Source organism: Anastrepha obliqua, chromosome 1, assembly GCF_027943255.1.
Source record: "Anastrepha obliqua isolate idAnaObli1 chromosome 1, idAnaObli1_1.0, whole genome shotgun sequence".
NCBI lineage: Eukaryota > Metazoa > Arthropoda > Insecta > Diptera > Tephritidae > Anastrepha > Anastrepha obliqua.
The window spans coordinates 62505305-62649483 of NC_072892.1; the positions used below are offsets into that span (position 1 = coordinate 62505305).

At 34.6% G+C, this 144179-nt stretch overlaps 2 protein-coding genes across 4 annotated transcripts; one reads left to right on the plus strand and one right to left on the minus strand.

The window, feature by feature from the left end:
* Positions 1-9009: 9009 nt before the first annotated feature.
* LOC129239984 (G protein-activated inward rectifier potassium channel 3) lies at positions 9010-113870 on the plus strand. 3 transcript variants are annotated; one of them, XM_054875519.1, is made up of 7 exons: positions 58158-58418; positions 63725-65035; positions 97834-97948; positions 106115-106645; positions 106710-106899; positions 106972-107208; positions 110346-113870. In XM_054875519.1, the coding sequence occupies exons 2-7, from the start codon at positions 64908-64910 to the stop codon at positions 110867-110869; spliced, it is 1725 nt and encodes a 574-aa protein (XP_054731494.1). In that variant the 5' UTR covers positions 58158-58418; positions 63725-64907; the 3' UTR covers positions 110870-113870. The 3 variants fall into 3 exon arrangements, with proteins under 3 accessions (XP_054731496.1, XP_054731494.1, XP_054731495.1); XM_054875521.1 differs by lacking the exons at positions 58158-58418; positions 63725-65035 and adding an exon at positions 9010-9391; XM_054875520.1 differs by lacking the exons at positions 58158-58418; positions 63725-65035 and adding an exon at positions 93974-94613.
* On the minus strand, positions 35962-36981 carry LOC129240020 (uncharacterized). Its single transcript, XM_054875522.1, has 2 exons — positions 36396-36981; positions 35962-36336 (listed from the first exon to the last, which is right to left on the minus strand). The coding sequence occupies exons 1-2, from the start codon at positions 36979-36981 to the stop codon at positions 35966-35968; spliced, it is 957 nt and encodes a 318-aa protein (XP_054731497.1). The 3' UTR covers positions 35962-35965.
* Positions 113871-144179: the final 30309 nt, after the last annotated feature.

Below are 144179 nucleotides of genomic sequence, written 5' to 3' on the forward strand. Positions count from 1 at the left end.
CGCACTGCATCAGCATTTTTGTGTAGACATTCATATCAACTCGTCATTTGATTGCTGAAACTGCAGCGGGTATACAATTATTTTGGTATATTTCTTGGTTTTTTTTTGCTCTGAAGAAATCAACCGAAAAAAGGGAAACAATTAGGGCATTCAGAGTTAGAAAGTTTCTAGAATATTGAATTGTAATGTTACTGAAATCGATTTGAGTGCTTCTAAAATCTCATTTGACTAAAAAAGTAGAACAAATGAACAATTTTTACTTTTTACAAAATGTGGAAAATTTTAAATATTTTAAATATCAGTAGATAAAGCAGCCAGAAAAACCTAAATCACGCTTTTTTCACATTTATGTGGAACCTAGTAAACTAGTAAAAAATTATTATTTTTAAATAATTGCTTAAGCCATTGCAAATCAACAATACCAACTAAAATCACGAGCTAAACAGTAACATTTGCTCGTAATATTCTAAGTATTAGCACAAGCGAGTTAGATTTGCTTTGTTTAATAAATAGTTTAAAAGCAGCAATGAAAAAAAAAAACACTAAAACTAAAATAAACTTTAATGGCAACAACATAACAAATAACTACATCAACTGCCGCAAAAACTATTGTAACTCGTATTGTTCGTCGCAAACAAAGCGTAACACCTGCCAGAGAAGCAACACCGCACAGCAAAGGCGCCGCCATTGACACTGACCGCGACACAAGCGGCTTTAGAAGCAACAATAGAAATTAAAACAATCAGCAACGGCATCATTATAACTGGCCAAAACTATTTTTAAAAAAGCAAAAACAAAAACAAAAAAGCAACGGCACCAGCGCACGAGTGATTAAGAACTTCCGTTTTATGCAAAAATTCTAATAATATTCGCCATTACACCGCTAAGGGAACGCTCTGATTACTTTTTTTTTGTTGCAAAACTCAGTGACAACAGTAGCCAAAAAACAAAAAAAAAATGTACTAATTGGAATAAAATACACTTAAAAGTAAATAGAAAAAGTATGACGTCAAGTGAAATTTATTTGGAAAGCTTGCAAAGTGAGCAAATAATTTTTTTTCTTGTTTGGCTTGTAATGCTTAAATATTTAATTGTTCTTTTACTGCTGGGTTAATTAATATAAATTATAAAAATAAAAAAGCACAACAACCATCAGCGAATAAGAACGGAAGAAGCAACCTCAAAAAATTATAAAATTAATCTGCTCCTATTAAAAAAAAAAAAAACAACAATTCTACAGCGAAGCAACGCATTACTAAAACAATTACAACACTAGTCTGCAACAGTCTGTGTTTTGACGCGAGAGCGCAAGAGAAGATTTGCTAGCATTTTGTTGTTCAAAGTTTTTTACTAGTGCTTTTATGTGTTGTGTTGAGTTGAGCTGCTCAGTTGTGCTTAGCAACATACGCATCATCGTTAGCAACATTCTTTGTATGCTTATGCGTATTAACATGCCTGTGCAAGTAAGCATTTGCATGTGAGTAGGCCTACAGCAGTGTAACAGTCACATCAATAAAAACAAATACAAGGCGAGACGTTGAGTTTCAAACAAAAAAGGTTGCGTCGGGGTCTTTGCAACACTCAAGGTTAGTGTCAGTGTTGCTTGCAATGGGAGATGCTCAGAGTAAATGAGAAGTGAGAATTAAGAACGGAAATAAAAATGATTGCAATTGAAGGTTGAGCGGGAAAAGTATCAAATTAATTAGGATTTAACACTTTATTTACACAGTAATGAAATTGCCTTCAGATGTGCTGTTAAGCCACAAATGGTGTGAGTTTATTGAGTCATTTGCTTTACCCGCATTTTTTTATTTTTAGTTTTTGATATTTATTTTTTGGAACAAATATTAAAACTTCCTTGACTGGACTTATTTTTAAGTACCTTCAAAAATCGATTTTTTTTTTTAAATCGGAAGGCTAATTTTTATTTTATGTTGCTATGTTTTATCCTGCAAAATAATTTCAAAATTTTCTTACGAAATAATTACTAAAATATCCAACCAGCGGAAGTACACAAACATGTGAGTGGGCGCTAATGGATTAAAAGGGCTTGATTTCATCCCATTTCTGCAGTTTTTCTAAGCTGAACTCTTACTGTTAGTTTATATGGCAGTCACACGGCGAACATTTTCGACCAGTGTATTTGATAATCATTAACTTCGAAATTTTCAGATCGAAAATCAACAAACCAAATCGAAGAAATTTGTTTAAGCGTGGAAAAATCAAATCGAAATTTTCTAAAATTTTCAGATATATTTAGATGTCCATACGATTGTTTAGTTCCCTAAACTATGAGTATGTTTTTACAATAAATAATGATTTCTGAATTCCGCTTTACTTCAAAAGTACAAAGTCACCTTTTGGCCTTAGCATAAACATTATTTTAACTTGAGAAGAACAGTTGAAAAATTTAGTTACTTTCAGGTTTTCTAAGCCTGTTAACTTTAATGTGGCGTTCTAGTTGTTTATCTTTGTTTTTGCAGTACGACTAATTTAAATAACATTTTCCGATAACACAAATGTTCAGTTCAACTAGATCGAGCTAATAGCAATAGTAGATGTACAACAAAAGAAAATTAAAAAAAAAAATATTTTAAGCAATAAAATATAGTAGCACGTTGATAAAAAATTAAAAGAAAACAAAAACTCAAAGACACAACACAGTATCTGCATCACTACTGCAGTCCAACAAAAACAATAACAACAACCAAAACAACACCATCACGAGCGGCGTACATACATACATATTTATACATATGCATGGGGATATGTTAAGCTGCAAATTGTTACTCCAACAACAGCGAAGAGTGTACGATCATCAGCAGCAAGAGCGCGCTGAGAACGCTGAGTGAACTCGTAAAAAACGAAAAAAAACACGCAATACACAGTCATTCAATAACAAGCACATCAGCGAACTCCCCAACTAACCAACCACAACGCTACAAAAGCAGCTAACAACAAAAACATTCTATAGCAGAGTGAGTACAGAGTATTTCGTGGTTTCCTGCACCGGCTGCGGCGAACGGGCTGGGGGTTCGCTAACCGGCAAATCGAATTTTGCCGCATTGCTATCACTACGATGGGCAGCGAAGCTTTGTTGTGTTGTGTTCGTTTACTTCAGGGACGGTGAGTGCTTTGGTGTTGTCGCGAGCGATGCAGTACGAGCGAGAGTACAATAAAGACTTAAATAAAAAATTGTCCACACAATAACAATAATTATCTATAAACAATCAACTACATACAACTCGGCATACAGTTGCTCAGTTAGTTGAAGCTAAATAATATCAAGCATAATATACAATATATGAACATGTACATAAATTAACAAATGTATAAATATGCGAACGCGGTGATTTTAAAGTAAAGTGTGTATAAATACTTGCGAATACCATCACCGGCGACTAACATATTTTTGTTTTTTAAATTCAACGCGCTCGCACATTTGTTGTGCCATTTGACGGCTACTATCTGCGAGAGCGTAGTGCACTTATTCGCATATTCGCTTTAAGATCGTTTTTTCTTTGATACGAAACAGATTTATTTTTGTTTTCTAAATAGCGAATTAACGTGCGGTTAGTGATAGTGAACGTCGAAGAAGAGTATTCCCAAATTTAAGTAGTGAAAGGAAAAGTGTGATGCTTGCAAGAGTGCAGAGGTATAGGCAATGTCTAGAAAAATTTTGTTAATACGATTTAATTAAAGTGAATGAAAGACAGTTGATTAGAAAAAGTTGAAAGAGAATGAAGTGTTAAGAAAATATTAACAAAAAATCGTGAAAACCAATACATAAATTTAAAGAAAAAGAATGTGTATGTACTGCAACCTGAAACAAAATCTCAATTTGATAAAGCAGTAATAATAACGGATAAGTTAATAAAAGATAAGTTAATCAAGCCCAGTAACAAGGAAATATTAAGCAGCAGCAACAACACAAAAAACAACAGCGATCTGTGCTATTGTAAGTATGAAGATTGCATAAAGCACATAAAGACCAAAAGTTTAGAAAGAAAACTGCAATAACAACAACAACAGCGATCATAACTATGCCAATCCGCGACAACAATTAGATTGAAAGAGTAAAAAGGAAATACAAGTATACAAAAACAACCACAAATAGCGCTAGAAGAGCTGCTTCGATACTCTAATAAAAAGTTGTGATGGTTTAAGCACTAAATGTGTTCTAAAATCGAAAACAAGGACAGCATTGTTTTCTTATCTTTAAAAAAACCGCAGTACAGCAACATAAAATTTTTAAAAATAATTACGAAAGCAGCAAAATCAAATTAACAACAAAACAAACCAACAGCAAAATTGGAGTAACAAATATGCATTTAAATAATACAGTGCAGTCTGGTTGTAGTGAACTTGAAATATTAAACTCCTTTAATAATACCCAGGTGTTGAATTTTTAACTTGTTTAATTTTTTTTAAGGTTAATATTTTGAAATGATTTTAACTTTTAACTTAACTTTTTGATTGACACTTGGAAAACACAATTTATTGAAAAAAGATGAACAGGTTATAAAGACCGCTTTTTTACTTTGGCCTACTTCTGTACTGCCAAATTGATAAATTAACAAATAAAATTTTAAATTAAATTTAAGACAACATTTTGCTAAACAGCGGTTCAGATATGGAAAAATCTGATAAAAACCAGAGGCTTTTATTGAATTTAATTTGTTTGTAGAATAATAAGTATGGGGAACTATTAGGAGTGTAGTCAGTTCTTACCTTTCAAATTGAGCGCGGAAGTCACAAAATGGGCTTGGATACAAGCTTGATATCTGTGCTGGGCCTTAGCTCCAGGTCTACCACCTGTGAGGCTGTTTAAATAAAATAGAGTCAGAGAATACTACGTCAGGTTTCCGAGGAAAATAGAGTTAAAACCACCAAAAAGACGTTTTTATAGATTTTGCCTCAAATTCCAAAATCAAAACAATGATACGGTAGGCATTTTTGGCCACAGAATTGTGTTCAGTACACAAACATATGTACTCGTACATCGGAAACCAGTTTCGTATTAAAAAATAGGTAGACCTGTGTTATCGACAAAGTGTACAAAATTTTGTATAACTGACGGAGTCAAGATGAAAAATGGGTGTATTGGTGCCGAAAGTCGACCAACGATCACTTCCTTAATCATATTCTTTTCGCAGTCGAAGGTTATGCACTCCAATGGGTATGCACTCAAATGATTTTGTATAAAAATAAATTTGGCCTTATAAACGAACCTCACCGGTAAGTCAGACTGCTTTAAATACTTGGTGCCACATAGAGTGACATCGGGGCTTTTGGGCTACTGCAAAACTCCTCTGAACCAACTAATAATAAAATAAAAGAAAAAATGCTTTTTGAAAAAATGTTTGTGCTTGAAGGCATTGAAAAAATGATTGTGTCTTAAAAGCGACTGACATGACGATGTTTGCATAGTACAGAGTCTTTGACAGAACATGTAAGAGTTCTAATGCATAATCATTAAGAATATGGAAGGTATCTCAGTTTGCCGTCCACTAGCATCGCTCTAACTTTGCAAATGCTTTTGATTAGCTTTTTCAATTTTTGGGTTACTGTGTTCCAAGTTAAAATCAATAGGATAGGATAGGGATAGTATAAATGACTGCCCACGTGAGCGGCCCACTGGGATAAATAATCAAAATTGGTCCATCAAAATACAGACAAAACCCAGGAAAGAGAACCAAACAGTTGGAAAAAAGGGAGAAAGGGTTTAGGACAAAATTTGCAAAATACTTAACTGGAGGGACTTGTTGCCTTCTTCGAAAGATCTAAGTAGTTTAAGTAGTTAACGGATGGAAATCAAGTACATGCAATGGGCTCTAGGGCCACCGAGTGTCTAGTCTTAGACAAGAAACCTGGCTAACTGCTTAAAGCTACTGACGAAATTCACCTGATGTGTGATATTCCAACCTGCTGTATCCACAGGTGTAGCGAAAAAGTGAGAAACCACATGTCCGAGTCTTAGTCTGACGAGAGCAGGGTAGCTGAACAGATGGTGCTGAGATAATTCCAACTCATCCTCCAGACAATCCCTGGTAAGGATACCCTCCAAATTCGAGAGCTTCAGCTTTGTTAGCCTTAGAAGTTCACTCGAGCGCCTACGATCTACCCTTGGCCAGAAGGATCTCGCGACTTTGCACGTTTGCGCACTAACCCAGCGCTCGGTGAATTGACGCGATACCCATTTTGCCAGGGTACAAGAGCAGGGCAGCTGAGAAGAAGTTGCTAAGATAATTATATTTCATTCTCCAGACAATACCTGGTAGGATACCCAGCAAATTCGAGACCTGCGGCTTTCTTAGCCTTGGAAGTCCCCCTGAGTGCCTCCGACTTATCCTTGGATAGGAGGATCTCGCAACTTTGCACGTTTGCGCACCAGCCCAGCGCTCGATGAGTTGACGCTAGGCCTATCTTTCCAGGAGTAGACCACATATTCTCAAGGGAACTCCAATACTCTCTCTATTAAACAATCTCCAAGGTCCCCTGCCTTTCCAAGAAGAATAACCAATAGGTGTGTGCAAATTTGAATATTACTCACCGAGGGGTTTTTTTTTAATTACAACCTTTTTTATTGAAGTGAAACTTCTTAGGCGTCGATGGGCGAGAGAGAATGGAGAGTAAAAGTTCAACGTGAAACGTTTTGGGCATTTTCGTTCCGCGAGAGAGAAAAAAGATATAACGTAGAGGAAACGGAGAGATAGAGCTTTACTTTATATATATCTCAGATACACTTTAGGCTATTCACGTCTCCCTTTTGTGCGGTCCTTCGCCTTTTCTCCCACTCCTACGCTATGGCTGTAAGTCGTACGATGTTACTCGTATTGTAGGAGCAAGAGAGAACCACGTATATATTATATACAAGGCGTTAGAATATAACAGAGAGAAAGAGAGTGACACGTAAACGTACAACACTAACGCCATATTACTATAGTAGAGTGAAAGAGAGCAACATATTGTTAGATAGAATTTTTTTGGAAATTTCGCCTATTTGGCCTCTCTCTCATTCTCTCTCGAGTCTCTCCCTCTTTCTTTGTCTGCCTTAAAAGTTTCACATCTGTCATGTGCACACTTTTTGTTTATTTATTTTTAACATCTTAATTTTCTTTGTTTTTTAAATTATACGTATCTATACACGCAATTGCTAACTTCACATAGTACCTATTTTATGCAGGTATGTAAGTGTAAGTGTGTTTGTGTTAAAAATATTTTTTTTTTCGTTGATATTTTTTTTCGAACATCAAAAATTGTGATAAAAATTATTTTCCTTCGCCGACCTATGTCAGGGGTTCATTCCTACTACACCGCGCTGCATGTCGCATAAAAATTCGCTTCTTTTAAGGGTTCCACCCGCAGAAACCTGAAATAAAAAAACTGGTTGCTAACCAAAACAAAAGCCCTTAAAAACCCTTAATAATTCAAAATATATACTTAAAAGCGAAACATAATGTTTTGCACTTTTCTCTTTGAATAAGCGATGCACTTCAAAGCCCAGCAACCCTAAAAGAAACCTTAGCAATTGCTGCCAAAAAAAAACAAGAAAAGCAAAAACAAAAAAAAAAAAGCGCAAGGAGTGAGTCAACGAACGCGTCAGAGCCAAGGCAGCAAAGTTTTCATACACTTATGCACATTTTTATGTACATACTACTGTGTCCAAAAAATAAGGTGACATTGTATTTATTTTGAAAATTATTTATTTATTCTTCCAAATCAATTTCATCCCCTTCAAAGTAATCCCCTCCCGACACAATGCACTTATGCCAACGTTTTTCCAATTTTCGAAACACTGGTTGTAGTCACTTTCCGGGATGGCCTTCAGTTCCGTCTTCGTTGCGGCTTGAATCTCCTCTATCGTGTCAAAACGGTGTCTCCGGAGCGGTCTTTTGAGCCTGCTGAACAGCCAGAAGTCGCACGGTGCCAGATCAGGTGAATACGGTGGTTGCGGAACGATATGGGTTGAGTTTTTGATGAAATGATCACGAATTACGAGTCCAAAAAATTCAATGTTTTCGGTACCAGTCGAGATTTGACGCGCTTGAGGCCCAAAACATCCTTCAAAATGGTATTGACTGAGCCTTTCGATATGCCAACATCATCAGCAAGGTCTCTAATCGTTAATCGACGGTTTTTCAACACCAAATCTTTGATTTGTTGGACGTGAGCTTCGTCAGTTGAGGTTGATGGTCGCCCAGGACGCTCTTCGTCTTCGACACGTTCACGACCGGCTTGGAACTCACTATACCACTTGTAAACATTTTTTTTAGACATAGCCTCATCACCAAAGGCTTTCTGCACCATCCTCAACGTATCCGAAAATTGATTCCGCAAACAAAATTTAATGCAAATTCTTTGCTCAACAAATTTCGACATTGCAAAAAACGAGAAACTCACTTTTAGCAGCTCACAAAACGACGCGTATCTCAAACAGTAAATGAATATTTCACATGAAATTTGACATAGATGTCACTCACAGTACTACCAACCTAAAAAAAAAAAGAATTCTCCTAATCCTTCAAAGCGCGCAGTTTAAAATCAAATGTCACCTTATTTTTTGGACACAGTAGTACATACACAAAAAAATAAACAAACGAAAAAAAAAACGCAAAAAAAAGGAATTTAGAACGAGTAACAAATTTAGCACAAAGCCAAGGAACACATGTTGTGTGGCAACAAAAATAGCATTGCAATAACAAAGCCAAAGCGTGGCATTGAAATTTCGTTATAAAAAAACGCAATTGATCTAACCCAAAAGTAGTAAATGACAACTTCAAAGCAACACAAGCACACACACACATACAAACACGCATACAAGCAACATAGAAACAAAGGCTCTACAACTACTGCCACATAAAAGTTTTGAAAATAATTCTCATTGAAATAGCAGTAAAACTGCACAATTAACCAGTCGAGCAGTCAAGGAAAATTGTCACATAAAGAAAAATCAACTGAGCTCTATTTTGCAATAATTTTTTTTTGCAGCTAATCATACAAAACAATAGAAAATTCATACCTAAGTAACTTCACAAAAAGTGTATTTTAAAAATAAAGTTGAAAATATCAAACGCAAATACTCGTAATCTCATTGTGGTGGCAGCTGTGCAAATAGGCAACATATTAACGCTACAAAACAACCAAAAACAGCAGCGGCAACAACAACAGCAAAAGTAAGCTCAGCTCTAAGCAACGATAAAAAAGTACACCAGCGTGTACTTTTTGATCAACGCCAAGTAACTTTTATCGCAATCACGGTACAGTTTACTCTGTCCAATACCGGCAACAAATTTGCCACCACGGCGACGTTAACGCGCTCGGAAACAGTAGTTGCCAAAATGAAGCGACTAATGACATGGGAACGCGATCTGGTCGATGCGATGTATGGGTAAGCGATTTCGGAAGTTTCTTTTTCTATTTAAACGAGCAAAAATAATTGCTTTAGAACTTTTCATTATTACATACATACATATGCTTCATTTATTAAAAAGTTTTTATAAATATTTACGCAGTTACGTGATAATCATAAAAAGGATGACAATATTAATATTTATAATTTCCTAATTTCGAATAAGAACGCAACATTTTTACTTCAAATGTAACTAAAGCTATCCGCAAGTTCACTTTCGCTTTTAGTAAACTGCACCTTCCTCTCCCTATGTTGTGTTCAAGCAGGCTAACAGGCAGAGAGAGCGCAGAGCTGAGTTCAAATGGTTTGTACGCGCACACCACGGAAACTTTATATATATTTCATAAGCCTGATCAGAATTACAGTATGCCAAGAATGAGTTTTAACATTGAAAATAAATTAAATTTTTCGATTTCAATAAAAAAATAGCACTCTTTATTTATTTTTGAATACAAATCAGTACAAAAAAGTCAAAGATAAATAAAGAGTGCCGTTTTTTGCTATTGAAGTCGAAAAATTGAATTTATTTCCTATGTCAAAATTCATTCTTGACATACTGTATATGCGCTGGGGCAGTCCACTGACACTAAAGCGCACGCTGTGGATACTAAGTATTGGTATTGATTCAACAAAAAAATTTAATTCAATGACACAATGGCTCAAGCTCTCATTTAAATTAATTAATTATATATTTCATAAGCCTATTAAGAATTGCATACACGTGTGCTAAACGAAGCTAATTATAAGATTTTGTAATCGCATACGCCCAGATTTTTGCATAATTGGGTTGAGCAGCGCGTGAAATTCATTAAATTGGTTCGTTTTGAATGCATTTACGTTTATGTTATTTTCGATACTTGAATCGGTGGTTTGTCTGATTGGCACAGGATTATGTGATATATTACAAGGATGGCTATGATTGAAAATTTAAGTAATCTCAATTGAAGTTTAGTGATTAATGATTTTTAATTAGTTTTAATAATTTTTATTTAATTTCAAATTTTTTGAATAGTGTTAACAAGAATCAATACTTTGAATGGCGTTTCGATCTTGACATAGAGAGAAAAAATATGTGACTCGTTCGTATTATACACATACATAGGCCACATGGGCTGAAAAGTCCTGGACCTAACAAAGAAAACCCCTTTTTTCTGTTAAAGTTTTTTTCATCAACGTAATTGCCATCAAGAAAAACGCAATCATTCTAGCGTCGCTCTAACATTGTAATACCACTTTTTAGAACGATTTATCTTTTGCCTCGAAATAGGCCCCAGTTTTAGCGACAACCTCTTCATTCCAGCGAAATTTCTTACCGGTGAACATTTTTTTAGGTCTGCGAACAGCCAGTAGTCGGTGGGGGTCAAATCTGGTGAATGTGGGAGCAATTCGAAGTTCAGTTCATGTAGTTTTGCCTTTTCTTCGATTGACTTGTAACACGGGGCAGGCACTGTGCAGTGAGCAAATGCGGCACCTACTTTGAAAAGAGCTTTCTCATAGTCAAATGTTCATGCAATAGAAAGCCAACGCCTTTTTTTGATATCTTTACGATGTCAGCTAACTCATGCAACTTCACTTTTCGATCATTCAAAACGATTTTGTGGTTTTTTGTGAAGTTTTCTGTTGTTACCGCCTCTTTTGGACTCTACTGAATCCCTGCGTTGTGCTTCATGGAATGCCTACGACCACGGTTGAAGTCAGCAAACCATCGTTTTACTGTTGTTTCGGATGGAGCAGAGTCCCCATAACACTTTTCAAGTCATTGCTTCTCTTGAACGGCATTTTTATCCATCAATAAGCAGTGTAAAATTAAAACACGAAATTCTTTTTGATTCAGGTTTTAAAAGGTTTTGAAAATAACAAAAGTAGCGCCACTCTAACACAGTAACTCACGAACAAATGAATAGAATATCAAGAATTTTTTACAGGTTAATACTAATTGAAAAAGAGGTGAATGCAGTAAAACTAGTGCCATCTATGTGTTAGGCCCGGTACTTTTCAGTGCATGTATTTATTAAAGACTGGTGAAAATTTCTAAAAACATACAATGTTTATGAAAAAGAAATATTTTTATAATAAAAACCTTACATAGTAAGAATTAAATTCCCGTTAAATGAGTTTTGTTCCTCTGTGTATATATATGTACACATCTAGTGCTTTTATTTCTAATATCTAGTCACAATGAATATGTACAGTCTAATTTTTATTGAATCAAATGAAGGTCTAGTCTAATTTACACACTGTTTCTTCCACAAACCAAAGGTCGCTGACCACTTTGTTTTTTTCCTACTGACCTCATTTGCACTGTATATTCGCTCTTTTCTCGCAAACACATTTGTGCAGTGTGTGTTGAATGCGCTCTCACTACAAAAACGTGCGCGCAAATACATGTTAAAATAACAGAATTTTAAGCATAGCAGAATTTCATCCATAACAGCATTTTAAAAGATACTGAACTCCAAGCATAACAGCATTTTAGCATAACTAAAAATGCTACTACCGAAAATAGGTGTACATTGGCATAGTAATTTTAAAACCAAGGAAATAGTTGGGCAAAATATTAAGCATTCCAAAGAATGGTTATTTGTTGGGTTGTGGTTTTGTGACTATCATTTTAATATTGCGCAAGAAATACTATACAAAATACTTGACTTTCAATAGAAAAATGTCATGATTTATTTGATTCGAATTTGAATAAATTCATATTCTATGCGAAAATTCAGCAAGAATATTGACTAAAAATAACTGCAAACATATCTAAATATTCAAATACATGTACGTACGTATGTATGTACAGTATGCATACACCTATGCCTACATATTTTTAGTGAGTTATCAGACTGTTTTTGTTTTTCTCTTAGTTAAATATTTGAGTAGTATCAGTCGTCGCAGTTGAATGACTCAATGTTTTTTTCATGCACCTTGGACCGCCAAGCGGACGTTGTTGAGCCGTTTGGCACAACGGTGACGAGTCACGCCGCGCTGCATGACGGCGGTCCAATGTGTGGAAGAAGACACACGTTTCGCATATTTAATTAAAAACGTTTCATGCGAAATCTATAGAAATTTGCATAAAGGGGAATTCAAGTGTTGGACAGAGGAAAAATAAACAACTAAACATGAGTTGCTATACAATTTTGTTTAGTGACTTTTATTGCTGCTGCAATTTATTTTAAATTTTGCTTTTGAAGATCATCTAAACAGGTTGTAAGCTCAATTGGCAAATCAATAAAAATTAAATAATTACACGAAAATGCTTGTAAAACAACAAATATAATTGGCAACGGAGAAAGGTCAGTTCGATGGCTTTGATGGCAGGCAAATCTCAATACCAAAGTAGTTGTAATGAAAATGGGTTAATATGTAAATTACCACGCCAAAAGAAAAATTGGAAGCACTGAATACTTTTCATGGTATATCTTTAAGTTACGCAAAATGCAAAAATGTCAAATTTATTTGTTCGAGTGCTTTGTTTAATTCCGTAAGAAATGTAATGGAAAATGAAATTTTCAAAAAAAATATTTTTTTGATCGTAGGGTGTCCAAAAATGTGCTGATAATGCACGAGCGCAGGGAGTGTACTTTTGCACGGTAAGAGTCACCTATAAATTATCTCTTCGTTTAAATGGTATATCAAAATCAGCTGATAGTACGAAAATATTGCAACAATTTTTGATGGCAGGTATCAGGAAGTATTTAATTTAGATGATCTCTCGTCGCGTATAAATGACAATAAAAAAAATTTTGAACTAAAAATAAAAATTTTTTCCAAACAAAAATTTTTTTTAAAGCATATGTTATCCTAAAAAATAAGAAAAAATTGTTAAATATTAAAAATAACTCAAAACATTTCACTTAAAACAACTATAAACCTAAAATTTAGACCCTAATAAAATGTTTAACAAAAATTTTTTTTTTACAAAATATTTACCCAAAAAATATACAAAAAATTTTTTTTATATATATTTTATCCTGAAAACTAAAAAGTTTTTAAATGTTAAAAATAAAATAAAAATATTATACTCAACACTAACATATTTTGAACAAAAAAATATGTTATATTTCCAAAAAAAATGTCTTTAAAGTACTTTTGAGAGCAGGTATCAGGAAGTATTTAATTTAGATGATCTCTCATCGGGTAAAAATGACAATACAAAACTTTGAACTAAAAATAAAAATTTTTTGTATATACTTTTTAAAAGTATATTTTATCCTAAACAATAGGAACAAGTTTTTAAATATTAAAAATAATTCAAAATATTTCACTTAAAACAACTATAAACCCAAATTTAAGCAATAAAAAAATGCTTAACAAAAAAATTGCTTTCCAAAATATTTATATAAAAAAAAATTTAGTATATATATTTTATCTTGTAAAATAAAAAAAAACTTTCAAACATTAAAAATAACTGAAATTACAATATTTCACTGAAAAGAACTATAAACCAAAATTTTCAACAATAAGCAAATCTAAAAATGAATTATTTTCTTTTTTAATTTTTTTTTAGTTTCCTAACCTTCTTCGTATTATAACCAAACTTACCTTGATATGGAATCATTTATTGGTAAATTTTTGCTTCTAAGCAACACCATTCACAAAAGCCAAATTCCTGCTTTCAATCCCTAACTTTTTTTCATTGGTGATAGGAAAAAATTTTCGTGGCAAGGAAAATTTTTAACTGATAGCTGAAAATAGCTTCTTGACGAACAGTAGTCAAAAACAAAACAAAATCAGGCAGCGTTTTCTTCATAGCACAAAATAAAGTCTTATCAAGCGCTACCTGTTTCCAATTTTATGCCAAGATACTGGCTACATTCGAGGTGCATATAAGTAGGTACCCCAATTGACATGTAGACAAAGGCAGGAAGAAAGTAATTTGTTTGAATGCAATTAAAAACGCTGTGAAAAATGGAATGCGGTTTTAGCGAATAAAACAAACAAATAGTACTCAAAGTAGATGGGTGTGAAAGCGGGTGAAACAGAAGTAGAAAGGAGTGTGTGCAGCGCTTAAAGCGTAGAGGGCAAACGCGCAAATTTCAAAAAATAAAAATATGTTTTTCTAATTACGAACAGCACCAGATACAATACAGCAAACTGTGATAAATCAAGAAAGCACGATAAAAGCAAAGCAACGAAAATAGGTTGGGAGAGAAACTAAACCAGGGAGAATTGATAGCCGTACCGTAAAAATCTTCAACGTTAAAAACTTTTAGATTGAAAATTTAGAAACTGTCTACATACTGCGTTAAGTAACTATAGCACAGAACATATTGGCAATTTTTGACAATTTATTTGTCTCTTATTTAATTATAACTTTTATTTTTTTCGAAAATATATAATTAATTCTTCTTAAAACCCATATAAGTTTCAAACGGCGTGCAAAATCGAAAAATAAAAATTAAGAAAAACGTTCACACTTCTTAATTTGAATTTATGAAAATTTCGAGCTTTTTATTTATTTATGTAATATATATTATTATAAATTTCAATTTTGTAGTCAAAAAATACAAATTTCTTATTGACTATTGACTTAGTGCTAATATAAAACATTTACTAATAAAATAACAAACTTTGGTAAAATAAAAACTCGAGCTTCAAGTGGCTCAACATCGCGCTGATTTTTGACAATTTTTTTTCCTAATGGTGTTCCGTATTTTCTTCCACATACAACAATGGTCGAGCTTTCTTTATATGGAGAAAATGCATAAAAGTACCAGGTAAAAAAATATTTTATGAAGTAAAATCAGTATATATAGAGTAAACAGCATTAGTGCTTACACCCTTTGGTTGGGTGTTTGGCCGTGCTTCTGCTCCTGTTCTTGGTGTTTCTACAAACAGAGCGACCTACAGTTTTATGCCGCCTCCAAACGGCAGGTAGTTGTTTTTATTATATGATTTTTCATGTCAGAAATACTCTCAGAGACCAGACGACTGAGGGACGGCCGCTATTAGAAAAAACTTTCAATCGTTTGGTGATACCATCCATTAGCACCGTAAAAACTTGTACAATGAATTTATCTTGGTCGCCGTTCACTTCGAATTCCGGGAAGGTCGTCCAAATTCAGTTTTGGTGCTCACAAATATCGATGCTGTGTGGAAAATAATTGAGCAAGGTCACATAGCAGGTCATGCCACATACAATGAACCTGAGGCTCCCATGGAGATTAGTATGATGAGCATCAATAAGATTTTGTATAATCATCCCGTGATACAAAATTTATGTTCCCCTTGGACCCGCATAATATAAAAAGCGCGCTATAAACGCGACTTACCAAAGTGCTTCGAAAGAGTACTGATCATCTTTGGTAATATTTTAGAAAACAATAAAATCGTTTTCAGCCACCAATATTAATTTTCCATTTTTACGGCGGTTACCACTCTCCAGGGGCCACTCCCGAGGGGATCCATTTAGGTCTGGGGCCCCATTGTGATTCATTTTTCCATTGTTAGGCCAGAAATAATAGTAGCAACCCTCGTATAGTAAATTAAGTTCTTATTTTTCTTCTGGAAGCGGAATAGATTTGAATCAGCGGTTACAGGAAATTTTCCGAAAATCACTTTGGAAACAATAGATAGGTAGGTAGGTAGGTAGGTAGGGTGGCTGGCGCAATGACATACTTAGACCTTTCATAGTTCCATTGTGATACCACTGGAACTTATCCTTACCCTATAGCTTTAATAAACGAGCAAAGCTTCGTTAGTTTTAGATGCGCTATGTCCGCTACATCAGTTAAAAATGTCATCTCTTAAAATGTGTCTGACTGTATCCTCTTCTCCTGTATTACGACAGCTTCTACAGAAATTGAAGTACGTGAGTTCTAATCTTCTAGCATGGCTGCCTATTAGACAATGACCAGTTAATACCCCTATCATTTTCCTTATAGCTTCTCTGTTAAATCTTATCAAGATTTTTGTTCGACCGCTATTCCAATTCGGCGATGTTTGTCTGCTTAGTTCGCATGTTGAGAGGTTTTGCCAACTTGTATTTACCTTATTGATGATTTTCCTATCTGTGAGTAGTTTACAATTGGCTATAGACATAGGAATTAGCGTCTTATCCACTTGGAGGTCACGCGTTGCACCGATTCGAGCAAGTTCATCTGCCTTGCAGTTTTCTGCTATATTCCTGTGGTCTGACACCCAAATAAGGTGTATTTTGATACGCCATTTAGAAGTTTAAAACATCCTTTGACTGTTTTATGCGAGTGTGTGTTTAGCTTCTAGCACTTTTGCGGCTTGACTGTTCGAGTATATGAAGACTTCATTTGTGAATAATATTCTCGTTTTTATTACCGTAAGTCCTCTTTTATGGCAGTGACTTCCGCCTGAAATACACGGAAATGATCAGGTAGGCGAAATGATTGTCTAACTTCGAATTTATCGGAGTAAACCCTCCACCTACTCTGTTGTCTGCTTTAAGCCTGCGAGCCTTCTATATAGACGTTTAGATCATTTTCTCTAACAATAAGCTCGTTATTCCATTCCTCTTTGGAATAAAATTCTGTGACGAGGGATTTATCTAAGTTGATACCCTTGGCTTTACAGAAATCCGTTGTAACAGGAATGCAGGGGAATTTTTCTGTGGTTTATTCTGTGTAGACCGATTTCTCTTAATCTGAGAGCAGCTGCTTGCTTGCCAAATTGCTCTATTGGTAATCGGTTAAGCGTAATATTTAGTGCCTCTATGGGTGTGGTCCCGCGAATGGACCCCGCAAATGCAAAGACTGGCAATTCTTTGTACATCTACCATGGTTTTTTTTCATATATCACTTATCTAAAGCCGGCCACCATATTAGTATACCGTATGTTGTTGGCAGCAATAACTTAGCGATATTTCTGTATACTATAGAATAATTCGCTTAATGAAAATATACCAGTTAATATTAAAAGTAATTTTGAAAATTATTGTTTTTAATAACATTTTATAAATTTAATGACAATTATACAAAATAATGGTTTAAAAAATGATTTAAAACCAAATAAATTGCACGCGACTCAATTAAGGTATAATCAAAATCGATTCTGACAGAAAAATTACGTATTGGGTACCCACACACGAGTATTGAGTAAAAAAATAAATAAATAAAATTCGCTTGAAAAACGTGACTCTGTGACAATCTGTGGCCCGTAGCGAATGTGCTTACTTATCTCTTCCTCTTTCTTTTGCGGCAAAAATATTATTGAAATTTGCACGAATATATCACAATCATTTGCGACGCCTTAATAAATACGCCTATAATTGCCACAGCGAAAGAGGAAAGAAATAGCAAAAAAAAAAAAAATAAAATAAAAATAAAAAACAAAAATTAATAAAAATACTCACACACATGCATACTTACATGAAATTGATTATGAATTATGTGTCTCTTTTATGGGCAGTTATGATGTTATTCGCACCTGGCTCAAATTGCACAGCCGCGCGTTTCCTGTCGGGTAAATAAAACTATGGCTTATGTTTTCTTTTTTGTTTTTTTTTTTTTGTTTTTGTAACTCCATTTATTACTTACAATCTGTCATTTTAAAATAACATTCAATGTTACTTTTAGTTGCAATTTAAAAAAAAGGACATTGAGTAAGAATTGCGTGTGGCGGTATCTGTGTTTGTCCATTAGGGAAGATCTGCTGTAAACAGGGTGTATATGTAATATAGGTCCAAGGATGCTTCTCTGTGCTTTTATTGGGTGGGGGTCGGTGGTTTCATCGTATACTTCGGCAAGGAAATCTCGATTCTGAAGATATGATTTTAAGAGGATGCAGTAACTATGCAGCGGCTTCGTTTTAAGCTTATATAATAGACCTTCATGCCAGACCATATCAAAATCATATCAGTAACCAATAGTGGATTGATGTCTGCGAAATCCAAATTGATGTGTGTGGCTATAAGGGTCCTCTGTGCAATCAATGGATTAAGCCTTTTCAGCAACAGGTTTTCGAAAAGTTTTGAAATTACAGGCACGCGATTTATCGCCCCATAAGAAGAGACCAAATTCAGCGGTTCCATAGCTTGGGTATGAGAGTAATCTGCGCAACTTTCCAGTGGCTTAATATTGTATTATTTATCAGCAGACTTAAACTAAGTATTCACATTTCGATTCTTACAAAAATGGTTGCGAAGTTTTTCTGTCATTTAATTGTTATTAATAACACAGGCCTGCTAATTATCACTTTTTTACAGTTTCTAAAACCGCTATAGGTGTTTCCTGAAGGTTTTTTTATGCTGAAATCGAATATGACCTTGATAATGCTCCAGCACGTCAGGGTTTTTGCCAATTTGAGGTTAAATAGTCAAAAAATGCAGATTTTGGCCATTTTTTAAAATTTGTTTGAGCAAGGTAAAGTTTTTTTTTAATTTTCCACAACGGCATCGCAAAGTACTTCTATTTTTACGATTAATATAAAAAAAGTTATTCTCTTTTGAATTGGAGACTTTTAGATATGCAAATTCAACCTTTCAAACTCTCTAACGCCCCTGTAAAGGGCGAATTCAAAATAGTTCAACTTTTTTTATATTAATCGCAAAAATATTTTTAAAAATGGATTTTAAAGCTGAAGAGTAGTACTTTGCGATGCCGTTGTGGAAAATTAAAAAAAAAACTTTACCTTGCTCAAAAAAATTTTTTAAAATGGCCAAAATCTGCATTTTTTGACTATTTAACCTCAAATTGGCAAAAATCCTGACGTGCTGGAGCATTTTCAAGGTCATATTCGTTTTCAACACAAAAAAACCTTCAAGAAACACCCATAGCCGTTTTAGAAACTGTACCTCGCAGGACTGTGTAATTAGAGTAAGCAATTCTCATCCGAGGCTTTGCGTAATTTTTCTAGGAACGTAGAATCTCTCTTGCTAACAAGAGCTACTTTGGACTAAGTAGGCAATTGAGTAATAAAGTCCTCTCTCGATGAGCAAAACTAACACTTTATAAGTCTCTCATAATGCCCATTCTAACTTATGGCGCAGAAGCCTCTACCACGACAACATCCGATGAGGTGTCCTTGGAATGTTTGAGAGAAAGATTCTGCGGAAGATTTTTGAACCTTTGCACGTTAGCAGCGGTAAGTGCCACATGCGATCAAAGATCCAGCAGCTTCGTTGGCTGGGTCATGTCGTCCGAATGGATACAAACGCCCCAACTCCGAAAGTATTCGATGCGGTATCAGCAGGAACAGAACTACCTACTCTGCGTTGGAAAGATCAGGTAAGGAAGGAATTATCTTTACTTAGTGTTTCCAACTGACGACGGTTAGTACTAGAAATAAACGTCTGGCTCGATTTGTTAAACTTGGCCAAAATCGCGTAAGCCGTTGTCGCGTCATCAAAAATAAGAAAGTTATTAATAATCTCGAGCTGATCGCTAGAAAGATAAATAGATAGACACATAGATTCATATATAGCTAGAGGCTACCGTTTCGATCGAAAGATTTATTGTGCCCTCTACTCCTCACAATAATTCTTCCACACAGAGATCTTTCAATTAACCTAGGATGTTACTGGGCTGGGATAAGAGATTGTACCTCTCTCTGGCCATATCAATCCGAGATGCATACTTTTTTTCTCAATGTAGCATCTTATTCAAAAAAGTGTGATGCTGTTTCTGAAGGCAGATTGCAGAGTACAAAGGAGTTATTAGATCATATTCCGATTCTATTCAGATGATTATGCAGTCTGGAATGAATGACCAGTAAGAATGTCTATGAGCGTTTTCAGTTGGTTTGCACGGAGGCTTATGAGATATTTAATCCCTTTCGTTTCCAATCTAATTTTAAGATATTTGAATCTTTTACGATTGTATCCTCCCAGTAGGGATTTTGCTTGGTGCGGATTTAAGGTGTGATATCGGTTATCGGTACCACAACTTAATTTTCTTCTTAAAAATCATCCGATAAAGCAGTCTGTTTCTGTTAAAGTCGGCCTTAAGTCATACATTCTGTGCTAAGATTGGGTCAGTTCGTTGTAGTTGGCTCTTTAGTCGTAGCTGGCTTCCCGTTGATTGCGGCACTTCTTAAAATAATTTAGTCACCAAAAGTTAGTACCAATAAAAAGTTATGGTCTCGCAAGCTATGACATGTAGTCCTGACATTCTGTAACTATTTATCACTTACACAAATAATATTGCCTTGGTAAGCTATAGAGTTGCTAGTCATTTAGCTGTGCTGCTCACCATTGACGGCAATACTCGCACCACCTTCAGTTTTGAAAAAGTATGCCTCTGAAACTCCACATTATTTTCGCCATTTTTAGAACGTAAAGGGGTTTTGAGAGTTACACGAAGGTTACTCTGAGTATTGTAATTTTACTCATATAAGCCTTGAGATAGAAGTGACTCTCATTTTTATGCGCGCGTAATGATTTTTAAGTTGTTGAATTTTGTTAATAAATTTTCTCCGATTGCAAATGTAAATATACCTATCTTGGTTAAAACACTTTGCATGCCAATTTAGCAGCGCATATTGAATATAACTGTCAAAATAAGTGCTTACTTGGACCACTGATTTGCTAGATAGTGACGAAAGGCATAACCAAAAACAAAAATGAAAAAAATAAATATATACTCATTTTATGCCATCAAATATTTCTTTTCATCAAATTATTATCTGATCAGTCATAAATAAAAAATTAAAAAATTAGCGATATTCCACATTCAAATGAATTAGCGTTATTTTGTATCAATATTTAATTAAATAATATGTCACTCATTTTGACAGTATTCGCTCACTCTATCACTTAATTGCATTTGCTTGCCAGCTGCGCTGGTGATTGAGTTGCGCTCAGTTTGATTTTGAATTTTTCCATAATGGAACAAAATTTTTTTTAAAGCGAAAAAAAATAGTATATTTAAAGATAATTGTGTTCAAATATAATAAAGGAAAAATAAAGGCAAAATAAAGGAAAAATAAAGGAAAAGTATCCAATATATAAAAAAGAATGCTTGTTTATTAGTTTCTTCGTAACTTTTACGTTGTTCATCCGATTTCCATGAAATTTGCTCAACGAATTATTTGCTCTTATACGAAGGTTAAAGGTATGGTGAATTTCCGACAAATGTCTCCCTAGTCGAATTATTGACAACTTCTATATTTATAAACCAAACCGATTCATATTCTGAATATAGAAATTTCTGGTGTCTAAAACGAAAACAAAATACTGCGACCTGGTTCGCACTTCATTTCGCTTTCAGTACAAAGTTCATTATCAAATTTAATTTCAAACGATATTTCCACGATTTCTTTCTCAGCCTAGTAAAAATAAAAATAAATAAAACATAAACACAGAGCGAGCTACTGCAGGCCGCAAAAAATATTCGTATGGGGGGATATAGATTAGATTATTATTAGAGCTCCATCACTTGAAGAAAATCGATAATTTTAAGATTCGTAAGCGCTGCTCTTGAGTAAAATGAATAAAAATGTCAAAAGCATGTGTTTACCTGACAGCAGCTTTGACAGATACGCTTATCGAAAATTTCATACGAGCGATTACACGTCAAGTGATCCAAGCATTTCGGAAATTGTCATAATTGATGCATATACCTTCTACTCAAATATGAACGAGACGTTATCAATAAAACGGTCCGCGGATGACATATGGCAAAAATAATTTTTTTGTTTTTTGGTAGGACTGTTATAAGCTTACGTGGCAAATTTCAGCGTGATATGTCACATAGTTTGTTTTCTGTGCCACTGTAAACAAGTCAAGCTCGAGTGTGTTCCTCGAATTTAACGATGGAAATTCAAAGAATTTGTTTGAAATTTTGTTATTCCAACAAAATTTCGGCTTCAGACGCCTTAAAAAATATTGCAGACAACCTATAGGGACTCTGCTCTATCGCGTTCACGTGTTTTCCAGTGGTACAAATAGTTCAAAGAGGGCCGTACATCAACCCAAAAAACCACGCCAAAGTCGCTCAAAAATTAAGGTTATGCTGCCTGTTTTTTTCGATTACGAAGGTGTGGTGCACTCGGAGTTCCCTCCGCAAGGCCGATCGGTTAACACTGAATATTATTTAGACGTTTTAAAGCGTTTGCGCGAGAACATTCGTCTTAAAAGGAAGGAATTGTGGGACAACAAGTCATGGTTCTTGCTTCACGAAAATGCACCAGCTCACACATCACGTCTTGTTCGCGATTATTTGAACAAAAATAATGTTAATATCGTTCCGCAAGCACCGTATTCGCCTGATATGGCTCCATGTGACTTTTTCCTGTTTCCCAAGCTCAAGTTGCCGCTCCGTGGAAGACATTGTGAGACAATTGAAGTCATAAAAGAGAATTCGAAGAACACACTCGAGCTTGACTTGTTTACAGTAGCACAGAAAGCAAATTATGTGACATATCACGCTGAAATTTGCCATGTAAGCTTATAACAGTCCTACCAAAACACAAAAAATTTATTTGTCATATATTTCATCCGCGGACCGTTTTATTGATAACGTCTCGTTCATATTTGAGCAGAAATTTGGTTTATTTGTAGACTTGAGTATGATAAGATGTAAACTGAAAACTTTTTGAAAAAAAAAATTTTTGAGATTTATTTAATTCTCATAATTAAGATACGGAGTTTTTTTAAATAAATATTTTCGGCTACTTTTCACACAGTAAAAATTTTAATTTTTTGTACGATATATTTTTTTGGACGATATATATTTAAAAAATATTTTGTTTTGGAAAATTTTGAAAAATTTTATTGTTTGGTAAAAATTGTTTGTGACAAAGTGTTTTGGTATTTTTTTTTAAATTATTATTTTTTTTTTTAATTTTTAGAATAAAATATACTTTTCAAAAGAAACTGTATCTGAAAAATATTGAATTTTTCACACAAACAATTGGGGAACATGTTTTTGTAATATTTAATATTTGGGGACTTTTTGTTTGTCATTTCTAAAGGACACCCCCCTCATATTTATTTCAATTTTTTAAAATAGTGTTTTTAGGACGAAATATATTATATTTAATGTGCTTGGAAAGTTCTGATAAATAAATTTTTCGGTAAACATTTTTTTGCAATTTTTCAAAGACATCCTCTCACATTATTTTAGTATTTTTTTGAATTATGTTTTTAGATAGAAATGATAGAATAAAATATACTTAAAAAAAACTGTTTTTTGTGTTAAAATTTTTGTTTTAAGTATTTTTGGCGAAAAGTTTTTGTAATTTTAATTTTTTGGGGACTATTTTTGTTGTCATTTCTGAAGGACACCCCGCTCATACTTTTTTGAACTTAAAAAAAAAAAATTCTTTAAGACGGAATATATTTAAAAAAAATTTTGTTTGGAAAATTTTAAAAATTAATTTTTTCGGTAAAAATTGTATGTGACAAATGTTTTTTGTAGCCGAACATTTCTTTTGTAATTTTTTCATCCCTCACATTTGGTTTTTGATATTTTTTTGAATTATGTTTTTAAATTGTTAGAATAAAATATATATTACTTAAAAAAAAACTGGTTTTTGTGTTAAGCATTTTTGACGAACATTTTTTTGTATATTTTAATTTTTGGGGAATTTTGTTGTTGTCATTTCTGAAAGATTTTTGGACTTTTTAAAATCATTATTTTAATACATAAATGCATCTACCAAAATTAGTTTTATTTAATCTCCTATGAAACCTATGTAACTTATGTTGATGGAATTTCATTAAGCGCTGGAGCTTTTAAATGGCCAATAGGACTGTGCATATCAACTCATCTTCTCTAGGAGTAGTTCTTTCCGCTCTCGATCGTTGTCTCATTTTTGCGTTACACTATTTCTGATAATTTTTATGTTGGTTTACCTTTTCAGAACATCGGAAATGATTTGATATTTCTAGAGTTGTGCCTCCAGTTAAATCTGCGTAAGCTGCCACAGTCCTGTGTAGACACAAATCAGCCTCCACTTTTAATTAAAATTAATCAACTTAACATGAACATTCATTGATAAATACATACATATTAATTTTTTTTGCTACAATAATCAGGGTAAAATACAGTCTAGTTATTTTAAAAATAGCAACACTAGTCAGTTTGTCTGATCACTCATACTTTATTTGTATAACTGTCTACTTAAACTGCAGTGCCAGTAAAAATAAATAAATTATTCATCATACCCGCTAATTTCTGGGCAAATAAAAATTCGTCACAATAGGACTTAATAAATTCTGTTATTGTTAATAATACAGCGACAATATTTTGATACATATTCCCTTTACGGGTTATGGCCCAAATTTTGCATCATGTTTTGTTATGGACCTAGTTTTTTGTTATCTGTAAGAGTTTAATATGGAGCATAATTTATAATGCCTTCTTTTGACAAGATTTTTCTAGGCAAAAATTCTAGGTCACAATTTGGCTATTAGTAGATATCTTTCTAATGTTTCATATTCGGAATAGGTTTTGAATCCAACACCTTTGTTCCTTTGTTATCTTCTTGTATTGATGACGACAATGCGGTAGGAAGTGAAATACTTTAAACTGGACTAAATATATTGTAAGTTCAGTCATAATATTTATTACTCATGTTTGCTATACTTACACTTAGTAGATGATGACGAACAATTACTAATTGGAGATATGTTTATCAATATGAGTTTGTTTTTAATTATCAAATGACTTCATTAATTTATATGTGCCTTTATCAGGTTTTTATTGGTATATTTCCACTGAAGTGAATCTTATCACTGGGCCCTATACTTAGGCCTTCTTTATAGTTAGCCGCTTAGTGTATTTGGTTTCGTACAGTTCTCGCTAAATTTATAGCACGTGACAAGGCGCCCTTTCTATGTCCCTATGTGTGTGTGTGTGCGAGTATCGATTACATAACTTCGTACAACTTAAACAAAGAATAATAAGATCAACAGATATTAAACCTACTGTTGAGATAAAAACCAACTTCAGCAGGCCACTTATTATCAGCTCGCATGGTTCGTAATTGTGAAGTGATAGGATTTTGATTAGAAATAAATTGACATGTGATGGGGTCTATGATGTTAGTAGGGACTGACTTTGAACAATAACAAACAAACGGCGAACTATTTGTATTTACATATAAGCGGATATAAGATCTCTATGCAGATTTGCTCTGACTACTTTTGCCAAAATTGTGTAATGAGCTTTCGCTTTCACAACAGAGTCACTAAAAATCTAAAGTTAATATGGATTTTTTTGATGAAAGCACCGAAAACAGGTGCTCACAAAAGAGTGTTTTGAAACTCTTTTGGAAAAGCTGATTTTCTGACCTGTTTATTTTTTTTTTTAATTACCCGCGCAGCAAAACATAATTTCGTAGGTTGCAGTACAAACCTGAAAACAACTCTAAACTAAGCTAATAACATAATTTATGAAGAAATGAATATTAACTTTTATTTTTGTGGTTTTTTGAAATCCTTTAAAACTATACAATAGAGTACTTCAAACTTGCATATGAAAAAAAAACAAAATTATAGATGGGAACTTCTTCATTTTTATTAGTTTGTAAATACATATCTAATACTTTTAATAATGAAAAAAAAAAAAAAATTACTATTGAAAAGCAAAATTATAATGAAAAAAAAAAAATTGATTTTCCAAAAAATCGCAAATGTGTTAATATTATACTATTTATTCAGACTATAGGAATCAATAACTGTAAAAAAAATTATATAAAAAAGCTGCGCCAATACTTTCAATAATAATGGAAAAAAATAATACAGTTTTTTTTTTCTTAAAAATCGTAAATATATTAGTACCATTTAAGGCATAAATAACTGTAAAAAAGAATTTATGTACAAGGTGGCGTAAAATTAATCAGCCAATTTTGTTTGATATTAAAAATATAATAATGAAAAAAAATGATATAAATAAAAAAAAAATAATTTTCAAAACACCATAAATAATACTATTTGTTGAAAATTAAAGCTTTAACAAAAAAGTATGTGTACAAGGTGGCGCAAAATTACTCATCCAATTCGGAAATATATTAGTACTATATATTGAGACTAAAGGCATAAATAACCGTTAAAAAACAAAAAAATATGTACAAGGTGGCGCAAAATTAATCATCCAACTTTGTTTGATACGAAAAAAAATAATAAAAAAAATGTTTTTTTTTTCAAAACTTCATTCATAATACTATTTGTTGAAAATAAAAGCATTTATAACTGTACAGAAAAAAAATGTATGTTACAAAGTGGCGCAAAATTAATCAACCAATTCTGTTTGCTTCATTTTCTGTCACCTTGTATATATAGGTACATTTATTTTGTACAGTTATTGATGCTGTTATTCTATTTTTTCTTATTTTTTTCATTATCAAATAAAATTGGATGATTAATTTTGCGCCACCATGTATATAATCAATTCAGATGTTTAGTAGCCGTTATGAAACATGTTTGTACTTATTTAAAAATTAGGCCAGTAAATTGGCACTAAATATCTTTAGACTCGAATATCTTTCATAACTAAGTCACTTTATCTTTTTACAATATTCGCAATATTTTTTAGACTAAATTTTTTTCGTTAATTTTTCATAAAAATCTAGTGCCTTTTGTAATAAAAACCTTATGAATCAAAATTCCAAACTTTGTACAAAACTCGCTAAAATTGATTGAAAAAAAACGTGCTTGAAATGCTTGGGAGCCCCAGAGCTTAAGGGTCTGGAGGGTATCTCAAAAATAGATCCTTAGGTTTACTAAAAACGTTGCATCCTACTTGATGCTATTTTCAATCTTCATTCAAACCCCCATCTGGTATCGCTAGGGATAAAAAAAAAGGTCTATGCGTGGGTTAACCTAACCTTACGAATTTGCAAAAAATCGTCATCAAAAATTTCAACTTTTTACTCACAATTTTTAGGAAATTTTTGGCTATGCAGTTCTATAGCCTATTAAATTTCAGTGCAAGAAGTTGCAAGTTTGAAGTCGTCAAAAGATCAGGTTTTAACAATCAATATTTGATAATTGTTGTTTTGCACACGATGTAGAGAATTTTCTTACCATACAAAGCACATTTATTTGATATGAAAGTCTTTTATATGCGAGAAAAATGCTCAACATCGTATGCAAGAAAAAATCAAGTGATTTTGTGCGAAGAAAATAGTTATATTAGTTTGGGAAAAAAGAAATCCATTAACTTTATGGTCGATCTTTAGCTCCGGGGTGATACTAGTATTAGTACCATGCCATTCAACTTCGATTATTTCAGTGTTTTAATATTATATAAATATTTATAATATAGAGATATTAGAAAAAAATCTTACTCTTCTTCTTGATTGGCGCTTAAGCGATTTTACTCGCATTAATAAAAAAACTCGACAACTCTTTTCTCTCGTACTAGCTTTTCCAAATGAAGATAAGAACTTGTATAATTGATATTTTGAAACCATTCCCCTTCTACCTCTGTCTGAACAGGTACGGCATTGGACACTTTTAAGTGTGCATTATTTTTATTAAGCTGTAAATCGCACCTAGCTCATCGTGACATCGTTTACCATACTCTCCCTTATCAATACTCAAAGTTTCATAAATCAGTCACAAAAGATTTTGTTCATCGCCTAAGCTCCTGCACTATAGAAGGCACTTATGACTTCGTGGCCAGAGCGATTTACTCTTTAATTGCCTACTTAAACCAAAGTTGCATTTGCGGGGAAAAATATTCGCCGATGAATTTCAAGGTTGATACTATTAAGGGTTTGATTGGTGATTTCTAAATAAGCGAAGCCTCTACTACTGCAGAATTAAAATTATCTTAAGTCAAGTGGGCGCCAAGACACGATTGCATTGCCTGTTTATTTCAAGGCAAATACTTGAGATACTTCGTTTAGTCCTCGTGCACATTCAAATATATGTAAGCCTCGTTTCTTCTTCTACCTATCTTATCACACACAGTTTGTAGGGTCACATGATATTAATATCGTCGACACACGCCAGCAACTGTGCGCTCTTGATAATGATAACTATTATCGAAAAAATATGGAATATTAAAATAAGCTGGAAATTAAAAGAGATATCTGATGAAGGTTATCAGTCACCCCACCTTAACATCTGAATTCAAGTAACGATTTGATGTTGGCCCCACCTTTGCTTTCTGTACACTGTGGCGTGAAGCGGCCCTATTACAGTGAGTCGGAGTTTCCGTGGTTTCCGAGTAGCTCTCTTTAAAGTAGGGCCCAAGAAGTGAATATTGAAGAAGAGAGGGAAGAAAGCCTAAAGGAACTCACTTTGCGTCACGGCTAGAAGCAACGACTTGGTTGTATTATATTCCATAGAAAAGCCATACAAACAATAAAATTATTATTGCAAAATTTCTTTTTTCATTTAAAAGTTATTACAAAGAATCTACTTGGAAGATAAAAAGCAGATTGTTCCTTAATACCTCACAATTTGTATGATAAAAAAAAGTTCATCTAAAGGAAAAGGCAATACTTATTTGTATGTTCATTTGAAAGTTCAACTAATTATTTTTTTATGCCTTTAAAAATGCAAAATCATTGCAATTTCACAAAATTAGCCCTCGGCATAGCGATTCACACCCCTTTGTGAAACAATCAACTGCTGATCGATGTTTGTTGTTGTTATTGAGTGTTTGGATTTGAATTAGCTTGTGTTGCTATATTTTTTTTTACTATTTATTTTATGAATTTCGTCTGCCAATTTTGGCTTTTTTTGATCTGTACAGCTGGGTTGATGTATTTGCAAATAACACTAGGCAACAAAATGCAAGAAAAATAAATAAATAAATACATAAAATGCAGTCCGAACAGCCACGAAAATCAATAAAAATATATTTACGTTTTTCTCTAATTTTTAAGATATTTCTTAATGGCTATTTGAATACCGCCAAAGCTGAGCGGGTTCATGCGTAACTACTATGCATTACTTCCGAGTTCAGGACCCATTGACGACATGAAATATTATGTTATGAAAAACAATGTTTCAGCAGCGGCTTCCGTTCGGCAGACAAATGCAATTTTACAAGCTTATTTCAGCTAAGAAAAAGCTTATCATAAAAACCATAGAAAATCTTTAATCCATCATTCGAAATCGGCATAAGACTATAGCTCCCTCCAAATGTAGGACCACATTAAGATGATTTAAAGGATAAGCTCGGCCAAATACCTTATAAAAGATTATTAGCCCTCGTCATGAGTCATCATAATTAGTTCAAATATAAAAATATATGGGACTGCTTCGTTAGAAAACCAAAAAAACATATCTAGGAAAAAGAGTTTACTTATAAAATTGTTTTTAAAGATTTTCGTGTGTTACAGATCCAACTACAAAAGCGATTGATTTTTGTTTTTACATTTTGTTTCCTAGTGTCATTTGTTTTATATTTTTATGGTCGCTTTTTAGCTTTCTATTTTCATCAGCTAAAGGGAGACACGACATAGGCTGTGAATTTTGGCAAACATCGCCATCCCAACTGAACTAAAGCAGATTCGTTTAAAATGTTAATTTTTTTTTAAATACGCAAAATGCTACCTTGCTTCACTTTTACCACTATTTTATATATTTCGGTTTTACTCCCTGGAATAGCCAGCGGATGATTTCTGAAATTTGCGGAACTTAGAATGATGCTGACTTAAATTTAATTTTTATTAGTGTGCTGCTTAAAAGTATTTTCCTTAATCAAATGAAATAAAAAAGGAATAGCATAAATTTATAAAAGTACCTAACAATTTTGTACTTGAGCGGTGCGAACTTATGAAACCGGAATTATTTAATAAAAGATACTGGTTTTTTTATTATCAGAAAATAGTAGAAAATAATTTGATTCAAGCAGTGGATAAATATTAGGCGAACTCTGAGGCAATTTGTGATCTCCTCGCGGAAAGAATTGTACGTAGTTTAACCTTTCCTTGGGCACCTTTTTTCGGTTTGGCACCCTTCTTTCGTCTTGTTCAAGGATCGATCAAAGGTTATATACATAAGCCTATAGAAAATTAAATTTTAGGAAGCTATCTGGAAGCTCAAGTCGTTAGCTGTAATAGAAATATGCTAAATTAACGTCCAAAGTCGAAAAATCCGCTTAGTTTTTATCAGCAGCGGAAACAAAAACAGCTTCAATTAAATTTGGGAGCACCTACAAGATTGCAAAATTTTCAAAATAACATTCCTTCAGTTGGAAGCATAAAACAGAATATAATTATGACAGCAAAAAATACGTAGTTGTGGGAATTTCTTTAGTTCGTAACCTATTGACCCAGGTCAAAATTGAAAAATATGCGACTCTTCTCATTTTCGAAGAAAACCCGATATTTCGGGGCTCGGTTCGGAACCCCCCTTCCTTTAAGAGCAGAAATTCAATAATCTTGACCTGGACCTGTTACATGTAAAACCTGCTGGGTAAAAACCTCCTTCGGCCTCAATATTTGTAGGCTGAACTGTAAAATGCTAGATAGTCATTTGAAGACAATGACCAGTGTCGCAACCATTGTGAAATATTTCAACTTCTTTTATCAGCGCGTCGGATAAATTATAAGTTTTTCACTTTAAGGAAGTTTGCATTCTTTCTTACATTCAATTGGAACTTATTTATAAGGAAGTGCGGGGCATAAAAACCCTGGAGGACTTCGGTTCGTATCTTGTGAATTATTTTTAATAATATTGGCTGCCAATGCCCCAATCGAAGCTGGTTTATCCAGAAATCATTTGAGCTTTACATACTCCATAAATTAAAGCCCAAAGGTGTAATATCACACAATCTTGGTGGCCAATCCACTGACCTGAGACAAGAGAGAAATTGCTCACCAAAACGACGACGCAGTAAAACCATAGTTTCATGGTCTGTATGGTGATTGCACGACTTGTAAACGTTGTTGAGGCGTTAGTCTTTCCATGATGAAATGCCAATGAGTACTGAAACAAATTATTAATTAGTTTGGCGGTAGTTGCGCGTGATCTAACAACAAAACCCTGTTGGAAAAAGTACCTCCAATCTGATCACCCTTTACAAGTTCATATCGGGATTTCTGGGACCCAAGGAACAATGGGATTTCGTGTTTGGCATCCCTAGTATATACCTTCTAAATAACACTTACATCCGCATGCATATCCAGATAAGGAAAAAAATCATAATATTTGTGTTTTAGGAATTCATTCTAAAAAATGTAAATTATTACTCGTACCATGGCCTCGACAGTTACGTTACCCCTTTCTCGGCAGTACATTTTGTATGCCCTTCAGAGCATTCACACTTTGTATTACACCAAAAATATTTAAATAGAAGTATCACGTAATTTGAAGGTAGCCGGGTTAGAGACCAAGAGTAAATATTTTTATTATACCATTCCACTTACTATTTATTTACATCAGCTTTGTAAAATAAGTTTTAATTTAAGATATTCTAAAATTAGGTACTACAGAGTTTATGTGCTAGTCAGATGTTTGCTTTTGCAAGTTAAAGTAGTTCAAATACAGCGAGGTCACAATTTTTAAAAACGTATTTGGTGAGATTAGAATACTTAGTTTACTTTGGAAGATACTGTTGCCTCTTCATACGTGAATAATATGTTTTTCTTTACTTTCGTTCTTTCAGTTGTTTCAGTATTTGTTTTTTAATGATATTTTACGGTTCCAAGATATGATTTTACAAGACCTTGAACTTTTTAGTTAAATCAGAGCTAGTCAATTTATAAGTGAATAAAGTAAGGACAGGGCGATCCAAATGCACGTATTTTTTGGAGCCGTATGATTTTTTTACCCTGATAGTTCTTTCACTCTTTTTTACTATTAGTCAGCCCCACACTTTCGCGAAAAAAGCAATGAGTCGTTTGACACCTGAACTAATTTTGAAAATACTGAAAACTTATTTCGCGAAGTAGATATGTGTGCCATTTTGGTTAAACAGACATGATTATGACCTGTTTTTTAGCTGTGAGCTGTAGATTGGGCTTAAAAAAATCACACACATCCCACACATCTTGTTCTTCTTTGGCTCTATATCCATATTTCGGTGTGTCCTGGGACCAAAAAAACTGCGAGTTTCCATCACTTACTCGTACCAAATGTAAACAGATGCATCTGCATGTGGACACTCAAGACATTCGTTGCGGTTCAAGTCAGAACTTCATCATCATAAATTCCTAGAGTTCCAGGGTGGAGTCCGAGCTTGGATCGTTATTATTTTTATGGTTCTATGTCTAAGCCACTATAGAGCTCTTTATTAGTACATATTTTATAGTTATCCGTTGTCCAAGCAAACAGCCTCATAGAACTTTGCATAGAACAGTTCTATCGAGTGCTTCCAAAACATTTTTCTCTTTGTGAGGCATCGCCAAAGTTTTTGCGTCATATAAAATGTCGGCTAAGATGAGGTCTTTGTAGATCATGGTTTTTAGTCCTTTGTGTTCTATGGCTTCTATGTTTTTAAATTATTTTATTATTATTAATTATTTGTTGTCTGTCTCTCTCTGTCCGATCCAAGCACTGTCCTATCCGAACGCAATAAATGCACCAGGTGCAGAGGGACCAGTTTACATTTGGAATGAATAACTGATGGGAATTCGTAAAAGACAGAAGCAATTGGCGAAGAGGTATTTTTCGATTGACTTCTCAGCTGTCATTGTAGATGGTATTAATTCTGGATTCTAGGAAAGCAATATACGAAGATTCTTTGTGATTCTCTCTTTGGCTCTGGTTTTTTTCAGACTTATCATGCCATTATCATCTGCGTATTGATTGAAAATGGATTTGGTGATCCATGGTATGTTCGGAGATTTTTATTGGAGGCTTGCAAGAGATCAACCCCAAGTGAAATATTCTAGAAAATCATAATTTTTAGTTTTAAAAAACATATTTTCAAGTCGTAATTCAAAAGTTTCAGATTTCAAACAGGAATCTGTTTTCCACTTTGGAGAGTCAAAAAAAAAGTGCAAAGTACATGTGGCTCATTAAAAAGTTAATTTTTCTCGATCAGTGTTAGTGGTTGTGTTTATGTCGAAAATATGATTTAATTTACAGTAAAGACAAATTAAGGTAAAAGCCACGGCGTATGATGAACATAAATGTTATTGTATGGCATAAGTACTCGTATATTAATTCCTGCAGTCAGCGGCCACTAGTCACTGTCATCAATTACTATTTCCTCTTCTTCTTGATTGGCGCGATAACCGCTTAAACGATTTGGACCGAGTTGGACTAAGCAAAGATTATTAAGTGATTTTAAGTGAAGCCGACTAAATAAAATATGAGGAGCAAGGATATAAAAAGCTTTTAACACAGGAGAAAATTTAATTATTAGTTTGACGATTTACGTAAAAAATTAAATATTTTTGAAAAATTTTGATGGTTTAAGTAATCACGAGAAAATCCTGGGGCAACTAAGTAATGAGGAGTAGAGTCTACTGGCTTATGCCCGGCCAAATTGCTACTTAGTCGTTGAAAAATGTCTGTATTTCTTTTAATAAGCGCTAAAAGAAGCTGCCTAAATGTAGTATCCTTGTGAATATACAGAATATAAAAAGAATTAATATACATCTAGAAATAGCCTTGCAGAATGGTTCTGAGCATGACCATCGGCTGCGTAAAATTTATGGGGGCCATCTTTGAGGCAACTCATTTTCGTTCTACTTCTGTAATTGGAAACGTAGAGGATTTATATACAAAAAAGGTGCAATTATTCTAACTATAAAGTACCCCTAAAAGTCTACATCAATTTGAATACACATCTCACAATTTACTGGATAACCGTACCAAGAACACTAGCAATGCCAACTTTGAAATCAACCGAATAATCACACATGTCTACAAAAACGAACTCCTTTTTATTTTTAGTTTGAAAGCACTTTTTGCCGATTTTCGCTCCCGACTTTTCTCTATGACGTGATCTCTTCTTTTGGGACCCAGAATCGTATCTATGTTATTCCAATGGTAATATAATATTTTTGTTCTAAAGAGATTTAAGCAATCAGTTAATGTTTATCTTTAAGTAAATGTATGTTAGGGGTGTCCTTATTTTGGGAAAGTTACTAGATCATCGTTCACCGGGTCTAATTTTTTTCCTTTTGGTGTAAAAAAAATAACTGCAAAGTTTGAAGCCGATCGGGCTTCATTTGATGGACCCGGAAATCGCTTATATCTGAAAGATCCACTAATAGTTCTAAAAAAGACGATTTTTTCACTTTTTTACTTTATTCTGTATTTTTTTGCTCATGGTTGTTGCTTTTTTTACATTTTCTAGTAAGTGTGTTAAATAAACTCACTAAAGTTCAGAGTGTCAAGTCAGATTTCTTATAGGAACGGAATTTTTCGCGATATGATTGCACAAACTGCAACACTAATTGGAGTTCTTCTTCGTCGTTCGTCAAAATTCTGTTAAAATCTTTTATAAATTTGATGCCTCTTTCAGCTGTATCATTAACAACAAACAAATTTTGACAAAAAGTCCAACCTTCTTCGTAATCAAATGCCGTTTCCCAAGTCGATGGGTCAAACTCTAAAAACGTTGTTGACAAACCAAAGCGGTTGAAAAATTTCTTCGTATTTTCTGAAACGAAATCTTTCAAAGTGTAATTTTCAAATGTTGATAAATTAGTATATGTTTGACCGTTTTTTAATTTCACAACTGGCTCTTTGGATTGTAATTTTTCAACCATTTGGCGTTTCTCTTCGTGAGACACATCTGAATCGAAGAAGGCTAGGGCTACCAATTCTTCCGACAAATACCATAAATGATGAGTCAATTTTTTTGTAACTGCCTTTGAGATTGCAGAATCAGTTTGATCGTATTGAACAGCAGCCTTAACGAAGTTCAAATCTTGGAGAGGAGCAGCTATAGCATTCGTACATCTGAACCATGGCTTGATATAAAGTTTGATGAGAAAAATGCAAATATCGCGCAAACCATTCGCTTCTCTTTTTGTAAGCTGAAATTGTTGTCGAAATAAGAAAATCTTCAAGCAATAAATAGCTTTTGCCATCCATCGAGCGTTACTCGTTGGTCCTGGTGTACGGAAGTTGAACGGTCCTGCTCCAAGAAATGTAAGAACCAATTCGAGAAACTCTTTATAATCGTCTCGAATTTGATTCTTTGTCAACTGATCAAAACAAAATTTTTTGATGTTCTCTTGTTCAACTTGATCAATTTGCAAAAGAACCATTTTTTCGTTGAGACCACTGCAAAACGAATCCAAATCGTAACTTGTCCAAGACTTGGCAAATCTTTCAAAAATTAGAACTTCTGGTGCCGAGCTAGGTGATAATTTGACCTCAAAAACGCTCGACAGAAGAATCTCGTAAACATGATGTCGACACGATAAATCTAACAACTGACGATTTAGTTTCTTTTCCAAGAGTACACTAGCTCCTTTTTCTGTGCCGGTATTACTTGAAGTTGTGTCAAAACATTTGCCTTGCACGTACTCCGCAATGTTCCATTTAACTAATGTCTCGTGAACCGCAGCAGCAATGTGTTCTCCACTTGACGATTCAATTTTCGGTGCTCCGAGGAACTTGGATGTCCCATTGTAGCTCACAAGAACTGCTATGCGCTCAACTTTGAGTCTACCAATCAAATCTTGTAGTAGTTTGCCATCCCAATGAACAACTAATGATCCAACGGTATTTATCTAAAAAATTTATTTTAAAATGAAAAATTGAAAACCCAATAAAAATTAAATATAAGCTGAAGTTTTAATTACGTTGTCGGGAAACCGAGCCATCACATCTTTTGTATCTTCCAATCGATGTTCCAGGCGAGCGCGATGAATAGTTGAACGGTTGATAGCTAACTCTTCAGCCCGTATTCCAAATGCTTCAGCAGCTGCAATGAGGATATGCACGGCCATACCATCCGAAACTTTAGCATTATCAAGTGCAGCAGCCAATCTTGCTGTGATGAATTCTTTTCGGCCTCTTTTTTTGGCGGATGTTGCGTTACCAGCTACTTTCTCTGGTTCCCAGTCATCGTCAATCGGTTCATTTTCTTCATCAATCGTTTCACAAAATGGCATTTCAGCATCTTCATCATCACAATTCACGACATCTGAAAAAATTCACAATCAAATATGATTTTTGAAATTATGACATATTGCAATAAATTACCTGAAGGTCTAGCCATCTCTTCCTCGTGTTTTCTTTTACGCGCTTCTTCTTTTTCTTGTCGTTCTTGCGTACGTTTTTCTCTCCCATATAACTTCATATCGACACCAACCATGCAGCCTGGACGACCTTTTTGTCTTTGCAATTTTAAAAATTCTCTGTCCTCTTCAATTCGAATTTTTTCCAACGCATCACCGATGGCAATATCAAACAAATCATCAAGATTTTGAGTAAATTGTTCGGCAACTTGCTTTTGTGCATTTGACCTTTTATCTGGGACAGTTCTTTGTATGTTTTTCCATTGGTCGTAAACTTTCATCAGCTTTTTCACACACTTATCATCATTAATAATTGGAATGCGAGCTTGTTGCCAAAATATTACAGCTGCACTTATGGTCAATTTTGCACTGTCTTTTGCAGTAAGTCCAACAAATCGCATATTATGGAACATCACTTGTAACACTTGTTTGATGCACGGAAGTTTGGCGCCCGTGATCTGATGCGCAGTGTTGCCGATCAAATCAATGTTATTCAAATTTTTCACAGATCTTCTACTTGAATGACTTGAGGTCGATGGTTTATCCGACATGGTGATATTTTTTTGCCATATGTTCCAAATAAACTTCGCAGAAAGCACTTCATGTGTGATGCAGCACTTATACGACACAGGGATAAACTTTTTGTCAAAATATCAAAGTCGCTTTGAAGCCGCTGCGCATAATATCATTTATGGGAGAGAAGACTCGCGCGGCCACCTACCGGCGTGGCGCCGAGTCGCACACGACCCTTGCGCAGGGTTGCCTGACATGCAGGACGATTTAGTGGAAAAGGGAAAAATACGTATATATTTGAAAAAATGTAGGATTGAAAAAAAAATATAATTACATATATTTAAAAAAACCCCAACAAAAAACGATACGAAATCGACTATATTTTCATTTGACATGCTGTAAATTTAAATGAAAAATGTTCCTGTTAGGTGGTTTTTTTGTAAAATATATTTGAAATGAAATGTAATAATATTTATTCAATGTAATTTAATAAAAAAAAGCAACAACCATGAGCAAAAAAATACAGAATAAAGTAAAAAAGTGAAAAAATCGTCTTTTTTACACCTATTAGTGGATCTTTCAGATATAAGCGATTTCCGGGTCCATCAAATGAAGCCCGATCGGCTTCAAACTTTGCAGTTATTTTTTTTATACCAAAAGGAAAAAAATTAGACCCGGTGAACGATGATCTAGTAACTTTCCCAAAATAAGGACACCCCTAATGTATGTATACATATAATTGGCGCGTCCACCCTTTTTGCATATTTAGCCGAGCACCTCCTTCTATTTGTAGTGTGCGTCTTGATGTTGTTCCGCAAATGGAGGGACCCAGAGTTTCAAGCTGGCTCCGAATGGCAGATATTTTTTTTTTATGAAGAGATTTTTCATGGCAGAAATGCAGTCGGAGGTTTGCCATTCTCTGACGATGGGTGTCGCTATTAGAAAAAACTTCTTAATTTTGGTGTTTCCCCGGGATACGTAATTGATTCCGAATGACGCACCAACCCATTCTGCTACGGCAGCCGCCCGTAAATAAATAAATAAATAATATTTTTGTATATGGTACTCAGTTAATACAAAACAAAAAAAAAAAAAAATACTAATAAATATATAATTTGCCGCCTCCAAATCAGAAATATATCAATTTAGTAAATATTTTAGCTTTCAGGATAGTCAAAGTGTATTTACTCTTTCCAAACTCAAAGAAAATTATTGATTTCTTGATCCCCTACTGCTATATAGGTACATTGCATCTTATGTAAGTAAGCAGTATTTTTGATTAATTCACAACTTATTTTTACCCCCTACCCGTAAGTGAATATATTTTCAACCTTTAAGTCGGCTGATCTCCTATTGATTTCATGTCATTTGTACTTTATTTTCTATGTGCATAAAAATTTACTCCATTTCGTACCTTTTCTGTCTGTTTAAACATATGTCGCTATATAGTCTATGATTGACGCAGGTTTTTTATTTCAAGATAAATCAATAAAAACCTAGCAAGACGGAACACAAGTGTTTTAACTTTTCAATTCAGATATTTCGCATAATAAATTGTATGAACAATATCTCAGTATATGAATTTGAACAATAGTATATGAATGCATAAGTAAACGTGTAAGCATAGCGCTCAAGACCTCTTGGCAAATAATGAGACGTGTACAAGTCACTGCGCTGAAAGAACTACAGCACAGTGACTTATAGATAAGTTTTGGCAACTTACTTGTTTTATGTATAATTTTAATGATTTTTCTTTATAAAAATATTGGGAGATTGAATTAGTTTTAAAGGTGACACACAGATGGCGCTATTTATCACTTTATCGCGTTGGCAATACTGAATATATATTCATGACAAAGCCTCATCCCTAGGCTTTGTTTATCAGTATCTGTCATTTCGCTGAAGTATAAACAACGCAGTGTTTTCGTGCTCCGAGTATGTCAACTTTCGCGCCGTCGAAACGCAATTTGCGGGAAGCTTTGCTTTTCTGCTTCAATTTGAAAAAAAAAATACAGCCCAAGCCCGTGAATTGCTGCAGGAGGCCTCCCCAGACCATACTCCGTCGATTTCAACATGTGAGTTCTGGTTTCGACGATTCAAAAGTGGTGATTTTCACACCGAAGATAAGGAGCGTCTTGGCCAGCCCAAAAAGTTCGAGGACGCGGAATTGGGGGAATTGGTAAACGAGGACTCGTGCCAAACCCAAGAAGAGCTTGCTGAATCATTGGGCGTTGATAAATCAACCGTTTGCAAGCGTCTAAAAGCGATGGGAATGATCCAAAAGCAAGGACATTGGGTCCCGTACGAGTTGAAGCTTCGCGATGTCGAACGGCGATTTTTTACGTGCGAATTGCTGATCGAGCGACAAAATCGGAAGGGTTTTTTGCATCGGGTGGTGACTGGCGACGAAAAATGGATCCACTACGATAACCCGAAACGCAAAAAATCATGGGGTTTGCCCGGCCACGCATCAACGTCGACGGCCAAGCAGAATATTCACGGCAAGAAAATCATGCTCTGCATTTGGTGGGATCAGGTCGGCGTAGTATATTTTGAGCTGTTCCAACCGGGCGAAACAATCACGGGGGATCGTTACCGACTGCAATTGATGCGTTTAAGCCGGGCATTGAAAGAAAAACGGGCGGAAACGGTAAAAAGGCACGACAAGGTTATTTTGCAACATGACAACGCTCGGCCGCATGTTGCTCAACCTGTCAAAAAATACCTTGGAACGCTTGGCTGGGAAGTGTTACCCCACCCGCCGTATAGTCCAGACATAGCTCCCTCCGATTATCACTTGTTCCGGCATATGAGTCTCGATTTGGCGGACCAGCGGTTCTCCTCGTACGAGGCTACCAAAATATGGGTTGAGTCATGGATAGCCAAGCAGCGGCCAGAATTTTGGAGAAACGGCATCCGGAAATTGCCCGAAAGATGGGCGAAAGTTGTAGCTAGCGATGGCCAATACTTCGAATAAAATATTTTGTACCGTTTTTTCACAATAAAGCCCCAAATCTTCGAGAAAAAACCTTTAAAACTAATTCAACCTCCCCTGTTTATTTTCCTCATAAGTTCAAGTTTCAAACTTTGTGGAAATTTAAGAAAAAAAAATTGGAAAAATTTTCAAAAAACTACAAACTTTTTTATCACCCGTTGAGTTTTGTTCTAATAAAAAAAAATGCACTGCATTTTGACAATTTTTTTGAAAAAAAAAAAATCGAAAATTTTTAAAAAATTTCAAAATTTTTTATCAGAATTTTAAAAAAAATTTCAAGTATGCGGCCGCCGTGGCCGAATGGGTTGGTGCGTGACTACCGTTCGGAATTCACAGAGAGAACGTAGGTTCGAATGTCGGTGAAACACCAAAATTAAGAAGAAGATGTTTTAATAGCGGTCGCCCCTCGACAGGCAATGTCAAACCTCCGATTGTATTTCTGCCATGAAAAAGCTCCTCCGAGCATTGATTCGCCAACAGGTGAAAAAACCACCAGATCGCCAGCAATTTTTCAGCCACTTTGTTTCTTTCATACTTTTACTTTCCCTCTCTTATATAAAATTTCAAGGGGCTATAAAACTGCGAACCTGAAATTTGTCTTGAAACGCTGATTAAAAAGTATGGAATTTTGATGAAAATTTCTTGAATTTTTTTTTTTAATTTACTCAAATTTTTAAACTTGGATTTATATGGTTTTTGTAGGAGAATCAAATATAGTTTCGTAAAAGAATTATTTACATTAATAGTTATGAATGCAGTTTATTAATAATTTGCAGTGACAAAATACGATAAAAAAATATTATTAAAATAAAATATAGAAAAAAAATGTGTACACATATACAATATTATAGATTCCTACTTCGATTTTTTATAAATATTCGACTTATGAACCTCAGTTTCAAAAACACAAGTTTCCTTACAGTAACATTTGTAATGGTAATGGCTGTACGGGTTAGGCTAAGGCCCTTATGCACTGTGATCAGATTGATCTATTGTGTGCCCCTACTTACTTAATTATAATTATTTAGTATACCGAGCTTCTTAAGAGGTCTTCTTCCACTAGTAGGTTCGAACCCAGGATTCTGCGTCTCCTGTGGCCCAATGCCTCACAGTTGGTGATTAAGTGTTCTCTTGTTAGACTCCTCTTCATCACATCAGTACCTGCATAATCTTGTATTAGATGACCCTATTGTGTTAAAGTGTTTATAACAGGCAAAGTGACTTGTAAGTGCTCCACAGAGTAATCTGAGGCTCTTTTTATCTAGGGTTAGAGCAGATTTCGCTGTGTTGGTATTGGAGTTCAAAAACTTTTTGGAGTGATTAAGGTCGCTTGTGCCGTCTCAGCGTTCCCTGATTTTTTTTTTATCCATTTTTTGGTTACAGTAACATTACATTTCGGTTGAAAAAAGTTCATAATTTTTTCAAAAACTTGATAACACCAAATGTGCTGTTATTCTGAAATGATGTGAGAGTTACCGGTAACTATTTTCTTATTTCTTCATATGGTTATGAACGATATTCAAAATATCCACAGCTCATACCGTAAGCATTTCTAAAAATTATGTTTTTTTTCAAATATGCATCTTTCAGAATATGTTTTTGAACTTTTCCAAGTCGTTTCAATCGGCGTCCGCAAAGTCGTTCTCAAGTCGTTTCAATAGGCCATACTAAGCGCTGATCATCTTCAACTGGCATTTTGTGTTGCTTCAATTGGCCTTGGCAACTACAGATTATTCGCTTACTGAGCAGGAAGGAGTGTCTGTAAATAGATGATATATTTTCCATAATGATACTTAGTATTTTTAATCGGAAACACTTCACTTTCCATCGAAAGCATAGGTGGGTGGAAATATTTTTTTGGCAACACCATGAGTATCAGTGGACTTTGTGTACAAACTTGCCGTCTACCTAACTGAATTAACCCTTATGCATTTTCCTGTTATGCTGTCAGAATATAATTAGCTTTTTAACATGGTGCGACTTTTAACTTTTGAAAAAACACAAAAAAAAATAAAATAAAATAATTGAAATGCATTTTTTGACGACAGAAAAGAGTTTTATGTATGGAAATGCCATCCAAAATGATTTGACCACCTTTGCACCCAAATATATGCAGCTGCGGTGAACATCTCCTTTTTTATATCTACAAATAGTTTTCGCTAAATTCGTATCAGAAAATCTTTATTAAATACGCATTTGAAAATATGTCACATCTGCAAGAATCTGTTCACATGCCCTTGGCTCTATAATAATTTCTTAATCCCACGCTGCAACCGTAAGGCACGGCTGAATTATACAAATTTGCTGTTGGACTTTTCAACATTTTGTGGAATATATGAACATTTTGATTAGATCTTTCCTATGTAATTAGTTTTGTATACTCTGACATATTCTCTTGTCTAGCCAGAGGCATTTCGGCAGATGCTAATAGGAAGAATATCTGATAATTGTAATTTACATAAGCAAAAAAGAAGGGAATTTGCCAAATCTGTAAATCAGAAGTGCAGCTGCACTTACAAGCAGACGACATTTACAAGAATAATTTATTTTAAATAGTTTGATGTGAACTTTTGTATATATGAATGTGTGTGTGCATATGCATGTAACAATGTTTTTTTTATTTATTTGAATCATACTTTGTACAAATTGATTGTGCCAAGTGATCACTTGGGTTATAAGTACTTATTTGAAGAGAAATTGACTTTTTTAACAATTTTTTGAAATTTTGTTAGTAATGAAAACATGTTTTTCTGTAATTAAAAACAAAGTTTCTTCAATTGTGTGGTTAAAGTTGTAGGCAAGAAATTAAATGTTTTGTTAAAACAAGTTTTGGTTCGTGTAAGAAGTGTTTTTAGTTGCTTTTCGTAAAAAACTATTCTAATTGGATAATTTGAGTTGTAGGTTCGTTTTTGTAGAGAAATGAAATTTTTTTAGAAACATTTTTTGCGCATAAAATTTTTTTTAATTTTTTTTCGTAAAAAATTGATTGTTTTAACTAGATAATTTGAGTTGCGGGTACATATTGGTAGAGAAATTGATTTTTTATAATACTTTATAATAATGAAACAAATTTTTAATTGAATAATTTGAGTTAAAGGTTCTTTTTTGTAGAGAAATTTAATTGTTTCACACAAATTTTTTTCGCATAAAATTTTTTTCTTAACTTTTTTCAAGTTTTTCAAAAAGTATCCAATTTCAGTTGCAGAGAATACATTTTTTTTTACAAATTTTTAAGTAAAAAAAATTTCTTAAAAAAATGTTTTCAGTAGATCACTTTGAATTATAAGTACATATGTATAGAAAAAATTAGTGCTGTTATAAATATTTTTTTTGTAATAAGAATTAAATTAAATTTTTTTATAAAGTTTTTCGTTAAAAATCGTTTTAGTAGATTTAAGTTCATATTTATAGACAAAATTATTTCCGTTATGATTTTTTTTTTGTAATTAAAACTAAATTAAATTTTTTATAAATACATATTTTTTCGCATTAAGATTTTTAAAAATTTCTTTCCTAAAAAATTATTTTGATTGCAAAATTTGAGTTGTAGAGAAATAAACTTTTTTTATAAAAAATTGTTAAAGTATATTATTTTGGATTCTAAGTACGTATTTGCAGAAAAAAAAAATTTGCTAGAAATACTTCTTCGGAATAAAAAAATTTAAAAAAAATTTATAAACAACTAAAATAAAACAATTTTATCAAAAAAAAATTTATAAAAGTTATAAAAAAATTTTATGAAAAATGGTTTTGTAAAAACAAAAGAAAAAAAGTAATTTGATTCATATTCATATGTAGCTTAATTTTATTTTATTATTATGTTTTTTCGTAACTAAAAATATTCTTAATTTTTGAAATTTGTATTTGCGTTGTAGATTCTTATTTGTAAAGAAATTTAATATTATTGAGTGTTTTAGTTGGCTAGTTTGGATTTTAGGCACTAGGTCTAGAAATTGAAATTTTATAAAAGTATTTAATTAAAAACGAAGAAGTATGTTATAGTGCAATATGTAGCATTTTTTAGACTCTTTTTAATTGCTTTCCATTGTGTTTCGTAATAAAAAATAATTAAAAACGTAAGAACAACAATAATATTAATTTACTTATTTTTTTTAATATTTTTCATAAGAACAGTTTTCTTCAATTCCGTTTTAAGTTTACGTAAATATATTATATTAACTACTATAAGTCAACAGCAGAAAATAAAAATTGAAGATTTATCAGTAATCGCAAGCCGATATTCATTAATTGTAAAACCAGCAATTAGTAGCAATAAACATTTGATCTGCTTTTCTTCCATGCACTTATGTGTATTTGCACCCAATTTGGAACTTATTGGTGTTAATTGTTTAATTTTAACCACAAAAAAATGCATACATTTGTCTTCTTCATTTGAATGTACAAATGTCTGCTAATTTTGTGGCATGCAATAAACTTGTGAGGCACGACATGTGACCTGACATCATATATTTTGGCAACAGACTGCTTTGTGTTTGCCGTTCTTCTGTTGATGGTTTTACGTAGTTTTTTTGTGTTAAGCAAGAAATTTGCACTAATTTGTGAATTTGTGAAATTCAGATGAAAGCAACTAATTTTGAGCGTGGCGCAGATGCTGGCAAACTCAAGATAATGCTGGGAAAATAAAAAAAGCTCCCTCGCTACAACAAAAAAGTTTATGTCCACTTAAGTGAAATAAATGAAAATTAAACTTTACTAAAGGAGGTAAAGAAACAATTTAGTGACTGCTTTTGGCACTTACAAGTAAGTACTACCGGGAGTATTCGGTTATTTGTATGATAAATCAAGATTATCTATATAGGGTTTTCCAAACAGTGGTGTTATTTTGATATTCATAGAAAAATGCAATTTTTTAATATAAATGATGGATGTTTATTTCATTATAAAGAGGAAGGTATTAAATTAATAGTGGAAAATAACATCAGTCAAATAACTAACACGACCACGCTTACAGGACAATATCCTTTTCATGAAATTTTCCATAACCGGATTGCCAAGTGGCTGCCCTCTGTCCTCGATAGCCTCACGAATTCCATCTTTGAGGTCTTGAATCGACCCTGGGCTATTGGCGTAGACCTTCTCTTTCCCGTGGCCCTAAAGAAAAAGTCACAAGGTGATAAATCACAAGATCTCGGTGGCCAATTGTGATCACCTCTTCGAGAGATAACATGGTCCGGAAACTTTTCCCGTAAAAGATCAATGGTTTCGTTGCTTGTGTGGCACGTAGCGCCGTCTTGTTGTAAATAAACGTTGTCCAGATCAATACCATCCAATTCCGGCCATAAAAAATCGTTAGCGATAATTAAATTTAATTTTCAAGGTTCAAAAGGCAAAACAAAAGAAGTTTAATCTTCTCAAAACTATATTAGATGAAAGAGTTGATTGCATTACAGAATTCTGATTTTCAAAAATCAAAATTACGACTGCAAAATTGCGGAGAAATTTCGAGAAAAGTCTGTATTTCCATCGATTTGAATCTAAAATTGACTACGTCAATGAACTTAGATTTTTCAACTTGATATGAAAGAAATTCCAAAACTTGATTAAACCAATTGATTTTTTAAGTATTCAAGTTTTCAGAAAAAAATAATAAAAGCAGCGGAAGTGACCAAATAAATGCCGAACTTCTAAAATACGGCGGTGAAGTACTCAATAACATGATAACAGAACTGATACGCAAAATTTGGGAAACCGAACATCTACCGGAAGAATGGAACAATAGCCTTATAGTACCATTACATAAAAAAGGCGACAAAACAAATTGTAATAATTACACAAAAAAACAAAATCGCACTTTTTGTCTGATGAATGACTTTTGATACTTGATGTTTACTAATTTGACAACGCTGATTCTAAATATATCCTCATTTTTTTTGTAACAGCTCTTGTTTACGAGTTATAGCTATCACAAAAAAATCACTATATTTCAGTGTTAATTGACGAATCTTTAAACAAATATTAAGTTTTCTTAATATTATTTGTTATGGCATCGTCAAGACGAGTTTGTATAATTGACCGGAATAGTTTTTTTTTTATTTGCGGAGAGTATACGTTTCAAGAAAACCGTTTGAATGTGACATCATTCGTAAATGAGGCGTACAAAAATTACTTCGGTCACCCAATGGAAATGAAAAATAAGCCTTAGATTCCACAAAAGGTATGCAAAACGTGCGTTGAGTTTCAACGTTTGGGGACGAATAAGAAAAGGAATAAATTTATATACGAAACTGCTATGATCTGGATTGAACCTGTGAACCACCACGACGACTGTTATTTTTGTATGGTAAAAATAACTAGCATTAACCGAAAAAATCGAGGCAAACCCCACCTTTAGTATCAAGGGATCGTATAATTTTACCTCCGTTACATATAAAACTGGGGCTTATAAAACAATTTGTTAAAGCTCTTGACACAAATGGAAATTGTTTTCTTTTTCTGTCTAAAAAGTTTCCAAAATTGAGTGCAGAAAAGATAAAATCGGGTATTTTTGACGGGCTACAGATAAGGTCGTTAATAAAATACTCAAATTTCATAGACACTATGACAGTGATTGAGAAAATGGTATGGAATGAGTTTGTTTGGCTTGTTCAAAATTTCTTAGGAAATAAGAAAAGTTCTGACTATTCTCAGCATGTCGAACAACTAATGGGTCACTTCCAAAGGGTTGGATGTAATATGAGCATTAAGTTACACTTTCTTCACAACCATCTGGACTATTTTCCAGCCAATCTTGGGGATCTCAGCGAAGAACAGGGAGAGCGATTCCACCAGGACCTTCGTACGATGGAGGAACGCTATCAAGGTTACTGGAACACACACATGATGGCCGACTATTGTTGGAGCATTAACAACAGTTCTATGCCTTCAACTTCAGCAAGGAAATCATATAAAACAAAATTTTTTTAAACTTAAGAAGGCAATAAAATAAAATAATCTTTAAATCTATAGTGTTTTATTACAAAAAGTCAAATATGTCATATAGAGTCATGTAGAGCTGATACAGGAATTTCAGTTACAGATTTGAAATTGTCATTAAAAATTGGACTAAAAACATGTATCATAACCCAATCATCAGAAATGCTGTTGTGCAGTGTTATCGAGGCATATCTCTCCTCAACACTGGTTATAAAGTCTTTACAAATATACTCAATAAAAGGTTGAGCGTATATGCTGAGGAAATTTTGGATGACTACCAGTGCGGTTTTCGCCAGGGTAGATCCACAACAGACCAATGTTTCACACTAATGCAAATTCTTGAGAAACACAGAGAGTTCGAACTAAATCTGCACTGTCTGTTCATTGATTTTAAGCAAGCTTTCGACAGCATCAATAGAAACTGTCTGAACGACATAATGCTTAAACAAGGTATACCGGTAAAAATTATAAAACTAATTCAGATGACACTATCAAACACTAATGCCAAGGTTATGATAAATGGAGATGTTACCAACGAATTCAGCATTTCATCAGGTGTAAAACAAGGCGAGGAGGATGGTTCCATGTGTAGAAGTCCACGCAAGTGGGGAAAGTTACTGATCGCCATTCACTTGGGAATGGCCAGGACGATTCTTCTGGAGGATGGTTCCATGTGTAGAAGTCCACGCAAGTGGGGAAAGTTACTGATCGCCATTCACTTGGGAATGGCCAGGACGATTCTTCTGCATATGGTTCAAGCAGCTCACAACGGCCGGGATTAGCCCACGTATCCTCTGGGTAGCTTCCGAACACCCGTTCGGGAGTGAGCTAAAGTGAGAAGGCGAAACACTCCAGGATAGCTGGTTGTGCGTTGGGTTTGGGACCCGCCACTTAAAAATCCCCCCCAATGAAAACTTTAAAAAAGCCTCGGATGAGACCTCCCTATACTGATGACGACCCCTGCAAACGAACTAAGGAATACGATTTGAGGGCATGCACCTGGAATGTCCGGTCCCTTAATGGGGAAGGTGCCTCTGCCCGGCTGGTTGATGTCCTCGTGAGAGTAAAGGCTGACATCACTGCCATCCAAGAGATGCGATGGACGGGGCAAGGAAAGAAAACCATAGGACCTTGCGACGTCTACTACAGCTGCCATGTAAAGGAGCGCAAATTCGGTGTCGGATTTGTTGTGGGAGAGAGACTTCGTCGCCAAGTACTGGCGTTCACTCCGGTGGACGAGCGTCTCGCAACAATCCGCATCAAAGCCAGATTTTTCAACATATCGCTAATTTGCGCCCACGCCCCGACGGAAGAGAAGGACGATGCGACCAAAGATTCCTTCTATGAGCGCCTGGAACGTTCCTATGAGCGCTGCCCCCGCCACGACATAAAAATCGTGCTTGGCGACTTCAACGCCAGGGTGGGCAAGGAGGGAATTTTTGGTCCAACAGTCGGAAAATTCAGCCTGCACAACGAAACATCCGGTAACGGACAGAGGCTGATCGACTTCGCCGGGGCCCGAAACATGGTAGTCTGCAGCACCAGATTCCAGCATAAGAAGATTCACCAAGCCACCTGGCTGTCTCCTGATCGAAAAACACGAAACCAGATCGATCATGTTGTGATAGATGGAAGACACGCTTCTAGTGTATTAGATGTACGTACGATCCGAGGACCCAACATCGACTCGGATCACTACCTTGTTGCAGCCAAACTGCGCACACGCCTCTGTGCAGCAAAAAACGTGCATCTACCCACGCAAAGAATGTTCGACATCGAAAAGCTGCAATCACAACAGACAGCCAGAAGATTCGCCACTCGACTCTCAATCCTGCTCTCAGAGAGTACTGCCCAACAAACCGGCATGCACGAGCAATGGAGCAACATTTCTCGTTCTCTACGTACCGCCGCCGAAGAAGAAATCGGATCCCGGCGAGCCCGAAAAAACAATTGGTACGACGAGGAATGTCATGCTGCCGCAGAAAGAAAGGATGCCGCCTATAGAGCCACGCTGCGATCGGGCGCAACGCGAGCCATGTGGTAACGCTACAGAGAGCTGAAAAAGGAAGAGAGACGTATTATCCGAAAGAAGAAACGAGAGGCCGAAATACGTGAGTGCGAAGAGCTTGAGATGCTGGCCAACAGGAACAACGCCCGAAAATTCTACCAGAAAGTTCGGCGGCTTACAGAAGGTTTCAAGACCGGGGCGTTTTCCTGTAAGAACAAAGACGGCGAACTGGTGACTGACGTACAGAGCAATCTTAAATTATGGAGGGAACACTTCTCGAACCTATTAAACAGTGACAGCTGCGCATGTCACCGAGAAAGTGAAAATCCCGATACCCCAATCGTTGATGACGGAATTGTCATTCCGCTACCCGATCATGACGAGGTGAGAATAGCAATATCACGGTTAAAGAACAACAAAGCCGCGGGCGCCGACGGACTGTCGGCTGAGCTATTCAAACATGGTGGCGAGGAGCTGGTAAGGTGCATGCATCAGCTCCTATGCAGAATATGGTCGGATGAAAGCATGCCTGCCGATTGGAATTTAAGTGTGCTCTGCCCAATCCATAAGAAGGGCGATCCTGCAATTTGTGCCAATTACCGCGGGATTAGTCTTCTAAATATCGCCTATAAGGTTCTAGCGAGCGTATTGTGTGAAAGGCTGAAGCCCACCGTCAACCAACTGATTGGACCTTATCAGTGTGGCTTCAGACCTGGAAAGTCTACCATCGACCAAATATTCTCAATACGCCAAATCTTGGAAAAGACCCATGAAAGGAGAATCGACACACACCATCTTTTCGTCGACTTCAAAGCTGCATTCGACAGTACGGAAAGGAGTTACCTGTATGCCGCGATGTCTGAATTTGGTATCCCCGCAAAACTAATACGGCTATGTAAGATGACGTTGCTCAACACCAGCAGCGCCGTCAGAATTGGGAAGGACCTCTCCGAGCCGTTTGATACCAAACGAGGTTTCAGACAGGGTGACTCGCTGTCGTGTGACTTCTTTAACCTGATGTTGGAGAGCATCGTACGAGCCGCAGAACTTAATCGCTCGGGCACAATTTTTTTATAAGAGCGTACAATTGCAGGCGTATGCCGATGATATTGACATCATCGGCCTCAACAACCGCGCTGTTAGTTCTGCCTTCTCCAAACTGGATAAAGAGGCAAAGCGAATGGGTCTGGTGGTGAACGAGGACAAAACGAAGTACCTCCTGTCTTCAAACAAACTGTCGGCGCACTCGCGTATCGGCACCCACGTCACTGTAGACAGTTATAATTTCGAGGTTGTAAAAGACTTCGTCTATTTAGGAACCAGCATTAAAACCGATAACAATGTCAGCCTTGAAATCCAACGTAGAATCTCTCTTGCCAACAAGTGCTACTTTGGACTAAGTAGGCAATTGAGTAGTAAAGTCCTCTCTCGACGAACAAAACTAACACTCTACAAGACTCTCATCATGCCCGTCCTAACGTATGGCGCAGAAGCTTGGACGATGACAACATCCGATGAAGCGACGCTTGGAGTGTTCGAGAGAAAGATTCTACGTAAGATTTTTGGACCTTTGCACGTTGGCAACGGCGAATATCGCAGACGATGGAACGATGAGCTGTATGAGCTTTACGACGACATAGACATAGCGCAGCGAATAAAGATCCAGCGGCTACGTTGGCTGGGTCATGTCGTCCGAATGGATACAAACGCTCCGGCTTTGAAAGTATTCGATGCGGTACCAGCTGGTGGTAGCAGAGGAAGAGGGCGGCCTCCACTGCGTTGGAAAGACCAGGTGGATAAGGACTTGGCTTCACTTGGTGTGTCCACCTGGCGCCGGTTAGCACGAGAAAGAAACGACTGGCGCGCTTTGTTAAACTCGGCCAAAATCGCGTAAGCGGTTATAGCGCCAATTAAGAAGAAGAAAACAAGGCGATTCACTATCAGCGACAATTTTTAATTTATTACTACATGAGGTAGTATGCAAACTGAAATGTGGCAATTCGATTTTTAATTGCAGCTCGCAAGTGTTAGCTTATGCCGATGACATTGTCGTGATTGCACAGAATGAACATGAGCTTAAGAAAATTTATATGCGATTGAAAAACACAGCTTTAGAAGTGGGTCTACGGGTAAACATAGATAAAACGAAATATATGCACTTCGCAAAGAAACCGAGTGAAGATGCACACATTGAAATAGATGGTGAATGCATACAGAAGGTCGACAAATTTAAATACTTAGGTTTTTTCATCAGCAGTAATTCTGACACTTCCGTGGCAATAAATGACCGAGTAAGTGCGGCAAATAAAGCATTCTTTGCTCACATAAAATTATTCAAGTCCCGATTGCTATCAAGAGATCAAAAGATGGCAATGTATAAAGCGCTTATAAGACCCATACTAACATACAGCAGTGAGGTATGGGTACTTATCACAAACTGGAAAGGAGTAGTAGAGAATCGATCGGAGTGGAGAACCGTAGTTGTGGAAGCAATGGTCTGCACAAGACTGTAATGCTAATGATGATGAAGTTTTCAGAAAGTTTTTTTTCTATGGAAATTTTGTCTCTAGATACACCTCGAGTAGCCAGGCTGTCATCAAATCAATGGAGGCATTTATACTCAGATCAAAGCTAGCTCAAGAATGCCTGGCTGCTCTAAATTATGTTAGCACTATCTTCAAGATCTAGGTGCCATGATATAGAGATATTGAAGGAAATTGAAAGCCCGATGCAGTATCCAGAGGGCACTAATCTTCCACTGCTTGAAAATAGAGGCAATATTAGAATTCCTTTGGCAACTCGCAAATTAAGGCCAAAAAAATAATATTCCCCAGGAGGCAAATAGATCATGGAGAGAAGAAAATATTTGTGTTGCAACCAGGCTAATTTGGCCACAAATATTATAGATAAGAAAAGATCAGGAAAATTACTCAACCTCTCAAGAGAGAACGTCTCGAAGGACGTGGCTGTGTCAATGGTCATTGGCTGTTAGGCATTATGGTAGGCACTCCTCTAGGCTAGAAGTGTTTTCTCATGAATACTGCAGAAGTTGTAGAGGTGAGGAAGAAACAGTAGAACACTTCCTCTGTAATTGTCCAGCCTTAGCTAGGAGTAGAGCAAAGTTGTTAAGAAAATATTATTTTGACTCTCTTACGGAACTTTTCATTGTTGCACTAAAACTTGAGCATCTAATTATTTCCATGATTAATAAACAGTGATGTTCCCGTGTTACACAGTGGCACTACATTGGACCTGTAAGGTCTAAGTGAGTTGGCTATTCTAAACCGACTGCCACCAAACCTAACTTAACTGATAATTATATTGGGCAGACATTTTTTATTATTGTTTTGGTGATTTCTAGTAACTTAATTTTTAGCGCACAGCAAAGTGAAGAGAAAAAACATGCCTCAATATTTCTTCTAACCAAATTTCATTTCAATTTCACTCAGATGGGTTTTTCATGGAATTTCGATTATTAATTATTTCTACTTTTATAATAGATAAGGGTGAAATCATCGAAAAGGAGAGTAATTAGAAAGCACACAAAAATAATTGCTTTTTTTTCTTTTTTAAATTAAGTATTAGACTTGAAATAAAATTTTGAAAGTTGACAACTATACTTAAATGAATAACACTGTGTAACATACGAAAAAGAAAAAAATTAGAATGTCCTGACAGCGGCATATCGTTAAGCAGGCTAAGGAACAATATTTTTCATACACCATTTTTAAAGTTCACGTCTGCTTAATTTTCTTAAAAATTTTGAGGGTTCATAATATAAAAAGGCATATAAAATCATTAGATTCACGTCTGCTTAATCTTCTCAAAAATTTTGAGGGTTCATAATATAAAAAGGCATATAAAATCAATAGATTCACGTCTGGTTAATCTTTTCAAAAAAATTAGGATATAAAATCATGAGATCCTTACTTCACTGGAATACTGCGATGATAATTTCGTCCGTAGATGAGTATTAACCGTAAATTAATTTTCGGCATATTTATGCAGAGATATATATAAAATATTATTAATAATAATACAAAAAAAAAAAAAAAAATAAAAGTATTTCATTTTTTACTATGATAGTTTTTATAAAAGAAAATTAAATTTTTCATAAAAAAAAAATCGCAGTATTTCACATAACATATTTTAATTCTTTCAATTACAAGAGATTATCTCTCATTTTCATTCATCTCTTATGATTTCGAATTTCTTCTCTTGCTCAGAAGGTTAAACTTTGAGTTCACCCTAAAAATCATCATTTTGTAAACTTGATATGGGGCTGATATTATGCCTGCTACCTTTTCGCATATTACATATTGTACCTTCTGCGGAACTTTATTATTTTGAAAAAAAAAAAAAATCGATTTTATTATACAGTGCAATTGTCGCAGACGCACTTAGCGGCCAAGATTAAAACTTAAGATATCTAATACAAAAAAAAAAAATAATAATAATAATAAGTACCTACCAAATAAATTTGCTATACAAAAAAAAAAAAAAATAAAAATAAAATAAATTAAAAATAAAAATTAAATAAATACTAAAACTTAAAAATGGTCACAATAAATCGTCGCTAGATAAGCAACGCGCTGCCCCTCGACAAAATCTGTCAACCCGATTAAGCCACAATGTGACGCCTTTGATAAGTAGCTGCCATGACAGAAATGTGCGCCTTGCGACAGATAAGACGAGCAACGCTCGATGGCGCTCTGTTATCTGACTGCTCATTTACGTTCATTTACTACTGGCAGAGGGGGAAATTTACCAAAGAGAAAGTGCGAGAGCAGGTGTAAGCTGCCAAATCGCTTGCGGCTATGTAGAATGAAATATGGCTGGTCGAGTGTACAGTGGTGGTGCTTGTGCGAAGCATAGATGTGAGTGAAATGCGTGCATATGTCTAATATAGGGATGGTTAGATAAGTGTGGATAGTTTTAGTTTGAAAACCAAGATTCTAAACTAGGAAAATCAAAGACGTTAGAAATAAATGTAGTTAGAAATAAATATTTGTAAAAACAGAGAAAAGTATAGGGGGTTTCCGATTGTTAAAAGTTATTTACGCTTATGGCAATTAGACACACCTTCCTAGTCTATGGCTGACCAAGTGCCAGTGAAGTTCATGCTTTGCGATCTTTGCAATTCGTTGATCCAATTTCAGCATACAAAGGTCGGTGCTTCCTTATTAGCCTAAAATCGCTAGGCGGTTGAAGAACAATTCTCTCCCTCATTTGAGTTTTCGAGTTGTTAAGTGGGACTCCACATCATTAATCGATAAAATTAATCTCAATATTCATCAATGAAGCTTAGAAAATCGTCATATTTCCTGTTTGGGGATGGTTATAACTAATTATGCTTCCAATGTTCCACTTTATAGAACTTTGAGAAAACAAATTCTTCTTCAAATTCTACTGGCCTTGATCTTTCTTCGACAAAATACTATTTCAAAATGTTACTAAATGAACTACTTAACTACTTCAAAATATTTTCTAACATTATTTCTTTATAATCTGTAAGAAAAGTAAGATTGAATATGAGAAAAAATATAAGAAATGAAATAAATAAATTTTTAGTTTAAATTACTTTTAATAGATTGTTCAAATAAAACATAATTCTTTAGCCATATATTCATTTTTATAGTCTGTAAAAATGCTTCATGCTGAAATTATTATTAAGTAAGTAAATAAATAAATAATTAAAAAATAAAAATATAAAAAAGCAAATACTTGCGCAATTTCGTACTCTGCTACCAACCGCTGTTCAGTTCAGTTAATTTTTTCAAACGTTGCTATCTATAATTTTTCATTATGGCAGCAGTAATGATATTTTGAACTTTACATATTTGGCGGATTAGCATAACTCTTTATTGAGATTCTTTGGTTAGCATCTATGAATGTAGTTACGACGACAGTATAAAAAAGCGACAATTTTTTCAGAAAAGTATGACTTTTCTAGTAATTTTTCCTTTCAAAACAGTTGTCGACGCTGTACTCCATAGATTTCTGCTTTGGTTTGAAGTTGGTTATTGCATCATCAGTATCAGAAGTACCTTAGTTAAGCCCCTTGCGGCGGACCATGAAATCATCAGTAAGTATTCTAAATATGTATGACTGAACTTATTTGAAATATTAATGTTATTTTTTTAGTTGGATATGTTGCGATCATATAAAATAAAGTCCTAAAGTAGGAATGTATGCTAATAACTATGCACGGAGTGACCCGATTTGCAGAGGAATTTTTGTATTTTGAAGCTAATTTCTTCTGTAAGGGCATAAGTTGCATACATTTACAAACCTACTTTGTTTGTGAACTAAAATGTGTTAAAAAGTCATAAAATTAATTTTGATCTTGCAGCGATTTAGAGAAGACTCATCTGATTGAAGTACTTTTTTTTGCAACAAAACTTTTAAACGATTACTTTTGCTCTGCATTATTGAAATTTATCAATTATATCTTATTACTATTAAAATTTTGAAAGAAAAAAAAATTTCAAAAATTGATGATTGCTGTGGGCCAAACTCTGATGATTTAAATAAACGTTTATGACTAAAACCAGAAATACCACGCGTCTTTAAGCTTTTTGATAAAATTGCAAAAAATCTTGGACTACATGTAAATACTGAGAAAACTAAATACATGATTCCATCACCCAACAACACTACATGCGAACTTTAAATAACTACAAAAGAACTTTATTATATCACTGAATTTAAATTCTTAGGTTTTAAACTATCGGCAGACAAAGACTCGGCGGTAGATATTAACGACAGAATAAGGCCTATTATTCTAGCATAAAGCTATTTAAATCAAAAGATTTATCCAGAGCAGAGAAAATAAGAATGTACAAAGCACTGATACGACCCTTCCTTACATATGGATGCTGAAAACAAATGATATTTATCAGATACTGTGCTTCAAAAGGCGTGTCATAGGGAAAATATCATGCATTGCATGGTTAAAAAAATAAACGACACCTACCGCATTCGCTACAACAATGAAATCGAAGAAATTCTTCAGAGACAAACTTTGGTACGTTTTATCAAAGTCCAACGGATTAGATATGGGCACGTACTGCGCATGTCGAAATAGTGAAATGCTAGGAAAGCTTTTATTTTAACACCGATTGGAGGAAGAAAAAGAGGGCGCCCACGAAAGAGATGGTTAGATGACGTCGAATCCGATCTTAAGGAACTGAAAGTACACAAATGGAGAGATCAAGCCATGGATAGAATAAAGTGGAGAAAAATTCTTGATGAAGCTATGGTGCACCACGGACTGTGAAGCTAAGAAAAATAAGTGTCCCAAACTTCATCAAGTGGGTATAAACAGGTAAATCAAAGATGAAAAATGTATGCGCTCGGATTCCTATATCTGCTGATTTTGTATTGTGATGTTTACCATTCTTTCGTGGATATGTATGCACGTAGCCTCAATGGCAGAACAGCACCTGCCTGGTATTTCCTAGTAAGAAATAAAACTGATTTTCTATAGTTCCGGTAATTATATCTACATACAGCCTTGCCCCATTTATTACTGAGTTTTTCGTTTTAATAAATGAAGTATATCATAGTTGAATCTACTAGTGCTTCTTGAAAACACTGCATACTAAATACTTATGTTTTTTGATAAGTTAACCTTTTTCTTGCTCTCAGTTAGACCAACAGGTAATAGGTAGAGTGGCCAAAAACATGACTTTGGAAGTTTGATATCTCAATTGGAGGGAAATTTGAGAAATTTATCAACAAACAAATTTAAAAATTAAAATGTCTATTACTTCTAACTAACTTATTAACTAAGCGCCAATTTACACTTAGACTTTTCACTCTGTGTGGAAAATCATGCGTGTCGGGCTCGGAGGCAAAAAGTGTAGAGAAGTCAACAGGGTAAGCATACACGAACGGTCAGCTAAATTGAGAGTGTTTTTGACATTTCGCTGTTATCGCATTCACATTTTCGTATTTCGTGCACTTTGGGCTTGCGCTCAACCAACAAATTACTATAGAAAATTTTCCGCTTATCGCGAAAAATACGCAAGGGAAGCTGCAAACAAAAAGTCATCGTGTAAATGCATGCAGATTTTTGCAGACTTCTTTAAAAAAGAATGTCTAAAGAACTCAGGATGAAGAGCCATCGTATAAATTGGCCCTAAGCCTTCTGAAACCTTAACCTTAAGTTTAGCTGGGTATCGAATGTTTTTACAAAAAAAAAATTGATTTTACAATAGTTGATTTTTGACTGATTTTTTCGGTACATTTCAATTTTAATTTCTTTAAATTGTTTTTAAATTTGTATTGTGTTAAGTTTTTGTTTTTGTAACTGTTCAGGATATATCAGGCCAGCACTGTACTTGTGGGTTTTTTATATGCCTGCACTCATTGCGCCCTAAATTCGACCGCCAATTTCAGCTTTCAGCGTATCAGCTGGCATTTAATAGACAAAAGCGCTTCCGTCCAGCAACACGCTGTGTCATTGTGATACCATGCCATTGTGATACAACAAAAAAGAAACAACAACAAAATGGCAAAACAGCTGCCACGCTTGTGTGACGTTCGATTTGCAGAAAAGTACATATGCCAGTATGGTTGATGAGTTCACCGATCGGCTGGGTGTAGACGCTTTGAAGGGTTGAGTTGTTAGATTGGCAGTTTGAAGGGTTGTTTGATAGTGGAATGAGTTAATTTTTTTGTAAGTGTGTTCATTTTTGTTCAACTCAAAATTGGTCTTTAGCCATATATTTTAGCACCCTTCATCATACCCCTTTCATCATGCCTCACCAAGTGTTCACTTGCTTTTTGGTTGCTGACAGCTTTTTTGTATTATATGTTTTTGTTTTTTTTTGGTTTTGGTATTCATGTACGTATGTAGCGCATAACAGAAGCAGACACAAAGCATATGATTTATATACAGCAGAGCTAATGTAAATAAGCGCAAATAAATAATGAAGGAAAAACATATGCATGCACGTATATACATATTTACAAACCAACTTCTCTGTATGTTGTATTTTAAATAAAGTAAAAGCAAATAAAAAACGACAAAAATATAAAAATGCAAACATCATTCGGAATGAGGTGTAGGTAAGTTGCATATTTCGTCGCTCTCTCAGCGCCACACACAATCAAAACAGTAGCGGCGGCAGCGACAGGCAACCGCAACAGCTTATAACCAAGCAATAACGCTCACCAGCAACATCTCTGAAAACATCAGTCAACATAAGCGGTACAACGCGTTCAGTATAAATCGTCGCGTATCGGTTGAGCGGCGCTGTAGTAGCATTGAACAGCCGGAGATATAAAGTACGTCGATGTGGCGAAACCTTTTTAGGGGTTTTCGTTGGACGAACTTTGGATGTCGGTGGATTGTTAGAGGTGTTTTAGTTTTACCTTTTGATTTTGGGTCAAATCGGCAGTGAAATTGACTTGGAGTGTTCAGTCGATCGTGCGGTCCAATTGCTGGTGTATGAAAAGTTTGTGTACCGTGGAAAAGAAAAACTTATCACGCACGCAAAAATTTAATACCACGAGTAGCGACCACAAAAAAGGTACAAACAAAAAAAAAAGGATAATAAGCAAAATAAAAAATTTGTGCAAAATAAAAAATTATAAGAAAAAATAATTCATATTTTCGCGAAAAAATTCGCAATAATATACATGGAAATATTCATGCAGAACCGCAAATATCTGAAAATCATAAAAATAGAGAAAAACTCGTAAAATCGAGAAAATTAAATTTCGAGCAGAAAATCAACAAAACGCAAAACAATTTTGTAGTACGCGCTTCTGCGTTTCGTGCTCTCACAAAAAGGCAAGAGAAGCGCCAGAGATCACAATCGAAATGGAAAATCGGTATTTATTTTGTAGCATTGTGGCCAATACTCAATTTTGGCTCATTTGTTTGGCATTTTTCTTAACTTTTGTTTGTTTTGATTTTCCGCTCACATCCAAACGGTTAGTGAGAGTGGAGCATGTGAGCATTGTGGGAAATTACGCAGAAAGTAGTCAAGTGGATTGTGTACATAAAAAAGGGGGAAAAGCACCTGCATTGTATTTGCATATAGAAAATATAGAATATTCCCTACGTCATACCCCCATAAGTGCATTTGTATGTGGGTGTGCGAATATTTCCAACAACATATGTAAGTGCATTTGTGTGTGCTGGTGCCCTTTAAACATACTTTTGGATACTTTGTGTTGGCAACATTTTTAGTAATCGTATTAATTAGCAACTGCAAGTGAATATTCGAAAAATGTTTGTGACAATAATTGAGGCTGCCACTTGGTTTGTGTAAACATGCATACATACGCAAATATGTTTGTGCGCACATGCATGTTGCTAAGCGGCTTTAGCTCAGCTGAGTGGCAGTGATAACTCTTAACTCACATAGGATGTGGTAAAAAACAACAAAAAATAATATAATAATCGGACATAGTGCGCAAAGTGGAAAATTGGAATGAGTGTGAAATATTAAAACAAATATTGAATGAATAATCAATACAATTAAATATTACATGCGATTTTAATTTGCTATAAAAGTATGCTATTGGAAATAAAAAGTAGAAATCAGTAAATACCAATACAACAAATTAAGAGATGCTATGTGAAAATCTGTACGGAGATATCTTTATGAAAATGATATTCTGTTAGTGAAAAAACTTAAACTAAAAAGTATGTTTTATACATGCAACGGTTGTGAAGTTATTGCATAACCTGATTTCAAAATTTCAATGAAAATAAATTATTTCATTTAAAAACAATGTTTTTTCTTTGAGTAAAAACTATAACATTAGCTCAAATTCTTACTTAAAATAAAATTAAAATTAATTAATTTTAAATGTATGAAATTTCAACCAGGTTTAGTAGCAACATTTTGCTTGAATTCGGTGGAGTAGTGTTTAGATAACAAGCATGACTGAGCTAAATAATAAATAATAATCTTCATATTTTTAATTTATTTTATACTTTCTTTATTTATTTCTGATTTAAATGTATATAAAATGAATGTTAAGTTTGCTGATTGGATGAAGTTAGTTTCCACAGAAGAGAAGAAAACGCGGCGGCCGCCGTAGCCGAATGCGTTGGTGCGACACTACCATTCGGAATTCAGAGAGAACTCTCGGTGTGAAAGACCAAAATGAAGAAAAAGTTGTTTCTAATAGCGGTCTCCTCTCGGCAGGCAATGGCAAACCTCCGACTGTATTTCTGCCATGAAAAAGCTCCTCATAAAAAAAAATAACTGCCGTTCGGAGTCGGCTCGAAACTGTAGGCCCCTCCATTTGCGGAACAACATCAAGACGCACGCCACAAATAGTATTCAGCGCAATCATGTATACTAGAAATTAGTACTAAAAATTTTTGTTGCAGAATGGCTTTACCTTTTCTTGTCGTCTATGAAAAAAAGTTAGGGATAAAAAGCAAAAAAATAGCAGGATTTTGTATTTTGTGAATTGTGTTGCTTAGAAACAAAAGCGATTCCATGTCAAGTGGCTCAAGCATTTTGGACATTATGGTCAATTCTTCTAAAAACTGATTATTTGCAGGCTTGAGTGTAATAAGAAGAAAAGAGAAACAAATTGGAAAAAAATTAAAAATTTGGAAATTTATTTTTAGTTATTTTATTTAACATTTCAATTTTTTTAGGTTGAAATATACTACAGACATTTTTTATTTTATGAAAAAAAAAATTTTTTTTTTGAAAATTTCGTTTTTAGGAATAAATTTTTGTCTTTTTAGTTCACAATTTTTTTGTCATTTGTGATCCATTTGGTCCAATTTAATATTAAAAATGTATATTTAGTAATAAATATAAACGTTTTACAATTCCTTTGTAATTTTTGATCCATGTAGTCTTATTTTTTCATTAAATACATTTTAGGTTTATTTAACATTTAAAAATGTACTTTTAGGCACACAATTTTGTTTTTTTGTTCGAAATCTGCACTGGGTCAAATTTTTGCATTAATTAAGTTTTTTTAGTTTTCAGGACAAAATATATTTTTAAAACAATTTTTTCTCGAAATAAAAATTATAAGTTTTGAAAACAAAAAATTTTAGGAATAAAATTTTACATTTTAAAAGATCTTTTTTGAAAGATAAGTTTGTTTTTTTTTTTGTTCACAATTTTTGAAAGAAATTTTATTTTTGGCATTTTTGACAAAAACCCCGCTCCTATATTTTGCATTAAAAGCCAAGTAAATCCTGGAACTTTTATAGTGGAATTAACAACAATTTTTGTTCTAATTTTTCTGAAAATTTGTTTATTTTTAGTAATTAAAAAAATTATAATTTTGAGATTTACTCAATGTTGAAAATTTTGTTTCGAGTTTTTTTAAGTGAAATATTTTTGGTTATTTTTAATATTTAAATGTTTGTTGTTTTAATTTTGTATATAAGAATTTTTTTAGGAATTTTTTTTTTTGTTGTGCTTAAAATTTTTGGGCACAATATTTTTTGTCATTTAGATATATTTGATCCTATTTTTTTATTAATTATTATTTTTTAGTTTTCAGGCTAAAATATACTTTAAAAAAATATTTTTTTAAGGAACAAGATTTTGTGTTTAAAAAAAATTTTTTCCAGAATAAAATTTTAAACCTTTTAAAAAAACTATTTTCGGAAAGAAAAATTTCGGATATTTGTTTGCAATGTCTGGGGGCATATTTTCTTTCCGTCATTTTTGACAAAAACCTCTCTCCTATATATATTTTTCTTTATTACCCAAGACTACGCTTAGTAATCCTTGGAAGTTTCATAGTGGGATTCCCATAACCTTTTGTTCTAATTTTTCTTAAAGAAGTGACTGAAGATAAAATTAATAACTCTGAGATTTATTCAGTGTTGAACATTTGATTTATAGTTCAGTAAATTTGTTGTTATTTTTAATATTTAAAATTTTTATTTTTCCAGACAAAATATATTTTTAAAATTGTTTTTTTTCCATAGATAAATTTTTTTTTTGCACGAAATTTTTGGGATAATTTATGAAGTTTGGATCTGTTTTGTCCTACTTTTTCATAAAGTTTTTTTTTTTGAGGCTTTCAGAATAAAATATACTCCTAAAGTATAAAATTTCATTTCTAAACAGAAGTATAAAATTTTGTCCCTTTTTGTACAACATTTTTAGGAACAATTTTTGTTTTTGAAAATCTTTTTTGGAAACAATTTTTATTTTGCCATTTTTTCCAATTTTTTGCTCATGTTTTAGAATAAAATATAGTTTTTAATTATATTTAATTTTTCTAATTTAATAAAATTTTGTTCCTTTTTGTACAACATTTTGAGGAACAATTTTTTTTTTTTAATTTTTATGGAAACAATTTTTATTTTCCCATTTTTTCCAAGTATTTTGCTCATGTTTTAGAATAAAATATATTTTTTAATTCTTTAAGACGAAATTTATTTAGTAAAAAATTTATTTTCGAAAAAGTTTTTTTTTTGCCATTTTTGGAAAATACCTCGCATTAGATTTTTCTATAAATAGCTGAAACTAAACTCAATAATCCCTGCAAGTTTCGTAACAGGATTTCTATAATTTTTCAAGCTCTATTCGAATACACACGGCGAATTGGCAAACATTTTTTATCAGAGCTGAGAAGAAATTTATTTTTTGTTATGCGAATGCGTGAATTTCGGAACTTAAAAGAATTTGAGCCAAATTTCGTTAAAGCATCACTATTTTTATTTACAGGCATTGGTTATCACACTAATCAAGAAGAAAATTAAAAATATTGTTAATAAAATACAGTAGTAGGACCTGATTTTTCAAATAAAAAAATAACCTTTAAATTTAAACCCTTATTAATAAAAAATATAATCGCACCTATTTTATTATATTTTAAATAGTTCAAATTCAAATATTTTAAGATATTTACTAATTTTTAGTAAAAGAAAAAAATTAAATTTTTCACAAAATATAAAAAATGAAGCACACGAAAGTAACGAACTGAATAAATCAACTAAATTCAGCATGGTCGAATCAAAAAAAAACTGAAACGACTTGCAAATTGCTGAATAAAAAAAATCATATTTCATGCATGAAAAACTTTTAATCAGAGAAAATTAAAATAAAAAACTGAATAAAAAATTACTCGAAGGATATAAATTATTTTATGATTTCAAGATCGCAGTTGCGCAAAGTAGTGGGCAGAGCGTTCTACTTTTGTATACAGAGTAAATATGGGCGCTGATGAGAAAAATCTACTAAGAGGTCAAGCAACTAAAGGGATAGAAGTAGAGAAGATATATTTTATCAAATTAAATTTTATTTCACTAAGCTAAAGCTGATCAGCTGATTTCTATGCACTCAAGGTGATACTGGGGTGCGTTGATTTGAGTTTTACTTAGTTTGCTTTACTTGATTCTCTAATTAAGAGAAATTGATGTGTGAGATGAGGTTGCGACAAATGCTTGCTAGAGCTCTTAGTAAATATTTATAATTTATTTATTGATTTTTTGTTTTCAAATCAAAAATATATACAAATTTATGAAAATATAAACTGAACTGGACTACTTGAAAGTGCTCAAAAATACATCGTATTTTTTAGGATTGAAAAAAACTGTGACTTTTCGATAAAAAAAACTTATACTCCTATCGACGAATTGTTCAAATTTATTGGAGGATTTAATCAGTTATTAATTCTTAGCCTCCCTTTCTATAAAAATTATAATTTTTCCTGTGAGCAATCATGATTTATGCGACTTAACTCAATACATAACAACTGAAGAGTCACCTGAGTTGGGTTTTTCAAAATTGCACAGAACCGACTCTTATGATTTTGAATGATTTTTGTTTTTTTGCTTGTCAGTGGCAACTGTTTCTTTATATCTAATATTTTTCTCAATATCGTATAGTGTAAAGTTCAAAACAGAAATTTCTCTCATACACAAACAAAGGATAATATAAATAGTTGAAGCAATGAAAAAATGTTTAGCCTGAAAATGTGCGCTACTAAAACAACGACAACAACAACAACAACATGCCATAATAGCAATAAGAGAAATGTTTGCATAAAATACAGTGTATTGAAGCGTGCGCCAGTGAAGTTGCATAAGACGAACAACAATAACAACAGCAAAAGCATGCAAATAAGCAAAATCAGTTGCGGAGTTAATAACAGCAACAACAAAAAGTGCAAATGTCAGTGCAACATTGTGATTGTGATAGATACTCGTAGCAACAATTATATGGATTGTTGTGGCATAAGTGGCGACAATAAAGTAAACAACGGCTATAAAGGCAACAACAACGACAACAACAGCAACAGCAACAAGTGCAGTAGCAGCAGCAATTGTTTAGCTCATTACTGGCCTTCATAAACAACGAGTTGTATGCATGCAACGGCGGAACAACAACAACAACAAACGAAAGTGTTAACACAAAAAGAGGCAACAACAATACACATTTGAGATTTGTTTTGCTTAACAAATGTGTGCGAAAAAATAAAATTAAATTGGCGCAAAGAAGTTGAAGCAAAATGAATAAATTAATAAAATGGAATAATATTTGTTGATATACGCACACGAGCAACAACAACAACAAAAATATAACAACAGTGTCTGTGTTAAAAATAATAATAAAAGTAAAAAAAAAATTAATAATTAAAGAACAAAAAACAAAAAAAAAAAAACACCAAAAATCAGACAAACAACGTCATCGGTGATAAATAGAATTCACTTTTAGTACCAAAATGCATACAACAAAGAACCCAATCTAGTATTTATCAAAATAGGCTACGTAAAATTAATTCACTTGCCAATATATACACATACACACAAACATATGTATGCGCGAATATAAAGAATTGTGTGTGCCCGTGCAAGCAAAGCGCGAACTACCAACAACGCAAGGAAGGAAACGAGGCACAGCACTCGCATAAGCCATCTACAGCTACATAAAAATTTTGTCAGTATTCCAAAGCGTCCTAATAACAAGAACATGTGTAGGTATGCGTGAGTGCATTTGTTTGTTTAACGCTCAAACGCATTAGCTCCTACACGTACACACATACATTCATACATATAGACATAAATTTATATGTGCTTCTTCGTATCGCAATTTGCCTACACAATGCCGGAGATCAAACGCAATCTGAGCCGCCTCTCCATGCTGATGTTTCGGCCAACGCATTCCAATGAGCCTGGCTGGCGTGCAGAGCTCTTAAGGTACACACATACACACATGTTTATACGAAGTACTTTTTCTATTAATTATTTTATATAGCTGAAGCGAATAATTATAGTTAGATTTCTATGAAATTTTAATAAAATATAAATAACTAGCTTTAACCCCCGGCCCCGCTCGCGTAGGAGTAGTTTTGAGGGATTTAGGATATGTATATAACAGAATTACAAACAATAATTTCATAGAAAATAATTTTTTATTAATAACCATAATATTAAAATACCCGGCATCCGTTGCTATGCCTCGTTTAGTAAAATGAAAACAACCAATCAGAAAAGTATCAAGCAAAAGTATTTTTATTAATTTTCTATCTCAAACCGTTTTTGAATTTTGCATTTGGGTCATAGTTGAACAGCTTATGCGGATTATGAAGTCTACAGTGTGTTATAAATAGTGGGAAATAGGAAAAACTAAGATTTTTTAGATTAAATTTAAGCGAATATTCGATTATTAGTGACGAATGAGAGTGTTGGCGCGGCTTGGGGGTTGTGAAAAGGGAGTTCCATCATAAAAACATGCCTATAACCTTCATTTTGTGAAAATATGAATGTATAAAAATTTTGTACGTCATTTGGTGTTGTCGTTTCGTAGTGATGCGCGAACAACGTACAGACATTCACCTTTATAGTATAGATAAAATTATTTAACCATAGCAGGTTTTGCTTTTTATATTCATTATTTTTTGATACTCCACATCAAATTTATATATTTTATTATTTTAATTTCATAAAATTATGCATTTTTAAGACTAAAAAAGATGAATGACTTAAATAGTATTGCATTGCAACTCAGCTATTTACTGATTGACAGTCACAATTTAAGTAAGTCGATTTAAGTGATTTTGTGAAAAATCCACGAATTAGCATCCCTGAGCTATTTTTGCGCGCCTGCATTTGTGCATGGCTATTTTGCGGCTTGTTGATAACCATGCGTAAACATTTAGCTGGCCATATGAGCAGCACTTCATAAGAGCTGATGTGCGTTTATGTGCATGTATGCATGTAAGTTTGAATGCCCATACCTACTACATATGCACATATAAAAATATGAGCTTTTCGGTATATGCATGATTTTATCTACTTATAAAAACACAAAATTGGTTTTCTTAAATTCCAGTTGCTCTGGAATTGTGCTTGTGGTTTCGCAGTAGATTGGCGGTGAGTGGTGTCTTTCACCGATAAAGCAGCGCACTTTAATACGTCAGAACATCAAAGCCAATAATGCCACTGAATGGTGCACTTACTTTTATCGAACACATTTCTTAATAGAACTTAAAATTTCTTCACATCTTTTATAACTAATTGATTTGCGGAAATGAAAACTCCATAAAAACTCTATAATTTGATTGCGCCTAAAAGACGCCAATTTCGTTACCCCTCGTTGCTGTTATTTGCATAGAGCGTAAGGTGCTTAGAAATATTGCGTAAATAGCAGTACTCCTCCGAAATTACGGAATGTTAAGAAAATAATGTGAAATAAGCATGGAGGTAATCGCAGTAAAAACAGTGCGAATATTCTACAGGCAAAGATGCTGTGAGAGGAGGGCACTAAAACACGCAAATTTTGTTATCTCTCTTTGTTGTTACAGGTATAGAGCGTAAGGCATCTCGAAATGTTGCGTAAATGGCAGTATTCGTCCAAATATACAGAATGCTAACTAAGCTACAGCAACTAAACTAATCTGCATTGCCCAATTTCAGAATTCTAAGGAATTGGAAGGAAAGTATTGCTAAGAAAAATCCATCAAACGTAAATACGTCATTACGCCTGATTATTATTCATATGTATGCAAGTTCAAATAAAACCAATATTTTCTTAGTATATCCATGAAAAAAATTTACGAGCATCTGAATGCTCAAACACAGCTGAGTAAAGACAAATGCCTTCGCAAGGAGAAGAGAGAAGAAAATTTCAATTATTAAAGGTGCAAAAATAGATTTAAATAACATAAAATAAGTCAGAAAAGAAAAGTGGATTTAATTGTTTAATTGTTGAAAAGACAAAGACAAAAAAATTAAAAGCAAACATCTCAAATGAATTTGAGTGAAGCGAAAGGTAAGGTTAAATACTTGCAAAAGTAACTTTTTAGAGCAAAATTTTTGGGTAAGGATTTTGAGTAGGTATAATTTTTATAATGATGGCAATTCTTCGTCGAATCGATGACACGAATTTTTAAGATTTTCGAAAAAGTCAGAATTTACTTTTCATCGGAAGCATTGCACATCGAATTAAGATTGGCATCGATGTGCCTCAGGGTATTTTTTGTTTTTCGGGATAACGTTCGTGAAAAGGAAACTCTCACGAGTATGAAATGAGTATGCACGACTTGTAGCTTTACAACTACATCTACGTACTAAATAGTGGAGTGGTGCACTATCTATCACTCTCTCCGCGGAAATGCCAAAAAGGTATTACCCCATGGGACGGGTTGGCCCATAGACAGCCAGTTATTTTTGATTCCTTAAATCATTATGAAAATACATATTTTGCATGAGCGCAGATTCCCTTCGACTTATCAGCTGATTTTGGCATAAAATCTACAATATTTTCTCCGATGTTATGGGCTCCGGAAGCATAAGGTGGGTATTGGAACAAGGTGTGATGAACATTTTCTTCCTTCTCTGTGGAGATTGGGCAGTTTGAGGAACTTTCATGGCCAAATCCATGGAAGTATTTTTGAAATATCACGTGCCCTGAAAGGAATTGAGTTGAGTGGTAGCTTGACCCGAACTTGTGGGCCTTGGGGTATGAAAAATAACAAATGCCTTTTAGGGTTGAGCTAAAACGTAGTGAAAAGTAATAGCTGAAGTTAGCTCAAATAACTAATGGCGGTATACATACAACCCGTTGAAGTATAGCTCATTATTTAATAAAAACCGTATAAAGCCAAATTTAAACTTGTGTACAAAAACTACAAAAATTCCACAAATTTTGTATCACAATTCCACGGTTTTTAATTGGAATTTCCAGAAAAATTTTTAGTATGCAGTTTTGTAGGTTATTCTGTGATAGTATAAAGAAGGGCAGGTAAGAATTTCAGCCACCTTTTCAACGGTCTTCATGTGCTGCCTTCATAACTTCAGTTTTTTGGTAGATTAAGCATTAAACTCATGTGCAAAATTTGCATGAAATCGAAAAGCGTGTTGCAGAAAATCACCATTTTTTGTTACGTTTAATTTAAATATTTAATAAAAAATTTAACTTTAAAAAATTCGATCTTAAAGTTCCAAAAATTCTAGAACAAAAACGACAAAGAAATACTTAGTCTAATTCCCACTTCGTGTACACCTTATCTTAATAGACCCGCAAAGAAATGCTATATTATGTTAAAAAATGTATATGGAATAATTGCAATTATTTTTTTAGCTCTTTTTCCAATTAGCTTTAATGTTATTTAGCTATTAATATGAACAATTATCTAATTTCTTGCCCAGCTGTGACACAGATTTTCGCCCACATGCAGAAAAATCTCCACAAGTAGGTATGTGTGAGTATGTGTGCACACTCAGTTTTCTGTCATAAAGAGTTCATTGAAACGAGAGCGAAAAAGTTTAATTAAAGCACATTTTATTATATTTATTAAGCAAAGTGTTATTTTTTTTTTATTTTTTTAGTTTCTATTTACAGAAGTCATTGTTGGGAAATATTTTGTCTAATATTTGAAAGCAATTGATCACAAATGAAAATGAGCAAATTTTGAACAAAATGAGGATTAGACGACCATAAATCTTTAATTATGGTATCAATCTTTTTTTCTACTGTTTTGTCTAATATATAATGAACTGTTTCATTAATTTCTGTAATGCGGATACAAAGCTTGACTGGCTCGTTAAATTATATGAAGCTAATAGCAAAGATTGATAAGTACAGGTCCACGGAGTTCCCTCTTCTTCCTTTGCTATCACCAGCTGGTACCGCATCGAGTACTTTCAGAAGCGGTGCGTTTGTATCCTTTCGGACGACATGACCCAGCCAACGAAGCCGCTGGATCTTTCTTCGCTGTGCTATGTCTATGTCGTCGTAAAGCTCATACAGCTCTTCATGCCATCGCCTGCGATATTCGCCGTTGCCTACGTGCAAAGGTTGAAAAATATTTCGCAGAATCTCTCAAACACTCCAAGGGACGCGCCTCATGGGATGTTCTCATCGTCCAAGCTTCTGCGCCATACGTTAGGACGGTCGTGATGTGAGTCTTGTAGAGTGTTAGTTTTGTTCGTCGAGAGAGGACTTTACTACTCATTTGCCTACTTAGTCCAAAGTAGCATTTGTTGGCAAGAGAGATTCTACGTTGGATTTCCAGGCTTATATTTTTATCGGTGTTAATGCTGGTTCCTACATAAATCAACGAAGTCTCTTACAACCTCGTAATCATAACTTTGACGTGGGTGCCGATACACGAGTGTGCCGTCTGTTTGTTTGATGACAGGAGGTACTTCGTTTTGCCCTCCTCGTTCACCAACAGACCCATTCGCTTTGCTTCTTTATCATCTTTTCACTATTCGCAATAATCAGTCATCAAACTTGCAGCCTGTACTATAGACAAGCTTTAGTTGACCAATTTAGTTGCTTATACAACAAGTACATAAAAGTCTCAATATTTCTCAGCAACTAAAATATGACGTAATTTCTTTCTCCAAAGCAATAAATTATGCACAGCCTTAGATTATTTTAATTTGAAGTCACCTTATTTATGAAGAAAGTGCTAGAAGTATTCTTTTATTTCTAAATGCATAAGCACGCGCATGCACGAGTATTGATATGTTTTCTTTTTGATTTATTTTGAGACCGAAAGAAGAATATCTTTACATTTTGCACAGTTGATTCAATATGAATGCAGAGGAGAATATATTTTTATATACATTTCCGCCTGAGTTGCTAAGCGCAGCATATGCATAAAATATAGTACAAAAACATTTATCATTTGTCATGTCAGTGCATACATGCATATGTATGTATGTGTCATATGCAGAAATAGATTTATATATTTTCATATAGCTATAACTATAACTACGTACTATAACTCACCCATAATGCACTCGTGCTAGAAATTGTTGCTAGCAAATTCTTAGACATGTTGCTGAGGCACTGCCTTTGTTGTCGGTGTTGACAACAATCAACATCAACCAACATGACGGGCAAGTGCATGATTGTTTAGCTGTGTATGGGTACCTATGGTATGTATGTACGTGCATAGGTGTGCAAATAATTCATATATATATATATATTTTAATTCTTGCGTACAAAGCGCTCATATGTATATACATTGGTATGTATGTATGTGTATTAAGCACGCATATTTCTGAACTTGTTTGCTATTGCACCCACTGACGTCAATGGTTTGTAGTTTAGATGCTCATAACATATTTATGCAGATAGAATTCAGTCCACTATATGAATATGTATGTATGTATGTATGGATGCATGATGCTGTTAGTGTAATCAAAAAATGTGGTTTGATCTATTTCATTTATCTGCAACATTTTCAGCTGACTATTTTCTTTCTTTGGAAAATTTACGTCATTCATTTGCGAATTTAATATTCGATCAACGTCATGAAATGATATACATATATACCTGCAAGGGCATTCAAACATACCCGCAAAAGCACTAATACATACATAAGTCATTGGTAGAAACATTTCCAATTCCTGATTGATATCAGCATTAAGTGCTGCAGTGGCTATTAAAAACGGTATCGGTTATCTGATTCATCAAATGCATGCAGACTGTAGAGAAATATAATTTATCTCAAGTGCTTTTTGGGTGATATGGAAATTTTGCGTTCCCTATTTATAAGCAATCGCTGCAAACTCATCAACCCTGTGCTTTAGATTAAATTGGCAGTATCAAGGAAATCAGCACCCGTTGGCTATTAGCTTTTCGAAAAACTTTTCCATGAATAAAACATTTAAAAGAACTTACTAAATTAAAAAAAAAATATTACAAGGCCAACCGCCTCTTAAGTGCATACCATAACCTTCAAAAATACGGAATTTTAACAATACTCTGCATTCTCATCAAATATCCTATAAAATCCTTACTTCGAAAATCAAGCAGAACCCCAATTTAGCACCAATCACATTTTTCCATCAAATTTCCTGGAAAATTCTTACGTTGAGAATCAAATTGGAGCCAAATTCTAACTGGAGCCCAATTTAATAGCATAGACTTTTTCATCAAATTTCCTGGAAAAATCTTTCTTCAAAAATCAGACCAAACTCAAATTTAACAGCATTCTACCATTTTCATCGAATTTCCTAGGAAAATCTCATTTCGAAATCAAATTGCACCCAAATTAACAGCAATCTGCCTTTTTAACCAAATTTCATGGAAAATTCTTACTTCGAAAATCAATCTGAACCCAAATTTAGCACCAATCGCATTTTTCCATCAAATTTCCTGGAAAATTCTTACGTTGAGAATCAAATTGGAGCCAAATTCTAACTGGAGCCCAATTTAATAGCATAGCCTTTTTCATCACATTTCCTTGAAAAATCTTACTTCAAAAATCAGACCAAACTCAAATTTAACAGCATTCTACCTTTTTCATCGAATTTCCTAGGAAAATCTCATTTCGAAATCAAATTGCACCCAAATTAACAGCAATCTGCCTTTTTAACCAAATTTCATGGAAAATTCTTACTTCGAAAATCAATCTGAACCCAAATTTAGCACCAATCGCATTTTTCCATCAAATTTCATGGAAAACTCTTACGTTGAGAATTAAATTGGAGCCAAATTCTAACTGGAGCCAAATTTAATAGCAGTTTGCCTTTCTCATCACATTTCCTTGAAAAATCTTACTTCAAAAATCAGACCAAACTCAAATTTAACAGCATTCTACCTTTTTCATCGAATTTCCTAGGAAAATCTCATTTCGAAATCAAATTGCACCCAAATTAACAGCAATCTGCCTTTTTAACCAAATTTCATGGAAAATTCTTACTTCGAAAATCAATCTGAACCCAAATTTAGCACCAATCGCATTTTTCCATCAAATTTCCTGGAAAATTCTTACGTTGAGAATCAAATTGGAGCCAAATTCTAACTGGAGCCAAATTTAATAGCAGTTTGCCTTTCTCATCACATTTCCTTGAAAAATCTTACTTCAAAAATCAGACCAAACTCAAATTTAACAGCATTCTACTTTTTTCATCGAATTTCCTAGGAAAATCTCATTTCGAAATCAAATTGCACCCAAATTAACAGCAATCTGCCTTTTTAACCAAATTTCATGGAAAATTCTTACTTCGAAAATCAATCTGAACCCAAATTTAGCACCAATCGCATTTTTCCATCAAATTTCATGGAAAATTCTTACGTTGAGAATCAAATTGGAGCCAAATTCTAACTGGAGCCAAATTTAATAGCATAGCCTTTTTCATCACATTTCCTTGAAAAATCTTACTTCAAAAATCAGACCAAACTCAAATTTAACAGCATTCTACCTTTTTCATCGAATTTTCTAGGAAAATCTCATTTCGAAATCAAATTGCACCCAAATTAACAGCAATCTGCCTTTTTAACCAAATTTCCTAGGAAATTCTTACTTCGAAAATCAAGCAGAATCAAAATTTAATAACAAGCTGCCTTTTTTCAAAACTTCTTAGAAAATTCTTACGTCGGAAATCAAACCGGGCATATTTTTGTGATTTGGCATTTTTCTTTTGAAGTTTTCAAACTTGATTTTTACCTAAAAAAAATTATTAAAATCGCTGGCATTTGAATTACTTAATGTATATTAAAAAAGTCACAGAAGGCTCTGTTACCAATTACTTAAGTGTTTTTTAGCAAAATTAATAAACTTAGGCACGAGATATTTTTAAAACTTCGAAATAAATGCACTAATTGAAAAAATCAAATTGAAAATTTTTTATTCCAAAATGTTGATTGGAAACACTTTAATGCACCAAAATATATGAAAAAATTAGAAGGCGATACGAAAGGCAAAATGGCGCGATAACCGCTTATGCGATTTTGGCCGAGTTTAACAAAGTGCGCCAGTCGTTTCTTTTTCGTGCTAACCGGCGCCGGTTGGACACAACAAGTGAAGCCAAGTCTTTCTCCCTTGATCTTTCTTTCAGGCCCCTTGAGGAGGCCTTCCTCTGCCTCTGCTACCTCTAGCTGGTACCGCATTGAGTACTTTCAGAGCCGGAGCGTTTGTATCCACTCGGACAACATGACCCAGCCAACGTAGCCGCTGGCTATGTCGTGGTAAAGCTCATACAGCTCATCGTTCCATCGCCTGCGGTATTCCCCGTCACCAAAGTGCAAAGGTCCAAAAATCTTCCTCAGAATCTTTCTCTCGAACACTCCAAGCGTCGCTTCATCGGATGTTGTCATCGTCCACGCTTCTGCGCCAAACGTTAGAGGGGGTATGATGAGAGGCGATGTGGCTTATTACAATAAATAATACAGAGTAATGAAGTCACATTTGATGAATTCACATTACGAAAGCAATTGGCTTTTAATCACAATTGCGTGTGCAATTTAAACCAGCTGCCATGATTTTGAACTAGCATCAATACTCGTAAAGCAAATAAATATTTTACAGATAATTGATGAAATTTGAAAGCAAACTGAATATTAGAAAAAAATACTTAACTATTTATATACTTATAAAGGAATGTATGGTGTTGGTGTTGATCCCAAAATTTCGGGATGTTTTTAGTGTACGCCCGCTATTTCGGGATTTATCCTGGAACACAACTTCGTTAAAATAAGTAAAAACTTATTCAATTAAAAAAAGTTGCTATGAAAATTTGAAGCATTTTAACTTACCAGGTTAAAATATGAAACAAACTAACGGGCCAATTAAAGATAAGCAGGTTTAAAAAGTTATATTATCTGTTTAGTTCAAATTAACACAAACAGACAATTCGAAAGAATGCAGCTAGTAGAAAGATTAAAAAAAATTTTAAATTCCATTTAATTAAGTTCCGATTTAGGTACATTCGCTAGATGAAAGTACAAAGCAAAAATTGTAGCATACAAGATTTCGCAGATTGAAGTGGGAGAAAGGCGCAACTTTTCTGTGGTGTAGTTGTAGATGACTGTGCGTGTGAACTAAGAAGCGAGTGACAAAAATGCGAAGATTTCTGAACAAAAATTAAAAGTTAGGTTAGATTAGTGAAAACAAGGAAAACGCACCGAACAATTTGTGCATGACCCAAAAGTCATATTTATGTAAATAAAAGAACAACAGCATGATCATTTATGTAAAAAAAAATTGCTTTTCAATATTTTTTAAATTTCTCCTTTGGCTAACACCCCTAAAACGAGCATAAAATAACATAATGTTGCATACTTATATTTATTTTATGAAGGACAAAATAGAAAAAAATTGTAGTTTTAAGTAATGCGAACGTTCTTTCCTTTATTCCTTTACGCAAAGTGTAACGGGATTCATATCAACTTATTCCGGAATTTGAATAAGAGTTTACTCCAATTATTATATTTCTTTGAGAAAAAAAATATATATATATAAGATATATCGGGTTGGCAACTAAGTAATTGGGGATTTATTCTAGAAAATCAAAGACAATTTCTTCATGGAACTAAATAACTTTATTCTATAATATATTGCCCATTTTGATCTTGACTTTGGACCTTTTGCCATCTTTCAGGCAGCATCATAATCCCACGTTCATAAAACTTTTGGTTTTTATTAGCAAAAAACTGAATCAGGTACGATTTGACAGCATTATCATTATTGAAATTTTTACCATTCAAGGAGTTTTGTAAAGATCGAAACAAAAAGTAATCAGATGGTGCAAGGTCAGGACTGTATGGTGCATGTGGCAAAGCATCCCAACCAAGCTCCAATAATTTTTGCCGAGTGACCAAAGATGTGTGCGACCTAGCATTGTCATGATGGAATACAATACTTTTTCGATGTGTCAATTCGAGCCGCTTTTCTTCAACTGCATTGTTTAATTTCGTTAGTTGTTCAATGTAGGCATCATAATTGATCGTTCGGTTGGGTGGTACGAGTTCAAACTAGACAATTCCTTTGTAATCTCACCAAACTGAAACAAAATCTTCTTTTGATGAAAAGCAGCTTTTCATGTTGTTTGAGTTGGTTCACCTGACCTGCTCCACGATCTTTTCCGTTTGATATTGTTGTGAAAAACCCATTTTTCACTGCCAGTTATCAGTCGTTTTAAAAATGAATCATTTTCATTACGTTTCTCTAGCAAATCGCAGCTGTTAATGCGTTGCGTTAAATGCGTGACTTTTAGTTCGTGAGGAACCCATCGAGTGATGAACGCATTAAGTGATTTTCAATGCATGTATGTGATACATGAAGCTTCTCTGCAATCTTACGTGTTGTAGTGTGACGATTCGAGTTGATTATTGCTTTGATTAGGGCTTCATCAACTTCAAATGGACGACCAGAGCGTTTTTCATCTTTGAGTGAAAAATCACCAGAACAAAATTTGGCAAACCAATTTTGACATTGCCGTTATTTTAACCGCAATTACCTAGTTGCCAACCCAATTTATATATAAATTATCCCGTCGTTGACATCAGCTAATCTCGGGATTTTGGGGACTAAAACACAACGACAGCCAGGCATGAAGATTGGCATGCCTAGTATGCTTCAATTGCATACTTTTGCTATTATAAGCAATGAAAAAATGAAATCCGCATTAGCAAAAACCTAATAACGCGCAATTAACAGCTATTCATGACATCTGTATGTAATTAAATATGACAACACTATCAGAACGGCTTACAGGGGCTGTCGTCAAGCTCGGTTTTGCACACACACAAACTTACACAATGCCACTTAAATGCGCGGCTGTCGTCAAGCTGAGCTGCTTACTATATAACTGAAAAGCTTAGCAATAAAACATAACACCCTACAACAACATAAAGGCACTGGCGCACTCGTAAGCAGGTATAAAAATATGAACAAATGTTGAATTTATGTCTTTGCTGTGAAGTGCAGACAAGTATAAGGTGGGGCGAGGAGTTCGCTAAGCGCATCTTCGCTACAATGTTGATATAAATAAACACATTTATGCTTCGCCGAGATAATATTTATATGCAAGCAGGAATAAAAAACTTATTTTTTTGCTGCTACGCGTGCCAAACGAACTCTTCCGCTTACTCACCGTTTTGGATGCCTAGTATTGCTACTGTACCTAAGTGCCTTTAGTTGTAAGGCATATGAATTATTTTATGCATTATTTGCTAATTAGAAACGATGAAGTCAGAAATGAAGAGACTTCGTTTTTCTAGGAACCAGCATTAACACCGATAACAATGTCAGCCTTGAAATCCAATGTAAAATCTCTCTTGCCAACAAGTGGCACTTTGGACTGAATAGGTAATTCAGTAGTAAATCCCCCTCCCGACGAACAAAACTTACACTCTACAAGACTCTCATCATGCCCGTCCTAACGTATGGCGCAGAAGCTTGGTCGATGATAACAGCCGGTGAGGCGTCACTTGGAGTGTTTGAGAGAAAGATTCTGCAAACGATCTTGGGACCTTTGCACGTTGGCGACGGTGAGTATCGCAAGCGATGAAATGAAGAGCTGTATGAGCTTTACGAGGACATATGGTAGACACAGCGCAGCGAATAAAGATCCAGCGGTTTCGTAATTTCGTCTAAATGACCACTCTGAAAGTATTCGATGTTCTGCCAGCTGGCGGTAGCAGATGAGGAGGAAGGCGTCCTCTGTGTTGGAAAGATCAGGTGGAGAAGAACTTGGCTTTATTTGGTGTGCCCAACTGGCGCTAGTTAGCACTAGAAAGAAGTGACTGGCGCGTTTTTTAAGCTCGTCCAAAATCGCGTAAGGGCTTATCGCGCCAATCAAGAAAAAGGAAATAGCGCTAATGTGGTTTAGACACCTTAGAAGTTTTCAGTGATGTAAAATTGATTCAATTTATAGGAGATACTTATTAAAGAGTAAGGTTAGGACAGGTTACGGTCGCTGCCACTCTCCATGCAGACCTATCTCGTTTGAACTTAAGTTTCCGCCTCCGATTCCTAATGTGGTGGAGACACTTTGTCGTGTCCGTGCTAACAATATTCTGCTAGGAAGTTTACATTGCCCAGAAACTGAAAACTTTGTTAAAACAAACAACATAACAACACAACTATGAAAGTAAGATTCTTATAGAGGCTACATGCAGCTTAGCAAACTCCTATAAGGAGGAGATCAAATCTTTTGGGTGTGTAGGTAACATTTCTCTGATCTGGGTTCCAGGACATAGGAACATAGAGGGAAATGAAATTGCTGATGAGCTTGCCAGGAAGGGGACTGAATTGGCCTCAGACACCTTCTACCCGGGCATCGGCTTCCCCCTGATAGTTGCTAAGGAGAGCTGCACAAATTATTTCTCAGGAAAGCGCAGAAAAGATGGAGCTCCATTTCTTCATGTGCTATTTCGATAATCCTTTGGTCCCAATACGACCTACGTAGGACTCAAAATCGTAGCTGTGTTTACCGGTCACTGGACGACATTTAACCCCCATTGCAGAAGTTGTAGGGACCTTTTAGAGAAGGAGACTGTTGAGTACTTTCTCTGTAAATGTCCGCGTTTGGCAGCTAGACGATTACGATCACTGGGTGCTTCTTTCTTCGACAGCCTGGAGCAGTGCGCCAACCGAAATCCCATCAATCTTCTCCTTTATATCAACTGCTTTGGCTGGCTGTAGATATCTGCCTGTTGGAGGTCGCATAATGGTATAAAAATGGCGCTTTAGTGATACTTGAAGAGTGCCAGACTGTGCTACCTACCACATGCAGAACCTCGAACCAATCACTGTAATTATTTATTTTACACTTGTAATTCTCAATTTTTGCTTCTTAACTAGTTTGATCATAAGGGTCAGAGGGTTTTTGTTTTTTGAGGAAAAAATTAAAGTACAGTTCCTATTGCCTTATTTCATATTTAAAAAAATGTTGTGTGTCATTAAAGAAGCGATCTTTTCTATGCCATTGCGATTCACTCCGTACTGAAATTTGCTTGAAAAAACCCTGATATCTACTATATTCTTATGGTTATTTCAGGGGTATTCTATAGGTATTCTATAGGGTAATCCATAGTCAAAATTAATTTCAATAAAAAAAAGTGCCACAAATGAAAGAGACATTTTTTCATTAAAAATAATATTAATAAAAAAAGAAGGAAACAAATTGAAAAAAAAACATTTTCTAAAAATGTATTTTATTTTGAGTAATCAGGCGTCCACAAATAGTCAAAATCACACGCTGTCTGCCCACTGTCAGATTAATTGCATACTCACAAATACATAATCACGCATAACTACATATGTAGTTATGTATGCATGCACGCACAACATTCCAGGCCAATTATGCCATTTGGCCATTCATGTGAATTTATTTTTATTCACTTCGTTGGCAATAAACAGCTACCGGTTCATAGTTATTTTGTTTACTACATAAAGTAAATAGAATATGGTAAGACAACTAAATCATCGTTACCACCTAAAATGGTGCACTTGAAAATAATAAATGCTTGCAGCGAAAAAAGGAAGCGAAAAGCGAGTACCCTGCAGGGAAAACCTGAGCGAGCATAATTCAAGTTTTATTTAGCACACCGCTGTTTGTCTCTAATTACTTTTTCGTTTTCGTTAAATAATACAGCACAGATGATCCCCTTTAATAAGTCACAATTTAATTTTTGAAAATTAAAAAAAAATTAAAAAAAAAAATTTTAAATTAAAAATCAAATATTTTTGGTTTATTTTGGGCTTATTCGGAAGAACAAATATTCCCATTTTTTATGAAATACGATTTCATTCACGAGTTTATCTCGAATGGCTTCCAGTGGCTCATTTTGTTATTACAGTTTTCCAAGGAACTTGTGACGATTTCTGGCTCTATTCCATGAATGGCTTTAAAAGCCTTAATCGTTTATGGATTGTTTATATAACATTCGGTTATTCAAGTCACTCCACCGAAAAAGATCCAGCCGTGTCAAATCGCAGCTCTGAAGCGGCCATTTGACATCGCCGAAACGGCTGATAACCCGATTACCAAACTTGGCGCCCAAAAGATCGTTTGTAGCTTGAGCTGTGTGGCATAACCCATCATCCTACTAAAACGAAATATCGTTCGAGTCCATGTCTTCAATTGTCAGCCACAAAAATTGTTTATCATACCTCTGTAGAGCTCAGCGTTGACCATACTGGCGTTTCTAGCAGCATTTTCAAAGGTAAATGGCCCAATTATGCCAACACTCAAAAATCAGCTCTACACTGTGACTTTCTGAGAATGCAGTGGCTTCTCGAAGATTAAATGCGGGTTTATCGATCCCCAGATGCAGCAGGTTTTGTTTGTTAACACAGCCGCCGAATTGAAATTGCGCTTCACCGTAAAATACGATCTTGACACTTTTTAATAAACTCCCTATTTGTATGAACTCAACAGAGGCTTTGAATATAAGTTGGTAATATTTTCCAGCCTTTCTCAGCTATTCATTTGAAAATGGATGATAAATTGCCAGGTTTGGCCAATCTGCTATGATGAGGAACAAAATTGTCGAGCAACTTCGGCTGCCATGTCACTGGGTACTCGGTCGCCGCATTCTGCTCGCTCATTTCACACGTATTCACACACTTGCCCAATCAGTCCTTGTTCAGATGGCAACAAAGCAATGAGAGCGGAGGTTGGGTTGAATTTTTTCGTTCATTACCAACACAATCTCAAATTTTTCGTAAACAAACCAAACTATGACCACGGTGACGTAGATTCGCTGAGGACCGGTCAACGGTCTGATCTTGGCCAAACCTTCCGAATTTTTTCCATGATGGATGCTTATGGTTACAAAAAAAAAACTTCGGCATATAATCTGTATATCATTTTATAGATCGTTTTATACTCTCTCAAATCTTTGGCAGTGTAAATGCTCTTCAAAGATAAGGTGAAGTGATGTTGTATCTGAACAGTTGTACAACACCCTCGTCCCTGGAATGACAGTAAATGTGTCTTGATGAGTTCGCTACACCAGAAACAGCTGATCTGCCATACAAAAATTGGCTGCATGTGAAACTAAATAGGTGCAATTGGTCGGAAAATATACGCCGGGCATAAAATCTATCAGCGTAAAATCTTACAGATAGATTTTTATCTCTATCGATTTTAGTATAATTTTAGTTCGGAACATCGAAAAATATGAGCAGAATTAGAGAAGTGGCACTTCATTCAGCATCGTCATTAAATTTCACAGTTGCCTTCAGGGAAAATCTATGGTCCCCAATTCACTAGAATCACATTAGTTGAGCACTATGAGTAGATTTCTCTGCGGGGCCTGTACAATAAATATATGTAAGTTATCAACGAACCTTTTTATTGGCTTGCGCCACATGTTTCATTTCACGATATTAAATTATGACTCAAGTGATTGATGATTTATTTTGATTTTGTTAATCGTAAATTACTTTGAGAAAGTGAATTTCTTAATTACGTCAGCGCGATAGATGGTTTCAAGAAAGAGGAAAAAATAATGGCTTATTTAATAATTTTTTATTTGAAAGTTTTATTTTTTTATTCATTTTTTTCTAATTAAAATTGAAAGATTTAATTGTGGTCAGCTTTTATCGTTATACTTTTTGATTAAAAATGTTAATGAAAATGTGATTAAAAATCAATTTCTTAAGCAGGGCCAAGTCATATTTTGATTTTTAATTTACTTGGTCTCTAAATTGGCAAATTTTCTTACATATCTTATATATCTACACCTGTGTTCACAATTATAGCAGCGTGATATTACAGAAAGTATTCAAAATTAATTTTTAGCTTTTGATTTCTTTTTAGTTTTTATTAAAATTGTTAATTTTATTTATTTGATTTTTTTTTATAAAATTTTTTGTTTTTGTATTTTTCATTTAATTTTTTTATAAAATTTTTACTTTTATTTTCTTATTTTTATAAAAATATAGTTAGTACTACAACAAACGTAATATAGCTAAATTTTTCAAGTGTAGCACAACTTTTAAAGAATCCAAAAAATTCTCATAAAAATCTCAAAATTTTTTCAGAATTTTTAGAGTGCAAGTTTCAGGTATTTCATTTTCCCAATTACAGAAGCGCGATATATTACAAAGTTTTGACTATTTATACATTTTCTTTAGTTTTTATTAACTTTTTGAATTTTTTTATTAAATAATTTTAATTTATTCTTTCTTTTTATTTAAACAAAAATTTTTTTGTTTTTTTTATAAAATTTATTATTTTGAGTTTTTTCTTTAATTTTTTAATATTAATATATATAATTTTTATTTTTATTTTCTTATTTTTATAAAAACATAGTTAATACTGCACCAAAGTCCACATAGCTAAAATTTTCACGCTTTGTGTAACGTCTTAAAAATGCAACAAATGTTCATGAAAATCTCAAACTTTTTTCAGAATTTTTAGAGTGCAAGTTTCAGGTATTTCAATTTCCCAATTGAAGCAGTGCGATATGTTACAAAGTTTTAATTTTTTTTGTTTGTTTGGTAATTTTTTTTTGTAGTTTTACTTTTTTTTATTTATTTACATTTACTTTTTATTTGTTCTCATTTAATATTTTATTGTTTGTTCCTTTTCATTTAATTTTTTATTTTTCTGCAAAGTTTTAAAAATCCGAAAATTTTTTATAAAAATCTGAAACTTTTTTCAGAATTTTTAAAGCGCAAGTTTTAGGTATTTCAAAACCCGCTGATCTTTGATAATTTTTTTCTTGCGCTGTTGTGCATATTCTTCCATATAACGAATGCTCGAAATTTGTTTTATGTGAAGAAAATACGGAAGACAGCCAACAACAAAACAAAAATTAAAAAAAAAAAATTGTGAAAAATCAGCGTGACGTTTGAGCCACTTCAAACTTGCGTTCTGCATACCCAGAATTCGGTTTAAAGATTCTGATTGAAAAACTTTAAATTCTGATGAAAGTTTGTTGAATCTTTTTGAAGTCGACGCCTAGATGGACGAGCGAAAATGGAGAGTAAAATTTTAAAGGCATGCAACGTTTTGAGCATTTTTGTTCCGCGAGAGAGAAAAGAAATATAACGTAGAGGAAAAGGAGAGAGAAAGCTATATTATTATATATATATATTATATATAGTATATCTTAGATACGCTTGAGGCTATTTTTCCTGAGTTTTTCCTTGTGATTGCTTATTTTTAGAGAGAAATAACACTGCCTACTTTTTGGCGCTTGTTTGTTGGTGCAATCTTGTAGGTAATATGTTTTTGGTGCCAACTTTTTGGCGTTGTATTTCCTTGGTGCCTACTGTTTGGGGCGTTGTTTGGTCTCAATTTTTGTGGCGTTTTTTGGTGCCTACTTTTTGGCGCTTATTTCCGTTTCCTGGCTAGTACTTGTGCATACTCGTATAAAGTGCTATCCATTCCGGCGTCGGATTTATTGGTATTGCCTTGCGGTAATTTGTGCCGTTGCTGCGCTCCTGGAATCGCTGCGTTTGTGCGGGTGATAAACGCTCGGAGTAGTGCGCGTTGGTGCCACGGTTTGTGTCCGACGTTTACCTACACCGGTCGACCCTTCTCGGTTTTTTGTAAATTTTGTCTATTTGTATTCTCTGGAAATGCTGTGAATTTATTTAAATCTATATTCTTTCTCTCTCTCTCTCATTCTCTCTCGGGTCTCTCCCTCTTTCTTTGTCTGCCTTGAAACTTTCACTTCTGTTATGTGTACTACGCTACACGCATTTTTGTTTTTTGTTTTTTTTTTTAATTTGAATGAAGTTTCACACTTTGATGTATTTGGTTTTTCTTGTGGTATGAAAAAAGCAAATACAAAAAACTTCAATATTGTGCACCATGTCGGGCTGCTATTGTTGTGAACATAGGTGAATGTATACAAGTACTATATGCCAAACACACATTTACACTAATAGTAGAATTTAAATTTTTTTTGTTTTGTTTATTCCTTATGCTGTATAGAACCAGCTGCTTTTGTTCCTCTAGAATCCCAAAATAGAAACAAAATACCTTCGGACCTGTTTCGAATAACTTCAGCTGCACAAAATTAATAGCGCCTGTAGCTTCAAATATACCGTTAATTGATAATTATTTTTGTGCTTATATTCTTCTATGTTCTTGAATCGGAAATTCTAGTTTTGACTGAATATTTATTGCATTCTCCACGCACCCTCTTCTTGCATCACTTCTCCTATTTTCCCACTCTCCAGCTTAGGTAATTGAGACCTCAATGACCTTGCTTAAGCCTCTACACACAGTACAACAACCCCTTCGGCAGCTTATTGGTTTTGCTATGTACACCATACACACATAATTATCATGTTTTGTTGCCTTGCTTATGTTGTCGCTATGGGCGCCCAAATATGTTTCGAATATGTTTTGGGTACCTGCAGGTATTATTTGTATTAGCATTTGTTTTGTTTTATATTCGCTTTAATACTCTTTCATATTTTCCTATATATTTGTATGTACTCGCATGTGTGTTATACAATATTTCTCGTATTTTGAATTTATAAATAGGTTTTGCTGATTTTTTTTCAGCTTTCTCTGCTGGTACATAAGTACAAAGTGCGCTCTTACACTGGCACGATTCTTTGACGTGCTTTGGTAAAATGCGCACAATTTTTTTTTATCTGAATGTCTTCTTGTCAGCTTTAAACCAATTTGTGATACATTCAGAGCGAATTATACATTTAGATAAATATTTAGTTGCTACGAGCTGACAGTTGAGGTTCACTGATAAGTGTGTTATGAACTAATTAAAAATCGAAACAAAGAATGCTTGACATACAAACAATGAAAAAGGTATTTGAGTGCCGAGGAAATTGCACTTTAGATATTTAGCTTAAATTAAAAACAAACGAAAAAAAAAATGCAAATAGCGATTATCTCTTGTCTGATGTGCAGGGTGGTTCAAAATTAATCACCCTATTTGAAGATTTATAATTTTTGCAAATGGCGTCGTACGTCAATCGTATTTGACACTTGTGAAGTTGAGAAGTGTACAATACAGTATACAAACAGACAAGTAATGGAATGCACCCAAACACATTTTTTTTATTTAGTAAAAAAATTATGCAAAAACAAAATTGGATTTTTTATTTGGTGCCACCTTGTATATACAAACATACATAAGGTTAAAATAAAGATTTTAATCTTTCTAAATTTTTTTTTTATTTAGTAAAAAAGTTATTGAAACACGCAATTGATGCCTAATTTTGCGCCACCGCGCAAATGGCTTACAAATATCAGCGAAGCTACTTTTATTTAATGTTCGTCTGTCTATTTTTACGTAGAAATCAAATTAGCAAATTTTGTCATAGAATTGAAAGCACCCACAACGATGAATAATATTTTGCCCATTTCCAGTGAAAAAATGATAAAAATGATAATTTCACATGAATAAAGCGCAAGATAATTCCAAATGAACACCTCATAAGGTACCCAAATTTTATCCTCTACTTAATTCTGTGTACTGATAAGACTGTTGTTGTTGGTTTACGTTTCACTGATTCCATTTCGGTTCTACTAACTGGTAAAGTGATTGAAGCGGTAAGAGAGATACTATAATTATATACATACATATGTACAATATATTCATTTGAAATAATAGTCAATAATAAAAATATGCTTAACATTTCATACAATATATGTTGTGGTTGATGTGAGAAGCTTTTTCATTGCAAAAATACATTCGGAGTTTTCCCTTGCCTGTTGAGTGGCGACCGCTATTTCTTTCTTTTCTATCCCTTTTCCATCTTTTGATGCTTCACGTACCCACACTTGAATAAACCAGACGCAGCCAAATGGTAGTCGCGCACATGCAAATGCACTCGGTGTCTAAGAGCCACTGTTCGTGTTAAAGGTGCCCATAACGGACATTTTAATTGGTTGAGGAAAATATTTGTTTTCGTTTTTCTAAAATCAGAGAATGTCTATTGAGTACTTTTTATTTCAATACACGGACTTTCACTTATATATGTATGTACACATAATCTATCTGTGCTAGCTTTTTTACCTGCTCAGAAGCAATCGTTGGTTATTAAAAACATAATAATAAATTAAAAATCAACTATTGCTGCTTTATGCTGAGCCCCCTGAAAATAGTTAATAATATTTGGCTTTACTGTGAATTCCCTCGGAACAAAACATGCTCCTAAATTAAAATATACAACAAAAACAAAGTGAATAAAAATTGGAATTTATGGAAATGATTATAGTTTTAAGTCTTCTAGTTTTTGTTTTCGTGAATCACTTTCGACCAGCGCTAACTGATTCCGTTTGAGCAAATCCTCTCTTTTATGGTCACATGCCTATGTAAATGTGAGCATTTTGTTGGTACCCCGATCACCAACTCTAGCCAACAACACGTGTAAATACCAAATACAGGCCATTGAAAAGACACCAACAACTATAAAAAATGGAAACAATAACAAAAACTACCGAAGTGTCTAAGTATTGGGTGAAACTGAATTTTATACACATGGCGCACGTTTTTAATTAAATTTCATAGCCCTAGTCATAGTCGTGGAAAATTGTTTGACAATATATTTTTTCGTGGAATAATTGTGTGGCAAGCTTCATTTAGACAGATGTTTAATATATTTTTAAATTTATGTTTACATTTATTTTTAGTTTTATTTACATTTTTGTAATTGTTTTTTAATTTTGTTTAATAAATTTTTTGTGGTACACTTCAATCCGTTATATCCCTCTGTTATGAGTATTTTTTGCACTTTCCCCCAAAAGAAACAAAAAAGACGCAACTGTTGGGCGTTAGACGGTTAAATGCTCCAGAAGAATATGGCACATTATTTTTTACATAGAACTGCTGTTCACATCATATTATTTGAAGTGTAAGAATCACAAAATTTATTATGCCCATTTACCAAAAGAACGAGTAAAAGTGTGAAAATTGAGACCCAACCTAAAATAACAATAAAATTCATACGTAAACCTTCAAACCGCCGATACGCGCATATATGTATGTATATTTTTTGGCCACTACATCAGAATCCGTTCTCCAGTCATGTACATATATAGAATGTGCAAAGCGTGGGAAATGGGGGCCAACTTAAACAAAAATTCAAACTTAAACTTTCAAATCGCCGATGTTCGCTTCTTTGCCCTCTACTAGAATTCATTGTCATAATCCAATTATGCTTTTTTGTGCTCTACAGGTCAAAATGGAAAATGGTACTCCCGAAAATTCGGACTTGTTTTAGTAAATTTGCCTAGGATATCTGTCAGAAGGGGCGCTATCTGATTATAAAAACTGTCAAAACAAAGTAAAGCTGAGCAAGATATCGTAGAGCCAACTAAATTTTTGTTCCAGATATCTCCAACAACGACTGATTGGGCATACTGACAGTACTAAATAAGTGTAATGGACTCATCTCATTACTCTGAGCAGTTTTGTATAAAAATTATATACACATATCCATTCTTCATTCCGTTGGGCTATCAAAATAAGTGTTGTTATAAACCCCAGTGCATTAGTGCGCGTGGGTGTACAAATGAGATTATAAAAAGTACAAAAAATCCGGTCTCACTTTTTGGCAAACACTTCAGTGAGTCACGTTTTACCAATGCGGCGTATGCCATTTAACAATACCTAATAATTTTGATATGACAGATGTATAACAATAAAAAAAAAGTAAAAAAAAAATTAAAAGTAAGAAAAAAAAAATAAAAAACGTAAAAAAGTAAAACAAAAGAAATCAAACTGAACAAATTTTGCCACCAAACAATGAAAAAAAAACCCGTACTAAATGACCAGCGTCGCAGTAGCGTAAAAACTTCTTTGTCATTGTCACGATCGTGTCGGCCAAATTTAAAGTGATTTGAATTGTAAATTATTTCTCTTAGCAAAGACACTCCTTAAGTAAACAAACTTAAATAAATAAATGTACATATTTGCCTACTCGCTGCTATAAGCCGGTGGCTTTGTATAAATAAAATATGGTTTTTTGAAAGCAGGAGTGTGATTTCATAGCTCTTTCAGTTTCACAGAAAATTTGCATTACTTTTCATATTTTATTACCTTAAAGTTAAGTGACAAATTTCTGTCTTGTCTTGTTAGCTGTCTAATAGTGCCTACTGAGTACGTGAAAATTCTTGTTGCTCCCAGCACAGGCGCATAATTGTTTCCTATTTTAGTTATGAGCTCATATTTCTAGTAAAGCAACGCATGAATTCCTAAGCGTTAACGTCTTTCAGATCTTATGCGAGTATTTAGTAAAAAAAATATATCACTAGGCTTTAGGGCCGCAGTGAGTTACAGATTAACCAACTTTTTTATCTTCACAAATAGAGAAAAAAATGTTTGCATGTTTAGATAATTGAGAAAGTTTTTTTTTCAAAGTTTAGTTTTAATATTAAGATTATAATTTGAACCGAAAGTAGTTTTACCGGAATGTGACACAAATAAGTTAATCTGCCACAAATTTACCCAATTTTCGTACATAATAAATTCGAGTACATTATCAGATGTTAAATAGCTAAGACTTTCATATATTCAAATTCAAGTTGAAGCTAATCCTTGCGTAAGCAAGTCTGATGCGAAATGCTGCTGCATACTGTGCAAGCTCAAAATTTGCTGAGAGGTTTTGATAGGTGATCTTACCTAATTGGGACTATCTAAATTCAATGGCATCCGCCGTTTTGTCAAATTGGCTCCGTTTTTCGAGATATAGACATTTTAAAATTTCCTTTGCGCCGCTGAGCGTTCAAAGCGTTTAGAAACAATTTTATATCAACAAATCCGAATTGAAAAACTTTTTGAATTTTAATACAAGGTGGCGCAAATTTATTCACCCTATCGATATATGCATAATTTTTGCAAATGGCGTTAAACGTCAGTCACTTGTGAACTAGGCAGCTGCAGTATACAAACAGATAAGCAATGGAGTGCATCAGCGACAAAATACAGATGCCCATTAATCACTCAAAATTATTTTTTTACTTGTAAGTAGTAAAAAAAATTTTCAAAAAAAAAAAACATTAGATAAAATCTTCTTGTAAATACATATGTATATAAAAACTATGCAAATACACATTTGCAATATATTTTATTTTGTTTTTAATTTTTGTTTTCGTAAATATTTTTTTTTTATAAACCAATTTTTTTATAATTCTTTTTTATAAATATGTTTTCTATAATTTTTTTTTTTAATTTTTTTTAAATTCAACATATTTGCAAATAACTGCCCTTAAAGCTGTTCTGCTAAAAATTTGCACAATACTGTATTTTAATATAATAATAGGACTATGAATAAGTTCGTGCGGTTTTTTTTCGAAATTTGAATTTCGGATCATTCCCATGGCTTTTAAACGTTTGGAAATGGTTGATTGATCAACTCCCAAAGTTTTTGCAACCTCTTCTTGCGTTTGAGCCGGATCTTGATCGAGCAATTCCTCCAATTCGGTATCCATGAACTTTGGCGGCGCACCCTCGCGTTCTTCGTCTTCCAAGCCAAAATCACCACTTTTAAAGCGTGCAAACCACTTCTGGCACGTTCGCTCAGCTAGAGCATGCTCACCATAAACTTCCACCAAGATACGATGACTTTCGGCTGCTTTTTTCTTCATATTAAAAAATTCCCCGCAAAAACACATTATTTGGCACGAAATTCGACATTTTCAAGTGTGGTAAAAATATTGTTGTTTACGCTTCAAATAAAAAACTTATACTGACGTTTGTGCCTTACGACAGTAGCTCTCCAATGAATGTTTGGAAATGTGGATCGATGGAATAATAATCAAGTTACGCCATCTGTTGTAAAACCGCACGAACTTATCCATAGACCTATTAGCTGCTTTCGATTTATCAACTACACACTGCAAAGGCAGCACTGCATTATTTTCATTTTGACAAACTGTAATGTAATAGCATCGTTTAACAAAGCATTCCGCCTGAAAGTATGCAAAATAGTTGGATGCTGTCATAACAGGTGGCGCAAAATTAATCAATTATGGAAAGGTTTATAATATTTGCAAATATCGTCCTACGGCAATCATATTTGACACTTGTGAGCTAGACAGCTGCAGCATACAAACAGACAAGCAATGGAGCACGTAAGGGTCAAAATAAAGATTTCCGTCATTCAAAATAATTTTTTTTTTTTGTAAAAAGTTGAATGGTTAATTTTGCGCCACCCGATTAATTTTGCTCCACCCTTATATCTGATATCTATCATCCTTGAAAGTGTCCTGCGTCTCACCACATGTCGTTAAATTTTTATGTCATTAGATACATACATTGCCTCTCATAGCAACGCGTCTGAAAGTATGCAAAATAAAAAAAAAAATAAAATTTAAGTATATATCTACGTATACTTGGAAGCACTGGCTTGAGGCTTGAGCATGCCGCTTGTGAACTAAGTGGCTACAAAGCAAGTCGCTTTATTATAGCCAACTTGTTGTTGCTTTCAATTTTTTGGTTGGCGAGAAGTGTAATTCTCTAACGAGCAGAGAAGTGATGAGTCGAAAGTGCAAATATTTTTGAAAATCATCAAGATCGGATCAGCTAAGATCTACATAAATTAAGTCTCAGCAACAATTTCTCAATTCCAAATTTTCAAATAGTTTTCTCGAAAACTGGAGCCAATATGACAAAACGGAGGACCCCATGAAATTTAGAAAGCGCAGTATAGTGAAGTCAGCTACTAAGATTTATGCCAAAAAAAAAAAAATTACATTGCTAATCTGAGCAATGTGTAATCGCACTTGAGCTCTCTAAATACAATTACGAAAACTAATCCACAAATAATCAAGGCATGCAAGGGCAATCAGTTTGTCTTTCACGCCGATAACATTTACAAAATCTACAAACCATAACAAATTGGCTATCAGCAATACTACAGTTTATTTGCAGTTCAATTTGGAGCAGATATCTTGCTTCACTTGCTTTAAGATTGGCGACATATCTTCTACCCATTATTAAGTGACTAATTCATCCACTTACTGAAACTTACTCCGAAAGGTCCAACCATTTCTTATTTGCAATTATTGAAATAAGAATTGTGTTGGGCTGGCAAGCCCTCCGTTGTCTCATCATACAAAAAATTAATAAACGATGAAAATAATTTGGTTGCTATGGTAGCAGTTAAATTCCTTATACCATCGAGAAAAGTTGTGATGAGAAAATAAAAAAATATGTCAGTTAGAACATTAAATGGAAAATAATATGATAGCCCCAAACTGTACAATAAGCCACAAGCCGTATTTCCGTTTGTTATAAATAGGAAGAAAAATAATGGAAAATTTTCTTTGAAGCCCATACAAGTCTAATATTCTAAAGCTGCCATCAGACAGTGCAAGGAAAATATTTTTTCAACAAATTTTTTTGAAAATATGTGAAAGTAACAGAAAAGTAGTACATACAATTATTTTAAATTTTTGGCATGCAATTTTGGAAAGAAAATTTGCATAGTCGGCCTGCAATTGCATCAAAATTTAGGTAGATGTGGAAGGTTACTTTCAATTCGTAGCTAATTTCATGTACTGTAAGGGACTAGAGGATATTTCTGGTAAATTTATAAAGGGTATTAAGGAAAGTTGGTAAATTATGAAAAATATTTTGTAGGAAATTTAATATTTTTCTAGAAACAGGTATTGGATTACTGTGATTTTAAATATTTTTTATAAAACTGGCAGAGATTTAAACCGTGATGGAATGTGCTAATTCATTGTTTTATTGAGATAAAACTCATGGCATTTGTCATTGAATTGTATATTTAATATTGCTATTATTTTTGTACTACGCCAGCTGTATTTCAGAAAAATAAAATAAATTAAAATTAGTAGTGCAAAATCCTAACTCCACACTGAAGGCAATAATGCTTTCTGTTTCTGAAATGTGCTTGCATTTTCTTACAGAATAAATCCGATTTATTATATAAAAAATTTGTCGACAAAGTTCAAAAGTTGTCAACGCTTTCGACTTCAAAAGCTCTACGGTTTGTATTTTTCAAAATTACTATCCAAAATGGGTCTCACCCAAACTACTTATTTTTTATTTTTTGTATTTTAACGCTAACAATTTTCATCAAAGTCATTTCTGTTTTATCAACAAATTATGAGTATTTTGTTTCTAAAAATTCTGCAATAAAGTATTCGCTGTAGCCAAGAAGTTTTTTCCGTAAATTCATTTACTATTCACTTTGTAGAAGTAATATAAAATAAAAAATTAAAATAATAAATAAATAATTTCCGAAATTATTCAGCTACAGTCACTTTCTGAAAGTATTTCCCCACTACGTATGGCGGCTACTAATGTGTGCGATAAAGACACAAAGGCACAACAAAAAAAACCCGTTTAAGAATCAAACCTACACAGCTGGAGGCTACTGATAATAGTGAGCACATTACGTGAGTTGAGAGCGATTTATATAGGACTTAAGCAACAAAAAAGTGCAAGCAAGTGAAGATTACAAAAAAAACAAAAAAATTAAGAGGCAATCTAAGCTAAACCAACAATGCACCCAAAACCCCGAGCAGAGGCAGCAACTGAAAAATAACAAAACAGAGAGTAAAAGTCAGCCTAACTAATCAGCTAATGAGAATGCACTAATGCGCTCGTATTTACGCATTCAATACAATAAAACAATGCAGCAATTACAACAACAACATCCGTATTCGCACACCACAAAACAAGTGTAACAACAACAATTATTTTATTGTTATATTTCATATTGTAATCAATGGCGGCGTTGACAGAAGAGCTCGACATGCCAACACTCAGGCCATCGAGTTCGAGCTCGAGCGCGTCTCTCGCTAAGCCGCACTATTGCTATGATTTGATAGACGAAAAACTATCCGTCCGTCCAATTGTGTTTGAATTGCTTTTGCATTCTGCATTTGTACGTGCATTGAAAATTATGAAAATGCGTTTTGAAGCATTTAGTTTTGAAATTGAGAGCTAACGATGTTGTTCAAAACCGACGGCAGCGGTGAGATGGTGCGGTAGAATGTTCTATTCAAGGCGGGCATAAGTGCGCGGAAGTTTGAAAGAGGCGCGTGTGCAGGGACTTGCAGTTTAGAAACACAAATGAATGGCTTGAAATATATAAATAAATACATATAAATAAAAACAAATATATGCCTATCCATATATACATATTTAGGGTGGAAAACATGATAACAAAAAATATAAAATTAAAAAAAATTGTGAAGCAGTCAAATGTGAATAAAAATGGTTTAAAGTTCATAAAGGCATAATAATTTTTTATTGTAATAGTGTTAGTGAAAACTAAAGTTTAAAAAAAAAATTAACGAAGTTTGTTTGAAAATAGAGGGCGGTGAAATTAAAAAAAAAACTAATTTCAAAATATAAAACAAGTTACTAAATCCGATTCTTAACATTTTGTTTTTTAGTTTTTCATTTATATCTCACTTTTAGTTAGTTTTTAATTTCTGTATATTAAACAAATTTTATTGGTTTCTTCATCAGCCAACGGTTTTAATTTTTGGTTTATGTCGATATATCGAAATTTCTAGTTCATTGTGCATAGTTGTCATATTTTTTCTTTTATAAATTAAAAAAAAAAAAAAAACATTATAAAAATACGCATTGCTTATTTACTTCAATGGTGTCATAATGAAAAAAAAAGATAAGCATGCAAAAATGCCGAAAAGCTCTTACTGTTGCTGAAGCAGCATAAACATCCCCCACATTACGGGGAATGCTGCTGCAGCGGCACTCCCTGGCCGGATATGAATTCGGGTCGTCATGGTAATGTAGAACCAACTACCGTGGGAAATCTTCGTTTCTTTCACTTAGGAGGGCATAGTGAATTTAAAACTTTGAAGACGTTTTTCTCAATAATTTGGTATTTCTGATTATGACATTCTTTCAGTAAATAAGCGAAGTGTATTTTTTATAATTTTTTTATAAAAAGATTTTATTCGGTGTTTATACACAGTGGCCCGTTGCTGCCTTGCGGAACCACAGGTTATTATATGTATATATGTATACACAGTGGACTATGAATTTTAAGAATCTAACAAAAACCCAAAACTAAAACCATTGGAACTCCTTCATCAACAAAAGTTTTTTGAAACCAAAGATAAAATAATAATGACTAAAAGTTAGATTTCGACTCAAGAAATTAAGTAGGAAGTGTAGAAAATTCAATAGATCCAAAACTTTTTTTTTATTGAAATAAATCTAAATGTATCTAAACTGAGCATAGAATAATAATAATAAATAAAGTGCAGAAAATTCTATGAAAATAAAAAAATATGGCAAAATATTTTGTTAGAAAATACACCGAGATTGATAAAAAATTAAAGAAGATATATCAAAGATCAAAAATATCATGCAGGATTGCAGACAATTCGGAGAAAATATAATACTAAACTTTTTTTGTTAAATACACATTTTTCTTTTAAATTCTGCTATGTAATTTGATTTAATTATTAAATAATTTTATTTCGAAATTAAAAAATTTAACTTCTAAATAAAAAAATGTTGTATTAAAAAAATTTTATTTATACAAACAAAATTTTTAATATAAAAAAAACTTTTTTTAATGTAAAAAAATTTTCGAAATAAACCAAATTTTTATTTAGATTAAATAAATTAGAAAATGAAAATAAAAAAGAATTTAATTACAATAAAATAATTTTTCTAATTGAATTAAATTTTTAAATTTAAATTAAATAACTTAATTTGACTTTTGCAATTTCTTAATTTTATTTTTAAATAAAAAAAAATTATATCAAAAATAAGAAATGCAAATAAATTCGAAAATCTTTAACAAAATATACAAATGCATCTAAAGGAATTTTTTTTTCTTACTTCTTCCTGATTTTTTCCACTGTATATTTTCTGTTGCATAATACTTGACATTGACATTCATCGGGCGCATGGCATTTACGCGCATTCCGTTTTGAAAGCTTATTCTAAACAAAAAGTGAATATATTTTTCTCTTTCAAAAGCAGCGCCACATTTGAGATAGAAAAGGGCGGGCATGAATTGCAAAGTAGTTTTAAGGTATATGAAAAAAGAAATCTGATAAAAGGGAAACAAAAAAGACTGAAACTAAAATCGAATATTTATAAAAAATTAACAACGAATTGAAAACTGAACAGTTAGTCAAGCAATAATAAAGGTGTGAGGCTAGAAAAACACAGTTATAAGAATGCCAACAAAGAATCAGCGAAGGGAAAACAGTGAAAAGGTGCAATGCAGATTTCGACACAAGAAGCTGAGCTTTGCTAGTGAAAGACTTGCCATTGGTGTTCATCTGGCTTTTTTGTGTTTAATTGTGTGCTCTTTTATTTGTAAGAAAACAAAAATATTGTAAGACTACCAACAAAAAGAGGTCCAACTGGTGAACTTTAAAAAAAAGTTTTACTATAAAAAATGTTTTATCATCTGCGCTTGGCAGAAATCACGCGCTGTCAATGAACCAACGCCTGATTTGCGCTTCTATAGTTTTATTATTTTTGAAAACACTTTCATGCCGAATGGTTATGAAATACTGGTGCTGATTTTGAAAGTTATTGTTTTTTTATTTATGCATAAATGTTGCTTTTATTGGTGCTTGTTTTTGTGATTTTCACTTGGTTTCCTCTACAAAGCTTGCTGTGGTAAAATATTTTATTAATTTTTATTTTTATTTAATTTTTTAACTTTTATTTTAATTTTTTAATTTTGTTTTCTTTTTATTAACTCCAAAGAGTAGTAAAAAATTAAGTAAAATTTATTGTATACTTAAATATATTAGCATTTATCTTTAGGTCTTAAAAAAAATTCAGGCAATTATCCTATATTTCTTATATTATAAATTAATAACTAATAAATTATTAGGTGAAGTTCACAGTACTTAACCTGTTTTCGCTTTATTTCGATGTTGAAATTAAGATGCTTATAATTATTTTTTTGTAAATAATATATGTAGTTCCAAATAGTTTTGTAACTAATCTTCGAAAAGAAAAAAATCTCCAATTCCATTCTTTCTTCTTCTTTCACATTGTATAATGCGGAGTGCATGAAATGCTCACAATGCGGTCGATCTTGAGCTTTTGCTTCGTAGTTACGTATTCCCAAATCCCTGAGATCGTTTTCCACTGCGTCTATGCATTGGTTCCTTGGTCTGCCTTTGGCATTTACGCCCATTACCTTTCCTGTCATGGCTTTCTTCACCACACAGTCAGCAGGCATACGGGTAATTTGACCTAGCCGTCTTATGCGCTGCGCTTTAACAAAACGCACAGCTGCCTCGTTCTGAGTGAAATTATTTAGTTCGGAGTTGTACCGGATTCTTTAGGTACCATCATCCATTCTTAGTGGGCCTAAGACTTGTCTTTCCATGCTAGTAATCAGCGCGCAGTCAGTAACTTTAAGAGTCCATACCTCACATCCATACGTTAAGATTGATCGGTTCTTGTATATGCATAGTTAGTTTTTTTGCTTACAAGTGATCTAAAACAATCCTTTCAATAAAACTCTGCTTAGATTATTTGAGGCGTGCATCATTCGACCAGAAAGCTTTAAAAGGTTTCTGATCTGCGACTCTAGCAGTAATCTTTATGCGACGCGCCAAACCTGACTGTCAATGATCACAGGCCAGTGAGCTCTTATTATGGTCGCGAAGAATCGCTTATCTTCGCTTTTGAAAATCTCAGTAGGTGCCGAATTCTTCATTTGACGATTTCTGGTCAAAGTGAGCGCTGTATATTAAACTTTTCCCACCTGCTTTCAATCGTTGATGCAGCATTTTTTCAACTTGTGAGTAGACGAATTCGGTGTGAGTTAAATGTTTATAATCAACTCCCCCAAGTCTTGTCGCAGACTATTTTCTCAAAGACTCGTTTGCTTGCTACCTTTGCTCCCGGTACGCCACCATGCCCAGGCAACCTGTTAGAGATTAGCGAGAGTTAGAGATTGTGGAGAGCTTTGCTATTTTGAAACACATTTTGCGTTGGTCGTTGAGCTTTTGATTTAAAGCTGAAACTCCATATCAGTCGTTCCAGGCATTATTGCCTTTCTGCGCTTTATTTAGCTGAAAATTCTTACAGCAACGTGGGGGACATGCAATAGATTTGAAGTGATATAACTCTTCAAAAGTTCCATTAGATTTAATTGACTATAAGGCTACAAACTATACGAGTGCTACAACAACAACCATATAACTTTAAGATTCAAACTTGGTACGAAATTAAAAAAATCAACAAATTTATATTAAAATTTTAAATCTTTTAGTCAAGATTTCTTGACTATTTCCATATGACTTATTTCCATATAACTTAAAGTTTCAAACTTTGTAAAAAATTTCAAAAGAATCTAAAATTTTTCGTCAAAATTTTAAATTTTTTTATCAGAATTTTTAGGAAAATTTCGCGTGCGCACTTTTATAGCCATTTAAAAATTTTTAGATTAAAATGCAAGCTTGAAGTTACTCAAAATTTGCGTTGATTTTTTATATTTTTTTTCACACTGCTCTACAGTTTCTTCCATGTAACGAAAGCTCGAAATTTCTTTTGTATGGAGAAAATGCCAAGACCGTCACTAAAAAAAAAAATTGTCAAAAATCAGCGCAATTTTTAAGTCACTTGAAACTTGCACTTTATTGTTTATTGATTCAAAAGTTTGAAATATTGATGTAAATTTTAGAACTAAAAAAAATTTTTTTTTTAACTTTTACAAAGTTTGAAACTTTAAATTATATGGTTTTTGCTGTAGTATAAACTATATTTTTTATAAAAAAGCAAGTTATTAAAAAAGAAAATAGTAAACAGTTTTTTTGTTGAGTTGAGAATTTCCGTTTCAACTTTGAGAAAATTTTTAATTTTTTTTTGCCATATAACGCAAAGTTTCAAACTTTGTAAATATAATTTTTTTTATTTTCAAGATTTCTTCGAACCCTTCAACTTTTGAACTGGAGTTTTAGGAATTTTTCCGGGTATGCAATTTTATAGCCCATAGAATTCTAATAATTTTTTTCGCTGCGTCATGACACCCTTTTCTTCCGCATAAAGTAGAATAAAATGTGGAATATTTCTGGGTATGCAGTTTTATAGCCCACTGAATTCAAGTATAACAAAATGCAAGTTTCAGGTTATTAGAAAATACCGTTGAGTTTTGACAATTTTTCGCTGAGATGTCACGCCTTTTCTTCCGCACAAAGTATCTACTATAGAAACTTGAATTTGTTTCAGAAGGAAGAAAAGGCCAGCCAATAGTAATGGTGTAGCCCTGATAACCTACATCTGTATGTATATGTAAATAAACACAAATGATCAGGCAAGGCATTGAACGAATTCTTCTTATTTCACTATAGAAACTTAATTGACTTTGCTCATCATTTAAATATTTATTTACTTTTTATATTTACTTTAATTATAAAATCACTTGTTTTTTCCCCTTGGTATTAATAACTTTTAATTATTATCTGAAACTTTATTGATTTTTATTTAAAAATATTTATTTTACGTATTAAAGGCGCCAATTTTGCAAATACTAGAATTAAAATGAGATTATTCAACTAAGCGCATAAGTAATTTCAAATTGTCATTCCCTCGTATTAGGAGGTACTTAGTTTTAGTTGAGCCATTTTTCTAGAGCTGAGCATTTTCTTTGTTGCGTATCTTTGCTCCTTTTCATGCTGCTCTATAAGCAAACAAAATCCAGAAACATATTTTCTATATATTTTAATCCAATTGACATGCAAGGCTTTGCAGAAACTCATTTACATATGTATGTATATAAGTACACTTAAGCGTATACTTACGTTACTTAGGTATTAATTTTAAAATTGCTTATCTTACTCACAAACTTTGTTGTTTTTCCGCTTTGTTGTCATTGCAGGTATAGACAGACACGTTTTAGTTCGCGACGTGTACGAAAACGTGTTATCTTCAAGCATGGCGAGTGTAATGTGGTTCAAGGCAATGTGGCGAAACGGCGACGCAGGTATCTGCAGGTGAGTGGCGCACAAAAAAAAAAAAATCAAGAAAAAACATTAATGTGGAAATGAATGGAATAGACGTACGTACAAACGAATCCGTAGGGAATTTGAAAAAATATGAGTGGCACCAAAAATGTTTATACCTTTCATTACTTTGTTGCAGGTGGTATACATTCACTTTCTCATGAAATTTGCAACGCCTTCAAAATAATATACTTTTGCCAACGAATAATTCAAATATCAAAACATTTTTCAAAGGCTCTTTTAAGCATCGAATTCCTTACTCTTCGCAAGTCGTCGGAAAACGTGTGTGTCGATGTGGTAATTTTAGTTTTGAGTAGAGGAAAAAACCCTCGGTGCCATATAAGTTGATTACGTTTGTTGCTCGCTAATATTTGTTGAGTTGTACAGAAATTCGTTCACAATGGTAGCCTTTTAAAATGTGCAAAATCCATGCATCTTGTCATAAGTCGTACCTTTGAAAACGCCGTATATCACCCAGGCATTGCTTATTTACCGTCTGGTAATTTGGCGAAAACTCTGAGTGCATTTTTTCTTTTCTTTTTAAATGGTTGTTTCTCGGTATTATTGTGAGAGAATTTATTTGTCAGATCCATTAAAATAATAAAAGGTTGTAATTATGATGACAAAGTGACGGCTGTGACGCCCGACAGTCTGTGTATCTGCTTGAATAAGAACTAATAACCTAGACAGACGGCGCCGTTAACCTGCCTTCAGTGGCGCCTTACCTTAAAACCGCAACCATAGCAATCAGCTGTTCTGATCAAACATATGGGAGTCACTGTAAACGATTATAAAGGGTGGTTTTTTAGAGCTATAGAAAAGTTTTTAAAAAAACACACGTAAAATTCAGAAAAATGCATGACATTTTATATAAAATTGATAGTACAGTCCATATAATTTAATGTTTGAAGATTATTTCATGCAAATGTTAACCGCGACTGCGCTTAGTCCAATTTTGGCATACTCTTTCCAATGTTTCGGCCGGTATCTCACATATAAATAAATGCTTTAATGTTGTCTTCCAATGCATTAATTGAAGCAGACTTGTCTGAATAGACATGAGCTTTAACATAGCCCCACAAAATCTAATCTAAAGGTGTTATATCGCACGATGTGGGTGGCCAATTGACAGGTGCCGAACGTGAAATAAAATGTTCACCGAACTCGCTTCTCAACAAGTCCATTGTTACGCGTGTTGTGTGGCATGTGGCACCGCCTTGCTAAAACCAAATGTCATGCAAGTCAAGCTCTTGCATTTTGGGCAAAAAAAAAGTTGGATATCATTTCACGGTAGCGCTCACCATTCACACTTACGTTACGATTCGCAGCACACTTACGTTACCTCCAGCCCATAAACCGCACCAAACTGTTACCTTTTATGGATACATTGGTAGCTCTTGCAATTCTTCTGGTGATCTTCACTCCAAAATCGACAATTCTGCTTATTTCCGTACCCATTGATCCAAAAGTGAGCTACGTCGCTGAACACAATTCTTCGATGAAAAAGTGGATCTTAAACTTTCTTAACAGAACACGCATTTTTATAATAAAATTCAATGATTTGCAAGCGTTGTTCGTTTGCAAGACGATTCATGGTTAAATTATAGACCAAACTGAAGATGTTTGACAGTGAAACAAAACACGAAACGTGCGTCAGCTGTTTAAACCAACTGTTTAAAAAGATAATAGCTAAAAATCACCCTTTAGTTGTCACACCATAGCGCCATAACCATAACCGTAGGCGTATGTATCTATTAAATTTAGATTTTTTCCCCGTAACCGTAAGCAGATGTGAAATTCTTTACATTTATTTTGATATTTGCGATAAAAATTTGAATATTAGAAAGGAACGACGAAAAATTAATTGAACGATGTAAAAATGCAAATGTTATCATTAACTTTACTTCAATATCAGTTGTTTATGGTTACGGTGTGACTAATCGACAAATTCTGTAATGTTGTGGCTCTAGTTATCGTTACGGTCATGGCGCGATGGCTACTGCACTACTTGCAGCTTAAAGCGCGTTTCATAATTATATACACAGAGAGTTATTAAAAAGTTTTAACAATTTATTTTGCTTTTCTTATTTTTAATAATTTTTTGTGAAAACATACATAGTTGATTCTAATATGAAAACCACCTGAATCCAAGCTTCAAAGTTTGTGCAAATTATTAGAAAAAAAATTCAAAGAAGTTTCGTACAATTTTTTGCACCCTTTAATCAGAATATTTAGAAAACTTTCTGGGATCTATATTTATAGCCCATTAAATTTTAGTATACCAAAGTACACGTTTAAGACAGCTCAAAAATCGCGTTGCTTTTTGACAATTTTTTATTTTTTTTATAACGTCATTGGGTATTTTCATCCATATAACGAATGCTTGACAAATATTTTATAAAAAACTCGAATTTACTTTTTGATTTAAATATTAATATTATTATTTTTTTATTAATATTGAACCATAGTCCAAGGCAACCAAGGCTTAATTCTGCCGCAAGACAAAACAGGCTTGTACTTATATGGGTTCCGGGACACTCCGGTGTTCAAGGAAACGAAATCGCCGACGAATTGGCCAACCATGGATCAGCGATTCCCCACAAGGGCCAGAGCCAATAATTGGAATCAGTTCCGCCGGAATCACGAATTGGATCAGCGACTATGTAGGCAATCTACATAAATAGTGATGGTCCGGTCTAGAACGCTGCAGAACTGCTAAGTGTTTTGTGACAAGTCCGAACAGACACCTGTCAAACTTTATACTAAAACTTAGAAGGAAAGACGTTCGATTGATGGTCGGTATCATTACAGGACACAACCCATGGGGTCAGCATATGACCACCATTGGAATCATTGAGGACCCAGTGTGCCTGTCATGCTTGAAGGAGACGGATAGTACTGAGCACTTTCTCTGTGAGTGTCCTGCCTTTGCTAGAGTACGGCTAATATTCGTTCTCTAAAACTGGAGGATGTTTACTAGGGCGGGTCGATTTAAAAATTGCTCATTGCTCTGTGAAAATGGTATTCTAGGGATCAAAATAAAAATCTTTGACGAAGGAACCATACCTCTAAAACGAATTCTGATGTCCCCCAATTTGGGTCGAACGAAAAATCCCACTTTGACCCATTTAGAGTGCTCCAATCGAATCCAAATGTATGACCGACCCCCACTAACTTTGGACGGCCGATCCACCCATGTCAGTGGCACACCCCCTGGAACTCTCTTGGGGGGTTCCCCATACAATCATTTCAAAATATCACCATTTTTGGCCTTTACATGAGAAAAGAAACTAAAAAGTTCGACCCAAATTGGGGGACATCAGAATTCGTTTTAGAGGTATGGTTCCTTCGGCAAAGTTTCTTATTTTGATCCCTAGAATATGATTTTCACAGAGCAATGGGCGATTTTTTTGCCTCCCCACAAATCGACCGGCCTAATATTTACAGATTTGCCAAAGAATCTTCAAAATTCTCACAGGACTAACTATCTCTATCTCTGTCTCTATTCTTTCCTATCTCTTTCTCTGATACTTTTCTCCTTCCCTTATTGACTATCTACCCTTTTTCCAGAGCTTTAAGTACAATGGGCTTTTTAGCCTGAGTGCTTTAGGATCCACCAAATCTCCTGGAGCTCCGTGACTCGACCTTTTCAAATTTCATTTCAACCATAGTCCACTGCGCTCTCTATTGTGGCCTATTGCTCTTGGCTCTTAATGGATTTAAAAATGGTTTCCTTTTCTCAAAGTGGCTAGATAAATTTTCTCCATCAAAGCACTTTTCCACCGCAGAAATCTTGCCATATCAATTGCCTGACATTCGAGGACATAGGGGAGTTTGAAAGATCTGCGTTTTAGAATATCTTTTTGTATGCCGGAATTACGTCTTTAAGCCCCAGTATTCGGCGCTTGTTCAGGCATGAAGGCCGGAAGGTTTTGATGATATCATTGCTAATATATTAGTTAGATTCTTTTTTTTCACACAAAATTTGTTGAGCTATTTTATTTGTGCACAATCGATCATTAAGGTACATGAAGAGTTTTCCAATAAGAGGTATTATTTTGATATTCAAAGAAAAATGCGATTTTTTTTTATAAATGATCGGATGTTTATTTCATTATAAAGAGGAAAGCATGCCGTTAATAGTGGAAAATAACATCAGGCAAATGACGCTTACAGGACAATATTCTTTTCATGAAATTTTCCATAACCGGATTGCCAAGTGGCTGCCCTCTGTCCTCGATAGTCTCACGAATTCCATCTTTGAGGTCTTGAATCGACCCTGGGCTATTGGCGTATACCTTCTATTTCGCGTGGCCCCAAAGAAAAAGTCACAAGGTGATAAATCACAAGATCTCGGTGGCCAATTGTGATCACCTCTTCGAGAGATAACACGGTCCGGAAACTTTTCCCGTAAAAGATCAATGGTTTCGTTCCTGGTGTGGCATGTAGCGCCGTCTTGTTGAAAATAAACGTTGTCCAGATCAATACCATCCAATTCCGCCCATAAAAATCGTTAGTGATCTCCCGATAGCGCAATCGAGTTCAAAATAACACCTGTTATTGGAAAACCCTTTATTTGATTTCATATTTAAACCGAAAATTGACAATCGAGCTTTTTATTATATTTGGTTTCCTTTAAAAATTTACATTTATATACAGATAATGACAAAGTATTGGGAGGTTGAATTAGTTTTAAAGGTTTTTTTTCGAAGATTTGGGGCTTTGTTGTGAAGAAACGGTACAAAATATTGTAGCTTTTAGGCTAAAATTCGAGTGTTTTCTGAATACGAGAATAGCTTCTGAAAATTCTAGTTTCAAAGATACCGTCTCACCTTTCTTCCAGCTGAAGACATGCACATCCATACTAATTTGTATTCATTGTTTACCTATCGAAGTGACTGTTGTGCTGCTATGACAGCTAAACCTCTCAACTGCTAATATTGGCTGCTGCCAGTTTGCTGCTATTAACAGCTACACGGACTGTTAGCGTTGCCAACAGCACTTTGTCATTCTTTTATTTTGCCAGCTGTTCTGTATTTATTCACTTCGTTTCTGCTCTATTCTGCTCTATTTCAGCTATCAGGCAACCTTTCGCTCGAAGGCCTAAATTCCACACGCCTTCTCCATGCACCCCTTTTGCCTGCCTCTATTCCATGTGCATGTCCTTAAAAGTCCTTTCAACTTTGCCAGCGTAAAACGACTCGCAGCTGCTGCTCGACTGGCGAATTGCATAAGCTAAAAGATGTTCACCGCTTTTCTCGATTTTGCTGCGGCAGCAACCGCATCTCTTTGCTGCATTGCGAAGATTGCCTTCGATTTCATTTGCAGTTGCAGCCAACGTGTCGTCGCCGTGCCACTGTGTCTGCTTATTGTTATTGGCGTTGCTAATCTTTTTATAGTTTTAACCTCATTTCGTTCGTCGTTTTCTGTGTGCTATAGTATAGAATTTTCATTTTCGTTTTTTTGAACTTTTTGCTAGTTTCTTTTTTCACTTGAGATCTTGAGCTTTTCACACGCACTCGCGAAATTTTACATAAGTAATTTCTGTTACGTGAGTGAAATTACAAATACTATTCTGTAAGGTTGTCTGTGCGTATGTTATTTGCCCCTCTGCGCATTGGTTTAATCTGGATTGCACGTGGACGACAAGGATACGCGCGCGCTCCACATTTGCAAATGCGTCACTTATTGCGCTGCTAAGTCGATATTGTTAAGCTACGCATATTTTGTGCTTCAGGGTGTATTAATTTAAGTGTAAACTATCGTAATAGGGAAAAGGCGCGTTTGATCTTTCGTTAGTTCTATTAATCCGTTGATGTATGATGCAAAGTGTGCGTGGAGGTGCTCACAACTTACATGGACACCCAAAGCGTACCAGTTGTTAACTGTAAATTTTTCTGTTGCTGCCACAAGGTCGCTTACCATGTGACGGAACAAGGAATTGCATACATTAACGGACTAAATAAAGTGTGGGCCATATAGCGTTTGTTTTTTGAACCACCTATTTTTTTGAGAATGGTAACACAAATGACATGTCAAATGAGTTCATAATTTACTTAAAAGGTTTGACATTTACGAAATGGAACGCTATACGCTTGAACAAAATTGGGAAATATTGAAAACCTATTTCCAAAGTGGTGAGTCTTCTTCTTCTTTTCTGATTTTCACATTGGTGGCTACGTCAATAAGCAAAATTGTCGGATTTGGGGCTCAGAAAATCCACACGTTACTGTAGAGAAGCAAATGCATCCACAACGAGTCACTGTTTGGTGCGGTTTTTGGTCTGGCGGGAAGTAAATCGAGCATAGCATTTAGGGCATCGCCGGAGGTTGTATCCATGGCACCCGTAATGCAAAAGCATAAACTTCTTTGCAGCCTATATAGTAATTATATTATATATTGGATGACTTTCTTGGCAGTGTACTACCAAGTCTTATTCCAAAGAATCCAATAAGCGATATTATGATGGCAGATTTTACGATTGTTGCGGAAACTTCCGAATTTTTAGCTGATGATTTGATGCTTCATATATTAAGCTGCAATTAGTAGTGCCACCATAGCCGTAACCATAACCAAGGCCACATCATTTCAGCATTTGTCGATTAGTTGTGCTGTATCCAAAAACAGCCGATATTGAAGTAAAGTTAATGACAACATTTGCATTCTTACGCCATTCAATTAATTTTTCGTCGTTCATTTCTAAAGGGTGGGCCATGTAAAATTTGCTTTTTGAATCGGCTATAAAAAAAAACACTAATCAATATTTTTTCAAATTTTTTTTTTATTTTGAAGGTTGAACATTGTCATTTATGAATGAAAAATAATATCGTTCAAATGACTGCCACGACTGGCTTTACAGTAGGCCATTCGATCAACCCAATTTTTAAGCACATTTTCGATTGTTTGGGCTCCAATTTCATGAATGGCGACTTCGATCTCATGTTTTAAAGCATCAATCGTCTCTGGATGGTTCGCTAGCATTTGTCCTTAACGGCTCTCCACAAAAAATAGTCCAACGGGCTTAAATCACAGCTCCGAGGCGGCCAATTGATATCGGAATTTCGGCTGATTATTTGGTTTTCAAAAACGGTAGCCAAAAGATCGAGTGTAACTTTGGCAGTGTGACAAGTTGCACCGTCCTGTTGAAACCAAATGTCGTCCATGTCATCCTCTTTAATTTTTGGAAACAACTCGTTGAGCATGTCACGGTAACGCTCGCCATTTACTGTAACCGCGGCTCCTCGCTCATTTTCGAAAAAAATGGCCCGATGATACCGCCAGACCAAAAACCGCACCAAACAGTGACTCGTTGTGGATGCATTTGCTTCTCTATAGTAACGTGTGGATTTTCTGAGCCCCAAATCCGACAATTTTGCTTATTGACGTAGCCACCAATGTGAAAATCAGAAAAGAAGAAGAAGACTCACCACTTTGGAAATAGGTTTTCAATATTTCCCAATTTTGTTCAAGCGTATAGCGTTCCATTTCGTAAATGTCAAACCTTTTAAGTAAATTATGAACTCATTTGACATGTCATTTGTGTTACCATTCTCAAAAAATAGGTGGTTCAAAAAGCAAACGCTATATGGCCCACCGTGTAATATTCAAATTTTTATCGCAAATATCAAAACAAATGTAAAAAATTTCACATCTGTTTACAGTTACGGGGAAAACCCAAAATTCAATAAATACATACGGCTACGGTTATGGCTATGGCGCTGGGGTGTGGCACATATAATCATTTACGGTACGACACCACTAATCGCAACTTTAAGCAGGGACTAATTTCCACAAGTTTCGTGTGTTCAAGCTTATTTTGTAATTCTCTCCGGTTTTATAAATAAGATGATCGAATCAGGTGCAACCATTTTAAAGGTGCAGAATATTAATAGTCTCGGAATGGAAAACATTATTCATTTCGATTTCGAACACATTACTCAGATTCGAAGTAGTTGACTAGCCTACTTCTTCCCGGTAACAAAGAGTATTGGTAGCATTATTATGTTTGTGTGCATGTATGAAAAAGTGTTCCCCTCCTATAGTCAATCGATACTCCTTTCTCCTACTATTTTATAATGAAATCCGCTTTTCGAAATTAATAAACTAATTTTATTTTCTCAATATTTCATTCTCTCTTTTTCTCTTCTCTTCAAACAGGACATATTTACCACGCTGGTTGATGCACAATGGCGTTGGACGATGCTTGTTTTTGCGCTCAGTTTCCTCATCTCATGGGCGCTCTTTGCGTTTGTGTGGTGGGTGATCGCGTATGCGCATGGCGATTTCGAATTTATCTATAATCGTGATTTCTTTCCCGAACGCAATGAGAATGTGACGCATCGCATGTGTGTGACGGAGGTGCGTAGCTTTGTCTCAGCCTTTCTCTATTCGGTGGAAACACAAACAACAATAGGATATGGTAATCGTTATGTAACGGAGGAGTGCCCAGAGGCGATATTCATTATGTGTTTACAATGTATTTTGGGCGTATTCATACAAGCATTTATGGTGGGCATTGTATTTGCGAAATTGTCGCGTCCAAAGAAGCGCGCACAAACGTTGCTCTTCTCGCGAAATGCTGTGATTTGTCATCGGGATGGGGTGCCATGTCTGATGTTTCGGGTGGGTGATATGCGAAAGAGTCACATTATTGAGGCGCATGTGCGGGCGCAAATTATAAGGAAGAAGGTGGGTACCAAATTTGATAGAGAAATATAATAAATGTAATTCAATTGAAATTCTATGCTTTCAGGTCACAAAAGAGGGTGAAATATTGCCATTCTATCAACAGGAGCTAACAGTCGGTGCAGACGGTGGAGAAGATCGTCTAATGTTCATTTGGCCAACGACGATCGTACACAAAATCGATCGAAATAGTCCGCTGTATATGCTTTCGGCGTCCGATATGCTGAAGGAACGCTTTGAAGTTGTTTGCATGCTGGGTAAGTGCGCCGCCTAATTGATATGGAATTCTAGTGTACGATTTTTTATCATTTCAAAATCATGTCTTATAGAGGGTGTCATCGAGTCCACTGGCATGACGACACAGGCGCGCAGCAGTTACCTGCCTTCGGAGATCCTTTGGGGTCATCGTTTCGTGAATGTGGTCTCGTTTCGCAAGGAGACCGGAGAGTATGAAGTGGACTACACGCTTTTCAATAACACCTACGACGTGGATACGCCACTGTGTAGCGCCAAACAGTTGGATGATGTGAAGGCGGAGTATGCGAAAAACTCTAAATTGGGTTTAGGTGAGTCGAAAAATAAATTAAAGAAATTTAAGTAGTTTTTAGAGAGACCAACAGTAGTCTCGTGTATCGTGCACGATTTATTCTGACTTCAAAAATTTGTTTGCACTGGTTTACTTTCTTAGTCTATCTGTTTACTTTGTTCGTTATTTACTTGCCCTCGGTGCGTGGGGAAAAAGCTAAAATTTAGGTATTGAACACTAATTTTAATGGACCAAAGCCGAAGATACGTTCAGAAACTCATCAACTATGTTGCTTCAATTTTACTTCTTCATTGCCAAGCAAATGCTTCCATTGCCATAGATCTTAATTTAAATGCAAATTTCGGCTTTTGCGAATCCCGGGTCCAATTAATTGCAAAAACTAGTATAAAACCTTATTTGCCATTAATATTGCCGTTAATATTGCATTCGATGGTCTAATAACAAAATTTAATTGCCCATGTTTTTCTGAAACTTTTTACAGAATATTTTTTAATCGCGTGAATCATTTTGCCTCTTATTATTAAAAATTTGGGAAATAATAATCTTGTAGGGTCTTTAAAGGGTTAAAATGATCCACAAAAATATTGAAAAAAAAATCTCAGTAGGAGTCATCTCGGACGAAAATAATGTGTAATAATGGGCAAAGGTTCAAAATTAAAGTACGTCTGACTTCTAGAATTGATTTTTTCATATTTGACGGAAGTTTCATTTAAAAATATGCATATCTTAATTATCTTAGCGATCCATGCTTGTGGTGAAGAACATCGATTTTTCTTTGCTCCAGATACAAGTTTGTATCGATTGTGAGTTTAGAGTCGAAACATTTTCATTCAATATATCAGCCAGTAAGATATTTTCGGGCTAATAAAGGGTCTTTTAAAAGTGACGTCTAGATGTCAGTCGCGAATAATTCCCCGACGGCACCTTTTTTATAAAAAATGTCAAATAGACGGTAGTAGTAAAGAGTGAACGTCCTCTCTTTCCAGAGGCAGGTCACTCACAGAGGAAGTGGAAGATAACTTCCTTTTTTTCGGTTGATTACTGTATAATTATTATTATAATTATAATATGTATATTTTAGTTACATGGCAACCTTATTTGGCTTATTTAGACCTCCTGTCGAAATGCACTCCTACTGTCTCCTTTCATTCACTTGTAAGCAGGCACAGCGGATAGATATTTTTGCTTTTATACTTTCTTTTTCTATACTTTGCGCTATATTTCAATAAAAACCTTTTGATTACAAAAATTACAAGTAAGGCAGTATATATTGTAAGGGATGCCCATTTTGGCTGCCTGCTCACCTATGGACTAATGCCAGTTAATATAATATATCACTGGCATGAATCTGCAGGCACCCCTTCGTTTCATATTTATCAATGTTGACGTTTGTTTGTGGTGGTTTTGGGTGGGCCACAATGTTTTACTTACTTTGTATGTCGTCTGATCTCTCCATCTGCAATGCGCTATTCGGAGATATTTTGAAAAAATTGCATTCTTGATTTCAGCCAGTGGTGCGAATACCGATGTTATTCTTTGCTAGTTCGTCTGCCTTTTCATTTCCTTCAATGTTCCGATGTCCGGAGTCAAGATTAAAGTAACGGTATGGTTTACGCTCAAGGTGATTAGGCTATTTCTGCTTTGTTTCACCAGTTTAGAGGCTGTTGCAGCCGAATCCACTACCTGCATTGGCGTTTGGCTATCCGAAAGAATAGCCATATTGCCCTTAAAAGAAAAGTCTGCGATTAGTAGCCTACAAGCTTCCCCTATTGCCAATACTTCCGCCTGGAAGACACTGCTAGACGCGGTAGAACAACGCGTTAAAATTATTCAATCGTATTATAAAAATGGTTAATCTTTAAGACAACATATCGCGAAATTCGTAATTTTTTTTGTGGACATCATCCGAATGAGCTGAAAATTCAAAGGTTTGTGAAAAAACTCCAAGAAAATTGTTCTGCCGAGGAGAAAAAAATGACTGACAGATCAAAAACTGGATCTTCTGATGAGAATATTTCTGCTGTAGTGCAAAGTGTTGCTGAATAACCTTCAATATCGATATCTTGACGTTCTTAGCAATTCATAAATCGACCGTTTGGCGGATTTTACCTGTAGACGTGGACGTGGTGGACATTTAATTGAAACAAAATTTACACACAAAATTTCACATACAATTGCTAAGAACTGTACATTTTCCTCTAAACAAATCCGCAGCAGCTCTTCGTTTTATCTGATTCTATAACAACCCTCCCCAAACCGGATTGGATGATACACTTTTCGTAAGACTCTTCTTTGCAAAGTTCGGAGATTTTGTTCATTCTTGATTGACATTACCCATGACTCACAGCCATACGTAAAAACTGGTCTTATTATTGTTTTGTAAATACTGTATTTAGAATAGAAAGCTCTGTTGGTTAGGTCGGAGCGGCTGAATAAATGACCGCATTTCACATCGTCCTTGATTGCGTAGTGCAAACGTAAATTGAGCAGATATGTTGATAAGGATTCGTCTTGTTTGCGATCCCTTTCGATGATAAATTGTTCGGAGTTTGACTGTTGCACAAAGCCTTTTGCTTTGGTGTTGTTAAGGGTGGCCGTAGTTAAGTGTAATAGTTCTTTTTTTATACCGTGCCTCATGATTGCTTGAAGGATTCTGATTCTAAGGAGGCTATCAAAAGCTTGTTTGAAATCGTTGTTGTACTTGTAACACCTTTCAAGCTTTTGCATTAGATTGGACACCTTAAATTTTTTTGTCAGGTCAGTTGTTGAGCGACCGCGGCGAAAATCACACTGATACTCTACTAGTATATTCTTCGCCGCACATCTGAGGCAGTTCGCCAGCAAATGTATACTACAAGCATTAAAATCACGATTATAATTACTAAGCTAGTCAAAAGACATGGAGAAAATTATCCTAAATATATAAATGAAGGAGTTCTTGGTATACTAAAAACGAATTTATTTGTTTATTATTTTACTATCAAATAAGTTTATTTGTAATTGAGGCTTAAGAAGCCTTTTCCGTTTAAAATTATATTATTTATTATTTAATCTAATTAAAAATAGCTATAGGGTGTATAGATACATATACAAATGCATATACATATTATATAAAGTAACTAATATTAACTTTTCTCATATTCTCCTCACTTGTAGAACGCGCCTTCTCCGCCGGCCTAATGCATATTCCATCTACCATATCCGTAGATCGACTGGATCCGAATAGCGACGAGTCGTTGGACTCACGTTTGCACACACGCAACAATTCCATCCCCAATGGGGTGTTGGCTGAGGAGTTGCAACCGTTAAATTGTGGCGGTGGCGGGAGCAACAATGGCAGCTATCATTATGTGCCACCCTCATTCACAGTGGGCGGCTCAGCGATACAGTTACCCTCGCTGGCACTCTCCACAAATCTACATAGTATTAATGAGAAAACGAATTCCGGCAGCAGCAGCAGCAGCAGCACCAACAATCTCACCATTAATTCCACCACCACCACGCCAAATACGCTTTCACCGGCTACGGCGCTTATGGCGAATAACAATAACAACAACAACAATAATACCAGTCATGATAAAAGCAATGGTAACGGGGGTAGTATTATGAAAAAGACACCATCGAGTAGTCGACGTTTATCGATAAAACAAGATCAATTGTCGATTGATTCGATTTGCTGATATTGGAGGAAGCGCATGGTGAATGCTTGCAAAGAGTGAGAATGAGAGAAGTGAGTGAGGTTTTAAGCGATTATTACAAAAACTAGTGTTATTGGAGATGGAGATGGTGTGATGGCAAAAGAGCGAGCGAATCGCCATTTGTACAGAATTACCGATTTGTGTGTCTTTGTGGCGCTATACTACAACTTGGAACTCTAGGAATTGATGATAATGTATTTGAGTAGCAACGAAGTGATTGTTTGTATGCAAATCCCTGCCGGGGTTGGCGTTTCCAATGCAAAGAATTTAATTTTTCTCTTAAAATTAAGTTACAAAAAATTAATTAATATTTAATTAAAATACCATAATTGTGTAGAAACACAGATTTAAATGTATTTGCAAGTCATAGGCGCAACTTAGCTGTAGGTTTTTGTAATTATAAGTTAGTATAAGTTTAACTAAAAAAGTAAACTAAAAACTAATCGGCTGGTTAAAATGGGCAGTGAAATGCGTATATTAGCCTGTTGTGCAGCTGTTCAAACGCGGCGAAATCGATAGCTTTCCAATTTAGTAACTGATTCTAATTGATTAATGCAATTCATGCAATCGGGGACTTCACCGTTATTCAATTTGCTCAATTTACGATTGTTGGTTGTTGTTGATTATAAGAATCAAACGGATGCTCGCTTTCAGCTCATTGAAATATCCGTTAGTCGACTAAATGCTCGATAGTTAGTCGATTAATGAGCAACAAATCGTCAATTAAACTTTTATTCGTCACTTCGACTGTTTATCATTCATCCTCCTTTGCAGTTATTAGTTAATTCGCTTGCATTCGTAACACGAGAATTTATACATTTTTTATAATATGAGTTTTAACGATATTTTTTTATGCACATAGGACTTCTTAGGTGAAATGCAGTGTTTAAGGAAATTTTATTTTCAAAATTTTCAAGACATAATTATACATAGGCATACATACGTACACATGCATAGATATAATTAATTACATACGTACATAGATGATACAAAACGAAAACAACAACAAAAAACCAAAAGCAAAAAAAAACACAAAGAACTTTCCACATGTAGAACAAAGAAATTTTTGCTTCCGAAAAGGATCCATGAAAGGATGCACCGCCTTGCTAAAAATTACTAGTACGCGCATATTCCAAGCTTTTAGTAAAATTCTAACTTTTAATTTGTTACTGTAGCACTTTTCAACTATTATAAATGTTTTATCTTTTTTCTCAATTAGTTTTAGCACATAGAGCAATTGAAAAATTTATAATAGTCACTAAGCTTATAATCTAAGACCAAAAAATTTTAAACATACTGTAAAATAGCAAAAAAGAAAAAATATAAATTTAAATAATGGCTGGAATTGACTTTTAAACTAAGGCAACAAGTAAGTTTTGCAAAGAAAACTCAAAAGAAACAATAGAGCTGTGGAAAATACCGAAAAAGTGAATTACGAACCTTTAAACGTTTTCGAATGCTTCCAAGCGGGCTGTCGAAAAGTAGGCGCACTCGAAAACTCACACAATTCATATAAAATAACTGCAAACTGAATGCGAGCAATTTTAGTTATTTGCATAGCCGACTTTTAGGCGTCTGCTTTGAAGGCATTTCAAAACTGGTTGTTTTCAAAACTTTACCAATTCTTAACTATTTACAAATATTTGAAAAATTAACGCTCAATAAATATGTACAATAAAAATATGAAACGAATTTATCACTTTACACCCGCAAACAAACACATACACATAAAGTGAAATATGTATGTACAATTAGTTGTTGGACGAGTTTAACGTACACAGGCAACTCTGCCGCTTGCAAAATGTATTTATACAAAATCTAACTGTAATTTATGCAAAAGTAATTATTCAACATAAATATGTTTGCTGTGTAAATGTGTAATAGAGTCTAAGTGCATATGTATATGTATATATGTATGTATGTACACAAGCAAAAAACTTCCATATTGTCAAAATGGCTCTTGAAAAAGAAAGAGGGGAAAAATGTTAAGGAGCAAAAGTTGTACAACAAAGGGGAGCAGTAAGTAAATTAAAGAGCGAAATTGAAAAAAGTAGAAAAAAACGAATTTTAGATTGCATGCACATGCAGGGTGGCGCAAAATTAATCACCCTGTAATTTATAATTTTTGCAAAAACCAGCCATATTTTACACTTGTGAACTGGGTAGCTGCAGTATGTACACACACACATATGCAGACATGTAATGGAGCGTGTAAAGGCCCAAATAAAGATTTCCATTACTCAAAATTATTATTATTTTTTTAATTTAGTAAAAAGACACAGACAGACAATGGAGCACGTCCAAATAAAGACTTCCACCGCTCAAAATAACTAACTTTTGTTTTAATTTAGAAAACAAAGACACACAGGCAAACTATGGAGATCAAAATAAAGATTTCCATCACTAAAATTTTTTTTTTTAAATCAGTAAAAAAAGACATACAGACAAGCAATGGAGAGCTTTCCGGCACAAACAAAGAATTCCAGTGCTCAAAATCATTTTTTTGTTGTTTTCAAATTTTTCAAAAAAAAAAAATAACACAAATTGGATGTTTAATTCTACGCCACCTTGTATGAAATAAATGAAAAATAAATTTCAAAGATTTTATCAACAATTTTTAATGAATATTTGAATATTTTCTTTTTCAAGGGACAATAAATATTGCATATTGCGATATTATTTGGCTGCAAGTCTGTATTATGTAAAATAATTTTTTAAAAAGTGTATTATAAACTATATTTTTAATATTATGTAAAATGAAAATATAAATACAACTACAAATTATACTATATTATATACAAACACAAAACGTTAAACAAGTGAAAGTGAAATAAGGAAGCATTAAATAATAAATATTTACTACCAAGTTGCTAAATTATACACAAAAAAAAAAAAAACTATGAAAAAACAATGCGAAAAAGGCTGGAAAATTTGAATAAAAAGCGTTTGAGTAAATGCAAAATGAACGTGATGAGATAATAAATTATCACTGTGTTTTTATTACTTCTTCTATAAATTTAAGTGGATGGCTAAGTAAAGGGTGATCAGAGGTATTTTTTCGATATGGTTTGTTTTTGACAGATCACGCGCGACTACCGTCAAACTAAATACATACATACTTTTTTTAGTATTCATTGAGATTTTATCATGGAAAGACTGACGCCTCATCAACGTTTATAAATCGCGAAATTCTATTACGAAAATCGACGCTCTGTGAAACGTGTTCATCGTACGCTCAGGCCAATTTGTGGTCCTCAACTATACACATAACCGTCCTACCTAACACACCATTTGGCTAACCATTGGCATAATTGAGAATAATTTTACATTATTGGATGATACTCGAACGATTAGACCACGTACAGTCCGAAGTGAAGAGCATATTGCGGCTGTAAATGAGAGTTTTGCTGAAGACCCGGAACTATAGATTCGGCGCCAATCTCATCAACTTGGCCTATCTTATTGCACTACTTGGGCAATTTTACGCAAATATCTTGGTTTGAAAGCGTATAAAATACAGCTAGTTCAAGATTTGAAGCCGGCCGATCTTCCAAAACGTTTCAATTTCATTCGCTCTTGAAAGACGCGCCGAAGATCCGCATTTCGGTACTCGAATTTCGTTCAGCGATGAGACCCATTTCTGGCTTAGTGGCTGCATCAATTTGAGGCTGAGGAGCAACCAGAAGCTCTTCAAAAACAGCCATTACATCCATTGCAAACAACCGTTTGGTGCAACCTATGGGCTGCAGGAATCATCGGCCCATATTTCTTCAAAGACGAGGCTGGCGCCAATTTAACAGTGAATGGCGAACGCTATCACGCCATGATAAACGACTGTTTGATGCCGGATGCCGGAAAATGAAGCCCGTGATCTCCACAACATTTGGTGCCAACAAAACGGCGCTACTTCGCATACAGAGCAACAGTCAAAACATGGATTTACTGCGTTCTTGCTTGGCTGAGCAATTTTTCTCTCGTCTCGTACTAATGGATTAGCCCCCAAGGTCGTGTGATATCAAATTTTATTTATGCGGGTATGTAAAGTTTAAATGCTTTGTGGATAAACCAGCTCCGATTGTGGCATTGGAAGCCAACATTACTAAAATTATTCTCGAGATACCGCCCAAGTCTCCCAAAAATTGGAGTCATTCAAAATTGGTGTTTACGGATGGCCGAGTTAAGGTGCAGTTACGGCCAACAGTTGAAAGTGGATTATCTTTAAAAAATAAATGCCATGAATGGTTCTAACAAAACTAATAAAGTTTGCTCAATCAATTTGAATTTTCGTTGTTGTATTTGAATTTATAATCCGATACCTCGAAATTAATCATACTTTGCATTTTGAATAATGGTCAATGAATGCAATTGTTCAAATTTAAAGAAAGTGAGTTCAAAGTTGCATGAAAAAAAAAATAATAACGGAACACCAAATGACAAGAAAAGTTGCATTTTTATCATCTCATTTCATTGGATTTTTAGCAATTTTTCTAAGGATTGATTTGCTGAATACCGAATGCGGCACTGCTGCCATCTCTGCTGTGGGATCGATGGCTTAGTTATATAATATTTACAAGTAGTAAGAGCTATAAAATTACTTGGCGTACACTAAAATTAAAAAGGCTTAAGAATTTGAGGAACAAGTTTTTTTTTTTAATTTAAATTATCTAATGCCAAAGTTCACAGAGATAAATATTTGCGCTTTGCTAAGAAATTTAAGTACTTAAGTAAAGTTCTGCAGTGTAAATATGTTCGAGGATTTGAAGATGAAATTAAAACGAATCTTAAAGCGTTCTGGCGATATTTAAAATCCAGGAAATACTGCTCTAGCATTTCCTTAGATGTTTTCTTTAATGGAAAAGGGGGCTGTTGACCTTTTTGCTGACTGTTTTAGTTCCAATTTTGTACCAGCGTCAGGATCAATTAGATATGATAGAGAGGATACTGTTTTTTCTGTTAGTTTTCGTTCTTTCCAGTTAGGTTAGATGAGCCTGGTTGGCAATAAGCCACGCAGAGACCTTTTGGTCCCTAGCGATACCAGACGGAGACCGATCTCTATGAATACCGAAAGTAGACATCATGTAGGATGTCAGCGCTTTTGGCGAATCTAAGCAGAGATGGGAGATCCGCTTTTGAGTCGTCCTCCAGACCCTCAAACAATGGGGCTCCCAGGAATTTTAAGCGCATTTTTAATAATGCCGCACAAACGCACAGAAGGCGTTCTAAAGTTTCTTCAACATCCTCTCTGTATTTCCTGCATTTGCCCGTGTTAGCAATCCCTATCTTGTACGCACGCATGTGCAGCCATGAGTAAAGGAATCTCCTGGGGAGTTTCTACTCAGAATTCAGTTGGTTATATAATTCCCTTGCTCTCAATGTCTCCCGCCTGAAAGTATGCATTGTTAAATGTTAATACACCACGAACAAGGCGAATTGAGTACTGAAGCGTCTTCCAAAAACAGCTATTTTATTTTTAGCGATTTTGACAAGTTTGACGCCAGGCTGCTTTGCAATACAAAACAAGCAAAACGGAGAGAAATTACATGTGAGATTTAAACTTAACAAAACTAATGCAAACAAAGTGCTGCGTCTTAAATTGTGAAAGCACAAATTAATATAATGCCTCCAACACAACCTTGTGTTCTATCATCCTTGTACCACCAGTTCATATAGAGTATTTTTCAACGAGAACAAGTAAATGCGGCACCATAAAGAAATTTGGAAAAAGCAATGTTTGAAAACGCAAAGTACGTATTTAAGGCTCAGCATGAATGCTGCATTGTAAAATGGAACAGTAGTGGCTAAACTAAAAATGCCGAACCGATCACCTTTCTGGTACATTGTGCGCTTATAGGCGGTACTAAAGACCAGCCAGTTATCTATTGCTTTCTTCAACGGGCAACTAATAAGATGTATAACGCATTTTTAGGCGCAATTTTTGCTAGCAGTATACAAAAATAACTTAAGTAGTAATTCATTTGATATGAATTTTGATCTCTGCTTATTTCTCACTGGCTCGTCTGACTTGACGATGCTCGACTATGATACTTTCTTTGGGGCTATGTGAAATCTATGGTCTACGCAGCTACCAGAAATTCTCAAAAATGAACGGTATTTTCTAGTAACTTAAAACTTGCATTTTGGTACTAGAATTCATTGGACTATAAAACTGCATACCCAGAAAAATTATAAAAATTCTAGTAAAAATGTTATAACAAAGTTTGAAGCTTTGCATTATATGGCTTTTATGGTAGAGTGAACTAGCAAGTATTGGATATTTAGAAAGGGTGCGTGACACGCATTAGTTTTAAGTAAAGCGCCACTTTTGTGACGCCTAGATATCAGTAGTAAATATAGGGTGGGCCATGTAAAATTTGCTTTTTGAATCGGCTATAAAAAAACACTAATCAATTTTTTTTTTATTTTGAAGATTGAACATTGTCATTTATGAATCAAAAATAATATCGTTCAAATGACTACCACGACTGGATTTACAGTAAACCATTCGATCAACCCTATTTTTAAGCTCATTTTCGATTCTTTGGGCTCCAATTTCATGAATGGCAACTTCGATTTCGTGTTTTAAAGCATCAATCGTCTCTGGATGGTTCGCATAGAATTTGTCCTTAACGGCTCCCCACGAAAAATAGTCCAACGGTCTTAAATCACAGCTCCGAGGCGACCAATTGATATCGGAATTTCGGCTGATTATTCGGTTTTCAAAAACGGTAGCCAAAAGTTCGAGTGTAACTTTGGCAGTGGGACAAGTTGCACCGTCCTGTTGAAACCAAATGTCGTCCATGTCATCCTCTTCAATTTTTGGAAACAACTCATTGAGCATGTCACGGTAACGCTCGCCATTTACTGTAACCGCGGCTCCTCGCTCATTTTCGAAAAAAAAATGGCCCGATGATGCCGCCAGACCAAAAACCGCACCAAACAGTGACTCGTTGTGGATGCATTTGCTTCTCTACAGTAACGTGTGGATTTTCTGAGCCCAAAATCTGACAATTTTGCTTATTGACGTAGCCCCCGATGGGAAAATCAGAAAAGAAGAAGAAGACTCACCACTTTGGAAATAGGTTTTCAATATTTCCCAATTTTGTTCAAGCGTATAGCGTCCCATTTCGTAAATGTCAAACCCTTAAGTAAATTATGAACACATTTGGCATGTCATTTGTGTTACCATTCTCAAAAAAATAGGTGGTTCAAAAAGCAAAGGCTATATGGCCCACCCTGTAATTCCTAGACATTACAATTTTTACCATGGATACTTACAAGATAGAACGACACGCTAAAATTATTGAAACTTATTAAGAAAATGGTCGATTTTTAAGAACAACATATCGTAAAATTGGTTGTAATAATCGTCCGAGTGAGTCGGCAATTCAAAGGTTAGTGAACAAATTTCAAGAAATTAGTTCCGTCGTGAACAGAAAAAGGATTGAGAGTCTAGAAGCTGGACGTTCTCTGGAGAATATTGTTGCTGTAGCGCAAAGTGTGCTGAACAACCATCAACATCGATATCTCGACGTTCACAAGAATTAAGTATTCATGAATCGATTGTTTGGCTTTAACACCAACTGGCTTCATCTAATACTCGTACCTTGGCTCCAAGTACTAGTAAAGAATCTGATTTCATCCGAGCTCAGATAATTTTTTTACATGTTTGGAAATGCAGATAAACTGACAATACCAGACTTAGAAACCAAACTTTCTTTGGTATGCACGGCGACATGTGAGGCGCACATATCCGATAGGGCTGATTTTTTTCCTGAAATGATTTTAACTGCAATCTTTGGTGCCAAGTAGATGCTACCTTTGACGCATTGCATCAGGACAGTGAGGGATGTTGGGCCTAGTACTCAAACCGCTTCCCGACGAAACACTAACGGTTGTACCGGAGGGATCGGTAGCAGATTTACTATAGTTCGGATTGAAGGCAAGCACTGACGGGATTAGACTTTCGATGCGTCCCCTCTTAACCCTCGAGAAGGCGCGTCTTAATAAGTTACAGGAATTGGCGCACGTGAGCATTTTGCTCACACCACTTTCACATAAACATATTATGCTCCTAGATTAGGTAGATTGGTAAGATAAAGTGTTTTTTTTATAGGTTAATGGTTTATTTTTATTGAGATATATGCATTTTTGAGTTTTAAACTCTTAGAAACTATTTTTGATAACATAAAAAAGATAAAACGAAAATTCAATACATTTTTTTCACAAGCACCAAAAAAAAATTTAAATTAGTAGCAATACATATTAATAAAAATTCAATATTGAGCCAGATCTTTGTTAAAGGAGCAATCGAAACAAGTTGGACATATAGTTCTTGCGTGCTCGGTGCAGAGTAATTTGTTGCACAAAAAACATCCTTTTTTTGTGCGTCTATTTTTTCGCCTGGGACACTGCGCAAAATTCATCATTTTCAGATGCTTCTAAATGTTCATTGTTTGGCACTATATGAGATATAATTTCTATTAATGAGCTTGGAAGTGTTTTGATAGTCTGACGACGTACAATATTTGGCTTTATAAGCTCCAAAGCAATTTCTTTTAAAAAGAACCTTCTCTGTGTCATGATTTGGGTATTGCATTTATAAATAATCTGGGCGTTTATACCACCAATATTAATAATTGTAAAAAATAGTCGCATGGGCCACCTGCGAGTAGTTCTGGATAGCGAATAAGTTTCCTTCATCTGGTCCACAGTATCTACTTCACCCTTTGTGTGGTTATAAAATGTTATAATTTCGGGTTTGATTTTGTCACCCGTTTCATCATCTATTCCGTCGTCGGTATGAAAAGAAGATAACAAAAGTACAATTTTCTTGTCTTTCTTTTTTGGAATATGCGAGACAATAGTTTTGTTTTCACCAAAACTAAATAGGTTATGAGGTACTGGCCTTCCTCTTGTCGAAATGAATTGACGAGGAATTTCCTTCTTATTTTTTCTTAGTGTACCAACAGCTGTCGTCCTGTAGTTTTTGTATAGATCATCAACCAGGGGTATGGACATAAAGTTATTGTCCATTGTTAAATTTCTGCCTGTATTTAATATTGGAGCAGCAATTCTTTGGACGATACTAGCAGGTGAATTATCTAACTGATAAGGTCCAGGTGGCTGTTTTTCGCAGTATATTTCCATTTTATAAGTGTAAAACATCCTTGAATCAACCAATGCATTGATTTTTAATCCGTACTTAGCTGGCTTATTAGGCATATAAATTCGGAACTTACACCTTTCTCGAAAAGATTCCAGCATTTCGTCAATGGTGCAGTATTCTCCAGGAATAAAATGTTCGGAACAGTAGCCATTAAATTCTTCAAATATTTCTCTGAACGGGATCTGGCTAAACGAGACGAAGTTTCATCGAAACGAATCACTCGGACTAGGAATAAAAAAACGCTTGATCGACATTGTTGCTCTGAAAATATCTGGAGCAGTTCCATCATCTAGCCAAAGCTCCTTTAAATTTGAATGGTTCAATTTTTTTAATCCAGCCATATACAAAATTCCAATAAATGCTTTCATCTCCGCCAAATCTGTTTCCTTGCAATCCCTGTCTCTTTGGTACAAATCAGTCAGTTTTTGAATGTACATATTTGTGTATGTTACACATTTTTCAAGTAAAGTATCTTTCAAAAATAGTGCGAGGCATTGTGAAGGGGTTATAGCGTCTTTCGCTGTGCCCTTAACTCCTGGAAGATGTGTAACTATGTTACAGCGTCTAGTACATATATTGCGAGTCAGTGTGTTCACTTTCACAATCACTTTCCTCAAAATCTTCTTCCACGTCGTCCTCGTCATCCAAAATTTCGTTCAACCAAGATGCAATTTGTGAGGTGTCATTTGCTATTAGTTTCCATTATTTTGTTAAAAAATTTACCTAAATAATTATAAAGAGAAATTATACGCGTTTATTGCAAAAAAAAAAATATATATTATTAAAATACTTATGTACGTAGTTAGGCGCGCAATGTGCAAAATGCCGCACATATAAAGTAAACCAATATCTTTGATCTCTATTCGCACACTACACACTTCAAATGCTTCTTATTGCAAAGACAAATCATTTACTTAGAGGTATTGAACGCCGTTATTCTAGGACTAACGGTAAACATTGAAAATTTGGCAATTTTTAAATTACGTGAGCAAATTGCTCATAGCGCGTATTCTAAAGGGTTAATAAAATCAACAAAGAAACACATGTCTGGCACAATTTTTACTTATCGAATCGCCTTTCAGTTTTTGCTTATACAAAATTTTATATTTAGAAATGTGTGAAAATTATGTATTTGAAATGGCGCTTAAAAATTTAAATCCATGCATTTATCAGTTAAATATTTAAATACAATGTCCGAGGTAATCACGAATTGTTTTTTGCGTGTGTGCTTGCTTTGTTACTGCCTTTTATAGGCCGTTAATTTAATTTGTAAATAATTATTAAATTTGTAGCTGCAAATATACATACGGAAATACACCTGGGCTCATAATAATAGTAGCGCGACGATATACCAAGTTTTGAAAATAAAATTTTATTTAAGGCGACAGATACCTGTAAATGGCCATATTTTCCCTGATTTTCCTTAAAATTATTTAAAATGAAAAAGTCAATGTATCTTTTTCAAAATTGGCATACAGTTTATTTATACATTAAAATAATATAATTTTTTTTATTTACTTTAATCATTAAAAATGGCGGATGTACACTCAATTTTTCCAGGAAGCTCGCAGCGGGGCTTCTCAATCGGCGGGCATTGTAGCATCGGCGTCAGTGACCTGAATACAATAAAACGAAAATTTTTTGTTTATTAATGTAATAATTCCTATATGAATTTAAAAATATGGGGGGAAAAAAATTCGCGGAATAAAATGCTTCAAAAAAAATTTTTTTTGGGCGCGAATTTTCCTACTATTTTTACTTAACCTTCCTATACCCGCGCGTTGGTCTGTGAGACCGAGAAAATGATTTTACGTAAATTTTTGTTTTTCCAGAAACTCTACAAAGTTGAATTTGCTGCTAGCTTCCGCTTTTCTTGCAAGCTCTATATTAGTGTTGATTTGGCGTTTGCACTTGACAGGCGTGTTGGTGAATTTCATAAAAATTGGCTTATGAGACCGACGCGGGTATATGTGTAATATTTTGTGAAGTTAAAGCAGTTATTTTGTTTTCTGTTTCTTTCTTATTTTTTTACGTTTTACTATTTTGCAGATACCTTTTAATATTATAATGAATGAAGTGAAAATTAGACTACTTTTGGAGGAAGAAAATTCAACTTCTGATTATGAGTTTGAAAATGACAGCGACGTTGAAGACTTTGTTGCAGGAGATGTAGAAAGTTATGATACCGAGCAAGAAGATGATGAAGAATACGAGGAGGAGTTGAATGAGATAGATGATAGAGAATTTTATCTTGGTAAAGATGGACACACTAGGTGGAATAATGATGCTCCGTTAAATCGTTTAAGACGTCTCGCTAGGAATATAGTCACTTAACTGCGAAGGCCTAGAAAAGAAGCAAAAAACTTGAAGGAAATAGACGACGTTTGGAGATTATTTTTTACTGAAGTTGTTATGAATCGTATTGTAAAGTATACTAATGAACATATTGATCTCATAAAACCTAATTTTTCAAGAGAAAGCGACTGTACCTATACAGACAACATAGAAATCGAAGCCCTTTTAGGCCTTTTAATCTTTGCTGGAGTTAGGAGAAATAGTCGCTTGAATGCTAAAGATTTATTCAAAACAGATGGTTCCTCTCCGGAGATATTTGTGAGCTGGAATCGATTTTATTTATTAATGCGTTATCTAAGATTTGACAATAAAGCCACGCGAGCTGAAAGGACTGCCGTAGATAAACTAGCTCCAATAAGGGAATTATTTGAAGAAGTTGTAGCCGCATTTCAAAAATACTACAGTGTGTCCCAGTTTGTTACAATAGATGAAAAATTGAGGTCGTTGTGGCTTCAGGTAGTGCATCCCCTCAAAACCAAATAAATATGGCATACAAATTTATGCCTTAACAGATGCCAAAATGTTTTATGCCTCGAAAATGGAAGTTTACGTAGGAAAGCAACCTAGTGGCCCATATGAAGTTGATAACTCGTCCATGGAATTAGTTGTACGACTAAGCGAAAGTATTCACAATTCTGGCCGGAATATCACATGTGATAACTTTTTCACTAGTATCCCATTGCTTGAATAAACTTGAATATAAGCACAAACTGACCATTATTGGGGCAATAAGGAAAAATAAGAAAGAATTACCCAAGCAATTCACCGAGATAAAAGGATGAGCGGAAAAATCCAGCTTGTTCGGACACCGTGGCAGCTGCAGTCTTGTTTCGTATGTTCCCAAAAAGGGGAAAAATGTGCTTCTTGTATCGAGCATGCATGCTGGTGTTGAAATCAATGAGATTTCTAATAAGCCAGAAATGATAATGGACTATAATATGACGAAAGGCGGGGTTGACACCGTAGATACTCGTAAAATGCGTGAAACGTATAATGTTGCTCGAGGTACGAATAGATGGCCCATGGTTATTTTCTATAGCCTTATGAATGTTGCGGGTATAAATTCATACATAATACATGTACAAAATAATCCTAATAAGAAAATTAACCGCAGAGCCTTTCTTGAATCTTTGTCGTACGATCTTATTAGCTCGCAACTTCGACGTCGAGCACTAAACAGTTCCTTGCCTAAAACCATCAAACTTCGGCTCTCTGAATTATGTAAAATAGATGGTCCCGAGACTTGTGGAACATCGTTTAATAAAAGTGGTCGCCGTGGATACTGTTCCTCAAAGAAAAACCGAAAAACGCGTTACAACTGTGCTACATGCCGACAGTATTTTTGTTTGGAACATGCTATTATGGTGTGTCCTGAGTGTTTCCGTAAGGATAATGAATAAGATTGTTTTTATTGCAAATAAATATTTTTTAAGCTAGAAAAGGCATTTTTTTTTTTTTTGTTTTTTTGAAGAGATAAAAGCGTAAGTTTTCTTTTTAAGGCAGATTTTTACATGAATTGCGATATGCCACATATAAGACTAAAAACTAATATAATTTATAATTTATGTATTGTCCAGGAAGTGTTTTTAAGTTATTATAACTTATTTTTATTTATGTGAATAAAAAAATATGTTATTGTTTTGTTTTTGTAGTACTTAAGAAAAAATTATCGATTTTGATGGCTTTTTGTTAATCACTTAAAATCAATAAAATAAGTGAATACAAATTTAATGCGTAGTTTTATTTTTTTATTACATCTACGGGATTGAAAATAATAATTTGTTTTTAGTTTTGTTTGAAAAAACTATATTAATATTTTATGTAGTTTGAATTTTCGGTCTGTGAGACCGCGCGCGGGTATATGTGTTACAAAAATTAATGCGGGTATAGGAAGGTTAAAAAAAATTGTTCTTTCGAAAACTTCTAAATTCACATAGAAATTAATATCATAAAAAAGATGTGTGCAAAATTTCAGTGAGATCGTTCAATAACTTTTCGAGTTATCCTGTACGTTAATTCGAAAAATATAGTTTTGAGAAAAACGCGTCTAAAGTTTGAATACATACAGTTAGTAACATAAATAAGTATACAGGAGCCTGATTTATGAAATTGTTTGGCGCTAACACTTTCCTTAATATTTAATCAAAATATTTTACACATGGTAATTGTGTACTGGGATAAGCTTTCATATGCGCCTTAATATAGCTGTAAATTTTAGGTACCGTTATCCACGCTTTGCTTTGTCTTTGATGCCAGCGAAATTTATGTCACAAAAGTTAGTAGATGCTTTCCATTTCAATTCAACCGGGCTATTCGGGTCATGTTCTTTGATTTCGATGTAACTGAAATATGTTGCTTTCTGGTCAAAATAATGAGACACGTATTTTTTTGTTCGCCCGAAAAAAATTTTTTTCAAGAGTTATCGGCAATTTTGTTTTTCGGCTCAAACTTGATTTTTTTAATTATATAAGAAATTTTTTTTTTTAAATGCCCATAACTTAGTCAAAAATGAACCGATTTTAACAATTCTGGATTGAAAATGATCGTAATTACTTACACGAGCGATTTCATGTAGAAACAATTGCAAAAAAGTAGTTAAACATTTTTTATTTAGCTAAAAAGAAAAAAAATTGAAATTTTTTCGAAATTCAATATTTCAAAAAGTGTATTTGTTTTTTTTTTATAACTTTTTCTAAATCAAGAGGACACCTCAAACTTCAATTAAGCTGAATGCCCAGTAGCTAAAATGAGTTGTTTTTGAGTAATGAATTTTTGAGTAAAAAACCTGTTTCGCACTTTTTGTTTTTTGCGAAATAAAAAATGTTCGACTACTTTTTTCTAACTGTTTCTACATGAAGTCGCTCGTGTAAGTAATTACGATCATTTTGAACCCAGAATTATTAAAATCGGTTCGTTTTTGACTAAGTTATGGGCATTTAAAAAAATTTTTTTCTTATATAATTAAAAAAAATCGAGTTTGAGCCGAAAAACAAAATTGCCGATAACTCTTGAAAAAAATTTTTTTCGGACGAACAAAAAAATACGTGCCTCATTATTTTGACCAGAGAGCAACATATTTGAGTTACATCGAAATCGAAGAACATGACCCGAATAGCCCGGTTGAATTGAAATGGAAAGCATCAGTATACAGCAAACGACTGTTCAGTTAGCTTAACACTTATTTTTACGCATTGATTAAAAAAGTTAAAGCTATTAAAAAGAAATAATTAAAGTGAGAAGAAAAATTAAGGGAAGTACGTTTTGTTTTAATTTTTGCGACATTTTTAGTAATGGCACCAAGAGGAAAAGAGCTTTCTGATGATTTAAAAAAACTGATTATAAAATATCACAAGAAACATAAATCATTGCGAGAAATCGGTTGTTTGATAGATAGGAGTTTTGCTACGCTTCAAAAGATTGTGAATAAATATAAAAGTGCGGGAAGCACCACTAAAAACAGCGTTGTGGGCGTCCGCCGCTCTTAGGTCCCAGAGAAAAAAGCTTAGTCGTACGGAAAATCAGGACAAATCCCAAAATAAGTGCCCCCAAATTAAAATCTGCAGTTGAAATTGAGACTGGAAAACAATTAAGCATCCAAACTATTCGCCGGGTTTTGCATAGTGCTGGTTATCATGGGCTCAATGTTAGGAAAAAGCCCTTCGTGGGTAATGTCAATCGGAGTAAACGGATTTCATTCGCAAAATATCATGAAAAATGCGACCAAACGTTTTGGAACCAAGTCATATTTTCTCATGAGTGTAAGTTTAGTATCTGATGGCCGTGAAAAAGTTTGGAGAAAAGTTAACGCGGAATTGGATCCAAACAATATGACCGGCACTGTGAAGCATGTAGGGGGCTCTGTGATGGTTTGGGGATGTATGGCTACAAACGGGGTTGGAAACTTGGTATTTATCGAAAATATTGTGGACCGATAAGGTTATTTAAATATTTTGAAAAATTATTTAAAAGAAAGCCCTACGAAATTGGGCCTTGGTGGAACGTTTATCTTCCAGCAGGATAATGACCCCAAGCACGGGGATTCTGCTGTTTCCGTGGCGCCGCAATCTTATGGCGGATTCTTATAGAACTCAACAAAAGAAAACGAAATGAAGGAGTAAAATTTTTTGATATCTCGCTTAGTTTTCAAAATATTGAATAAAAAAGGCCTTCAAAATGCCCTTTGGAACTTCACTATAATTTGCCACATTACACTATATATTTTTTAACACTTCACTAAAATTCATGAAATATACACTCACACGCGTGTTTTTATTTATTTTTATTCTTATATTCGAATTATTTTTATTAAAATAAAATGCAAATACATTTGTCCATACAGTCACTTTCCAATTTTAAACGCGAATAAGAAGAAGATTGGAATAACAACAGTATGAACAAAAATTAAGTATTTAAGTTTAGTGTTAATGTTGGGGGCCAAAGACCGCCCACGCGATAAGGAGTTCTACTCAAAAATACTGTGTTAATTAATTTAATTTTAATTACTTTATTATTTTTTGAGATACGCTTAATATCATTGTTTTTAAGTTTGAATGAGTTGTATGTTTTTATTTTCAAAATTATTTCTCAACTTAAAATTACAGCAAAAAATACTGCAGATTTACAATGAACCTTCTACTGAACATCTTTGCATACGAACTTCGTTTTTACTTCAGGTGTATGGCAACACCAACTTTTCGCTAAATTAGAGAACTTTAACATTAAATTACTTAAAAACTAAGCGAGATATCAAAAAATTTTACTTATTCATTTCGTTTTCTTTTGTTGAGTTCTATAAGAATCCACACATCCAACATTATACGAGAGCGGCTGTTATTACAATGTGCGAAAACAGCTGAAAACACCGCCACAGGCCCCGGATACCAACCTAATCGAACATTTATGGGAGCATTTAAAGCGGTAAATAAGTAAACATCCGATTAGAAATAAGGAAAAACTGAAAAACGTTCTTCAAGAGGAATGGAATAAAATACTACCAGCTGAAACTGAAAACTTGGTGAAGTCAATGCCATCACGACTTAAAGCGATTGTAAAGTCTAATGATTATCCTACCAAATACTAGGATTTGATTTTAATTATGTTTTTGATTTCACAAATTAATAAAGTGATGAACTGTATATTTACTTTTGAGACATGAATTTTTATAAGGTTTAATATAAAAAGCTATAATTCTCTTCCTTTTTAAAAGTCATTATTTGGATTAAATATGGTTTTTGTATTTCACTCATGTGAATAAAACACAATTTTGTTATAACTTAGGTTGTTTGAAGGAATCGATTGGGGGAAAATTGAAAACACGTCCGGTGTATACTTACTTACTAACTGTAACTATACCTCTCCCAGCGCTCGAACGCAAATGATAAAGTCGTCACGGTTGACGATCTATAATATAAGAAATACTTAAATTTACGTTCTAAAAATTAGTTGACATATTCTCAAAGGATTATATTAACATTTTATGAAAAAAGAAACAAATTTTTTTTTCGAAATTTTACAGGTATCTGTCCTCTTAATTTTTTTATGTTTTTACAAAACTATAGTGCATTCCACAACAAAACCATATAACTAAAACTAACTCCAAACACTGTACAAAATTCAAAAAAATATAAGAAATTCCCAAAAATTTAAGGACTTCCCAAGAAGTTAACAAATTGCATCAAAATGTTGCACCTTTCATGCAGAGTTTTTAAATTATTCGATTTTGAAAATTTACTTCCACATGAAGGAAATTCGCAAATTTTTTGTATGGAAGAAAATGTTCGCCACCTCAGAGAAGAAAAATTCTTAAAAATCAATGCAATTTTTGAACCACCCAAAACAAGCACTTTGTTATACTAGAACTCAATGGGCTATAAAACAGTGTACTCGAAATTTTTCTGTACATTTTTAATTAAAAGTTGACAATTTTGATGTGACTGGTTTTGTTTTTTTTGAAGATTGTTAAATTTTTGACAGTTTGAAGCTTTGAGTTGTATTGTTTTTGTTGTAGAATATTCTATCCTTAAATACAAAAAAAAAAAACAAAATTATCCCAAAAAATAGTTAATACTTGGTAATCCGTTGCGCTACTAACGGGTGATTTTTTAGCTATTATCTTTTTAAACAGTTGGTTTAAACAGCTGACGCACGTTTCGTGTTTTGTTTCACTGTCAAACATCTTCAGTTTTGTCTATAATTTAACCATGAATCGTCTTACAAACGAACAACGCTTGCAAATCATTGAATTTTATTATAAAAATGTGTGTTCTGTTAAGAAAGTTTATCTCGCGCTTCTTCCATTCCAGTGATGAGGCACATTTTCACCTCAGTGGATTCGTCAATAAGCAGAATTGCCGCATTTGGGCGATTGATAATCCAAAAGTGATTGCCGAAAAACCAATGCACCCACAAAGAGTGACTGTTTGGTGCGGTTTATGGGCCGGCGGCATCATTGGGCCGTATTTTTTCCAAAATGAGGTCGGTCAGGCAGTTACTGTGTTCGCTATCGTGACATGAAAACGAATTTTTTATGGCCCGAATTGGAAGATATGGATGTGGACGATATGTGATTTCAGCAAGACGGTGCCACATGCCACACAGCACGCGTAACAATGGACTTGTTGAGAGGCGAGTTGAACATTTTATTTCACGTTCGGGACCTGTCAATTGGCCACCCACATCGTGCGATATAATGCCTTTAGATTATTTTTTGTGCCTAAGCGGATGGACCATTTGAAGCGCAGTCGCGGTCAACATTTGCATGAAATCATCTTCAAACATTAAATTATATGAACTGTACTATCGATTTAAATAAAAATTTCATGCATTTTTCTGAATTTGACATGTGTTTTTTTGAAAAACTTTCCTATAGCTCTTAAAAAATCCCCCTATACGTATTATTTTGAACACAGGCCTGCTCTCCAATTCCCAGCTAATTATCTACTAGACAATTGCAAAAAAAAAATTAAAAATAAATGTTAAATAAATATGCCGTGGCGCAAGGTGGCGCAAAATTAATCATCCATTTTGTTCTTCACAAATTCTTTTACTAAATAAAAAATAAAAAATTTACTAGATAAAAAAATTATTTTGAGTGATGGAAATCTTCACGCGCTCCATTGCTTGTCTCTTTGGCTATTGCAGCTGTCAAGTTCGCAATTGTCAAGTATAATTGATGCGCGACACCATTTGCAAAAATTGCGCCACCTTGTAATACACATAAGTAATAATAAAAAAAGGGTGGTAACAAAACTCTCAAACCGAGAATATTTCCATTTGAAAATTAACACCACTTGCACGCAGTTAAAGGTGTTTAAAGTCAATACTTGAGGGTTTAAGGAAATGACAGTGAAGGGAGTCTGCTCTTGACGTGAGGCAAAATTCTATTTTAATTCATACAAAAAAGGTAAACCCATGTGTAGGCCTGTATGTATGTATGCCTATGTGTCTCATGAAACTACGAGCCGCGTGTGTGCTTGTGATTGTTTATCATTCGATTTGAGCCGCGCTCGATACCCACTGTACTTGTAAACAGGAGACATCAAATGATAGGAAAAATATTATATTTCTCTAATAATAGGCTCTTCTGAGCAGACAATGACAACCTTATGCCATACAAAAACGTTTTATAAAACCCATCTGCGTCATAAAACAACTCTTAACAAAGGTAAACCAATTTTATTTTATTTTTTTCGATCATCGATGTGGAAGCGTTAAAACCCCGATCGATATCAAAATAAAAATTTCTAAATTTCGCTCTTTATTTTCAGACCCATTAGTGTTAATTTTAATTTAATTTATCCTAGTAGGTGGTCCAATGACCGACACTGCGACCTAAAAGATCTTTTGTGTCAAGCTACCTAATTTAATATGGATGATCCTTCTGATCATCCGCGAAAGTTACCCGACCACTACATCAGGTTCTAGTTTGCCTAGTTGTTCTCTGCCTTTGGAAAGGAGTTGGTTGAGAGCCATGTTCTTCCAACAATTTTTCTGCTATACGTATATTATAAACCTTAGTATATCTGTAATAGGAGCTTTCTTTATTTCTTCCGGATCCAGTTGATCACGGTGGAAAATTTGCATTCTGGACCCATTAGAGTTACATGTAAACAAATACTATTAAACGCCCTTTTCTGAACTAAGCTGTAGCATTACAGCTCACTTTGTCGATTATGTTGGTATTTCCCATATTAGCTTTGATAATCCTGGTTTCTAGCATAGAGATGACCCAGCTTCTAACTCGGTTGTGGTTTTTTCCAGTAAGCCCCTTCATTTTGGTGCTCCGCACTCAGGGTTCTTGGGTTCATCTGAACAACCTGGACACCCATGCTTCATGGTCGTTTTACGGGGTATTGACGTCGTCAATCGGCATGGCTATATGCTGCTCTTTAGCGCCATCGTTTTTGGCTGAACCGGCGTCGTCCAGTTGCATATCCGTGACCAAATCGTCGGTGTCGTCAACGTTGTCCTGCTCATCGGACTTGCAGAGCGGAATATCTTCAGCTGCGCTTTCCTCACGCCAAACCGAAGTTTGTTGTCCACTTTTTCTAGTGGATCGATGATCTGATCGGAGATTTGGTGAAGGAAGGGCACGCTGTTCTTTTGCGGAGCCTCCGCTTTTATGATGCTCCAGTTATCCATCGGAACATTGCGGTTGTGTGCTGTTTGGCTTCTAACTCCATGTTTGCTATCCAGATGCGAGCCCTCTCGTAGAATCTCGCTGACCGGGATTGCTCTGAGCTTCAAATCTTCCCAGTTGTTCTGCATCTTGCCAACAGAGGTTTGCACGAAGTCAAGAAGGAGCTTATCGTCGCTTTTGATCACCCTGTATCCACGGACCAACTCCATTGAATCAAAACCTGGCACTTGACCATGCGGGTTTGTCAGGACGTGATCAAGGATAGTACGAGACAGCCGTGCCTCGATTTAGGATCATTTCTTCAATGCAGTTTTACCGCGGTTAGTTATTTCGTCAACCAACGTAACCTGTACCAGCTTGTTAAATGTGCGTTTGACTGGATTGGCTAATGATTTTTCGAAGCTTTCTTGCTCTCTGCGACTTCCGTCTTCTGGGTGCCCTGAAGCGTCTTATCGGCTAAGTCTTTTGGATGAGTTTCACCTTCCGCCTCATTTTTGCTCTGGTAAAGTTGACTCGTACACCTGGACGGGCCTTTTTCATTTTGACGCCTTTGTCCCTTGGCATTAGCACATGTGGAAGGTTGATTTATAGTAGATAGCGTACTGTGGCCCACAGCATTTAATAATTTTTCTGTTTCTTATGGTCACCTGGCGTGCCAGGAGGCTGCACATGTCGCCATGTGCGGTGACCAAGGACGATATTGGAAAATAACCGGTCGACCATGGCAGCGCCCCCCGTTTACAATCTGAGGCGACCTGGTATCAGAAGGGCTCCGTTTAAAGACAGCCTTATTTAGTCCCCCAGCTGCCAAACCTACCCTATAGGCTCAGGTCGCATCACACCTTGAGTTGAAGGATTTTTTTTAACGAAATTTACATCTCGTACCTGTGTAGCTCGCGGGAGATCTTCTTCTACCATCCATATCTGGGAAGCGTGCCTGTATCCACCACCTGGGGATGCGTCGTCTAGGGATAACAGGTTCCCCGAAACCTGAATGTAAACCACACCTAAACGTCAAGCTTTTTCTGCATTTCATTTGACATTTTTCAATTCCAGACTAACTCAATTGGAGCCATGGAAAGATAACAATCGAGGAACGCGTTAAAGTTATTCAGGCTTATTATGAAAACGGGCGTTCAAATCAAAATGCATATCGCGCACTTCGTGAAGAAAATAATCTTCAGGGATAAGGCAGATTTTCACCTCAGTGGACTCATCAATAAGCAGAATTGCCGCATTTGGGCAAATGATAATCCAATAGTGATTGCCGAAAAACCAATGCACCCACAAAGAGAGACTGTTTGGTGCGGTTTATGGGCCGGCGGCATCATTGGGCCGTATTTTTTTCAGAATGAGACCGATCAGGCAGTTATTGTGAATAGTGTTCGCTATCGTGAGATGATAACGAACTTTTTATGGCTCGAATTGGAAGATATGGATGTGGACTATATGTGGTTTCAACAGGACGGTGCCACTTGTCACACAGCTAACGAAACAATGGCTCTTTTGCGCGAAAAATTTGATGGCCGAATAATCTCACGTCGCGGCGATAAGCCAACAACAATTCAAGAGCTAAAGAATGAGATAATTCGGTACATTAACGGTATAGAACCTCAATTATGCCTCAGCGTCATCGAAAATTTGGACCATCGGATGGAGGCGTGCCGCCGAGGTCGCGGCGGCCATTTGGCCGATATGCCGATATTTTGTTTTAAACGTAATTGAGCTATACCAATACTATAATAAAGAGAAATGACAATAATTTCCTAAAACGTAACCACCCTTTATTTTACTATTAACTGGTAATTCAACTCTTTCTATTAAACCAAAAATAATTCAAAAATATTGAAAATTTTTTACAGGATTTTTAAATCTAAACCAGATCTTGGTTCACCCTTTATGATCATTATCTTCAAGTTCATAATCAATGTTAAATGCCAAATGCCATAATGCAAAAACTCGTAAAGATCGTCACGAAAATGTGAATTGCTTTCAGCTCCTTTTACTTACATAAAACAAAAACAGTTTATAATGCGTTGAAAATTCCTCCAACTCCCCCATTAAAAACGGGGAATCTAAAATCACAGGCAGCCACTTTTATTCCTCCATATATGTACATATATGTATGTATGTATTAGTACATATAAATATAAATGTATGTACATATATGACCAATAGCACTTTGTTTCCGTGTTTATGGGCAGAAGTTCATCTTATCGTGTTGTTGTTGTTGCTTCACTCATCATAAAATCATCATAAAATCAATTTAACTGTCTGTCGCATTTCTATTGTGTCAAAAATGCGCCACAATCAACACCTCCTGCTGTTGTTGCTGTGACTTGTTCGGTTATTTACTGATTAGCCGATTATTCAATTATCACAGCTACATTGAAAGCACCCAGTGTCGCCTGCCCGATGATCATTGCATAAAGAACACTCAACACGACGACGGCTGCTATATTTTTGATTATGTTGAATTCACAGTTGGTGTGGGTGAGCTCAACATAGAAACAGCAGACAAATAACATACCTACTTAAGCATGCGTCACTTGTCATAGCTCAATTAAGAAAAAAATGTAAATCGTACATAGTACATCCATATATCTATGCACATTTATAAGTGTGTATGCACATACAGAAGTCGCTCCAGGAGTTCTAGGGTGCAAGGGAGTTCAGTGAGCAAGGTCGGGAGGTAGTGAAAGACAATGAGAACTATTGAGAACTAACATAATCGTGCAGAATTGAACTGTTAATAACCGATGCACGTTTGTAATGCAATTTTAGTAGGATAAAATTATGTACGTATGAATTATTATCTGTTGATGTATTGTTTATTGATATTTTTCAACTTTATTAATCTTAGATTTTCATATTTATTAATTTACCTTTTTCAGTTGTGCATTATACAGTTCCCTCGTTTCTTTCAATGCTCCTATGATTGGGAATCCAGAAAAAGAAATTGATTCTTAGTCACTGTGTGTAAACCCGTTTTGCATTTCTTTATTAGCTAGGATTTGGATACAAGATATATGATACCTCCTGTCATCAAACAAACAGTCGGCGCACTCGCTTATCGGGACCCACGTCACTGTTGACAGTTATGATTTCGAGGTTGTAAAAGACTGCGGCCGCCGTAGCCGAATGGGTTAGTGCGTGATTACCATTCGGAATTCACAGAGAGAACGTTGGTTCGAATCTCGGTGAAACACCAAAATGAAGAAAAACATTTTTCTAATAACGGTCGCCCCTCAGCAGGCAATGGCGAACGTCCGATTGTATTTCTGCTACGAAAAATCTCCTCATAAAAATATCTGCCGTTCGGAGTCGGCTTGAAACTGTAGGTCCCTCCATTTGTGAAATAACATCAAGACGCGCACAACAAATAGTAGGAGGAGCTCGGCCAAGCACCCAAAAAGGGTGTATGCGCCAATTATATATATATATATATATATATATATATATATATTAGGCCGGATCGATTTGTGGGGAGGCAAAAAAACGCCCATTGCTCTGTGAAAATCATATTCTAGGGATCAAATTAAGAAACTTTGCCGAAGGAACCATACCTCTAAAACGAATTCTGATGCCCCCCAATTTGGGTCGAACGAAAAATCCCACTTTGACCCATTTAGAGTGCTCCAATCGAGTCAAAATGTATAACCGACCCCCACTAACTTTGGACGGCCGATCCACCAATGCCAGTGGCACACCCCCTGGAACTCCCCGGGGGGGTTCCCCATACAATCATTTCAAAATATCACCATTTTTGGCCTTTACATGAGAAAAGAAACTAAAAAGTTCGACCCAAATTGGGGGACATCAGAATTCGTTTTAGAGGTATGGTTCCTTCGGCAAAGTTTCTTATTTTGATGCCTAGAGTTTGATTTTCACAGAGCAATGGGCGATTTTTTTGCCTCTCCACAAAAGACACTAAAAGTTCGACCCAAATTGGGGGACATCAGAATTCGTTTTAGAGGTATGGTTCCTTCGGCAAAGTTTCTTATTTTGATCCCTAGAATATGATTTTCACAGAGCAATGGGCGTTTTTTTTGCCTCCCCACAAATCGACCCGGCCTAATATATATATATAAAAGACTTCGTAAACTTAGGAACCAGCATTAACACCGAAAACAATGTCAGCCGTGAACTACAACGTAGAGTCTCTCTTGCCAACAAGTGCTACTTTGTACTAAGTAGGCAACTGAGCAGTAAAGTCCTCTCTCGACGAACAAAACTAACACTCTACAAGGCTCTCATCATACCCGTCCTAACCTATGGCGCAGATGCGACGATGACAACATCCGATGAAGCGACGCTTGGAGTGTTTGAGAGAAAGATTCTGCGTAAGATTCTTGGAACTTTGCACGTTGGCAACGGCGAATATCGCAGGCGATGGAATGATGAGCTGTATGAGCTTTACGGCGACATAGACATAGCGCAGCGAATAAAGATCCAACGGCTACGTTGGCTGGGTCATGTCGTCCGATTGGATACAAGCGCTCCGGCTTTGAAAGTATTCGATGCGGTACCACCTGGTGGTAGCAGAGGAAGAGAAAGGCCTCCTCTGCGACTTGGCTTCATTTGGTGTGTCCAACTGGCGCCGGTTAGCACGAGAGAGAAACGACTGGCGCGCTTTGTTAAACTCGGCTAAAATCCCGTAAGCGGTTATAGCGCCAACTAAGAAGAAGAAAAGGATGTCACAATATTCTGCCATGATACCTACTTAGTCTTACATGTACACTTGTATTCACATAATTAAAGCTATTAATTTTACGAAATATTTTTCATAATAATAAAGTTTTTAGTTAATTTTTGTATAAAAATATAGTTCATTGTAAAACAGAAATCTCATAAATTAATAAATTGAAGTCCCAAACTTTATACAAACTTTTTACAAAATTCACAAATACTTAGCAAATTTCAAAATATGATAATCAAAATTTATGAATTTCAATCAGAATTTTTAAAACATATCTATGCATCCAGTTCTATATGCCTTTAATTTTTATATGCTGTTTTGTTAGTTTAAAGTAACTTAAGATATGCGTTGATTTTTGACAAATTTCTTTGCACAAGATTTTGGGTATTTTAATCCATATAAAAGATTTCTAAACCGGAAGTAAATTCTCAACAAATCAAGCAAATTTTAGAGCAGCTTTAAATTTACACTTTTCTATTATATATTAAAAAGTTAATGGGTTATAAAACTGCATAACTGGAAGATTCTAAAGATTTTGATTAAAAAGTAGAAAATTTTGTTCGTCAGGTTTTGGAATTTGCTTAATTTTTTTTTACGAAATTTAGAACTTTGTTACAACTTTTAATTTAACAATATTTTTATTAAAAATTAACAAAAAAATGTGCGAAGAAAAATATGCCGAGTATGCAGTTCGCTAATTAAGATAATGTAAAGTTTTACATATAAAAAGTGGCTATTATAAATATTTAATTCCAAATACGCGTTTATGCAAATTTACTTAACCTTATACAAATTTCCATTGCAAATATTTTTCGTGTCTATGTATGTTTTTTCTATTAATAATTTACGCCCAATGTTACTAATTAATTTTTCACACTAGTGTTTTCCTGTAGGTTAAAAATAAGTTATAAAAATTCGCAGTGTAGTTGTTTTTATCAATGCAATTGAAATGCTTTGAAATGAAGCCATTGTAGACAAATGAAAATTGAAACAAATTCGTAGTTAATATTTAAACAATTTTCTACAGAATTGAATATTTAACATCAATACAGGTTGTACGGTTTTTTCGAATGCAAAAAAAAAGACTTTATCGAATGTATTTAAAACGAATTTTGTGTATTTTCACGAATGGCTTAGAGATCCCAAATGAACAATCAATTGGGGATCAATCACTATCAAAAATTCTTTTTTATTATAGGATTAAATCCTGTTCATCAACAATTTTCATTCAAGAGATACAATTTGATATGCAAAAAAAATTAGTTGGCGAAAGAGCTGAATGTCCAACACTCATTTCAGCGATTGGGAGGCCGTCCGGGTGGCTTCGTTGCCCTCGGTTTTCCCGTCATTGCAGATCTAGCCAACCTATTGTCAGGCATGCGTAACACGTGACTTTTCCACTCTCTTCTTCGCCTTTGGCTCCACCTGACAGTGTCTGGCGTGTCACATATCCCTCTAATTCCTTCCTTTCGCATGCAATTTCTGCGAATATGTCCAGTGATTGATCGCAATATAGCCATCTCAACCTTGGTCATTGGTTGTTGTATTGCAGTTGTATCTGCTCAATGTTTCAATGTTGCCAGAATGACAAGTCTACATAATAATAATCAGTTTAACTTTTTCATTTCAGATGTTTTGAAGAGCCAAAATCTTGTTGACAGGCACCTATCTTTTTTTAAGACGCTTACTTTGGTGCCACACTACTACAAAAAAAAAATGTCAAAAAAAATTGTTTTTGTATAGGTACTATTTGAAGTCAATAATGACATACTACTACATACTTTCTTAAAAAATTCCTAAAAAATATTTATAAAAAATGAGTATTTGATCAGACTACTACCTTTAAGAAAATTACAAAGGAAACCCGAATGCAGTATAATCGATTTAATTGTGCCCGAGTGCTGTAGTGAGTGCTGGTAGTCTCTCCCGACAAAAAAAAAAAAAAATGGTCGAACGCATGTTTCATTTTACATCGAGTAAGCATCCAGAAATTCGTGCTGTTTTATTCATGGGGTTGTTTACTTCGGCTGTTATATCATTCGATGATGTAATTATTGTACCCTTCCACTACTCCATTCCACAACTGAAAGCTTACACCTGAGCGGCTGTTTATATGAGCGTTTATGTAGAGCGACAGATCTGATCAGACACTCCGAGGAGAACTTTTGGCTACCACATAGAAACTCTTCTTCTCAAATGGGTTTTATCTCAAACAAAGATATTATTTGTTATGAGATGCTAAAGAATAGGGAACCTTGAGAAAAGAATGTTTGCAGACAAATAATCCAGGATTTCCGCAGCAAACGCATTGGACATTATTGCTTCCTTGCAGTCGGCACACCATTCCTAGATCCGAGAAATGGGTAAATATTGTAATAATAACACTAGTTTACAGCAAAATAAAAAAAAGGAACCAGACCATCCATTTCCTAATGTTAAGTCGGTAAGTTGTTTTCAAGATATCGCCAAATAACGCATTTGTATTATTAAAAAAGGTAGATCATACAAATTTATATTTAATATCTAGAGTAGTCGTTTTTTTTTTATTTTTTTATTATTCAATCAAGCTAAACATTTCCAAGATATTTACGAAGTTAAAAAAGGAAGGTTTTTGCAAAAATGAGGAAATTTTCAATTTATATTATAAGAAATATTTTAAATATATTCTGTGGTCTGACGATTCGAACTTCGAGATGAACTGAGTTTACGTCGTTTTCAAATATCAACAGGCATAGCTTCTTAACCTAGTCCATTTTCAAGGAAATAACACAAAACTTATAAACCGAGTTTTTCCTTTCCTACAGGTATTTGGAACACCTGGCGTGACGTTCGTTAGACGACGGGTTGCCAAGGAATGCTATGCAGATTCCATGGTGTCCACTGTTAAGCATGGGAGAGGCAGCATTATGATCTGAGGCTGTATGGCTGCTGATGGTGTCAGCGAAATGTTCATTTGAGAGGGTCGCACAGACAGTCAAAAGTACATAAATTGATTAGAAATTGTACTTTTGCCTTAGTTAACGCGCATTTTTGGCGATGGAGTTCAATAACAACAAGACAATGCTCCATGCCACAAATCAGCGACTGAGTTGCGTTAGCTTAGAGATAATAAGATTTTTTTGTCAGATTGGCCAGCACAGTCTCCAGATCTACACCCTCCAGGACGCTTGAGAACTATTTTAAAACCTAAGAATACAGCGTGACAGACTTGAAAAACGTTTTAGTTCACGTGTGGAGCGCCATAAGTACAGCCGATTGTGGAAAGCATGAACGCAGCATGCCATAAAGGATTGTTGCTGTTATCAAAACAAAGGGTGGAGCTACTAAATATTAATATTTTTTATCATTAGTCCATTTTATTTGTATTGATTTATTAATACAAGTCATTACTTCACTTTTTAAAACGAAAAAGTAATAAATGGAGTGCCTAATATTTTGATCGAGGTTGTATATATAAGAACCCGACTTGAAAAGAATTTGTTTACTTATTACAAAAAGAAAACCATTATTATATAAAAGAAAACAACTCTCAAATAATTGCAAAACTTATTCTCATGAGAATAAAAGCACTCAATTTTGCATCGACCATACTAAAATAATGTTTAGCAGCAAGCGTAAGGCCACTCAAAATCATGTTTTTTATATCACTGACTAGTTTTTCTAGTAACAAATTAGTTAGGGTAATAAATTTGAATTATGTTTAAAACTACATTTTCTCATATTTCCTACAGTATAAGCCACAAATTTTTACTATTAACAGCTTTCTAAATATTTTGAGTTTTTTTTTATTTTATTGTAATATTTTTTTAATTTTTTTTTTTTGAAAATGCAGAGCAGTCAGTTTGACTGGTTGTGCAATTTCAATTCAAAATTCCTACTACATATAACATTTGCTTGATGCTATGATTTTTGTAGCTATAAGTGGATAATACATTTTATGAACTTAATGTTACTTTATATATATTAATAACAAATATATTTTTTGCTATTGACATTTATACCAGTACCAGTCAAAATGACTGATGCAGGTTTCTGTAAAGGAACGTGTGATTTCGGAGCAATCATGAGGAATATATCGCCAAGTTGCTTCGTTCGTTTCGTTATCGGCATTGAGCCGTTGCTATTGTATTCCTATTACAACCATATTTTGGAACATATAAGTATTTGTACTGAGTTAGAAGCCTCTCGAGTTTTGGGGAAAAACTGGACAATTATGCAAGCAAAATTGAAGGTATTTATTGCAATATTGTTCGCACGTTAAGCGTATGAAGGAAATACTTTGAGGCCTCAACATTTGTAGAACAACAAGTGGGGACCATCATTTTTCTCCAGCTCTATGTGTAGACGAGATTTTATTCAGTTTCTGCGATAAATTCGTTTCGACAAAAGAAATCAGAGAAGTCAACGTTTGCAAACCGACGGATGCTCTAGTTTCAGCAATTTAGAACAAAGTTATTGAAAACAGTCAAAACTGCTTCGAACCGGGAGATCATATTGCCGTGGATGAGCAACTGTTTCCAACGAAGGCCAGATACAGATTTATTTCGTATATGCCAAAGAAACCACATAAATCTGGCATACATTTTTGGCTGGCGTCTGAAGTAGAGACGAAATTTGGCTAACCGTATTTAGAAAAAGACGAGTCAAGAAATGCACCAACCTCCTAAGAAGCGAGTTTGTTGTAATTAAACTTCTTGAACCGTCTACCAAAGTATTCCTTTGACGTTAAAACTAAGATCTAAGAATACTTCGTTGCTTGGAACAATACGTGCAAACAAAAGAGAATTTTCGTAAACTTCCACGTTTCTCAACCTTGTTGTACCAATCCAATAGATGCACACTAACTGGGTATAAAAGCAAACCAAATCAAAAAGTGCTTATATTAAGTACAAAGCATAAACACATAAAAATTGATAAAGCTGTTAGGAAATTACCTGAAACTGTATCATTTTATAATATGACCGGAATAAACAGCTGAATATATTGTCAAAAACACAACAGAAGAAAATATCTCACATTCTCATAGAATTTCTGTTTACGAGGGGTGCTTTTTATATTTCGGGATTTGGCAACCCTGTTGTTGCAATCTGGCAACTGACAGCTGTATCGCAAAGTTTGACATTTATTTGCTTTTACGTACTCAGAACGTTTCGAAATACCAGCGCTATTTGTGTTGTTTACAGTAACTTAAAAGATTCATCTCGGTCCAAAAATGGAATTAAGTCGTGAACATTTTCGTGCGATTATTTTTTACAACTTTCGACGTGGATTAACTCTGCAACATTGCATGGATGAACTTAATTCATTTTTTGGCGATGAAGCTCCATCAAGGACCAGTGTTTATCGATGGTATGGTGAATTCAATCGTGGTGGTAGTTCACTCCAAGACGAATTTCGTGAAGGTCGTCCAAAAACAGTTGTTGTTCCGAAAACCATTGATGCTGTGCGCGAATTGATATTGCAAGATCGTCATGTGACCTATCGTAAGATTGAGACAATCTTCGGCATTAGTGGGACCAGCATACATTCAATATTGTATATACATTTGACTGTCAAAAAAATTTGTTCGCGCTGGATCCCACACAATTTGCCAATCGCTCAAAAAAAGGCTCGTGTCGATTGGTCGAAGGAAATGCTCAAAAAATACGATCGCGGGGCTTCGAAACACGTCTATGACATCGTGATAGGTGATGAACCATGGATTTACGCTTATGAGCCCGAAAGTAAACAGCAGTCGATTGTATGGGTGTTTCAAGATGAGCCAAATCCAACAAAAGTTGTGCGCGCACGAAGCACTTCCAAGCAAATGGTCGCCTGTTTTTTCGGAAAAACTGGACATGTCGCAACCGTACCACTAGAACAACGCAGAACAGTAAATTCTGAGTGGTACATAACCATTTGTTTGCCAGTTGTCTTCCAAGAAATTAGGAAAACCAATCGGCAAAGACGGATCACTCTTCACCAGGACAATGCGAGCTCTCACACATCGGCTCAAACAACTGCAATTTTGAGCACCCACCCAAAACATCGAATTAATGGGTCATCCGCCGTATAGTCCTGACTTGGCACCGAATGACTTCTTTTTATTCCCGTACGTAAAAAACAAACTGAGAGGTCAACGTTTTTCGACACCTGAAGAAGCGGTTGCGGCATTCAGAATGTATGTTTTTGAGGTACCTCATTCAGAGTGGCAAAAGGTTCAAACGCATGCAAAAGTGCGTTCTCTTCATGGAGAATATTTTGAAAAACAATAAAGTGATTTTCGATGATTAAAATTTGTTTTTGTTTTCTAATCCCGACATATAAAAGGCACCCCTCGTAGATTAGTTGTTGTTGTTGTGTTGTAGCAGCATGTACGAAGAGTGCTGCTGAAGTCACAGTCCTTGACCGGATATATAGTAAATCTGGGTCTTTCCGGTAACGTAAAACCGACTATCGGGCACTTATTTAGATTAGTAAAAGAATTTGCTTGAATTTCAGACTTCACGGCAAAACTACACGAATAAGATATTCCAACTACAAGCGCCACGGCTTCTGTACGCAAATGGTGCCAAATATAATATTGCAATAATAATCAGACTACAAATATTTGTAAGATATGCAAAAAAAAATATATACGGAGAGTGTACTCGTACACTAGGCCGGGTCGATTTGTGGGGAGGCGAAAAAATCGCCCATTGCTCTGTGAAAATTATATTCTAGGGATCAAAATAAGAAACTTTGCCGTAGGAACCATACCTCTAAAACGAATTCTGATGTCCCCCAATTCGGGTCGAACTTTTAGTGTCTTTTGTGGGGAGGCAAAAAAATCGCCCATTGCTTTGTGAAAATTATATTTTAGGGATCAAAATAAGAAACTTTGCCGAAGGAACCATACCTTTAAAACGAATTCTGATGTCCCCCAATTTGGTTCGAAATTTTTAGTTTCTTTTTTACGAGTATAACTCACTTAAATTAATTTTTTCATTTACATATGTTCTGACTAAATAAATTTTTTTAAGAGAAAAAATAGATATTATTATCTATCTATATATATAAAATTCAAATTATGTATGTATCTATAGATCGACTTGCGTCCTAAACGCATAAACCGATCGTAACCAAATTTGAAACACGAACTGGATACCTTACCGGGGTGGTCATAGGCTAAAAAATATTTTGATATATATAGGGTTAATACCTAACATCTGCATGAAAACTGGTGATAGCTAGAAATAGGGCGTGACACCTCCTATACAAATGGGATTTTTCATGCTGCATATCACTGGACGCATTTATGGTAGAATACCAAAAATTGGTAAAAAGTTTAATGAAGTTAGTATTTAGTACTCCTAGAAGAAATATGAGCTTAGAGAAAAATGGGGGTTAGACCATTTGATATAGAACAGAATTTATATTATCAACGATAGAGGTATTGCTGAATTGAATGCATTCTCTTATTGGTAAAGCTTTATCGGTAAGTAAACAGTCTAGCAATCTAACCAACTCATGGCCAATTATATGTAGCCTGCTCCAGAGTTGGCGCACCGAAAAACCTTTTTATTTATACTGAAAATAATATAAGAAAAAATGTCGTATATCCGATCGTTTTAAATAATACCTAAACTGACTTAAAAAAGTTAAAGTTGTTTTATTTACATAGCATACTTTTTGATAGAAATGTGGGGTGAAACCCACGGGTATAAGCTAGTAAATAAATAAAAATAAAGAAAAACATAGCCATTTAGCTGATTTTTTCATGTAAAGGCCAAAAATGGTGATATTTTTAAATTGGGGGACACCAGAATTCGTTTTAGAGGTATGTTTTCTTCGGCAAAGTTTCTTATTTTGATCCCTAGAATACGATTTTCACAGAGCAATGAGCGATTTTTAAGTCGACCCGCCCTAGTGTACACACATGAAAATCTACCTATGTGCTATTTGACGATGTCTATAAATTAATTTATCTATTACAACTAATAATGTTCAACTGTTTTTGTATTTTTTTAGGAGACTGGAAGTCACAATAAGCAGTTTTTCTTATACACCAGTCATTTTGACTGGTTTTGGTAGAAATAGGTATATTTAAATAGCTGGTAAGTGTAGAGTTAAAAGCACAATTATAACGGTAGTTAACAGCGGCCCATTTAATACCTCAGCAGGTAAAAAATAACTGTTTAAGATCTTCAAATAAACTTTTTGTACTGATGCGACTGAAACCTCATATAGAAAAATAATAACAAAAATTCACACTCTCAGCTATGGTTCTCCATTGCTTTCAAATGAACACCTAAATCATAAAATCACTGTTATAGAGAAAATCTAAACAAATATTCTTGTTTGATTTATTAGCTGGAAACAACAACAGCATCGCCCAACTGCCCTTTTCTAGAAAGATTTATGATCTTCGCTTCGACAAGTAGCGATTGAAAGGGGCGCATGTATGTATGTGTGT

Bases quoted from the DNA above. Each gene is read 5' to 3' on its own strand.
- LOC129240020 (XM_054875522.1), bottom strand. From the start codon at position 36,981: ATGTCGGATAAACCATCGACCTCAAGTCATTCAAGTAGAAGATCTGTG. The intron at 36,337-36,395 runs GTAATTTATTGC...GAATTTTTTCAG, and splicing joins AGAGATGGCTAGACCTTCAG to ATGTCGTGAATTGTGATGAT.
- LOC129239984 (XM_054875519.1), top strand. From the start codon at position 64,908: ATGTGCTTCTTCGTATCGCAATTTGCCTACACAATGCCGGAGATCAAA. The intron at 65,036-97,833 runs GTACACACATAC...TTGTCATTGCAG, and splicing joins TGGCGTGCAGAGCTCTTAAG to GTATAGACAGACACGTTTTA. The intron at 106,646-106,709 runs GTGGGTACCAAA...CTATGCTTTCAG, and splicing joins CGCAAATTATAAGGAAGAAG to GTCACAAAAGAGGGTGAAAT.